Source organism: Squalius cephalus (assembly GCF_949319135.1).
Source record: "Squalius cephalus genome assembly, chromosome: 20".
In the NCBI taxonomy this organism is placed as follows: Eukaryota; Metazoa; Chordata; class Actinopteri; order Cypriniformes; family Leuciscidae; genus Squalius; species Squalius cephalus.
Window position 1 is genome coordinate 4,831,991 of NC_137141.1, and position 128,739 is coordinate 4,960,729.

The 128,739-nt window shown below is 40.0% G+C and overlaps 2 protein-coding genes and 4 long non-coding RNA genes across 7 annotated transcripts; 1 reads left to right on the forward strand and 5 right to left on the reverse strand.

The window, feature by feature from the left end:
- The first annotated feature begins 58,917 nt into the window (after window positions 1-58,917).
- Window positions 58,918-100,599, forward strand: LOC307148128 (basement membrane-specific heparan sulfate proteoglycan core protein-like). 2 transcript variants are annotated; one of them, XM_079853438.1, is made up of 21 exons: window positions 58,918-59,094; window positions 61,650-61,820; window positions 65,190-65,474; window positions 66,200-66,457; window positions 68,310-68,440; window positions 70,599-70,764; window positions 71,011-71,271; window positions 72,474-72,731; window positions 74,587-74,717; window positions 76,878-77,043; window positions 77,290-77,550; window positions 78,753-79,010; window positions 80,866-80,996; window positions 83,157-83,322; window positions 83,575-83,829; window positions 85,032-85,289; window positions 92,724-92,854; window positions 93,903-94,068; window positions 97,884-98,055; window positions 98,144-98,259; window positions 98,935-100,599. In XM_079853438.1, exons 2-21 carry the CDS (start codon window positions 61,772-61,774, stop codon window positions 98,976-98,978), a joined length of 3,663 nt encoding a protein of 1,220 aa, XP_079709564.1. In that variant the 5' UTR covers window positions 58,918-59,094; window positions 61,650-61,771; the 3' UTR covers window positions 98,979-100,599. The 2 variants fall into 2 exon arrangements, with proteins under 2 accessions (XP_079709564.1, XP_079709565.1); XM_079853439.1 differs by having other exon boundaries at window positions 71,017-71,271.
- A 4,262-nt stretch (window positions 100,600-104,861) lies between these two features.
- On the reverse strand, window positions 104,862-105,476 carry LOC307148049. The gene is made up of 3 exons (XR_013819406.1): window positions 105,329-105,476; window positions 105,083-105,149; window positions 104,862-104,892 (listed from the first exon to the last, which is right to left on the reverse strand). It is a non-coding gene; the product is annotated as an uncharacterized lncRNA (long non-coding RNA).
- Window positions 105,477-105,966: 490 nt separating this feature from the next.
- On the reverse strand, window positions 105,967-107,029 carry LOC307148127. Its single transcript, XR_013819414.1, has 5 exons — window positions 106,979-107,029; window positions 106,828-106,888; window positions 106,661-106,737; window positions 106,103-106,163; window positions 105,967-106,007 (listed from the first exon to the last, which is right to left on the reverse strand). It is a non-coding gene; the product is annotated as an uncharacterized lncRNA (long non-coding RNA).
- A 1,661-nt stretch (window positions 107,030-108,690) lies between these two features.
- LOC307148209 lies at window positions 108,691-109,139 on the reverse strand. The gene is made up of 3 exons (XR_013819422.1): window positions 108,998-109,139; window positions 108,871-108,909; window positions 108,691-108,715 (listed from the first exon to the last, which is right to left on the reverse strand). It is a non-coding gene; the product is annotated as an uncharacterized lncRNA (long non-coding RNA).
- Window positions 109,140-111,752: 2,613 nt separating this feature from the next.
- Window positions 111,753-113,057, reverse strand: LOC307148048. The gene is made up of 3 exons (XR_013819405.1): window positions 112,153-113,057; window positions 111,928-112,067; window positions 111,753-111,831 (listed from the first exon to the last, which is right to left on the reverse strand). It is a non-coding gene; the product is annotated as an uncharacterized lncRNA (long non-coding RNA).
- Window positions 113,058-114,509: 1,452 nt separating this feature from the next.
- LOC307148207 (serine/threonine-protein kinase pim-2-like) lies at window positions 114,510-119,296 on the reverse strand (the record flags this gene model as incomplete). The annotated part of the gene is made up of 8 exons (XM_079853562.1): window positions 114,510-114,577; window positions 114,862-115,003; window positions 115,598-115,777; window positions 115,864-116,245; window positions 116,467-116,517; window positions 116,660-116,754; window positions 118,189-118,438; window positions 119,255-119,296. 7 exons carry the CDS (start codon window positions 119,294-119,296, stop codon window positions 114,900-114,902), a joined length of 1,104 nt encoding a protein of 367 aa, XP_079709688.1. The 3' UTR covers window positions 114,510-114,577; window positions 114,862-114,899.
- Window positions 119,297-128,739: the final 9,443 nt, after the last annotated feature.

The following is a 128,739-nucleotide window of genomic DNA, read 5'->3' on the forward strand; positions in this document are numbered from 1 at the left end:
TGATAGAAAACAGAACGCGGGTCAATATATTGTGTTTTTTATTAATTTGGTGCTATAATGCGCAGCTGAGTGAACAACACAGGTTTACTATGTGTGTGTGTGTGTGTGTGTGTGTGTGTGTGTGTGTGTGTGTGTGTGTGTGTCGCTTAAGGTGGTTTTCTGCTGCTTGCAAACAGACTCTTTTGAGGAGACAGTGGATTTCCATTAATTTGTTGCCCTGATTCCACGCGCTATGCGCAAATAAATTGCAGGCTCGCTCTCGCTTGAATCCAAGGTAAATTATCAACACTATCATTCCCTACATGTGTTTTATTTAACTAAATACATCATAATCAGCTAAAACGCATGCGCAGGTTACTTTACTTCCTGAACAAGTGCTCATCCGAGTCCGCGTTGCTTTCACATTCACGCGAACCGCGGCACGGTTTGAGTGCAACCGAACTCAGACCCCCTCCTCCAGGAAGTCTCGGGTTCGGTACCCCAGTGCGCACCCGGGTCCACATGACAGCGTTCACATTAGTGATTTTTCATGCAAACCGTGCCCGCGTTCTGAACTAAACTGCCAGTGTGAAAGCACCCTAAGGCAGCATACACTCTAACCCCTTCAGTCTCAGCAAAAGGTGCCTGTTGTGGCCCATCTGGCTGGGGGAAAGGGACAGGAACACCCCTCTCCTCTCTAAACTCCCCGCCATGGCTCTCACGGAGGTTGTGAAGTACACAGCAGACGAGCACCATGGACTTCTCCCTTTCTAGACTGCAGTCATTGCGTTTCAGCAGACATCTCAATCTTCAACCACAACTCTTGCCTTGCTTGTTTTATGGATAAACACCTCTTGCTGCTGTGGAAGGAGACCACTGTCAGGAAAAAGCTTCATGAGCCAGCTTGTCAATGGATACGATGCATCTCCAATGATATAATGGCCAACTTCTTGTCCACTGAGATTCCTGTATTGCTGTGAAAGCAGCTTTCCTCTTTCAGCCAGCTCCCATAACGCAGACAGACGTAGAACCCTGGCATCATGCAAACTTTCAGGTATCCCGGCAAAAACATTCCTAAACAAACCTTTTCCATCAACAACTGGTTGCAAGACAGTGGAATATCACCCCTTACGATTGAAATATTCTGTCTGGTATTCCTGGGGAGCCAGAACAGGGATGTGGGAGCCATCAATAGCCCCCAAACATTGCGGTAACCCCCGTCTCTGCTCAAAGTAAAGGGACAGTTTTTTCAGTTTCTTTGCATTTGGCATCTTACTGACTTCAGGCAACAGGATGATTTCAACAGAAGAGAAGAAGTCTTTCACGCAGTCACAGGCATTTGAAATGCCAACTCCAAACAGATGTGCAACTCTTCTGTACTCAGCGTTGGTTGCGAGTTTCTATGACGCGACAGAAACTCTTTTTTTTTGGAGAGGCACAGACAGACGATAGTTTGTTTCCATTTTCTCCAACGCTGGCTTCAGACGGTGACAGATACAATGAAAAGTCTCTCTGGACATTCGGAAATTTTGGATTCACTGTTCGTCTGTAAAACCAGGAACGACAGTTTTCCACCAGTCATCAATTCTGTTCTGGACCCACCCTGATGTTGAAGAGTGTTGAGAGATGATCCGTAGCAATGTCTGAAACACATAAAGTATATGTTGTAAGCTACATCATACTCTTAAGCATTTCCAGTCACACTTTGATAATGGTACTCAAGAACATGTGATCCAGTACATCATTTTAATATATTACTATCTAGTAACTACTATTGCCAAACAAGAAATTCTGATTAGCTACTAAGGAGCACTATATACAAGTGCATAATTAATGTGAAAAATAAATGTAGAATTCCCTTACGAAAATGGACCACACTTTTACTACAATTTTATTTTTATTTTGGTAATTAAATTAGTTAAACCATAGTAACCACAAATTAACCATGGTTTCGCTACAAAATACATGGTTTAACTGTGGTATTTGTGTGGTTAAACATATGGTAATCAATACGTTTTTTTACAGTAAAACCATGTTTTTGGCGTATTGATTCCCATTTGTATAAATACACAAATACCATAGTTAAACTATGGTTTTTGTAGCAAAACAATTTTCATAATGGTTAATTCTAAAGTGAAGATCTTGATAACGCAATCACTAGCATATTAATATTGCATTACTCATTTGTTTCTGTGTAGCTATTCATTAAACACGAAACAGTATTTTAAAGTGTTACAAGACATTAACATAAAGAAAGTTAATGTTAACGGCATTTACCTGTCGCCTTTGTCGATCATATGTAGAATTTCATCTCTTAACCCTCCGATTTGCTCTTTCCATCGCATAACTTATTTGTGTACATTCTATTTCAGTTCTCACAAATCCCAGTATACACATCAAAAACACAGCTCAGATCACGCCGTCCTCCATTCTCCTGTTGTTTACGTTATTGAATGCTGCGCTGAAATGACGTCATTGTCGGCCGGCTTGTGTCACTTCAGAGTTCCTGTTGGCGGTACGAATGCAACCCGGAAAACGGCCGGGGGGAACTTTTAGTTCTTGGGAAACCACACTGGTGGATAGTTCCTAGAACTACATGGTGCGAAAGCCCCTCATGTTCCTTTTTAGAAAGAAATGGTATCCGCGAGGATTTCCAATCAGGATGTAGACCATATCATAGTACTGAGACAGCTCTCATTAGAGTTACAAATGCTCTCATCATCCGATCGTGGTTGAATCTCTCTACTAGTGTTACTGGATCTTAGTGCTGCATTTGATACTATCGACCACAACATTATTTTAAATAGACTCGAAAATGATGTTAGCATTATTTGAATTGCATTGGCATGGTTCAAATCATACTTCTCTGACCGTTATCAGTTTGTATCAGTAAACGAAGAGGTGTAATATCAATCACAAGTTTAGTATGGAGTACCACAAGGCTCAGTACTAGGACCGCTGCTGTTCAGCCTGTACATGCTACCCTTGGGAGATGTCATTAGGAAGCATGTCATTAGATTTCCGTTACTCAGCTCTATAATTCTTTGTGCCCAGAAACTTACCAATTCACAACGAGTTCTCCGTGGTCGAGTGTTGTAAGCCGCTGCAAGAAATTGCACTCTTGTAGCCATTTTTTGTGGTCCGGTATTCTGTCACAGTTTGGTTCAGATGAAGATGATGAAAAAGGTTGAAACAGGTTTCTACAAACAAAAGGTTCTTTCATAAAACAAACTTGGGTAATCCAAATGCGAGAAGGCAACATAACAGTGTCTACTACACACAAATAATACCGGACAACTGAAGAGTGCACAAGGAGGAACTAAAATACATGGTGATGATGACAAAAGCTGTGATGATTAGAGTTAGTTTCCATGATAACTGATGAGTGGCGGGAAACTAGAGCAAAGGAATACACGTGACTAATGAAAACCAACTAGAGTCAATGAACAGAACTAAAAAGGAACATAATGTGACGATTGGTTAATATAATATTTTGTTGCCTTTATACAACTTATTTTCACCATAGACCAAAGATAAATCAGCTATACTATGAGAATAAATTTTCACTTAAGGTTAAGTTTAAGTGAGGTTTAGTTTAGGAATATTCTCATCGAAAGACTTTAATTAATGTTAATTAATGTTAATGTTAATTATTGTGATGTCTTTTTACAATGTGCATCATGTTTTTTGTTATGTACTGAGAAAAAAAAAAAACGCCAGAAAAATCAATAAAACCCACAATAATTTCTGCAGTCAGTAAAGTTAGCCAGTTTGTGTTCTACATATCAACACTCTAGTGTCAAGCGAAAATAATATTTAAACAAAATTATTTCTTTAAAAAAAAAAAATGTATTTGCTTTTAGACTAATTGAACAAAGCAGTCGTTAACAGGAAACTATGATTTCTGATTAGAGTGTTATGTCACGTTCTTTGGGTTTACTTGTCTTTTGTCTCCATTGTTACTTATTTGGTTTCCATAGTTACTGTTTAAGTCCTTGTTTTGTCCTGTGTATATATACCCCTGATTAGTTCAGTTCTTAGTCTGTTATTGTCACTGTTAAGGTTGATTTGCTTTTGTCTTGCATTCCAGAGTTTTTTAGAGTTTTTAATAAAATCTCTCCTTTGCCTGCAACAACCTGTGATGGACAGGGTCATGTAACCTTTTTCAGTGTGCACTAAATCACGGAGACCTCCCTCCTATGGTGTCTGACTAAATAATGAACCGCTTTTGGGCATCCATGTGTGGCCAAAACATGTATCACAAAGCTGAAGTGCCTATCTGCAGGTTTACATGTGTTCTACTGACCAGACAGCTTCTCTGCACACTTCATAAATCACACGGGACAGAGAACGATTGGATTCACCTGCACATTTCCCAGGCCCATCCTGATCGATAACACCAATTTCATCTGTTCTCTTGATACGTTTAATTCATACTTCAGTTTGTTCCCTTGCTATCTCTGCCTTGTTTTTTGTAATATGGGTTTTTAATGGAATGCCAGGAGGCAGTGGAAGATGGTTTTCAACAAGAAATTCCTGGAATCAGTGGCATCCGAAGACACAAATGGCCAGATGAAGAATGATCCCTTGTTCACGCAGTGCCACATGATTTTCATGATTTTTGCGGATGTGCATGTGCACAGGACATATGTCAGCAGATATCGTCCTTCACATTTTGGCTCCATTTCAAACCCTAGTGAGCTGTGCTACACTGTCTACATGTCCTTGTGAAAAAGAAGTACACTTGATTGTATTGAATGTGCACTTGGAGTGTACTTCAAATCTTAAAAGTATATTTTAAGTTTTATATATATATACCATACCTAGAGATTGGCATGGAGTACTTTCCATAAGATCATCTCTCAATGCAAATCAAACCAGCTATTAGGCTAACTGAAATAAAACCATGCCAATCTCTAGGTATGGTGAAGGCTATGTGATGATGTGGGGCTATTTTAATTCCAGAGGCCAAGGGAACTTTATCAGGATGTATAGTATCCTGGATCCATGAAGTAACTGGCCTTTAAAAATAAAAATCTGCCTGCCTCTATGGGAATTTAACATAGGGGTGTCCAAACTTATGCACCCTGTATTTTAAGGAAGACTATTTATTTATTTACGATACATTATTCATTCACAAAGAAAATTGGTGTCCTTAAAGGTTGGATTTTTACTATTTTTTTTAATTAAGGCATTAAGTTCAATTTCCAAAAGATGATTTTGTATTCCTCTTTTTAGTCAACTTTAGCATGGGTGTCTAAACTTATGCATAGCACTGTATATATATATATATATATATATATATATATATATATATATATATATATATATATATATATATATATATGCATAATATTATGCATATATAATATTTCATTGATATTATATATGCAGATGATATAATATCAATGAAATAAAAGGCCACTTAAGTGTACTTAAAGAGAGCACCCTTTCATAAATATGTTTCCTAACACACTTAAGTACATTTTAAATCATTGTTTTTTTGGTTTTTTTTAAAAAGTACTTTAAAAATTACACATATTTTGACTTTGATTTTACTTGATTATATTTGTAACTTCAAGTGTGTTATTTGATGTTACATATTAAGTTCATATAATTTAAATGTACTAAATTGCAACCTCATCATTACAAATGTGTTATTATAAATATATTTAAATACATGACATACATAATAGATTTTCCTTTATTTATACAGCGCTTTTTACAATACAGATTGTTTCAAAGCAGCTTCACAGTGATAACATGAAAATATTACAACAAAGTTTGTTTCTGGAAGAAAACTGCGTCATCGTCCACCTTAAGTAAGGCAGATCAATAATATTGTTGAATATTAAATGTCCCCAACTAAGCAAGCCAAAAGCCAAGGCAACAGTGGCAAGGAACCAAAACTCCATCAGTGACAGAATGGAGAAATAAACCTTGGGAGAACCCAGGCTCAGTCGCTCAGTTCTCCTCTGGCCAGCGAGCGAACAGTGTATGATTATGATTCAGGCAGCATTACAGGTCAGAAGTCAGATTGGATCAGAACATTCACAATATTTATCCAGTTTGAAGATCGGAGTCATCACGCCGGCATGGAGACGAGTTTGTTGAGGATCAGCACACTTACCTGTGCATCGAACTGTGTCTTCTTCAGTCTTCTGTGTGTCATCGTCTGCCAGTCTTCAGCCCACCAGCCACTTCTCTTCACTACCTGCAACAAGATAAGACTTTTTCATTCACATGCCACTGTCACCAGAACTATCAGCAATCAAGAGACTCGCCTGCTTAATCATCTGTGTCATTCAGTTAACTCCATATTTTACCTGTGTTTGCAATCTTCTGTTCAGAGAGGCTAGCAATAGCAAGCTAGCTTTGAAAGAATGCAGACCGAATGCAATGATTGGATGAACACTTCTTTTTTTGGGTCCTAAGACTTCCACTTTTTTTTTTTTTTTTTCATATTTAGACCACTTCAACTTATTGCTATCAGGATGTGAAGAGTTTCAGCCAGTATAACAAAAAGGGTTTATGAAAAAGGATTGTCTACCCTACCTTTAATGTATATTTTAGATTACCATTAATGCTTATCAGTACATTGAACAAATATTTCAAAGTCAATAATAAGATGTACTTAAGTCCTACTAATGTGGGTCAAAAAACAAAGCACTCTAAAGTTCAGCTAATCGCGCGCAGCGTTAGTTCAGACAGGCCGCGTAGGCATAGGCTGCGATCAGCTGTCAGATCGCTCCGACCACTACCATTCTCCCATTAGACCGGGAGGATATATACGTGGCACTACTGCTCGCAACCCTCCCGCCCTCACCACTATAAGTATCAAGCATATTTCTGTGCACCGTCTAGCTGTCGTCTCTTTGTTTCAGATTACCAAGGCTTTCATGTCCTAGCTGTCACGGACATCATCGCCGAGAGACAGTCATCCTCATAGCCAAGCTACAGTATAGACGTCCAGGGATTTACTGCTACGTCAACATGTTAAAACTGTTTTACTTTAAAGACATTACTAAAGTGTCTTAATCATCTGTGTATCACTCAAGCTGATGGTAATATGGGGGGTTAATGCTAAAGCTCTGTATGTCATTAATTATGGAGCAAGAATCCCCATAACGAACCATACAGCCAAAGATAAATTGTGTTTCATAAACCCAAGTAACTTGCCAAAGTGGTCTCATCTGAAATTGCATTGTGTATATAAACTATAATACATTTTCCTGTAATTGTAAATAAAGTGATTAAGTGCCTGCAATTGTACTGTTGGTATACCAAATTAGTATACTTAAATGGAACAACTCATTTTGTACTTTAGTTATCCAGAAATAATGCTGAAGTTCAACTAAAGATATATTTGATTGTGCTAAAGTGAAACTATTGCAAGTATACTTTAGGTACACTTTAAATATCTTGCATTTAAAGACAGATATCATACTATCTTTATTAATAGTGATATTAAAACACATTTAGGCTTAATATTAAGAAACGTACATTGTGCAAGAAAATACTCCAAATAAAGTTTAATTATATTTATATCAGTAAGTCTCAAGCGATATGTCAGTAAACATGTTAATGGATTTGTACTATACTTAGTATGAAATAAGTGTATTTTAAATACAATTTGGTAAAAGTTTTTTTTTTTTTTCTCTAGGGTAGGCTCTTCATCTGTGTTTGGAACAGAGCCTTGGTGAGTCATCGTGCAGCCTTTCATATGTCCCACATACTAGAGTAAAATGCTCTTCAGTTTTATGAAAGGTTTTTGTATGTGTGCGTCAGTATGACGTATGTGAACTTGTGGGATTCTATAACCTTTCTCCAAATCTTCAGTATGTGGGGTGAAGATGCGTATCTATGTGTGTATTGGTACTATTTTCATGTTACTATAGATAGATTTAAAGAGGGAAAAATCATCCAAAAATAAGTCAAGTCACATGTATTTCTATAGCACTATATACAATATATTGTTCCAAAGCAGCTTCACTGAAATTAACAGAAAAAAATAACAGTGTTGCAAAATTCATCAAGTATTTGATTTCAGCTCTAAGGCAGCTTTACAGAGGACAGTAGTATCATTATTCAGCTCAGTTTAGCTTAATGTTGATTCAGTTCAGTTCAATGGCAGTGTCGATGTTGCAGATGTCATCAATTACTGTACGGAACAAATTTGATTCAGCTATAAAGCAGCTCTACAGAAGACAATAGGGTCACTATTCGGATCAATGTTAATTCAGTTCAATAACTGTCAATGTTGCACACTTCATCGATTATGAAACAACAGAAGGTCTACAGAAGACAATAGTGTCATTTTCCAGCCCAATTAATTTAGTTACAACCTCCCTTCCAGTAAAATAATTTAAAAGGGAAAGGTAATGTAACAAACAAAAATGAGTGAACGACACCACTGCGCAGAGCTATTTTATTAATTCAATCAAGACAACGGATAAACAAAATCAAATGACGTACCAACCAAAGAAATATTTAACATAGGAGATAACAACTAATAAATGGAAAAATGAAACATAAAGCACAAAAAAACACACATAATATAAAACATAAACCCCCAGCTTCACAGACTAAGCTTAAGCATAATATAGTCCCAGACTAAAATGCATGTTTAAACTGTTGCAAGTTACCTAAAATTAATACTCGCAGAGCTCCAGAAGCGAATAATATTAGGTGTTGGCAAGTTTATGAATTTTTGTCGCTCAGCAGTTGGCCAGTAAGATTATTATGAATTCTAACAATGCATGAAGGTGAGCAAACATGAACGACGACCGGGACAGTTGACAGGCAGCGCTTCATCGTCACAAAAGTTTAAGTTTTGAAAATGTAAATATTCAAGTGCAAGAAGACGCGAAAGGAAGCTCATTTCATTACACGCTGTGTGGATAGCTCTGTGTGCACACATCCGAAGCGCACAGAAAGCCGAGTCTCAGACAGTGCGTGAATACTAAAGAGCTCTCTTTCACGTCTTCTTGAGCAGACAAATTCACACAAAATGAAGTCAGAAAATAGCGAGTATCCTAGCAAACGTAGTCGGTTATGTGTTAAGTGAATGTAAACAGTTGAGAAAGTGAACACTTGTGCACAGTACATCGGATCCGTGCATGTCTTAAAATGACAGCAGCCTAATATTCCTGTGTTTTTAATGTTAAAAACAATTAACGACAAAGAAAAAGTCTGTCACAACCACGTGAGTTTACACTCATTATGTTTTGTCATCGTCTGCCATAGTCACTCATTTGTTATCACGGGCACAAATTATGTCAAGCTGTGCACTCATCAATCACATTATCACCCGTATGTCCGGTTTCAGTTCAGTGTCTGGGATTGTCTATTGTGGATTTGTTGTATGTAGCTCTGTTCGTTTGGATTACCCGTTGGATTTATTAAATATACTAGTGATGGTGAAATGAAGCTTTGTGAAGCACCGGGGCTTTCCCCCTCGACTGTCTCGTAAAATGGTTCATTACTCGAAGCTTTTCAACACGTTGTACACTAACGACATCTTGTGAAAAGGTTGGAAAAGCTGCCTTTCTGTCCCGGAAGACCCATCCGTTTTTTATTATTGTCTAATTTAATAAATCACTTTGTGCTCTGTAAACCACAAAGCAATACAATTAATCCTCATAATTCATGTGTTAGTGTTGATGTAGATCTTGCACAATGTATGAACAAACAACTGTATGAATGAATTTAAAAAAATAATAATAATAATTAATTACTAATTAACTTGTACAGAAACAATTCTTATGAATTCACTTTGATCTACAAATGCAGCCTTATTCACAAACTTTAGCCTCAGTCCTTATCCTACGAGTTCATAGGCAAGGCTCATGTCGGCATATATAATCAAAATAAAAGAAAATTATTGTGGAATGGTGAAGTGCTTGTGAACTGGGTAGTGAAAGTGCTTGTGAACTGGGGAGATGACGTTTTATTTTGTGGGTAATTTAATAAATTAAATATTTTTATTAAGGAACAGGACTTGTTCAACAGTGTGAGGGCAAAGTCTATTTATTTTTTTATTTACTCCTACCGAAGGGCAAGACACTTGAAACCTGCTCAAGGGGTTCGCGCTATTTTTGAATCTGAATACGAAGCAGTCACGTGACTGTGTGTGGTTATGGCAAAATGAATCAAGCTCTGATACAGTGCTTCCAATACATCGCCTTCTCATAGAATTCAGTGTGTGTTTGTTATATCTAAGTATAAATGGACACAAACGGCAAGACCCATGTCTAACCACACTTGAGACAGAGCCATGAATCCTCCCACCTTTCTTATTGGTCGAGCCAACTCTGAGAGGTGGGACCTTTCTCAGGTTTTAAATGGCCTCTACACAAGCCCTTCCTTCTCTTGACCTTCTCGGTACGTTCGGGTTGCTGTCCCGCATGGCATCACCAGGCCACAGGGTAGCAGGCCTTGACCCACAACCAGCCATGTGCTCATTCAGGAGAGAGAGGACTCTCTCAACCACAACAGAATCAAGGACAACATCAGGAGTTTGGCGCAATTTCTTCATTCAGTGAAGAAGAAGTCCATCGCAACTCCAACCATCAACTCTTCCGACTTCCTCCCTTCTCCTGGTTGCTCTGCACTCCAGCCATGGGAACAGAGTCAAACCAACCATGCAAGTTCATCACCATTTCTTCATTCAACGCAAAAGAGATCGACTGAGACTCATAGAACCATCAAAATCCTTCTTCAGGAACTTCACAAAATGCTTTCACTGCAAAGGCCATGCAAGTATACATTTAATGAGGTGCTCTGAAAATGATAAGCTGATGGTTCTTTTCATAGTTAAATGGATATTTTCCATAGTTCCTGCTCCCGGTTTCATACTGTCACTCACCATTTTACCATTTTTGTGTGTATGTGTGTTTAGATTAGTTATGTTTGTGATTTAGTTAATAAAACTTGTGCACAATACATATTTGGTTCTGATTCTATGCTTGCAACGAAGTTTATTTTACAATTTAGATTTTGACTACAGGTTCTTAATAGTATTGTACAGTAAGGAAGACATTTCCCTTCGCCAGAAATTAACATTTCTTAGAATTATTAGACAATTAACACTGAGTGTTCACGGGACGAACAGGTTGATTGATTGTAATATTAATTTTTCTACATTAAACTAATTATATCAACTGGTCCATATTTTCATAATTAATTATTACAAGTTATGATTGATTATTAATATTTATTTTGAGCTAATTTGCGACAACTTTCCAGCAGTAAAACTCATGTGCCTTGAGCAGGGAGAACACTCCCTCGAGAAACATTTAGAATAATTTTTGGATCGCGCCCATCCGACCACCTTCCCGGACGACTGCTTGCGCGTGTTCCTGCGTGTCGGACTCAACGCCACCGCACGTGCACAGTTGTCATGGGAGGTTCCTCGAGGGAGCTTTGCGACATATGAGGACTGGAGTGGGTGCTGCCGTCCAGCGGATCAGCGTTCACCGTCGAGGAACAGTGCCACTGTTTTGTCTCAAGATGCACACCTGTATTTTTTCTAATGCATGTTTATAAAAGCTACTTTTATGTTCTAATTGAACTAAGGTCTGTAAAACCAGGTCAAAGATGCTGTTTTGCTGGCTGACTAGCAGGTCTGTCATCTCTCTCATTCCTCTTCCTTATTGACGTTTTTTAATCTCCCGATTTTTGAAATTAGGTCGCCCTGGTCTTAATTTCAGGTCTTGGAGTCTCTTCTAATGAGCTGAATCAGGAGTGTTTGATGAGGGAGACATTCAAAATGTGCAGTGTTGAAGGGGCTCCAAGAACAGGATTGGGAACCAATGAAATAGACAAACAGTTCAATGAATTCTTCTGACCCAACGTCTATTAAACCCTCTGATACAGCTTAATTGGATTTTTACAAAAGACCAAGATAATTAGATTTTAGAAAAAAAAAAAAAAAAGGATTTTAGCCAGAAATTGAGTTTGCCTAGTAACAAATTACACCCCGTTCACACTGACAGCGGTTAAATCAGCGAAGGTTGTGGAGTCACTGTCTGTTGTTGGGATCTGCAGATCTGTATCAGGTGGTAGATCACCATCTTCACTACCATGTGAATCTTGTCGTTGCTCATTTTGTCATTTCGTCAGCAGCCCATTTTGCTGACAAACTGGCACCGTCTCTGAAAAGGAATGAAATGCATTGAAAAATCAAATGACTTTTTGTCCATTTGAGTTTCTCCTTTAGCTTTAATGGCAGCAGCATTGGATCTGACATTAACAAAACCTGACGATCAAGTCGTTACATAATAAATGTCACTAATTTACTCCTAAACGGTGGTCCTACGTCTTACAGTGACAGAGGTTCAAAGACGGCCATTGTCACAGTCTTGCAACCAAAGATAGCCTGTGATCATTTTCTGACAGTGTCAGAAATGTAGCATGATCATCACAGTGTGTTTGCAACTAAGACCTACGACTACTGAATAGCCAATAAAAATGCAACATGCATTAAGCATTTTTTTCCATAGAAAAACATTTTAAAGAAAACACTTAACATCTAGAGCATTGTGATCATATTCTGAGCTCATCTAAGTATATAGTTCATTATCAGGTGTTCACTGAATTAGATTTTTTAATATCACTGTTTTTCAAGTGTTTTTCATCCAAAACATTTTAGAATGTACAGCAGGTGCTGTATATGGATCACAAGTGACCAAAACCTGCATATTTTAATATCTCTGTGCTTAATATCTTAATATTTGAGCCTTGAAACAGGGCTTTTGCCCTTCAGGTCTCTGCACCAGTCACATGAGTGAAAACGACATGTATATAAATAGTTAGCCAAATGTTAACATCTTGTCAGTGACAACGACCCTAATGCCTGCTGTTACTGTAAAGGATTTTGAAAGGGTTTGGCCAAAAACGTCGATGAGAATATTTAACCTAACTTTCAAAGTCCTCTTCGTCTTAGTTTTAGCAAATACATTATAAGGCCACCACAAAGTTTAGCACCTTTCAGCTTTCATATTAACAGCTAAAAATTTGACATTGTCAATGTGTCACGTTTTGGTTTTGTTTCATGTTTGTGTTTCATGTCTGTCACGTGATCCCCTGTTCTAGTTATGTGATCCTGCCGTGTGTTCTGTGTTGTCATGTTGTCACTGGTTCATGAAAAATTGGTTCATTGTTTCATTGTGCACAGGTGTGTCTTGTTCAGTCATTAGTCTTGTGTGTATCTAAGCCCTCATGTTTGCTATGTGTCCTTGTCAAGTATTGTTTCCTGTTACCACTGTTTGGTGCGTTCATGTTCTGAGTTCATGCCACGTCATGCCTTTGTTTTACGTTTGATCACGTTTTGTAAATAAACTGCACTTGGGTTCTCTACAAACTTGCCTTCAGTGGACTAACTGTTACACAATATGACGTTGTCACGTGAGGAATGAATAAGTCAAGAATCTATGAGAGAAGGTAAATGTCAGGGGAAAAAACACTTTGCTCCAATGAAATGCAGCAGAAAGCTGATCTCCGACCAGGTTAGTGGGTTCAAGCCTTAAGTGAGCAATCAATCAGCCCCTCATGGCCACTGCCCAGGACAGACACACCAACATGAGCAGAGACATAAGATACACTGCAGGGTAATAGAGACACAAATTGAAGATGGATACAACAGGGGTCAGGGACTCACCGGATATTTCTCTCTTTTATGGAAGATACAATAAAGACTGAAAAGCTTAATTCAGTCCTTTATTAACAACCTGTAATGGTTATAAATGTTGACCATGTTTAACAGACAAATTACAGGCTGCTCAAAAAGAAGCAGCTTGTGAAGTAAACACATTTTCTGTAAACTGCTTTCTGGTGAGATAAAAATGAGACTCCTGAGTCCTGAAAGATACACTGTGCCCAAGGACTAATGGCACAAGAATGGATTGAAATAACATTGTTGGGTTCAAAAGGAAACAGTGTAGAGGGATGTTTTGTCTGATTCAGCACTTTATAGGATGTTTCCACTCCACCTAATTTCTCTGTCAAGTCAAGTCACCTTTATTTATATAGCGCTTTTTACCATACAGATTGTTTCAAAGCAGCTTCACAGTGATAACATGAAAATATTACAACAAAGTTTGTTTCTAGAAGAAAACTGCGTCATCGTCCACCTTAAGTAAGGCAGATCAATAATATTGTTGAATATTAAATGTCCCCAACTAAGCAAGCCAAAAGCCAAGGCAACAGTGGCAAGGAACCAAAACTCCATCAGTGACAGAATGGAGAAATAAACCTTGGGAGAACCCAGGCTCAGTCGCTCAGTTCTCCTCTGGCCAGCGAGCGAACAGTGTATGATTATGATTCAGGCAGCATTACAGGTCAGAAGTCAGATTGGATCAGAACATTCAGAATATTATCCAGTTCCGTCTGGTTGAAGATCGGAGTCATCACGCCGGCATGGAGACGAGTTTGTTGAGGATCAGTGTCGATGGCTGTCGTGTCGATGAGGCCTTCACAGGGCTGATGAGGCTGGCACTTCAGGGATGCGTCGTGGACGTGTCCAGGTGCAGGTCCACCATCTGATCTGGATACGGCCCGGATCCGGCTGACTTCAGTAAACCTCAGAATAAACAGAAAGACTAACATTAGAGTGGATGCCATTCTTCTTATGATGTAACGAGTACATCAGGTGTTATAGGAAGTGTCCCCGGTTCCGGTTGACCTAATCTATGCAGTCAAATCACACAGATTCAGATTCAAGTAGCTTTATACTGGCATGTTAAAAGGCTTTACATTAGCAAGGCATTGGTCACATTAAATAACAGACATAGCCTATACATTTAAACACAATTTTATTTGTAAATTTTTTTTAATTAAAAATAAATAAACACAAAATATTTACATTTAATTTATTTATATATATACTATATATAACTATACTATACTATATAATATATATAACTTACTATATATATATATACTAGGCCTGCACGATTCTGGGAAAAATATGAATTATGATTTTTTAGCTTAAAATTGAAATCATGATTCTCTGCAACGATTTTTTTCTCATGAAGTGTAATGTTTATTGCACACATGAACCATGACAAAACAAAACAAATTGGCAGTACCACAATTATTTGTTTTGGCACCTATAGAACATTGCACATCACCACAAGCCTGTAAACACAGAGGCTTCAATGAATAAAGAGGAAACACTCTTTAACTGCTTGCCTTTTGTACAATTAACATTCAACTGGCCAATCAAGTAGGTTACCAAAAATAGAAGTTTAACACACTGTGCTGAATATGGCCTGAACATGGCTCTAAATAGGCTAATTGAAACGCCATTCAACATTCTGAGGGTTCAGTGTCTAAAGAAAAGGAGCATCAATTGGCCATTGAAGTGCAGTTGCAGTATCAAAAATTAATAATTTATTTTGTATATATAGCAGCACATTGTCTTTAATTGCTGGCCTTTTAGTAGTTTAATGTTTCTTGAGCCAACTCCACACACCTGTAAATGAAGGCCTCAATGAAAAAAGAAAACAAACATTCAGTTGGCCATTCAATTAGGCTCTAAAAATTGTAACATAAATAAGCATAAATAAAACACAAATCTGCCAACCTACTAAGGCGTCAATGACAAAAGAAAATGAATATTAATTTGGCCATTACAAAAGAGTAAATTAAATGAGATTTTCTTTGGGACATAGGCCTCTCACATAACCCTATATGTGACCCTGAATATGGCACTTAAAGATTCCTGGCCAGAAACACAAGTCTATCAACATGCTCTGGCTTTAGTGATGCACGGTGGCATGTCACAATGTTGCCCCATGTACTGAACAGCCGCTCAGAAGGTGAGCTGGTAGCTGGAATGCATAGGTATTCCTTCACCAACACAGACAACCGTGGATATACATTGCTATTTTGCCGCCACCAGATTAAGGGGTCATCTTCACTGTCGATGTTGCATGTCAGAAGATATGCCTCCAGATCTGTGGACACTGCTTGCTCTAGAGAAGAGGACTTGTCGTCATTTCCCTTGTGCTGCTTTGAAGAAACTTCCCAGAGTCTTTCGGCCCTTCTTCATGGGGGGTGCTGGGGAGGCATTTGGCTGGGGATTTAAAATGAATTAATAATCTCAATCAATATTAATTAATATAATATCACAACAGTTCAGGACTAGACAATTGTATTGAAATGTGGAAATGACCTTCTTATGCCAGCCATCTCGTCTGTCAGTCTCGCTCTAACTGTGGCTTTCTTCTCCTCACTGATGTAGTTCATCTTGAACCTAGGATCGAGGGTTGTGGCCATGTCGAGTAGATCCTGAGTTTGGGGATCACTGTACTTCTCTTGCAGATATTTCAGGATGTTTGGCTTGATTGATTTTGTGAATTCTGTGTCATCCTCTTGCACAGCCAAAACAGAGGTTTTGAAAAGGTGGAGAACCGGCTTCACAGAGGATATGCTGACATATAGTTCTCCAGAGAGGGCATCGGTGTATTCAGCCAGAGGACTTAGGGTGTTGTTCATTGCCTCAAGGACTTCTATGTCCTGCCATGTGGGCAATAGGTGTCTAACCTTTCGATCATTGAGGACCTGTGAAATGGCTGGAAGCTGTTCAGGATCCTCTGAATCATCTCTTGCCTTGATCCCCATCTTGTTGGGCACTCTGTTTTCAGTTGATGCTCAGGCAGTTTGAGCTCTTTCTGGACCATGGCAAGGTTTCTCCTCCGTAGCCAGCTGTGACTGAAAGGGCTCACAATCTTTCTGCAAAGGCCTGTGACACGGTCAATTCGTGGATCTTTCATGGCATTTTCTAGAAGAAAAATACTACAAATCTGAATGAGTACAACACAAACTATTAGTCTGTAGTATCACAAATAACTTTATTTATTTATTAATTTGTAGTAGTAGTATTCCCTACAGTACAAGGGCTAACTTGGTCACACACACACACAAAACACAAACACATTTGAATACTTTTATTTGGATCTGAAAGACATTACAAAGAAAACAAGATCCAAATACTCTGGGAAGAGTCTTTGACAAGGTGACAGGTCTACAATTCATGGCTCACACACTTGTACAGGTCCTTCTATTTAAGATTCTCAACACATTAAGGATAAACAAAACATCTCCGTCTCCATATTTGCATGCTTCCTATGGTGGCTGAAACAGAGCAGAATTTTGCAAGCCTTTTTGCCTCCTTTTTTTGCAGCCCCCCTAACTGCATCCCCCTGATCACACTCTTATGGACATGGCCCAAACTTCCGAATACCAGAATTATTAATCTACAGTTGTATCCAAGATGGAGAATGAGATCTACCAGAGGTTGATATTTCAATAGTTTGGAATAGTAGCAAGTATCCATATACAGGTCAAAACAGCAGCCCACCTCAAAGACACACACAGATTTCATAGCCTCATTTACAATTACAATATCAGGAGTATTTGGAATGTATTTAAAATAGTAACTGTCAGATATGTTATGATGAAACCAGTTAATTCGTACAGTACTATGCTTGTAGATCTTACTATCATGTCCACAGATTACCTTTTGCAAGTCCTTTGCAACCAGATCAACCAGACGGTCATGTCTAGCCACATAAAGTCCTTTATAGTTGTAGCATCCGTTTAGTATGTGAGCAACCGTTTCATTTTCCTGCTGAGTTGGGTGTAATATACAATAGGGTTCATGCTTTGATGGATACCATATTGCCAAATTGTACTTCGTTGGTAGACACTGTAGTCTTGCTTTAATCATGAATATCAGAATGTCATCTGAGATTGAGGGGTTTGACAGGACTGAATGAGACACTGAATGGTCGGCAAATTGGAGTAATGCAAGTTTTCCTTGTAATCTGAGACCCGTCCAGTGCTGTCCGTTTTGAGTCTGTCTAAGATGAAGAATTGAGGCTCTTGCGTGTTTAATCTGTAGCTGGTGAGGTGTACTGTCTTTATTGAGGATCGCCAGGGTGGAAACCAGCGGATCGGTGATTATGTTGTCGTTGAGAACAACTCCTTCTCCATCGGGTCCCAGCCAGGACAGCTGTATTCCTGTACGGCAGCAGAGATCGTTTAAATCCAGCCAGTCGGAGCGCACTCCAAATCCGGCTGATCTGTACTTTATACCATCTGTTTCCTCCACTGCGTCTTTCATAGAATGCAGCACATTTTGTATGTTTGATGTCTAAACCTGACCACCTTATGAACTCATCTGTGCGGAAGAGCATGTTGGAAATTACACTTTCATCTCTTGAGGAGATTTCCACATCGTCCGCATAGCCTTGCACTGGGTTTGGGGATCGCACACCTGCTGGCGCGCACTGGCACAGCCACTTCATCCAGGAATTAATCGCCAGAATGAAATTGATGGCGCTCCACGGGCACCCTGTTTTGATGCCGATTTTAAGTGGTATGGGATCGGTTAGAGCGCTTCCACATATTACTTGGATGTAAGTTAATTACGTCTGCATACAGCTGTGGTAATCTTATTTCATCTAATGCGTGAAACATGACATCATGAGGCAATGTGCCAAATGCATCACGAAAATCCAGAAAGACAGTGAAGAACTTGGTAGATGAGTGTTTGAAGTCATCTATTCCCGTTTTAAGGCAGAAGACATGCTCATTCATCCCCTGCCTATTGATATAAGCTTTTTGCTTTGATGAAAGTATTCCTGTCTCTACTAACCAAGGAAGTATTCATGACAGCATACATTTCATAAACACCTTATAGACTGTAGGTAGTAAGGAGATGTCTCTCCAGGTAGACGGGTCATCAGGAACATTATCTTTTTTGGGGATACGGTGGATCAGGGCCCCTTTCCATGATTCTGGGACTTTACCATTTTCCAGACAGATGTTAAATATATTGGTCAGAATTGGACACACTGTTTGTTTGGTAGTTTTCAGCCTTTCATAAGTCACGCCATCAAGTCCGCTTGCTTTATTATTGGGGAGGTCATTTATGGAGTTAGAATCATGCCAAAACCTCACACACACACACAACGTGTTTTACTCACACCCAACGATTCACAAACAAACTCAGTGTGGTTTGCAAATATAAAACATCACTCACAAACTAATGCATTTTGTTCTGCAAATAAAAAACATACCTATCAAACAAATACAGTATGTTTTACATATACAAAGAAACGTATTTCTTCAATGACAAAAATATCCTCCAAGTACAAACTCAAATCTTTCAAGTACAAAAAAAAATCCTTCAAGTAAAAAAAAAAAAAACCTTCAAGTACAAAACAAAATCCTTCAAGTACAAAACAAAATTCTACAAGTACGAAAAACTGTCACGTGACTTTTGGCACTAATTTTCCGCCTTGCTGATCCACACACAAATGCCTTCAGATCCACACGCATGCTAGTAAACGGTCATGTAATTCGCACTCCACAACAGCAGGTGGCGCTGTTACCGACTTGCTTTAGCGCCGCCACGGACGTGGAAAGAGAAGAGAAGAAGAAACGCTAGCGTGGGTGGGGGACCTTTTGAACATGATAGCTGTGTTCCAACGTGAAGGCTGCATTCTTCGAAGGACTGAAGACTTCAAGGATGCAGCCTATAATGCGTCCTTCGAAGGACGCACCATGTAGCCTTCGTAGGATTTCCTAATTGCGCAACCAGGTGTTTCTGATCACCGCTCCAGGTGCCAAGCAGCGGTGCGAGAGGACAGCTGTGAACCTGATAATTCATTTGATAGCCTAATTGAGTAAACAGCTATGGAGCCAGAATTGGCTATTGTATTTTTTGTTTTATATTTTACTGGAGGACATGGTGAGGATGTTTCAGCCCCGGCGCTGCCAGGTCATGTATTTTCGGTTTAGCCCTGGTTGGATATAAAACCAAACTGAATATAAAAAAGTCCAGTATTTCTCGCGCTCGTCATCTGCAGCTGTCACAGTTGCCAGGCGACAAGAACAATCCTCCGTATGCTAGACCGGTCCGAGCGCTTCAGATGCGCCCTTTGTAGGACGCTGTAGTTAGCAACAATTTGTTAATATTGTGACAATAGACCTACATTTTTTTATTTTTTTTATTTTCGGAACTGCATATTTCGTTAAGTATTCACGTACAAATGTGAAGTAACCTACTGAAGTACTTTTTTCCCCACACATATGATTTTAAATTAAACTAAACAATAATGTAACAACCTTGAAAATATTCAGAAGTAAAATGCAGTAGTAGCATAATATAAATACAAAACTATAATTAAAACCCTGACAAGGAGTTTTTTCCCCTGCAGAATACATACCTCTAGTTTTACTCTTGATACTTTAAGTACATTAGAGTATGCAAGATAATTTTGCTTAACTAAGGTTTTAGTAGGTTTCCCCCAATGCAGTATTAGTAGTTATTAAAAGTACTTTTTTCAGAAATATACTCTTTGAAAAAAGAAAAGAAAAAAAAACCTCAGTGACATGGGAGCCGTCGATTGAATCAGCCCTGCAAACCTGTTGGTAGACAACTTAGTGGATAGTGGAAATATGCACTCAAACACTCTGGAGACCATCTCAGATGATGTCCCACCAGCAGGAGGCCTTACCAGGGGCAGCCCATCCCGGTCCAGCAGCTCCAGGGTCTCCCTGCTCAGCTCAATAGAAGTCTACATAATTTTTTTCTTATTTTATGTATTGTAAATGTTTATGTTGATTTTGATATGTTTAACGTATGTTGTTCATAGTTGGAAAAAGTACTTTAATGTAGCCTGTGGAACAAATGATTTTCATTTACCAATTGTATTTGAAAAAAAAAAGTATAGAAGAATTTGTTTCATGTAGAAATTATGACTGTCATTACAAAAATAAACAATGACCAGAACAATTCATTCTCTTTTATTTACACATTTAAAGTTGCATAAAAACACGGAATTTTTCTTTCCTTTTAAAAAATAAAAGTGAAAAAAGTTAAACAAGAATAAAAAAAATATATTTTTTCAATCATTCTCTCAAGAAGAGAAAACAGCCTGTCCATCCTCTCCCTACTCTCCAGTGCTCTCCTCGCCTCTGCCTCCCTTTGTAGTTGGCCTCTCTGTCTCGCCGTCTTCATGCTGCTGGTGCTGCCCCTGGCTCCTCCTCACCGTGGGCACCCACTGCTGAATTCGGCCCTGGTGTGTCCTCAGGGATTGAGGTAATGAGGACGGGGGTTGGTGCAATGCCTCTGTCCCAACACCTCATCCATGAGGACAAACCAGGGCCTAGTTTCAGCAGTGGGTTTTCCCACTCACACCCTCTCCTGTCCCAGGACACGTGCAATCCTAAAGGCAGAGCAAATGAACCATGGCTTGTTAACAACAACAGCACAATACATTTCAGCAAAGACGTGTATTAACTTTCTTACTTTGTATTTTTTTTTTTCCTGAATTGCTCTAAAAAAGCAAAAAGGGTACTTAACACAGGGGTGCAATCTTAAGTGCATTGTTAACACTGCAAAATATGACGCATCAAGACATGCATACAAAATACTTAAGAAATCATATTTCTAAATACTCAAATTTGGTTAAAACCACATAGATTTCATGACAGCACTACAAAAACACATAAAAGTGAAACCCCATTTCCTTATCAACTACTTTTCCTATTGTTGTGGGCTTTAAAGGGTGAAAAAAAAATGTTATTTGAATACTATGAATTTGCAGTTTGTAATTAACTAGCTAAACTACATGATCCAAAGTACTTAACTACTGAAAAAGCTACAGAGATTTAAATGCACTGCAGTATAACGACAACCAACTACTGTAAACTGTAGATTAACTGGTAATTGAACTATATGCATCATAAACAAATAAAATGGCCAGACATATTTTTACCAGTCTTTCTATTGTTATCATCATCTCATAACTTCGCCACTTCACATTAACTTGGAAAGGTAATAATAATAATAAAAAACTTCCTAAAGTGTCACAATAAATGGGAAAACGAGTCCAAAAAGACGTATAATAGGTGGATCTGGCAACACGGAGGTTTCACCCGCGCCCTCACTCACAAGTCACAACACGCTCTCAAGCTCCTCCGTTCACTGTTCTAACGTTACCTTCTCGCAGCGACATGAATTGCAAACACTCATATGAAGTGCTTTAAAAGGCTAATTAATCATTCAGAGAGCTTGAAATTTTATTTTTGAATATACATCTTTTTACCGAGGTCCGGACCTCGGTGACCTCATAGCTGGCTACGGCCATTCACCCTACCCACGACAGACATTTCATGAGTTTGATATTTACTAACTAAATATACTAACATTTCTAAAATTTGATTTTTCACCAGCAGCGACTGCAAACTCACCTGTTGGCCGCTCATCTTGTTCAAAAAACGTCCCACACGCTAGCGTTTCTTCTTATCTTCTCTTTCCATGTCCGTGGCGGCGCTAAAGCAAGTCGGTAACAGCGCCACCTGCTGTTGTGGAGTGCGAATTACATGACCGTTTACTAGCATGCGTGTGGATCTGAAGGCATTTGTGTGTGGATCAGCAAGGCGAAAAATTAGTGCCAAAAGTCACGTGACAGTTTTTCGTACTTGTAGAATTTTGTTTTGTACTTGAAGGATTTTGTTTTGTACTTGAAGGATTTTGTTTTGTACTTGAAGGTTTTTTTTTTTTACTTGAAGGATTTTTTTTTGTACTTGAAAGATTTGAGTTTGTACTTGGAGGATATTTTTGTCATTGAAGAAATACGTTTCTTTGTATATGTAAAACATACTGTATTTGTTTGATAGGTATGTTTTTTATTTGCAGAACAAAATGCATTAGTTTGTGAGTGATGTTTTATATTTGCAAACCACACTGAGTTTGTTTGTGAATCGTTGGGTGTGAGTAAAACACGTTTTGTGTGTGTGTGAGGTTTTGGCATGATTCTAACTCCATAGTCATTAACCACTTTCTCCACTTCAGTGGCAGTGAACAGTGAAGTGTTAAGTTGGCTAGATTGTACGGAAAATAATGATCCAGTCCACGGCGGTGCATCTAACACGCCCCCAAGCCTCTCAGGCGCATTTAGAAATGTATAGTTCTGTAATAGTTCTGCACAGACAGTATATTATTTGCGCCGACTGGTACAATTGGGTATGTACTGTTGTTGAGAATGATTTGGATTGCTCTAGATTTTCTATTCTGCCATAAATATGCAAGTTTATCATTGCCCACCTCATTTTGTTGATGGGATCCGCTCCGTGACGCCCTCAGTGCTGGTTGAACGATGTCCCGCAAAAAGCGCAACTCCGCCTCGATCCAGCCGGCGAGGGTATCCGCGGTCTGGGCCTCAGGAAGGCCTCCGTTGGCTCGCGGCATTCTCTTCAGTACATGGGTTGTGAACTTCAGAAAAGGTAATCCAAACTGCCTTCCATTTCGCCGAGTGATTGTAAAAGTTCCGTTCTTAAAGTAAACTTCATTTAAAACAGTACAGTACAAGGGCTAACTTGGTCACACACACACAAAACACACACACACACACACACACACACACACACACACACACACACACACACACACACACACACAGTCAGTCAGACAGACACACACAGTCACAGTTAAACACACACAAAGACAGTCAGACACACACACACACACACACACACACACACACAGAGTCAGTCAGACAGACACACAGTCACAGTTACACGCACACACACCAACTCACCAATTGCCAGATGTAGCCTATGGCCAAAACATTGGAGCCTGGTCCAGTTGTTGATGGAGATTGCCTTCACTATGTTTGATCCATTGTCTGTTGTTATACATGCCAATTTCTCCTCTTCCAAACTCCAAGATGCTAGAGCATCCTTCAGTCCCTGTGCCAAGATCTCACCTTTGTGGTCGTCGGGGAAAAAAGCGGTCTGTAGGCACTTGCGCTTCATGGTGAAATCAGTCGCTATGAAGTGGACAGTTAGGCTCATGTACGGTTCCATTGTTCGGCTGGACCATAAATCCGTCGTTGCTGAAAAATAATCCGCTTGCTGCACTTCTGCCTCGACTACAGTCCGCACTTTCTTGTACATAGCTGGCAGTGCAACGTATGAAAAATAGTTGCGGGATGGTATTGAGTAGTGTTTGTCCAATGTATGGATCATCTTTTGAAATCCGTCACATTCTACGTTGTATATGTATATTGGAACCATATCGTTTGCTAGATGGTAAGCAATGGCTTCTGTTATTTCCTTCCTCCTACTGGAGTTATGTGGGTATGGCGTCGCATTGTGCAAGGTGTCCATAATAGATGTCTGCGTTTTTGGACGACTTTCGACCTCTTGCCTTGTACGGCTGCTTCATCATATTGCACTTTGTGGTGACGGTTGAGGTGCTGGTAAATATTTGTGGTGTTACCTTGCGGTGCTGCAACAAGGGCAAAGCATGCCTTGCAAATCAGACTGACCCTCGTCTTCTTGCTTGAATCCAAAATACTTCCACACCACCGAATGTGAGCCTTTTTTCAGAACAAGTTCGGTTTGAGACTGAGTGGTTGGCTGATTCTCGTCACTAGGACCTGGGTTTTCATCAATATCCATTTTGTTTATTTCCGAACTACTGCGCTCGCGCGACGAGTGAAACACGTGACTAAAAGGCGCTTTGTCATTGGATGAGGGTGAAGCCCTGAACTTTGTGAGAGCTGTCCTTTCAAAATAAATGTGTGTGTGTGTGTGTGTGTGTGTGTGTGTGTGTGTGTGTGTGTGTGTGTGTGTGTGTGTGTGTGTGTGTGTGTGTGTGTTTCTTTTCAAAGTTAGTGTGATTGAGTGGGTCATACTTCAGTTTGTGTTTATTATTTAGGCCTTGTCTGCTCCTGCATGTTGAAAGTTTGGCCTACTTTTAACAATAAATGACCAATATCTTGTCACTCTGGTGTCAGTGATGCCAACTATTGTCAATGTAAAGTAGTTAAAGCCTGCTCAAAGTCGGTAAATGTAAGTAGGTGACGTAATGTGCCAACTGTTGGCAGTTTTCATCTGTTTTCTCTCCTAATCTGTCCTCGCATACTGTAATTTTAATGCATTATATAGACAAATGTTCAATAAAGCTGTTCTCATTTACATATTTTCTGTCAGACAATAGAACAAGTATGATATAGTGACAGACTACATGTTAAAGCGTAACTCTCGCCAAAATGCAACCTATGGTCTTTTCTACCGGAGGCAAACTTTCGTTTAAAAGCATAATTAGAATGGAAACGCCACTTTTAAGCTTGACCATATTTTCGTTTTCAGTCAAATTGCCTTGTGAATGGGAGTGGTTGGGGCACGACTATGATAGCATCAAAAATCGCTATTTTTAAAACACTAAGAAGGCTCGACACAACATGAAACTGTGCTGGAAGTGTCACCAGAGGCTCTACACATGAACTCCAGCATTGAGAACATTGTTTGTGTACACAGAGTTTACTAAAAAGAAAGATTTTGAACAATTCACTGTATCTGTGTCCACCGGCATTTTGTCAGTCAAAAATAGTCGATCTCCGAATGTGAATGAACTGACTGAATTTTAGTATTGTTTCTTATATCTGAATTTTAGTATTGTTTCTTATATGAGGATCCTTTTTCAAATACAAGGTCAAAATTGATTTTCACTAACGAGAAAACAACTAATTATCCGTGAATTTATATGGAACTAAGCTTTAGGAGCTTTCAATCTTTACTCTCCTCATGTTACGTTGCATTCGGTGATCAACTATTTTTGACTGTCAAAATGCCGGTGGACACAGTTACAGTGAGTTGTTCAAAATCTTTCTTTTTAGTAAACTCTGTGTACAGAAACAATGTTCTCAATGCTGGAGTTCATGTGTAGAGCCTCTGGTGATACTTCCAGCAAAGTTTCATGTTGTGTCGAGCCTTCTTAGTGTTTTAAAAATTGCGATTTTTGATGCTATCATTGTAGTGCCCCAACCACTCCCATTCACAAGGCAATTTGACCGAAAACGAAAATGCAGTCAAACTTAAAAGTGGCGTTTCCATTCTAATAATGCTTTTACACGGAAGTTTGCCTCGGGTAGATTAACAAAAAGACCCTAGGTTGCATTTTGGCGAGAGTTACCCTTTACCCAGCAATCCAAAAAGTCACTGGATTTGTCGCTAGTCGCTACAGGGGTCTGACAAGTCACTAAACTAGAGACAAAGTTGCTAAATTGGCAACACTGTCTAACTATGTAGTGTTTTTCAGACACAGTAAACTTGTCTGGTTCCTCACCGAATACAGCATTGCACTTCTATCATGGTTATTATCTTTGAGCTAATCATTATCGACAGGATCTTATTGTTGAATGAGATACAAGAAAAACAATCAATCCCATCAGTTTTCATTCGTATTGCTTCGACTGTTGTGGTGTGTTGCATGGCCAAGGGGTTAGGCTGCAGAATCAGCTGGAGCAGTTCAGTGAGTGTTGACTTTGAGACAGTGTCTCTCTCTCTCTGTACACATGTTCTCCTCTCACTTAGGCTTCGATCGATCGCATCCAGAGTTTCCTCCAAAGCCACCGATACTCTCAAGGTCTGCCCATCACGCCAGCTGGCTGTATCGATCTCCATCAGGGATGAGCAACCATTAGCATCAAGGAAAATGCTGAGTAAAGAAGCCCTTTTTACAAACCTGCAGTAGGCCGAACAACAGACATGAACTACGGATGTGTTCTTTCATGGAAGTTTTTAAAATAGTAGGAGTAGAACAAGGCATATATTCCAAATACATGGTTGTGAGTTTCATAGAAATTCGAAAGAAGTCATATGAATTTTCAGCTGCTCAAATCAAATGCCATGAACTCATAACCCGTTGCCTTACCCTTTGTGAAAATGTACAATAGCATACTTTTATAAAAGAGTACTTATTATGGAAATAATATACTTTGAAATAATATCTTTAAGTGAGAACTGAATGTAATATTTTCAGACACTTCATTGAATGTTATTTACAATTAAATGAAAGTATTATAGTATTATACAATTGTTATGTTATAATTTAAACTTACATTAAATACTTTTGTGTAAACGACCCCTAATAAGCAAAGGAAACAATGAACACAAGAAAGCCATGTAAACAATGAAAACTAAACCTAAACAGAGCATACACATTACAACAAGTAATTCCATGATGTCTTAAATATGGTTAAAGTGTACTGCTAAATATTGACATTTATGGTAAACTAAAATATACTTCATTGTCATTTGTATATTCATAAGTCGACAGCATTGCTGAGTATTTCCTCCTTAAAACTGCATTGAAACAAAGACAGTCTCAAAAACACACTTTGAAATCGCTGGTGTTTCTGACGTCACAAACTACCTTGTAACCAATCAGATCAACGTGTGATCGTCAACCAGTTGATCTCTGAGCTGAGTGAGTGAGTGGAGGCAGGGCTCATTTGCATATTCATAGAACCACATATACTAAACGAGGCGAGGGTGTAGAGTTACATTCAAGCTGTTTTAAGGCATGAAGTAGTAAATTAATTTTCATAAATTTCAAATTAATCAATAAAAAATTTTCATTTGACATTTACAAAGTATGATAAGAAACATAGTAATGAAAGTGTCCTCTCTTTAAGTATCTCCTTTTATTTAATTAATATTATATTATCTGCATGTACAGTTTTTCTTAAATACACTTTTAAGAGTTTGAAGCACAAGCACATCAGGGCAGTGAAACACCATCAAATCAGCCAAACCAGAGCATCAGCTTCTATGAATTACCGTTTGTCATATAACTGTCCTCTGACTGAATAATTTACTAGCTTTCCAGGACATGGAGTAATCTCCACTGCATCAACACTGGCACAGTAGACACACATAATCCAAAACTGGAAAGTATTACATTTCCTAAATTGTGATTTCCTATGTGGCAGCGTAACTCCAGCATATTCTGCGTCACATGTTCCCTGTGGAGTTTTGAAAAATACACCCATCCATCTTCTTTACCCACATTATCCTCTGCAGGAATGAAGGGGAGTCAGGAAAACAGCATAATACATGTGTTTACATATTTATTCACAGAAAATTGTATATATTCTGACTCCACAGATTTTTAAAGCAGTCTAATTTACACATGCACAACACTGAAATCAATGCCAAACAAGATATAAAAAGGACAGACAAACCATTGTATTGTCGAAACTTATCAGATTAAATGCTGTCATTGACCTGAATTGAATCAACATTGAACTAAATCGAGCTGAATAACTATGTCTTCTGAGGAGATGCTTTACAGCTGAATTGAATTAGTTTCATAATGGATAAACTTTGACTCTTTAATTGAACAGAATTGAATCACCAATGACCTGAATTGTGCTGAACAATGACACTATCGTCTTCTAGAGCTGCTTTACGGCTGAGATCGAAGTCATTTCAAAACTGATGGCTTTTGCAACCCTTATTTTCCTGATAATTAATATGAAGCTGCTTTGAAACAATCTGTATTGCATAAAGCGATATAGAAATGTGACTTGATATACAACATGTGACGTATACTTATCACATTGATAGTAACTTTGTCATTATCATGCACCGTCTTTCTATATATAAAGTCTTTGGAGTGATGATGCTGAAAATTCAGCTTTGCATCACAGGAATACATTACACTTTAAAATATATTCAAATAGAAAAAGTAAGTTTTTATTGTAATAATATTTCACAATATTACTGTTTTCCCTGTATTTCTGATCCAATAAATGCAGCCGTGGTGAGCAGAAGAGACTTCTGTCGAAAAATATTACTGACCCCAAACGTTTGAATGGTAGTGAACCAATCTGAATTATTTACACATATGAAAGTGACACAGATGTGACCTGAAAATGTCAGATTCAAAGCGATGAATCACCCAAGAGATCTGTGTCACGCGTGAGGGGACGCATCAGTTATGAGAGTGTTGATGAAGATCATTGTTCTTTGTAATCATTGATCGTTTAGTTGGTTTTTAGGCTAGCTTACCTGGTGACATCAAAACTTCATAATTACGTGGATATTGTTCTTATATAGGCACAAAAGAGGGAAAGAATATGAATTATGAACACTTCCATTGTGCTCTGAATGGAATCACTTAAATGCACAACCTGTCATGATTACTTATAATCCCAGATGACATAAAGGTAGCACTGGACTTCATAAACACAGGCAGTGAGAAGGTTAGAAATGTAACACACTCAAAAACATATTTAGGCCTAAATTTGAGATATATGTTTTTGAAATGCATATCAAATTTCCATCTATTTTAACATTAAGAAAGTCAGTTAATGTGATGTATATTTGTCAGCCATACATAAATGAAATGGGTCAGATTTCTGTAATAGTACTAATTAACTGAATGTGTTTAAAATACACAATAACCAGGTTTATATATTTATCATCAGTCAAGTCAAGTCAAGTCATCTTCATTTATATAGCGCTTTTAACAATGTAGATTGTTTCAAAGCAGCTTTACAGAGATAAACGTATAATTTAAGGTAACAGAGATTGTTTTGGCTTTATAGCGGTTCTTTAATAAAGTTATTTTCCAGCTAAAGTTAGTTTTGATTGATTCGCTTCCGTCGCAACGATCATTTGTTATTAAATTAGGGGCCGCTAAGACGACACCATTCTCTACACAGACTTTAAACGCGAACCTGTGAGAAACACTGATGGCGTTCACATGCGCATTAAGAATTGGTTCTATAGTTATGTGCGTTTGAATATATGTGCGCAGGTTTGGAATTCCCTAAAAACCAAGCCTAAACAAATTACTGGTGTTTCCTTATAAATTTTGATACAGAATTTTATTTTATTTTATCAATTCGGGGTAGATACATAAATTGAGTTTTCCCGACAATGCTTTATCTGTAGAGTGGTAAAGGGATACTCCATAGGGAGAGACTAGTTGGCACTTCAGCACTGCGTTGTCATCGGGTCCAGGCGAAGGTCCTTCATCAGATCTGGATACGGCCTGGATCCGGCAGGCTGCAGGAAAACCTCGGGATAAACACAGACACTAAAATTAGCGTAGATGCCATTCTTCTTATGATGTAACGAGTACATCAGGATTTATGGGAAGTGTTCCCGGTTCCAGCTGACCTAATCTATGCAGCCTAATATTGAATTATAGAAGTCTATAATGTATTATGTGAATGCTATGTCAAAGAGATGTGTCTTTAATCTGGCTTTGAACTGACAGAGTGTGTCTGCTTCCCGGACAATGGTAGGAAGACTGTTCCAAAGTTTTGGTGCTAAATAGGAAAAGGATCTACCGCCAGCAGTCGATTTTGATATTCTAGGTATTATCAACTGGCCGGAATTTTGAGATCGCAATAGACGTGAAGGACTATAATGCGTTAAGAGCTCGCTCAAGTACTGCGGAGCTAAACCATTTAGTGCTTTGTGAGTAATCAGCAATATTTTAAATTGATGCGATGTTTAATAGGGGAGCCAGTGCAGTGTTGACAGAACCGGGCTAATATGGTCATACTTCCTGGTTCTGGTAAGAACTCGAGCTGCTGCGTTTTGAACTAGCTGTAGTTTGTTTATTAAGCGTGCAGGGCAACCACCCAGTAGAGCATTACAATAATCTAGCCTTGAGGTCATGAAAGCATGAACTAATTGTTCCGCATTTGTCAATGAAAGCATATGACGTAATTTAGATATATTTTTAAGATGGAAAAATGCAGTTTTACAGATACTAGACACGTGACTTTCAAATGAAAGATTGGTATCAAAGAGCACACCCAGGTTCCTAACCGACGACGAAGACTTAACAGTCATCCAGTCAGTTTGTTTCAGTCTCATACGTGTTAACTACAATTAAATATTCCTTGTCATGTTCATACTTTTTAACTAAATATATTTTCACAATGAACAGATTCTAAGCGATTTTAATATATGCTTTTTGAAAATCTGATTATTTAAATCAAATCAAATAGTTGCAAATAATGAACTATGCCATGTTTTTTTTTTTTTTTTGTGATCTTAACCGTTTATGCGCGACACGTTATGCATCACAATATTAGTTTATCTGAAAACTCTATAATACAAATGGATGGAGCTTTATCGTAAATATAGGCCTAAATATACATTTTTGGTTGTGGTATACATTTATACAACAGTTTGTTCTGGTTCTCGATTCTGATTGGCTGAGAGCCTTTTCAAGTCATGTGATTTTCTATCAGTATCGGGAACCGTTTCCCCGTTTGTATCACTCCACTTGTATCACTCCCCACAGCCTTTCTCTCACAGAGACTGTCATGACAGATGAGCAAACCACCATCATTTTACAAATACTACTGTTCATGGAATGTAGTTTTAAGAGTTTTTTTTTTTTTTTTGGTGAGAATGTAGTTATTTAGGCCTCAAATATGTGACTCACATATTATCATGCCTATTTTAAAATTTGTTTAGACGCTTTGGCAGATGCGAGCTCCTGGCCATCAGCGGTCATTCAGCTCTCATGTTCCCGCAGAGAACAGCGTCATCTCGGCCAGTCCTTCGGGAATGTATCGCTTGCTTGTAGATAGTGTTTAAAAATGAGGTATAATTCAGTTTGGGAATATCAAACGGTAATGTATTACTTGTTCCAGAGCAAATCCATTTGGCTAAGGGCAAAGTTAAGTTTCATAACTTTATATTTTTATTTAACTCAAATCCTGTAGCCTACTATAACTAGCGCAGATTTTGTACTTTTGACTGAACTTTTGGCTTTATTTCCTATTGTAGCCTTCAGACTTCTTATAGTTTTCTAATGTCTAATATTCAATTATATATTTCAATTAATATTATTTTAACATATTTGGTATTGAGAAAGGGTCTGTTAGTGATCGTGATATGGACTTCAGTGAAAGTTACATTATTACACCATTAGATGGCAGCAAAGACTGTCTTTATGAGTGAGTCAGTAGCAGAGACTTTTATATTATGAGGAACTGAAACAAGGTTGTAAACAGTGAGAGGCAACTTAGAAATGCATTGACTGTCATGGGAAATCACCTTAACCGTTAAAAGACAAAGACAAAGATTTCACTTTCCTCAGCGGGCATTCAAATTGATTTTGTAAATATGAATATAAGATTGACCGGAAGAATATCAGCTAGATGCAGGTAATGCACTCACTTAGTTGATATCTCTCTCATAATACTCAACATAATAAGCTTCAATGAAGCGACTCTGCGTTCCTTCATATTTCTGGTGATGATGATCGTTCAGAAATAGTAACGGAGGCTTGGGCTCATCAGTTAAACTGCCAACTTGAGATTTTAATCTGTGGCGGAAGGAAGTAGTTCACACAAAAGAGGGTTTTTAAAGGTGCAGTCTGTAAGAATGACAGCTAGTGGTGGAAATAGGTACTGCAGTCCAAATTCAAAATATCAGAGATGTTTGTTTCCCTCCTCCTCCTCAGACTCGACACCCATGCGGGTTGCCAGTTTGAGGACAGGAACGAGCACTATTGGCAACGAAAGCCGAAGAGACTTACAGACTGTTTATTTATTTATTTATCCGCTTTTTAATATGCTCTCATTCATAGAGGTTTTTAGATGGATATCGAGGCTTTTTAGGTTGTGTGGAATCTGCAATCTCTGACCCAGTATGTTTGCTCGTTTCCAAGGCTACGATACGCTGTGTTTCCTGGCAACTGGCATCCCGGGTGTCGAAGTACTATTGGGTGAACTGGGAGTGGGCGGAGTCACACAGACCAAAACAAAACCCGACTGACAACACGGATTGTGTAAAATAATTGTAATAATAAGTAAAATAACTGGCTGTAGAAGTGTTTTTCAGAGAAACGAGTATGTGAACTTAGTATGTTTCCTAAATATCTGCAAACATATTATGGTAATTTTATGCATAGTAGAGTAAAAAAGTTACACACAGCACCTTTAAAGACACTCCAGTGTTGTTTCTTATTTATTTGCAAACTTGTGCCGTCGAACTGTTGTATAAACACAATATCACACTCATAGTCGTGCGATATGGCTGTATATCAGCACACTGTGATTACCTACAGCCGAATCACAGCCACGCTGATATATAGTCAAGTCAAGTCACATTTATTTATACAGCGCTTTTTACAATACAGATTGTTTTAAAGCATCTTTACAGAGATAACAGGAAAATAATGCAACAAAGTTTGTTTCCAGAAGAAAATAGTGTCATAGTCCATCTTAAGTAAGTTCAGTGATGTTTCATTTTTGTTGTAAAAAAGTTATTTTTTTAGTTAATTTATATATTTAGCCGCTCTGGAGAAACCCGTGATGCCATCGTCCAGCTCAGTTCAGTTCTCATATAATGGTGTCAATGCAGGCAAATCAATATTATTGTTGAATATTAAATTAAATGTTAAATGTAATGTCCCCGACTAAGCAAGCTAAAAGCCAATGGCAACAAAGGTGAAAAAGGCGACAAAGACGACCAAATAGAGCCATATCGCATTGCTGTTCATGTGATATTACTTATATATACCATCAACCACCGTCAACCAACTAATTTACACAGGCGAGTATTTATTTAGCATACACTTTTACTGTAGTGATACAGCACAGACACCTTACAGCAACCTGAGCTTCGCTATGATCGTGATTGCATAAGGGGTTTGAACCAGCAACCTCGACTTGTGTCCTGGGGCTCTTTAACACCTCAACACTATCAGCCAACGAGCAAGGTCACCTACTGACTTAACTGAATTGACAATAACCCTGCATTCAATGCAAGATCAAATTTAAAAACAGAATTAAACAAGCATCAATTGCCTTTGGCAAGCGGAAATGCCCAGTCATCCAAAATATCCCTCGACGGTGTCGCTTCAACACCAATACTGCCATCTATCAAGCCATCTGCATCACCGTGACCTGCAGATAACCAGGACTCTGGAGCGCTTCCAGATAGGACGTCTGCACTGTATCCTTGGGTCTCCTGACAAGTTTGTACTGTTTGTACTGAATAAATCCTCTAGCAAGCCAAAATTAGGATCAAGGGAGCTTTAAATGATGTGCGAGAGCACAGAGAAAAAGAGAGAGGTCTGAGAGAGGAATGTGGGGACTTTCTGAGATTTCAGGATTCCTCCAATCAAGTTGATCGGACTTTCCTTGAAAGTGACATTTCAATGCTGAAAACAGTTACACAAAGATATGAAGAAATATAAATAAAAAAGCCAATCGCCTGTCACACCTGGCCTTTACATGAAACTGAAAGGCCACATGAAACTCTTTCTTCCTTATTGTGACGTGCATCCAAATGTGTCTTATTATTGAAAAAGAAAATTGTAACACTTTATTTTACAGTGTCCTTGTTATATTTAATTACGATAGTAATAACTATACATTATGCATAAGTAAATGCAACAAACCCTAAACAAAACCTAACCCTATAGTTTCAAAGTCTTTGCTTTACACTGTATGCACATTACCTGGACAAAACTGAAATGTGCCGTTTTCGAAGGTCCCATTCATGTCAGATTCATTGCTTATTTGAAATACGTTTTTGAAATGTCAAATCTGTCTAGTGTGATTTCACTCTGTGTAATGATTCGTTGAATTTAATAAAAAAAATTATGGTAAGTGGTTGCACACAATTGATTTTAGCTACATTTAAACAAATGCATTAAGTTGAACTTAATCAATTTTTGTTCAACTTAATGCATTTTGTTTAAATGTAGCTAAAATCAATTGTGTGGAACCACTTACCATACATTTTTTTTATTAAATTCAACGAATCATTTTGCATGACTGAAAATTACTGCCCGAGTGCATTTATAAGATGGTCAGAATGAAGTGACTTGTCTTGAAAGGGACTTTGGTGTGTGGATTGCCATGTCATTTCATCTAAGAGACATTTTTTTTCACAGGTATCCAGAACATTTTTTATTTTTTATTAAACATTATTTATTACCAAACCATTACCAAACCATTTATTATTAAACACTGTTCCTTTGACAGCTTGCTTTTTGTTTTAGATATAACACAGCAAAATAGTAATACTCTGTCTCTCACACACACACACACACACACTCTGCTTTTCTGCTTTTCTTCTTTCTTCTCTGCTGTTTTTCAGAGGCACACACTCAGATCTGCATTGCAGTGTTCCCTCACACAGCCAAAAACAGACTTGACAAAGGCCTTGTCCCAAATGATAGGGTAGAAGTGTGCTGTGGAGCAAAAGTGCACATTTAGGTTTGAGAAGGGTTCTCGCATGCGCCTCCATGGGTGCCGTTATCACAATGATTCCAGTTCACATGGATCCGCGGAAACGACAAAAAAATCCTGTATTATGATGCCAGACAAGTAATTTGGCAATGTCACTTTGTAAAGAAAGACAACACCCCTGCGCACATGCATATTCAAACACACTAAACACGTTATATGCATGTGCACGCTGTCACCATTTTCACAGATTCATGTCTGGAGTTTACACGGAGATGATAACGTTTTCCAAAATTTTAAAAACTTGGAAAAGCTATTCAAAGTTTTTTGTTCTCGAGCCCCAAACACTGTTGTTGTGCAAATGAACGGCCAGAACACATTAAAAGTTTTCTGTTTTCAGTTAAATCGGTGTCGTGTTAGCGGCCCCTGAGTTAATAACTAATGATCTTTGAAGTGAATCAATCAAAACTAACTTTAGCTGGACAATAACTTTATCCTAGAGCTGCTGTAAAGCCAAAACAATCTTTGTTCCATTAATTTCCTATTATCACTGTAAAGATGCGTTGAAACAATCTGTATTGTTAAAAGCGCTGTATAAATGAAGACTTGACTTTGCCGAGCCCGCACAGCAGACCGGTGTTGGCAAGTCTGCGATTTTACCGCGGTATCGGTATTGTAATTTTTATAACCCAAAATTGATTTTTACCAGGGGAACCCCGCCAAAACACCCAGATGTTACCCTCTGGAATGTGATTGGTCTAGTTTTAAGCTAGTTTTGAGTAGCAATTAGGTGGGTTTTGTTGTGAAAACCTGGCAACCCTGCAGCAGATTTCTTCCTGACAGTAAAAGCAGCGTTACGTCATGATCGGAAGCTCAGACTCGGAAGAAGACCGCGAGTGTTTAGGGTGCCCTTTGGGACAGGGCCAAAGTTTAATTCAGGATTTGTGCATATAATTACTACTAACCTATTTCAGATGGCAACAGAGGGAACAGACAGAACTTCTCATTTTTATTCTTTCATTCATTTCTTTTGTATTTGGCAGTAATTAAGAATGTGCTGTGTTAATTAGCTTCACTGGTTAAAGCAGGTGCCCTTGTCTTTTCTTTATTGTGATGTACATCCGAGTGAAATGGCTTCTTGGCTGTGTTTGAAATCGCCCCCTAAACCCTTAATCACTATTCCCTACATTACTCCAATATAGTCCACTTGAAGGAGTGAATGAAACCGAGTGAGTGAATTCGGACACTGAGTGCCGCTTTTATAAAGTGTGTGCTTGCTGTTTAATAATCATTTGAAACTTTGCAAACTGGCAGCTTCATTATAATGAAATGTTGAATTCTGTCATGGAAAGTAACGTATAAACGAATGAAACTATTTAATAATCGATTAAAAAGAAATGTATACCTGTTTGATATTATGATATTATGCTGTAGCCATATTGAACCAGCGGTCTAGAAAATGGATGGATGGATGATTCAGATGCGGGCGCCATCTTCAGGCTTTTATTTGGTGTGACTGTCACAGTGCATTATGGGTATTCTCTAGGCGTTGAGTGTACATCAATTGTACACTCGTTATTGCAGTGCATTGTGGGATTGGAAGAGTACACTCAATAACATCCACTATGTTTTCAGACACCACTACAAATGGCTGTACCCTCAAATAGTGGCCTATTTTAGGAAAAATGGGGCGATTTCGGACTCAGCCCTTGAAAGTGTCCGTGGGGAATTGACTGGATGGTTGTGGTTTGCTATTGGCTGATCTCATGTGAGTGACAGGTTATTGCCCCGCCCTCGTCATCAGAGAAGAGAAGAAAAGCTACAAGAGGAAGATATTCTGATTCAAGATTATGTGAGACACATGGATTTTAAAAAATCCAATAGGCTATCTGTGATGTGCACAGATAAAATATTTATAATAAATACTGCAATTGGAATTGTCCATCAGTCTGGTAATATACTGTAAACTGAAGGCTAATGGCTAATTCAAGATTTCAATACTCTTGGCTAATTGCTTTTTGATATGTTCTACCTTCCTATTTGACAAGACATATGAAAAAAAAAAAAAAATTTTTTAAAGGAATACAGAGCCAAAAAGCAATATTCTTCATGATATCTTTCTTTAAGGGGAAAAGGGCTTGGCATATGACCACGGAACAATCTTTTCAGAATGTATGAAAAAATATCATGATAACGGTCATATATCATTAGTTAACATAGACTAAAGAGGTTGAGGATCACATGGATTTTATTTTAACTCTTATATTGTCAAAAGCTGATGGTAAAAAGAGAAGTTAGAGACATACTGTAAATGTGTGCAGGAGAGCTGAGTTGAAAGCGATACTGCAGAAGCGGAGTGAAAAGCTCAGCTGGTTTGTGCACCCTGTGAACCGCCATGAGCCGCTGAGCTCCCTCGCTGGACGCCGTGAAGAGCATGCGAGATGTTTCCTGGAGCACAGCTGCCCCTCGGTGGGGAAAAGCAGAACAACAGGACAGAAAATGCTGAGTAACAAAAGCACAACGCTTTTATCACTGTGCTGTATGCTGTATGAAATCAAAATTGACCCTTTTTATTACTTTCTTAATACATTACTGGTCTGATTGTAAATTATTCATCTGTGCACATTATTCCAAATAAAATGGCTTGAATTCATAATCCATCATCATAATGTAATAACTTGCTCCACCTCTGAAATGAGCTATTAAATGTGAACTATTAATTATTGTAATAGCCAGAACTTTCATCATCAGCCAGTCATTGTTTTAGGCCACAGTTGTAGGTGTTGAAGACTTTTTTAAGATCTTGCCAATAGCTACACACAGTCATTTAAGCAGGTCAATGTTAATGTAATAAAGATTAAAGCAATAAAACCAAATTACATTAAAAAAATAAGGAATGTTAGCTGCTCTACACCATCAAATCAATTCGCCATTGATAAAATTAAGTCATGCCCTTCTTTTTTTCTTGCTGAATATCCTACAGGCTGTTAAATGTCATACTGACGTCAAAGTCGTGATGTAATGGTATGAGTGACGGATCTTTTTTTTTTTTTCTTATTGTGACGTGCACCCAAATGATGTGACATATTATTAAAAAAGAAAATGGTAATACTTTATTTCACAGTGTCCTTGTTATATTTATTAATAAGTATAACTATTAATAATTATAATTATGCATAATTAAATGCATAATTAAATACAACTAACTGTTTTTAAAGGAATAGTTCACCCAAATAATTACATACAACTAATTAAATGCATAAATTAATGCAACTAACTGTTGTTAAAGGAATAGTTCATTCAAAAAGAAAAAAATCTGTCATCATTTACTGAACCCTGAAGTTGTTCCAAACCTGTATGAGTTTCTTTCTTCTGCTGAACACAAAGGAAAATATTTTGAAGAACGTTTTTAAACAAACGGTTTCTGATCCCCATCGATTTCCATAGTATTTTCTTTCTTCATTCTATGGAAGTCAATGTTGTCCCACAACTGTTTGGTTCCCGACATTCCCAAACATCATCTTTTGTGTTCAGCAGAAGAAAGAAATTCATACAGTTTTGGAACAACTTCATGGTTCAGTAAATTATGACTGAATTCTTTATTTTTGGGTGAACTATCCCTTTAACAACATGTACTTACTATAGGGTTATAGGTATTGTTTAGAGTTAGTTGCATTTAAATATTATGCATAATATTTAGTATTAGTATATATATGCATACTAATAATAACCAAGTGACTAAATATAACAAGGACACTGAAAAATAAAGTGTTACCCTTTTCTTTTTTGATAATACGTCACATGGATGCATTTTGGATTCATTCATATTAATTTATAATTTATAGCTGGACTCTATCGCAGCTTTCATTGGCCAGGCCCGCCCAAGAGGATGTTTGACTGACATGTGACGCAACAGATTATAGTCCGCGTCATGTTTAGGGGTGTGAAAATGGGGGGAAATTGATGTCCCTACAATAACAGACCGTTGTGCATTTAATAATGTATTCATTCAAGAACAAGTTTACTGCAACAATGGAGCCGCGAACTTCACATACTTTTGAAAATCCAGCGTTTAGTTGATCCATGCGGACAATTAAAAAACACCACACACATCTCCCGGGCATCCTGTATAAATTCAAACAACCAGATGACGATCCTGAAGTGTTTCCAGTAAAGTGTGCCATACAGCAGACCTTCAGCCAACGGTCCGTGGGCGCATCTAAAGCCTTGATTACACTGTTTCGCCTGTCTCCAGCGCGAGTCTCCGCAGACTGCGCGCGCACCTCCCCAAACGGACGAGGCGTTTATCGAGCTGGTAAGTCCCGCCCATCCATAAAACCCCAAGTGGACCTCTAGGTTGAAAAATCGTCAATGCAAGTGAATGGGAGAAAATAATTATTTTCTGGTCCCGTTGTAATTGAATTGTGCCATGAATGTGAACATATGTTGTCTGTGAATTTTTTATATAATTTTTCATGTTACGAGTTTGACAGTATATGGTATGATTCTTCGGCTAGCAGTTGTGGAAAAGACATAATGAGAAAGACTACATGTCGCCTATGTGACGTCACCCCATAAAGTTGACTTACCCGTGGTTTTCGCCAACCTCAACGATTTTGTCCTCTCCCTGAAAGAAGGCGGTGAAGTGCACCAAAGACACAGCCATGTTTAGCGGGATCCGTGAGCTAGTGTCCGTGTGCGAATGGTGGTGACGTTTCAAATGCGTCGAAAGCAGCGAAGAGTTGTTGTCCACAAAGTGCTCTCACACAAAGTCTAACCGTATCAAACTTCTACCCGCTAAATTGTAGCATTCTTTACACGAAAAATTATATTAAAAATTCACAGACAACATATGTTCACATTCATGGCACAATTCAAACGGGACCAGAAAATAATTATTTTCTCCCATTCACTTGCATTGACGATTTTTCAACCTAGAGGTCCAGTGGGGTTAGCGGAAGGGGCGGGACTTACCAGCTCTATACCAGGGGGGCAATCCAGCACCTGGAAAGCGTACCATCCCCGGGGGCCGCCATTGGCTAACAAGCCATCACCTGCTGTTAGCCATCCATTGACTCACATTCATTTTGGCGTCACTTTGACAGCGAATAACTTTACATCTGAGGCGTTTAAAGACTCTATTTGTCCATTGTTTATTTCTAAAGAAACACGACAATGTATAAAAGGCTCCATTACATGTGATAATGAGCTGATGAGTTGAATCAGGTGTGTTTGATTAGGGAGACAAAGAAAACGTGCAGTGTTGGTGGTCCACCAGGACAGGTTTGAGAACCACTGCTGTAGAGACTTCAGAAGGAGACCAGCGTCAGGAACAAGTGGATGTTTTTTTTCTTGATGGAGTCCTGGATTGTGAGTCCCGCAGAATTACAGTATATGTTTGTTCAGCGAATTTGACTTCCAGATTGTTTTGAAATCGAGGCACAGTGTAATTGAGAGTTTGCAAAGAAACTTTTTGTTGACAGATGAAGCAGTCAGCTGTATTGAACCTGACAGCAGCTGCATCACAAACCGTTAATGAATGATTATATAAACCCTTGTCTGTAAATGACGGTTTTAAATGGATAATGTTTTTAAAACACACACTCTCTTGCAATAGCGATTTCATATGCAGTGATGTTAGCCAATCATAACAGTGGCTGTTTACTAAAGGAGCCGTACCTTAAAAACGGGTCATTTCAGGGCAGAGTGAGGGAAAATAATTGTTTTCCACATATATATTTGTTTCTGTTGTGCAAAAAAAACTTAATTAACATTATAAGTGAACCCCAAGGAAAATTTAAATAATTTTAAAAAATCCATGTCATGACCCCTTTAAACATTACTAAGTAATTTTTTGTGAAACATGCAAGGATGAATTGTTCACAATAAGATCTATAATATGCATTTAGAAAATAGATAAGGTGAATTTTAATTTTGTGCCGACTTTCACAACAAAACTATGACATGCATAGTGTATTTCCTTTTTGCCAAAGAGTACAGCAGCCAGAGTAAAAATGCTTATAGCCCTCCAGTAAGGTTTAGTCCAAGGTCAAGTGCATCTCGTGCGCACGTGGACAGAGGAACAGTGTAACAGCTTGATCACTGCTATCAATCATGGTTAAGAGCCAGCAGGGCTGATATACAGTCTGTCCACATGGCGGTGCCTACAGGGAGAAATCTGTTACTCACCAGCTAGAACACACACACAGCACTGGCACTCCAGACAGGTCACTGCGCTCTCCAGCATAGTCACTGGAGAGAAACCAGACACACAACGGCCATAGTTATGCATCAAAACCCACAAGCAGAAATGCTAAAGGGACATCCTGCATTTGCCTTTAAGACAAGAAACATTTAATTGGCAGTTTTGAACTGAATATTTTTTTATTGGGTCGATTCCAGACGGTGCTGTGTGCTGATATATCGACCACCTAAATACAAGAAGGATTTCATAAATGACTACTTCTCTGATTATTATTTTTTTGTCTGGAATCATGCCAAACTATGACTGGATTTTAATTATTGCTGACTTTAATCTTCATGTATGCTGTCCTACGAAGCCACTGGTCAAAGACTTTTTAAATCTAATTGATTCTTTTAATCTAGTTCAGTCTCTGACAGGTTCTACACGTGAACATGGGCACACGCTAGATCTTGTTTTATCATGTGGCATTCCGGTTTCTTTCCATTTTTTTTCTGATCACATGCTTGTTCTGTTTGAGATCTTTCTTCCTTGTTACTCCAAGTATTCCAGCTCGGCGATGTCGATAAGGACCCCTATTATGGATTTTTGAAAATGACCTTTCATGTAGTGTGTAACACAGCTCTAAGTGAATGAAAACATTCTGCAAAGTTTTAAATCTGAAAGTGCACCGTATATAAAGTTATTGTCTTTCAAAGTAAGAGTCGACTCTGAGTCAGTGAACTTAATTGTTTTTCAAACGAGTCATAAGCCGTTTCGTTGTGACGTCAAGACGAAACATTAGCATATTGCCCGCCCACTTATTGCGCGCGCAGACACCAGGGAAAACTTGAACCTCAAACCAGCAGCTGATTCCTGTGGACACTGGATCATGTCGAGAAGACGCTGTGCTCTACAATGTGAAGGTAAAGCCAGTTTCTTTTTTTCACTGCCCAAGGACGAGCATGTGAAGAATCAGTGGTTAAAATTAATCTTTACCACGATACCACAGCAGTATAATCCTAAACTTTTACTGTGTTCCCTTTATTTCACTGACGACTGCTTCTCAAATCTCGGAGTTCAATGCAGGATTCACAAACCGCTTGCTCTTGAAAGATGGTGTTCAATGGAGTTTTATATTGTGTAGGTCTCCTGCTAACTGGCTAACTCACGTTATCACTGTCTTACTGAAATACTTCTGCTAATCAGTTGTGGACGACTATTACCTATAACTGTGTCTATTAATGCAGATTGTCTGTCGTTCTCACTACTTTGAGGAAATATTTGTTTTACCAACGTTTGTTACATCAGATCATTCACACTAGAGCTCGGCTAATGTATATTGTATACATGCACTGTTATTGATACAGTTTCCACGTGTTCGCCGCAATATATTAGAAAAATACTCTGTAAATAAATTAGTACAAGTAAAATAATCGGTTTGACATGCAGTTGTTATGCTGATGGTGACGAATTACAGTTGCAACATCTCATATAATGTACCTCAAACTGAGTAGTGTATCACTGAGAAACACTGAGTCCTGCTCGAGTCGTCCTTGCGATGGAGGTTCGGGTTGAATAACTAGTTCTTCCAGTGTTTCATCATCGGATTCGCGCTCACATTGATATGGTAAAATCAACGTTATTGTTACTGTCTTTAGTTTACAGTGTAGGAAGCCTCTGGACAAGCAGAGCTTACATTGTTATGGCAATGGGCAGTTTTGTTTTCGACATGCTGTACAAGGTAGGCCAATCACAACAGACTGAGCTGTCTGGCCAATCAGAGCAGAGTATATCGCAGAAAAGCGGGATTTAGAGATATTGATTAATTTGACGAGTCTTTTGAGAGTCATTGAATATGTGATGATGTGCAAATATATATTATGAGGAAATTAAACAGTTTTTTTACCTTTGATGCATGTAAACCTGTTGTAGGAGACTCCACAACAACATTAGGAAACTTTAAAATAGCATAATAGCCCTTTAACTCTTCCACTGCTGCTCAGTTCTCTGCTTTTTTCCTAAAATTCTTGCTTTAATACCGAGGAGCTAACCTCGCTGGGTGCTTCTCAATTCTTATTTGTGCATCCTTGTTTCCTTTCCTCGCGCCTCAGCTCCACCCCCTGTAGGATGCGAGGGAAGGCTGGCTGCAAGGAAAGAAAATGAGGATGGAGGAATCGTTTTATACATTGGAATACTTGATCACTCGAGCGTCACTTCACTGCGTCTTCAGCTGCGCTCAAAGGATCTGCCCTTATGTTGTATTAGTTTGGTTATGTAAGAAATTCATAATAAATAATAATAAAGCAAGATACCCTGTTGAAATATATGAGATGTGTGGTTTCTATAAACTGCAAAGGTAAAGTATACATTAAAGTGATTGTGACCGATGTGAGGAGAATTGATATGTGCATCACGTTTAGTCGATAAAACTCTTCCGCATAGGATACACCTGTGTGTCCTCGCTCATGACTCCTCAGGAAGCCTCCTCGATCCTCGCAGTGCAATTAGAGAATTGAGATGTCTTTCAAGATGGCTGAGCTCGATTGGTTTCCGTGTCATAGGATGGAGGAGAGAGGAGACGAGGAGGGATATTGAGAAGCACCCACTGTTTAACTCCATGTCAAATTGTTTTGGTAACCGTTGCACCTTTTAAAATTATGCGTCCTAAGCCAAAAACAGAGCCATGGTTGAATGATATTTGTCAAGGTTTGGGGTTGAGGAGATGAGACGAGGACTCAATCGCAGAAGAATGAAGGCTTTTATTAAAAATAAAACAAACAAAAAGACTTGACTTGACGACTTGGAACACACAAGGGTAAACATTAGACGACAAACCAACACAGGACTGCAAACACAGGGAGAATAGGGAGAGCAAACAAAGCAGGTAACGAGGGAGGACAGGTGGGGCAAATGAATCAATAATCAGGTAACAAGAAGGGAGGGGCTAGACAATCGACAGGAGAGCACATGGCACAAGGAAACATACATGACAAGCCATGTGCTCACACCAAACATGACTAACACAAGCACATGGCCTGTAAAACAAATCACAAACCATGTGCTCACACAAAACGAGACATGAACACGCAGCCAATGAGAACACTCATAAGCCATGTGTTCACACAAAACATGACAACATGAAAGCACACAGCCAGTGTAAAACATAAGCTGTGTGCTACACGGTACTAGACAAAAAATTGACATGAAGGCACATGAAACAGCACACAGACAAGACAAAACAAGAGTGTCAGGGCTCTGTCACAAAACCAAGAAATAAACTAGACAGAAGTGACAGAACCCTGACAGATATTACTCAAGCTGTCAGACGAGAGTGTAGGAGAGCTGAGCGTCAGTGGGGATAAAACAAGCTGCAGGTATCGTTTGACATTTTAAAGGACACTTGGTACAGATACCAATAAACTGTCAAAGCAGAAACAACTATTGTTATTTTTAAAAATTCTTATAAACCTAAAGCACTTTTTATTACAGTTAATGCTGTGCTAAATACCTCTCAACCTAATTGCTGCTGATATGTCTCCTGATACCTGCAAGAAGTTTTTATCATGCTTTGTGGATAAGGTAGCAAACATTAGAACATCTTACCTCCGTCTGAGGACCCTCTATTTTGGCCTCCTGCTCTGCTGTTTTTAACCAGTTTACGCCTGTCTCTCTTTCTTTTTTGAAAGATGTTATTGATCAGATGAAACCCTCCACCTGTCCCACAGATGTAGTTCCTCCACGTTTTTTTAAAGAAACCATTGGGCCCATAATCCAAGGCGTTATTAATAGAAGTTTGACTTCAGGTGTTGTTCCACTGGATTTGAAATATGCAGTGGTTCAAATCTTTTTTTCAAATCACATGGAGTTTTAGAAGTCTTATCAGTCTGGGTTTTAAAGCTCTTCATGGCACAGAAACAGCACTTTTAAAAGTTTTCTACGATCTCTTATTGGTCACAGACTCAGTAGATTTGGCTTTTCTTATGCTTTTAGATCTGACAGCTGCATTTGACACCACTGATCATATTATATTAATCTCTTGGTTGGAACATGTTTTTGGTATAAAATTACTTTGCTTTTGCTTTGGAGTGGTTTAGTCCGTTTAGCTGACAGGAATTTCTCTGTCCGCCTTTCCTCGTCGGCACCCCTTCAGTGTGGAGTCCCTCAAGGCTCTATTCTCGGACCAATGCTGTTTTCTTTGTACATGCTCCCATTAGAGTCTCAGGAAGTATGGCATTACGCTTCATTGTTATGCAGACGACACACAAATTGAGGATTCAAGGATTCAAGGATTCAAGGATTCTTTATTGTCATTTCTACACATGTTGGTACATATGGAGGAACGAAAATGGTTTCTCTGGTCCCGTTTCAAGCCATAAGTAAAGAAAAGACATGTATAAATATAAAAAAACGTATAAATATAGAGAATAAAATTAGCTAACTATACACTAAATAAAAACTATAAAATTAACTAAATGAGGTAGTGTGCAAATGCAGTTAAAATGACAGTGCAGTGCAAATGCAGTCGGTTGACTATTATTCACTATTTGGGGGGGGGGGGGGGGGGCTACGAAGATCCTCCAGCGTTTAACAGTCTCACAGCCTCTGGAAAGAAGCTGTTCCTCAGTCTGGTGGTCCTGCTTTTGATGCTCCGTAGCCTCCTGCCTGAGGGGAGGGGGGCAAACAGTGTGTGTGCAGGGTGGGTGGGGTCTTTCCTGATGCAGGTGGCCCTTCTCCTGCATCTGGAGGTGTAGATGTCCGTGGTGGTGGGTAGACTGTGTCCCACAGTCCTCTGTGCAGCTTTCACCACCCTCTGCAGAGCCTTCTTCTCTGCTGCAGAGCAGCTGCCGTGCCACACAGTGATGCAGGAGCACAGGACGCTCTCCACCACACACCTGTAGAAGGATGTCAGGACTGAGCTCCCCAGTCCAGCGCGCCTCAGCCTCCTGAGAAAATAGAGGCGCTGATGTACCTTCCTGATCAGGCAGGAAGTGTTGGTGCTCCAGGTAAGGTTGTCAGAGATGTGGATGCCCAGGTACTTGTAGCACGAAACCACTTCCACCGCTGTCCCTCCGATGTGCAGGGGAGGGGGGAGGTGTCTACTCCTCCTGAAGTCCACGATCATCTCCTTGGTCTTCTTCGCGTTGATGCAGAGGTTGTTTTCTCTGCACCAACCCTCCAGGTGTTCTACCTCCTTCCTGTAGTCAGACTCGTCGTTGTTCACGATACGTCCAACCACAGCTGTGTCGTCCGCAAACTTCACAATCAGACAGCTCGGGTGTATCGCTGAGCAGTCGTATGTGAGCAGGGTGAACAGGAGGGGGCTCAGCACACAGCCCTGGGGGGAGCCGGTGCTGAGGGTGATGGAGGCAGAGGAGACATCGTGGATCCTCACAGACTGCGGCCTGTCTGTTAGGAAGTCCTGGACCCAGTTACATAGGGTGGAGCTCAGTCCGAGTGTTGCCAGTTTCTGTATCAGGGTCTGTGGTATGATAGTGTTGAAGGCTGAAGTGAAATCCACGAAGAGCATGCGAACATAAGAGTTCTTGTTCTCTAAGTGGGTGAGGGCTGTGTGGACCACAGAAGAAATGGCATCCTCTGTGGATCGGTTCTTCCTGTATGCGTACTGGTGTGGGTCCACAGTGACGTCGATGTTGTCCTTGATGTGAGCCATGACCAATCTCTCGAAGCACTTCATGACTATCGGGGTGAGGGCTACTGGCCGATAGTCATTCAGGCCTGTCACAGTGGACGTTTTTGGGATGGGGATAATGGTGGCGGTCTTCAGGCAGGTGGGGACCGCTGCCTGTTGGAGGGAGGTGTTGAAGATGTCCGTCAGCACCTCTGTGAGCTGGTGCGCACATCCCCTCAGCACCCGCCCGGAAATGTTGTCGGGACCAGCAGCTTTCCGTGGGTTAATCCTCTGGAGGGTCCTCCTCACTTCTGCTGCGGTAACGCTGAGGGGCTCTTCTCCTGGTGGGGGGGTGAGTCTGGTACTGAGAGGGGGGGTGTCTAGGTCCTCAAAGCGGGCATAGAACCTGTTGAGAGCGTCGGGTAGAGAGGGGTCCCTGGGGCATTGTGCATCTCTGGTGTTATAGTCTGTGATGCACTTTATGCCCCTCCACATACTCCGGGGATCGCTGGATATGAAGTGTCCCTCGATCCTCTGGGCGTATGCAGCTTTGGCCCTCTTCACTCCTGCAGTCAGCTGTCTTCTCGCCGCCCTGAGTGCCAGACTGTCACCAGACCTGAACGCAGCATCCCTGGTTTTCAACAGAGAGCGGACCTCTGTGTTCAGCCAGGGTTTCTGGTTCGGGTAGCATGTTATTGTCCTGGTGGTGGTGACATCCTCTGTACACTTGTTGATGTAGCTGAGGACAGCAGATGTGTAGTCCTCTAGATCCACCTCTCCCTCACAGACAGCTGCCTCTCTGAAGATCTGCCAGTCTGTGCGCTGAAAACCGTCCTGCAGTACAGGGATCACGTAAAATGCCACCGGGTGCTTGTTCTGGAGCGAGCTGATGTTATCGTGGAGCTCCTTTAGCGCATCGTTAGCATTAGCACCCGGCGGGATGTAAACAGCCATAACAAACACCACCGTAAACTCACGTGGCAGATAGTGTGGCCGGCATTTCACAGTCATATGCTCTATCGCCTCGGAGCAGTGGCTGTTCACCATAGTACAGTTCGTGCACCAACCTTTATTCACATAGACGCATAATCCGCCCCCGCGGGCTTTCCCCGACAGCTGGTTACGGTCCGCACGGAAGAGAAGCCGACCGTCGATCTGGAAGGCTTGGTCCGGCATGTTGTCGTTAAGCCAGGTTTCCGTCAGACAAAGCACCGCACAGTTCCTCATCTCTCGAGAAACCCCCAGCCGCAGTCGAAGTAGGTCCATCTTGTTGTCCAAGGAGCGGACATTGGACAGGAACAGGGACGGGATCGGTGGTTTCCCAGTGTTAGCCTTTAGCCTAGCTAGCAGTCCGCCCCGTTTGCCCCTCTTCTGCTTACGCGCACACCGCTTCCTCTTCCCCTCTGTCCGACGTGCTCTTCTGCGCCAGTCCGGTGTCCTCAGGAGCTGCAGTCTGCCCAGCAAGGCCCTGAGTCCCCGCGCCGCTGTTGTTTCACTGTTGTTATTGTTGTTCATAGTTCTTGTGCTCGTGGCCGAAACCATCCTTAAATTAAAAAGTTCGGTTCGGCTGTACCTTACACTCTTGTTTACACAAGCAAAACGATTGTAGTCGGTCACAAAACCAACTGAAAGAGTACTAAAAGGGGGCTTGACCCCGGGAGCACGAGAAGCCGCTGCACTATCGCGCGCCGCCATACAGTCGCCATACGCCATATGTTGAGCTGCTGTTGAAACGAAAAAAGATGCCAGCCCTTTAAAACTATTGTTTGATTGCCTCAAGAACATTAAAGCATGGATGGCCCTAAATTTCTTACAATTTAATGAGACCGATATCATGATATTTGGCCCAAACAGTACTCACAAGGCCCCTAACATTGATCTGGGCTCTCTACTTTCCTATGCTAAACCCACTGTTAAAAACCTTTAAGGCTTTTATCTAAAGTCAAGTCTTTTTGTCGAAAGGGTTATACATGTCTTTATAACATGGGTTATACAGGTACACGTAAGCGGGAACACATTTCCGTCATATTGGCTTCACTGCATTGGTTCCCAGTGCATTGGTTCAGCATTGATTTTGAGTTTTTTTTTTATTGATTTTGTTTGCTTAATCCTTAAATGGTTTAGCCCCATTAACCTACCTTTTCTGACCTTATACAACTGCACGAAGATCAGTATGAAATGAATACATTTATTTTGTTTATTATCTGTAGGAGCCATTTATGTTTATTGTTTGCATAATATTTTATTTTGTTTGGATATATTTATATTTATATTTTGGACACTGGGTGACAGTGATTCGATGCACATGGTTGTATAAAAGGGGGCATAGGTGACAGGAAGTGAGAGCCACAGGTAGGGGGAGCACACACAGTTCTTACCAGACCACAGAGCATGGATTACAGATCCGGGTCACGGCACGTTAACAACTGGGAACAAGAAATCAACTGGTATGTTCATCTGTTTGTACAATAACAATTACAATAAACCACAAACCTCAACTGTAATAATATCTGGAAAATCTTTGTGTGTCTGCGTAGAAACTTCACCCCTACCTGTGTGCATGATGGCAAACTTGGTTTAAGTAAAATACGGATTGCCAATACATAAGTAAGAACTGTGCTCTATGAGTGAAAATTGAGCCTGTAAAAGTATTAGAACTGGATAAAGATTGTTTTCACAGAAGAACTGATTGTTTTCTTTCAATTGACTGGACGCCGTCATTCCCAATCAACGGAACATTGACGCCACCTGTGCGGAGCTGATTGACGGAGATTGGAAACTCCGAATGACAACGCGCAGGCAGAGGGGTATGTGCAACATTAAGCTTTATTGGAAAAGCCAGAAACAGCTACATTAATGGACCTAGTTGACTGAAGCATATACTGTCACCACAATATCAGCTGTCTGAAACCTTCTGTGATTGCCGTGTGGTTTACTGGATCACGCTAAAAGTGAAACAAATATGTCCATTGTCATGTCTGATGTTCGGTCACAAGATGGCGATGTCGCACTGGATTCTGAAAAAGAAAAAAGGGTTATTAAACACACTGCTAAAGGTTTGGAAATGTTCATTGAAAACTGTCAGAAAATAAGAAACTTGAAATGTAAACAAGCTAAGAAGTTAATGGAATTGCTGAAAGAGCTCATGAAATCAAAGGAGAATGCAAATGAAGTGCAATCTAACTTGGTTAAATTAATCAACATCTGTGATGAAGCCAAAAGAAACCATGAGTCATTGGTGAAGTTACCACTGCCTGAAAATGAACTTGAAAGGCAAAATCACTGGTTTCAACAAAAAATGGAAACTTTTGATGGTTTTATACAAGATGTAAATGTGTGGTTGTCAGAGGTTGGGTGGCATAAAAAACACACCATTGCTGAAAGTGTAAACACAGATGACATTGGACCGGATGACAGTGTTTCTAATGTGTCAAAACCTAAATCAAACCACAAATCAAGTTCTTCATCACGTGCATCTTCAACATCCTCTGCTCGCATTAAAGCTCAGGCAGAAAAGGCTGCTCTCATGGAACGGGTTGCCGCTCTGCAGAAAAGGCATGACCTTGAGGCACAGGAAGAACAACTGAAAAGGAAGAAAGAACAACTGGAATTAGAGACTGAACTGGCAGCAACCACTACAAAAATTAATGTACTTGAATCAATGGGATCAAGAAACAGCTCAAGAGTATCTGATGGGATGAACTCGTATTTGAGAAAAGGAACTGTTCAAAAGGAAACGTCAGTCAAATTAAATCCACATGCAAAGACCTATTTACCTGATCAAGTGCAACAAAGACAGAATGTGCGGATGGGAACTGAATCTTCTTCCCAGCAACAGGTTGTTCGACCAAAGGAAAGAGCTGATGGACCATCTGCTAGAGCTCAGCAAATGACTCATCTAACACAACAACCTGTATTTAAAGATAAAAATCAAGGTGATATCTATCACATAATTCAAAGGCAAAGTGACATCACAGCTCTTCTCACTCAACAAAATCTCTCTTCTACTTTACCACCAAGAGACATTCCTGTTTATGATGGTGATCCATTGCAATATGGAGTTTTCATCAGGGCATTTGAGAGAGGAGTGGAAAGAAAGACCGATGACTACAGTGACTGTCTGCATTTCCTAGAGCAATACACCAGAGGGTATCCAAAAGATTTAGTCCACAGCTGCCAACATTTGCCTTCAGCTGAGGGCTATAAAAGAGCAAAAGATCTGCTTAAAGAACATTTTGGTAATGAACATAAGATTGCCACAGCATACATGGACAAAGCATTTGCCTGGCCAGCAATCAAGCCAGAGGATGTGAAAGCATTGCAAGCGTTTTCATTATTCCTGAGAGGTTGTTGCAATGTAATGCGACAGCTCACCTATATGGAGGAGTTGAATGTTGCTTCCAGTATGAAGACCATTCTTCTGAAACTGCCTTACAAGCTCAGAGACAAGTGGAGGAATAGGGCATGTCAGCTCCAAGAACAAAATGGACGTCGAGCTAGTTTCTCTGACTTGGTAGACTTCATGGAGAGACAAGTGAAGATATTGTCAGATCCACTTTTTGGAAATATCCAGGATGCTAAGACAATTACATCTGTCAAAAGCTCCACCTTTGTCAAAGCAAGAGAAAAGCCGAGACCAAGAGGAAGCAGCTTTGCAACTACTGTAACACCTGTAGAAACAAAAAAACAAGAAACAATTACAACAAATGGAATGAAGAATGTATCTGCCACTAATTCTCAAAATTGCTGTTTGTTCTGTGATAGAGGTGGTCACACATTGGTGCGGTGTCCACAAATCAGGAAAAAGATGCACAGGGAAAAAATAGACTTCTTAAAGAAAAGGGGAGTCTGTTTTGGATGTTTGAAGGTAGGACACATGAGCAAAGACTGCAATAGTCGTCTGACTTGTGACTTGTGCAATAAAAATCATCCTGAAATACTTCACATTGAACAAAAGGACATTGGAAAGAATGCAGAACTGAATGAGAAATCAATTGGGAGCAATGCCGTTCTCTCACCTTATACGTGGGCATATTGGGGCCGGTGAAGAAGCCTGTCTCTTCTCTATCGTTCCAGTACAAGTAAAGACTCCCAAGGGAGACACAGTGTTGCAAACTTATGCATTTTTGGATCATGGAAGCTCATCTACTTTCTGCACAGAAAGCTTGATGAGAAGATTGAATGTTACAGGACAAAAGGCTAGTATTCTTCTGCGTACAATGAACCAAGAGAAACCTGTGACCAGTCATCATATCTCAGGTTTAGAGGTATCAAGTCTGGACAAAAATGATTTCATACAACTGTCCAATGTATTTACCCATAAGACCATGCCTGTTTCCAAGCTCAACATTCCAAGAAAAGAAGACCTGACTCAATGGCCTTACTTGAAGGATGTCAAGATTCATGAAATAGACGCCGGTATTGACCTGCTCATTGGCACAAATGCTTCTAAGGTATTGGAACCTTGGGAGGTGGTCAATAGCCAAGGGGATGGACCATACGCTGTGAGGACCCTACTGGGGTGGGTCATCTATGGTCCCTTGAGAGGAGACAACGACGTCAGGGATGAGAATGGCTGCCCTGTTGCTGCTGTCAATCGAATGTCTATTGTGAATCTAGAGGAGCTACTGGTTAAACAATACAATCATGATTTCAATGAAGTAACCAGCAAGGAAACAGAGGAAATGTCCAGAGAAGAGATTAAATTCTTGGATATGGTGAATCACTCAATAAAAATGACAGATGGTCACTACTGCCTAGACTTACCTTTCAAGCAAAAAAATCCCAGCATGCCAAATAACCGTTGCATAGCAGAGCAGCGCATCCAAAGCCTGAAACGCAAGTTTGGTAAAAATGAGATGTTTCACAATGAATATACAACTTTTCTCAAAGAAATGATCGACAACGGCTATGCTGAAATGATACCAGTAGATCAACTGAAGCGTAATGATGGAGAACTCTGTTATATCCCACATCACGGGGTGTATCACTCAAGGAAAGGAACCTTAAGAGTGGTCTTCGACTGCGGTGCTGGCTTTAAGGGAACATCACTCAATGAACAATTGCTTCAGGGTCCAGATCTTACCAACTCACTCATCGGAGTACTCATCAGATTCAGACAAGAGCCGGTTGCCCTGATGGCTGACATCAAAGCAATGTTTCACCAGGTCAAAGTGTCAGAAAAACATATAGACTATCTGCGATTCCTATGGTGGCCTGATGGTGATGTGCAGCAGGATCTCGTCGAATACCGGATGAAAGTACACCTCTTTGGAGCAGTGTCATCACCGAGTTGTGCAAACTTTGCACTAAGAAAGGCCGCTGAAGATAACAAAGCTCACTTTCCAGCAGAGGTTACAGACACCGTAAAGAACAACTTTTACGTAGATGATTGCTTAAAATCCATGTCCACAGAACAGGACGCTGTTCTTATGGTAAGAGACCTGACTGCTCTCTGCCAGAAGGGAGGTTTCGTATTGTCAAAGTGGATCAGCAACAGCCGTAAAGTATTGGCATGCATTCCACAAGAATACAGAACCAAAGAGACAAAAGAGCTGGACTTGGACAGGGACAACCTGCCGATGGAAAGAGCACTAGGATTGCACTGGTGTGTTGAAACAGATGTGTTCATGTTCAGAATTACTGCACAGCCACGAGCATACACCAGACGTGGCATCTTGTCTGTGGTTGGCTCTGTATACGACCCTTTAGGATTCCTAGCACCATTTATTCTGCCAGCCAAACTGATTATGCAGGAACTCTGTAAAAAAAACCTTGGATGGGATGAAAACATACCCCAAACTGTTTCTCAGCAGTGGACAGGATGGTTGGCAGATCTGAACAAGCTGACAGAGTTTAGAGTGGACCGTTGCATGAAGCCCACAAGCTTTGGTCAAATCAGAAATGCAGAGTTGCACCACTTTTCAGATGCAAGCGAAAGTGGATACGGTACGGTTTCATATCTTAGACTGGAAAACAATGACGAAGAGGTGCATGTTGCTTTCATGATAGGGAAAGCAAGAGTATCACCATTAAAGCAAGTAACGATTCCCAGATTGGAGCTCACAGCTGCAGTTCTAGCTGTCAAAGTTGACAGAATGCTTCGGAAGGAATTACAGCTTCAGCTGAACAAATCCATCTTCTGGACTGATAGCACAACAGTGCTGAAATATATCAACAATGAAACCAAACGTTTCAGAACATTCGTAGCAAATAGGATCTCCTTTGTAAGGGATACTACCGATGTGTCACAATGGAGATATGTTAGCACCAAGGAAAATCCAGCAGATGAAGCCTCTAGGGGGCTAACAGCAAATCGCTTCTTAAGCTGCAAAAGATGGATCAAGGGACCAGAGTTTCTCTGTCAACCAGACAGAGAATGGCAGAAACCTCATTTGGAAACTGTAATCTCTGCCAATGATCCGGAAGTCAAGCAAGACATCACAAGCTACCTCATTGTTAAAGGTCCATTGAACCCCACCAGCTCTCTGATAAGTTATTTCTCTTCATGGAGAAGTCTGATGACAGCTGTAGCTTGGCTACTTAAAGTAAAAACAACCATCTTACTGCTGACTAGAAAAAGAAAGGAGATTCAGACTGCTACGAGTAACTTTAAAGATGAGTCCAGCCAACTAAAGGAGATGCAAGCTTTTAAAGCAACACTCCAAAGACAGTGTTTAAATCCTGAGGATCTGATGCATGCAGAACGTGCAGTTATTTCTTTCAGTCAAAGACAAAGCTTTGAGCCAGAACTATCTATGTTAGAGGCTGGTAAAAATGGGGTTAAAAGAAGCAGTCATCTGTACAAACTAGACCCGGTGTTGGATGATGGACTTCTGAGAGTAGGTGGTCGCCTGAGTAGACTAGCGATGCCTGAAGAAGCCAAGCATCCAGTTATTCTCTCGAAAGACCTGCACATATCCACACTATTGCTACGACATATCCATGAACAACTTGGCCACGGTGGAAGAAATCATATGCTATCTCGTAAAAAATACTGGATTATCAAAGCCAACTCAGCAGCAAGAAGGATCATAACAGATTGTGTTGTGTGCAAACGACAGCGGGGAAGAGTTGGAGAGCAGAAAATGGCAGACTTACCCCTGGAAAGGATTCTACCAGACAAGCCTCCATTTACAAATGTTGGAGTAGACTACTTCGGTCCTATAGAGATCAAGAGAGGACGAAGTCTTGTTAAAAGATATGGCGTAATCTTCACCTGCATGGCAAGCAGGGCAGTACATCTAGAAATTGCATATAGTCTTGACACAGATTCCTGCATCCATGCATTACAAAGATTTATTTGTCGACGAGGTCAAGTGTTGTCTTTAAGATCAGACAATGGCACAAATTTTATTGGAGCTGAAAGAGAACTGAGAGAAGCACTCAATGCCTTGAATCAGGACAAAATCCAGACTGCTATGCTTCAGAAGGGAATAAAATGGTACTTTAACCCCCCAGCAGGATCGCATCACGGTGGTGTATGGGAGCGTTTGATCCGCATGGTTCGAAATGTACTGCACTCTGTTCTTAGCCAACAAGTTCTGGATGACGAAGGGTTGCAAACTTTAATTTGTGAAGTTGAAGCAATTTTAAATGATCGACCCATTACAAAGCTTTCTGAGGACCCAATGGACCTGGAAGCACTCACCCCAAACCACCTTCTTCTGTTGAAAACCAAGCCAATACTACCGCCTGGACTCTTCATAAAAGAGGACTTATACCTAAGGCGCAGATGGAGACAAGTACAATACATGGCAGATCTCTTCTGGAAAAGGTGGACACAGGAATACTTACCTTTAATCCAAGAACGTCAGCGGTGGTCAAAGGTAAAAAGGAACTTTGCTCCAGGTGACATAGTTGTGGTGGTTGACTCCACTGCACCACGAGGCTCCTGGTTAATGGGCAGAATACTGGAGACGAAAGCAGATGCACAAGGCCTTGTGCGTACCGTTCGGCTTCAGACAAAAAACAATATATTGGAAAGACCAATAACAAAGATATGTCTGATTAAAGAGACTGAGATTGAGAAGGACTGATGGTAAAGACCAGATTCCACCATGTGCCATGTTCTAGACACCTCTGGCCCAAACAAAAATAAAAAAAAGTGTATAATGTATATAGCTCCTTTCATTATTTTTTGGTAATTGTTATTTGTTATATAAGACAATTAGGGGCCGGTGTGTAGGAGCCATTTATGTTTATTGTTTGCATAATATTTTATTTTGTTTGGATATATTTATATTTATATTTTGGACACTGGGTGACAGTGATTCGATGCACATGGTTGTATAAAAGGGGGCATAGGTGACAGGAAGTGAGAGCCACAGGTAGGGGGAGCACACACAGTTCTTACCAGACCACAGAGCATGGATTACAGATCCGGGTCACGGCACGTTAACAACTGGGAACAAGAAATCAACTGGTATGTTCATCTGTTTGTACAATAACAATTACAATAAACCACAAACCTCAACTGTAATAATATCTGGAAAATCTTTGTGTGTCTGCGTAGAAACTTCACCCCTACCTGTGTGCATGATGGCAAACTTGGTTTAAGTAAAATACGGATTGCCAATACAGCAATTTTAATATTGCTTCACGTAAACAGTTCTCACAGTTATGTTCAGTTAGTTTGTTTTCATGGACTTTCAGTTTGTTTTCATCAGTCACATGTGTTCCTTTGTTTGATTTTCCTGCCAGTCATCAGTTGTCATGGACACTCATCTAATCATCACACCTGTTCTTTATCATTTCACTATCTCTGTGTATTTAGTTCCTCTGTTTTCAGTCTTGTGTGTGTTTACCCCATGTTTCACACACGCACTGTTAAACCTTCTGTCTGTTCCTGTGTTTGTTGTAATATTAATATTACTTCATCTTGGATCCTGTCTACCTTTGTCTTTATCTTCTTCGTCTTGTGACCTTCATTTGGTCACAAGGTGACTTGACTTGAAGTCAAGTCACCTTCATTTATACAGAGCTTTTAACATTATGATAGACGGAAATACAGTACACATATTTCAATTTCTACAAACAATGCCTCCAACGAAGTGGTCCAAGTATGGCAAAAAGTACAACAAAGACTGGGAAAAGAATAAACAACTTACAGACTGGATAGGCCAAGTGGTTGGTGATCAGAGTAAAGCGATGTGCAGGCCAGGTACTGTAAAATGGAGATTCGTGCTCACCATGGAGACCTCCTACAACATGTAAGCACAGAAAAACACAAGCGGAATGCCAAACCATTTTCCTCAACACATCTAACAGACATCAGTTTTACAGTGTCAAAACCTTCGACTACAAATCAAATGGCTGAGCTTCAGCTAGCAAGCTATATAGCTTGCCCCACAGCAGTTAGGTCAGTTGATCACTTGGGTTTTAGTCCTTGTGCTGGTACAGGGATAGCCCAATTACATCCCAGACAAGTCTCCCTCCTGTGAGGGGTAGGTTTAGGTATGTTAGGGTTAGGGTTAGGGTTAGGGTTAGTGTAAGTGACTACCAAATTGGGAGAAATGGGGATACATAAGGCTGTGGGAACATAGGGCTGTGGGAACATAGACATGGTCCCGCCCCATGCATGTTAGCCCCTCACAGTGCACTGTATTCTGCTATTGACACACCTTCCCTCCACCAAAACCGCACTTTATTCCATTGCATTTTCCTTTTTTTTTTTTTTTTTTGGCTTGAGTGCCGTCTGCACAGACAGAGTGCTTTTCTGCACTGAAAAGAACTTTCTCTCCTCTTTTTGTTTCTTCTCCTTTTCTTCTCTTCAGCAGGGCAGTTCATTGTGAGAGTTGACAAAATCCATCTCATTTCCCTGCGGCTCGTGTTTTCAGCGAAACAGAAACAGAAACGGGCGACTGTTGCTGAGCAGTTCTGGCTGGGCTGGTGTTGTTGTGTTTCCTCAGGTCAACTAAACCTCTGGAAGAAAGACACCTTCTCCACGTGGTCTTCAGGGAAATGTCATTGCTCACAGGTTGCTCTTTCATAGCTCATGAACTAGCCTACTGTTCAAAGTTTTTAAAGAAAATTATACTTTTATTCAGCAAGTACTCATTACTCATTAGAGAAATTTATAATGTTTCAAAAGATTTAGGGCTGTGAAAAGATTAATCGCATCCAAAATAAAAGTTTGTGTTTACATAATATATGTGTGTGTACTGTGTATAATTATTTTGTATACAAATACACACACATGCATGTATTTATTTAAGAAATATTTGCATGTATATACTGTATAAATAATTTATATTATATATAAATATAAACATTTTATAATGTCCATTCAATTCCTCAAAAAGAATCCTGAAAAATAAAATACATCACAGTTTCTGCAAAAACATTAACTGTTTTCAACATTGATAATAATCAGAAATGTTTCTTAAGCAGCAAATCATCATAATAGAATGATTTCTGAAGGATCATGTGACACTGACGACCGGAGTAATGATGCTGAAAATTCAGCTTTGCATCGCAGAAATAAATTCTATTTTAAAATATATTCAGACAGAAAACATATATTTTGAATTGCAATAATATTTCACAATATTTCTGTTTTTACTATATTTTTGATCAAATAAATGGAGCCTTGGTGAGCTATCTATCAGAAAATCTATCTATCAGACCCCAAACTTTTGAACAGGAGTGTAATGGTGTTCACTCACTTAAGTAAATAAAGTAAAAAATAAAGATGTTTCACTTAAAACAGACCCGAATGAACAACTACTCATCGTCCAGTAAGCAATAAAATGCTCAGATCATTCAATGCAGATTGAAATCTGGGCACAGTTTGAGACATTGTTGAGATTCTTCTGAAAACTCTAAGGGAGACACATGTAAGATTATTGGGGTCTTTCTCAGAAGAAACTTGAGACTTAAGCAAAACTCTCTCTTTGCAGGAATAGTCAAGACATTAAAGAGATCTCATCTGTGACTTTTCTTGTTATTAACTGCATTAGGCTTTAGTCTGTGTTACCTTTGTAGGGATGTTGGTTTTACTAGCGAGTGAGTGAACCCTGCTGTGGTCATTTGACTAAATAAACAGATCTGCTGCCCAACCTCCTCTCCGTCTGGGACCCTGGAGACCGAAGCTTTAGCTCCATCCCTCCCTTACGCAGCTGTACGAGAGACCACTACAAAACGCCACACGTCGAGAGAGAGAGACGAGCAGAGGCATACAGCGAGAAGTTAGCAGGAACACAGGCTTTTCCTAGACATGCTTCTGATCTGACGTCCAGGCGTCTGCGCTGCTAAAGGTGAGGGATTTAACTGTCGTTTCCATCGGGTTTTACTCCATGAGGAGTTGAAAAAAACGCTGCTTTGATGCATTTTTGCAGTGTTAGTGAACGACAGGGAGAAGCAAAGCTGTAAAAGAAGCTGGTCAGCAGATTTGTGATATTTTCCAGAAGTTACTGTAGATGGTTGACGATTATAGACTGAACTTTGTTTTGAGGACATTCGTAACCCTCTCACGTGATTGAAGGTCAATGCTCGTTCTGTCACGGAGAAGTTTATCGTTTTCATCCAGATGTGGGCGATGATAGGTGGCCATTAGAGGGCTTGATTTATCTCAACTGAGAAATTCTCTGTGAGACTCTGCTTTTATTTGGGAAAAGCTCAATTCTGCCGTTTGTTTGTGTGTTAAACACTTTGTACACGAGAATGTTGAATGTTGCTGAGTTCAGCAAGAGCAAACAAATCTGTGTTTTACAGCCACTTACACACGGTTGTCAACATCGGTGAGACTTCACAGATGTTTATTTTTTTTAGTTTGTGAGGTGTTGTAATGTAGTGTTGTCCTGTGTTCGAATTGTGTCAAAGCTCTTGGGGGGCTTTTACACAATTGACCCCCCCCCCCCCCCCCCCCCAAAAAAAAACGTAATAATATACATATTTTCATTTATTTATTTCATATAATACTATAATTTCATTTACTTAACTTTTAGTGTTTCAGAAAATGTTTTTGCAGCTGAGCATTAACGTGCTAAAATCCCGATCATATTTTAATAAGATATGTGTATTTTTTGTAGACCATCATATAGCCTACTGTGTTTCCCACAGTATTTTTGTGGGTTGAGCTCGGTACATTTAGGGGGGTCCAGGGGCATGCCCCCCCGGAAGAAAATTTTGTACATTTTAAAGATAAATTCATTAATCTGGTGCACTTACTGCTGTTAAAAATAAATAATCCACCCGCCAACCTCCCGAACCTATATGATATTCTCTGATTTAGATATCTGCATCTGATCATAACATTTCAATTATTCAAATTCTCAGTGTTAAGCATGATAATATGATAAAATATCACACGGAAGTAGGCTGATTTAAAATTAAGATTTATTTAAAATAAAAGTTCTTCTTTTGTCAAAATTACATTTCCAGCCTAAACAGAGACTTTACTCCCTTCAAACTTAAATTGTCAATGTTTCATTACATCACTGTTGGAAAACACTCTTATCAGAATAATTTTCTTCTATGATATTAGACTGCGTAGCCTATAATTAAAGATAATGAATTTCAAACCTGAACCAAACATATTTGTATTCAAAGATCAACAGTCTGTCATTAGTCTTTAGTCTGCCACAAAAAAAAAAAAAAAAAAAAAAAAAAAAAAACCTTGAAATCATGAACTCAAATGTCATTGTGAAAAAAAACAAAAAAAAAACAATGACTGTTGTAAGTAACAGTGCGTAAATCAGACCTTTCAGTAGGCTATAGCCTAACGCTAATAAGCTTAAACGAAAATAACAAAATAATAGTGTAGCGAAGTATTTTTTTGTACACAGTGCCGCGAACAATCACTCCTTTACGCGTGCATCACTGTCCTCGCGGCTGCAGCAACTTGCGCTCTCTTCATCAAGGCTTAAAACAAAAAGGGGACAAAAAGGTCGTATTGTCTTTGTGCATATATAGATTAATTAGATAAATGAATAGAAACAATAAAACTTTAAATTCACACAGCTATAGCCTACCTAGGTTGTGGAGGCCCGACGTCAGCATATTTCGCGGAGGTTTTCACTGTTTCCAGCACTCCTGTCTGTCCCAGGATCTAGATTCGCGCCTACGGTATTTTTTTAGAACTTCGAAAAAAGAAACAAAAAAGATTCATTCTGCAGCCAATGAGCAGCCGGCGGGGGCTGGTTGCAGGACGACTCAACCTCCGCAGACAGTTTTTAATGTTTATCAGACAATAACTACTCAAGATTTTGCTTTAGTATAATTTTCGGGACAATTAGGGCCGGATTCGTGATTCGGGACAACAGTTTAGATTTCGGGACTGTCCCGAATTTTTCGGGACGTCTGGTCACCCTATTTCAGATGCAAATCTTGAATTTCTAATCTTTTTGCAGCAGTGTTTGTGTGTCGTATAACAGCATTTAAAGGCCGGCTGCATACCAGAATCTAGGTGGTGTTTATATTCATGACTTTTGCTGCTTACAAACATTTAGATAAAAGCATAAAGCAAATGTCACATTGTTTAGATCATCACGATGAGCCTTTGTCCCAAAAAAAGCTCTTAAAACTGGATGTAGACTAGATGTATATGCATGAATGCACAAACTATATATATATATATATATATATATATATATATATATATAGTAAAAACGACCAGAAAAATACTACATTGAGGTTTATGAGGGCAAAAAGGTTATTTCTTCCTGAAATCTGCTTTATTTCATGAAGCAACACTTGAGAACATTGAGTTTAATTGTGTGGCTAAAAATACCTTAGATTAGATCACCCTACCAAACATATTTTATCAGTTAAGAACATTTCTCCAGAGTTAAGCATTTCACTCTTCTTCCAGCGACTCCCTTGAAGGACCAGGGTTTTTCGCACCCAGTGATCCACCTTTAACTGTTTCCAGACCTCCAAAAACTGTTTTCCTCCGTCTGCAGAGTCTAAACGTGTCCTGCTCTGGAAGACAGCATGAAGAGTTTCACCATCAGCCGCTTCCAACTGACTGCCATGACAACAGGTAACAGACTAAACAAACCCCAAAATAATGACTTAAAGGGGTCATATAATGGTACGCACTTTTACAAGTTGATTGCCTGTACACAACCATAAATCATAAAATGATAAAAATCCATCCAGTGTTTTTTTTTTTAAATCTTCTTATATGTTTTCCCCTCTCTCAAATCAAGCCGTTCGATTTTGTGACGTCACACGGTCAGACGCCCCTCGCACGATTGTTGATTGACAGCAGCGTTTCAACACAGACCCGCCCTCACTCGTGAGCGAGCTGTCATCATAGTCCGCCATTGTTGATACGCTGGAGCACTGTCTATGAGCAGAATGGCGTCTAAGCGATTGTGGTGTTCTGTTCTTGGGTGTAATAAGGAACACAGCATCATGTTGATGTTCCTAAATCCGAACCGCTGAAGACGCAGTGGCTGAGTTTGTTTTCGAAGGGAATATTCCCCACGATCAACAGCAATGCTTTCATGTTTGCACGAATCACTTCACACACCAGACTGCTTTACAAACGAGGGTCAGTATAAAGCTGGTTTTGCTAAGAAGCTGTTCCTGAAAAAAGGATCGATACCAACTATTCGTGTTCCTGCTGCACCTCCGGAAGAACTGAAGTGAGTGTAACGTTTTATTAACCTTTATATTAATCTTTATATTAATCTTTGCAAATCGCTAGCACGCTTCACGATGAATGCGGCTAAGGTTTACACTCAGGGTACATTACGGCATGTTTTCTATGTACGACGTTCTCAATATAATTCATAATCCCACGTTTATAATGAACAACGCGTTATGGTTATTGTGTACAGAGGGGCGGGGTGAGCAAAGCTCATTATCATTTAAAGACACATGCACTTAAACGGCGTGCTGAAAACAGAGCTGTTTTTGACCAGGGGCTCGTTCTTCGTACGTTGCTTAAAACATCCGAGATCAAATGAGACATCCAAGATGATATCATCGTGCTAATCATGATCCGGCTAATTAGGTTCTTCGAACACACTTGCCGGATATGATTAGTATAGCTGGATTGAGTTATCTGAGATAATTGCGCGTTCATGCAAAGTTTAAAAGGGGATATGTATCGATAGTAGAAACATTGATCAGCATCGCTGCTATTGGCTGCTCAGCGTGGCCAAAGAGCGCGCACAGTTTTTCTCCTCAGCAGAGCAAGAACTAATAGTCGAAGTTTATTCGGAATTTTAATGTTTAATCAAAACGCCAGGGAACACCTCAAAGTCTGCAAAAGCCAGGAGAGAGGGCTGGCAAAAAGTAGCAGACAATTTAAATCCGTTAGAAGTGGCCATGTTAGATGTTTTTAACACTTATCCTATATATTTGTATTTTAATAATTGCATAATTACTTTGTGCATTGTAATGTCAAAGTCACCACACTAGAACATGGGAACTAATAAAAGTGAAGTACAAAAATATTTTACATAATGGTATTTTTTTGTTATATTATAGTCTCTTTTATAAAAGGCACTGTTAAATAATTGGTTGTCTGTTTATAAAAGCAACCAAGAAAAAGGCTGAGAAAAAAAAAGAAAAGAAAAGATCTTAGTAGCCTACGCTATAAAATAATTTTTGCTGCATTAAATTAAGGCTGTATAGTCATTTCAACTGTTAAATCTTGAGTAATGATAAATTGCTTTGACTTGTGAAAGTGAAAACTGATAAACTTATGTTATATTTTGCCATGAGTTATTGATCTCATTTTTCCCTAATGTAGTTGATTGTAATGACATTGTGTTTTCCTCTTTTGTGCACTTTTACATAATACACCAACACTTGTATCTGTTCCCAAGAAAGTGGTGGCTGAAATATGTGCAGTAAGTGGACATTTTCTAACTTTCCAAAGGAAAGAAAGTATAAGACTTTGTAATGTCCATTTGTTTCCATTGCACTGGACAGTGAATAAACCCTCTCAGATAACTGTCATAAGGAGGAACTAGCCTACCTGCAAGTGCATAAAGAACTTTACTTAATTTATACTTGTATGCTTTATGGCTGCAATATAAGTTGCAGGATTCCACATCTACAGAAAGGCCTACAGAAGAAGGCCGCTTATGAAGCCGCAGTCTAATCCTGTTTACATTAAATAAGCCTGCTCGAGAGCAGGTTTAAGCTTACGGACTTGTTGCTATGACAGCAAGTCTAGGATGAGCTTCGAAGAACCAAACAATCCAAGATCATGCCAAATCGCCAACAATCAAATCCAGCTAACTGAGTTAGCGACGTACGAAGAACGGACCCCTGGTAAAATGAGTGTTTTCTTACAATACTAATGAGAATTTTTAATTAAAGTATATTACAAACTTTTAATTTAGACCCTAAAGAATCATATTAGCTTGTACAAAAAGGGCATTATATGACCCCTTTAACCAAATAAACCCGACCTAAAGCTCAGTGTATTCATGCCTGACTCTCGACGGCTTCTGCGTTTAATCTGCAGAACTCAAAAAAACATTCTGCTTATTTGACACGTTTGGTTATTAAAAACTAATTTCTGAAACAATAACCGATTTGGAAAACTAATTTATAGATTCTCACATGAAGATATTTTGTAGCTTAAAAAGCTGTTTCAGGTCAAGACAGCTGGTAGATATCATCATGCTTCCCCTGTTGTTTAATCACAGTATATCAAGACAAATGTGCTGTATTAAAAGAAAGGGATTAAAATTTTAAATCTAATTAATTACACAGTGTGGCGATTAATTAATCGCACATCAAATTACCCCCAAGTAAGTGGAGATTTGTGAAGCAGTGCAGGAGAAAAAGCTCACAACCTTTTGAGATATGTAGTGTAACTGAAATCTACAGATAGATACAAATAGATAAAGTTTAATGAAATAACATCCAAAATAAGTGTTTTTCTCTCCACTAGTCTGTAGTGTCTTGAAAAAAATAGCTACAAGACTTGTTAATCCCATAACTCTCATTAAGGAACCTTTTTTATAAGTTAATGTAGAGCAGTAGTAATCTGAATAAGCTTTATGCTGAATGTCACATGAACAAACAGGAAACCGGGTCCGCATCCGCTTGTTGGAGAAAGTGTTAAAGGCAGTTCGTACTGACGGCGATATCTATGGACTTTTTAAAGGCAATCAGCTAACCTAGCTAGTTCTTTTCATTGTTAGAGTTTTATTTGATTTAAATATCTAAATGTTAGTGATAAAAATAAAATCTTTTAAATATCAATCTGCAAATGCGATGGACATTGGTTATACTCATCTCTGCTCATCTTGGGTAAAAACAAAGCACATACAAATGACCTGAAACGGAAGCGATGCAACCTGTTTTACAGAATACAGTAGTTTGTTGCGCAATAACCCCCATGCTGGTGTATTGGTGTTGTGTGTGTGTGTGTGTGCAGGTTTGGTTCTGCTCTGTCTGGGAGGTTCAGGTCTGGAACTCAATCCCAGCGTTTCACAGGTCATCCTCTCCATCAACTCCTCCTTCACCATCACCTGCTCCGGCTGGAGGAACGTCACCTGGCACTACAAGCGGGAGGAGAATGTTCCGGAGTTTCACACCGAGGCGCGAAGTCCCACGTCCAGTGTTCTGAGTCTGGAGCAGGTGACGTGGACACACACCGGGGTTTACGTGTGCTCCGAGAACGGGACAAATGAGACCAGAGAGGTGGCTGTCTTTGTGCCTGGTAAGAACATCAGTGTGTGTTACTCACGAAAATATTCAAAATTGGTTCATTAATTTTCTCATATTAATTTTCACTCACATATTCATTCAATTGTTCGACTTGTTCATTCACTCATGCATTCATTTACTGATTCACTTAACATTCATTAATTTATCGACTCTCACATTGTTTTATTTGTTAGTTTTTTCACTTACACATTTATTCATTTGTTCACTCATTTACACATTCTTCCATTTATTGATTCGCACATTCATTTTTGTTTGTTCATTCACTCAAGCATCCATTCACATATTGATTCTCACACTGATTGTTTTTTTTGTTCATTCACTTATTGATTCTTCCATTGATTAGTTCATTAATCACTCACACAATCAAGTCAAGTCACCTTGATTTATATAGCGCTTTATACAGTACAGATTGTTTCAAAACCGCTTGTAAAGTAGTGATAAAAAGACTATTGTCATTGTCCAGCTTAAGTCAGTTCAGTGTTGATTCAGTTCAGTTCAATAACTGTAAAGTTCATCAATTATTAAATGAGCTCTGCAGAAAACAGTGATGTCATCATTCACTTTATTGATTCTCACATTGATTTGTTCGTTTGTTCACTCACACATTCATGTACTTATTGATTCTCACACTCATGCATTCATTAATTTGATTTGTTCGTTCATTCACTCATGCATTTATTTGTTCACAGATTGATTTATTAATTCTGTCTTCCTCAGATCCTGAGGTGTGGTTCCTCAAGAACGATCACAGCATGGTGACTAAGACGCGAGAGGAAGGCACAATCCCGTGTCTGGTGACGGACCCGTCGATAAACGTCACGCTGTACGAGAAAGACACAGATATGGTGGTGGAGGGCTCGTACAACCCCAGTGTGGGCTTCACCGCTGCCCTGGACGACAGAAACTACATATGCAGAGGAGAGCTGAACGGCCAGGAGAAAGAGTCCATCCCATTCTACGTCTTCAGTATATTTGGTATATTTGCTCAAATGCTCTTTCATGCTTTGAAAAGGGTCATTTTTTTTGTCTCTGATGTTTCTCAGTAGATTTACTGGAGTTCGCAGTCACTCTTCATTTAAAGGGGTGGTTTAATGCCCTTTTCACGAGATGTAAAATAAATCTCTGATGACTTTTTGTGTCTGTCCCTTTAAATGCAAATGAGCTGCTGCTCCCAGTACAGAGGGCGGAGCTTCAACAGCTTGTGTCCTTTTACCTCACACAGACATGCACTGAACATTTAAAAAAAAAAATTAGCCTTTTATGTTCAAACCGGAGTCAGACAATCATGGAGAGACTCAAGAAGAGGAGACATGTAGAAGCAACAGGACATTTCTGAATGGTTAGTTGATGAATTTATGAAGCTGATGTGTAGTTATCTTCTAGTCATTGATTAGCATATTCTCTCATGATAATCTATAAATCGTGTTCAGGGGGCGGGGTTTATGTAATGTCGTGTAGTTCCTACCAGCCGTTTGTTGTAGTCCTTAAAAAACTATTTCTTTAGAAGCAAATATCTCCCTTTGCTTTGAACTTTGAGCGTCGTGACTTTACAGATGTTGTTTATGCTCAAACAGCAACATTACACACTAACTAAAGTTAGAAGTATAGAAGTAGAACTTTAAGTATCAACTTTGTCTCAGATGTTTCTCAGGAATTAAAGCGGACTCAAATGAGTCACTATCATTCAGTAAGAGTGTAGAGCTATAAAATATGAAATACAGATTGAGAAATGATTGAGTGCACATTGAGATCCCTGACTTGCAGACTTGCAGACATCTGAGTAAAGTTTGATATATTGAGACACTTAAGCAAAGGTTTGCTCATCATTTCATTTAATTGCTGTATACACTGCAAAAAAAGTACTTTTGTCTTGTTTTTCAGTAAAAATGAAACATTCTTAAATGCTCTGTCCTTTGGATGAGACATTAAACTGAAGTCCTGACTGTCTGTGGTCATCAAAAATCCTGTGGCACTTCTCATAAAGACTAGGGGTGTAACCCTGGTGTCCTGGTCAAATTCCCTCCATTGGCCCTTATCAATCATGGCCTCCTAATAATCCTTATCCTTTGAATTGGCTCTATCACTCTCTCTCCTCTCTTTTAGTTTTACAATCTCTTTATGAACTTTATGAAGCGTCAGAGTGTCAGTTGTGTAGCTGTCTATGGAGGGACAGAAACTCTCAGATTTCATCAAAATGATCTTCATTTGTGTTCCAAAGATGAATGGAAGTCTGAGAGTGAGTAAGACTGAAAGTCTTGTTTTAAGCAAAATTAAGTGATATTTTACTTAAAACAAGAACAAATATCTGTCAATGGGGTCAGAAAAATAAAATAGTTTTCCCTTTGAATTAAGTTTCTTTTTCTGACCCCATTGGCAGATGTTTTTTCTTGTTTTAGGCATAAACTTTCTTAGTTCTGATCATTTTTTTAAAACTTAACTACGATTAAGACTTAATATCTGAAGTAATTTTGCCTCTCAAGTAAATGTATTTTGATTTAAGAACATTTATCTTATATTCGTGATTTTTCTTTCCTATACATATGAATTAACTTGAGGTCTGCTAATGCCCTAATATTACAGACATTTATGACCTTATTTAGCATTCATGTATCAACATTACAGGCGATTATTTGCTAAATGAAGCTGTTCTGAGTTAAAACGCTCATTGATGGTTAAAAGATGAAGAGAGCCCATGTGTTACACATCTGTTCTCCTCCATTATCTGTGTCATCATTGACTGGACCAAGTCTACTTATAAACTCATCAGATGATTTGTTTTCTGTCAAACAATAGCTGTTTTTGTTCTTTCTTTCGCACACGTCTTCAGCTCCCGAGGCTCCGGAGCCCTACATCAACGCCTCCAAAACGGTCCTGAAACAGGGTGAGACGCTGAACGTTTACTGCACCGTTCACGGCATGCACCTCGTCTTCTTCACCTGGGACTTTCCCAACAAAGACGTGAGTGGGCTGAAAATTTAATTCTTTGTTTTCTTTATTTTTCCGTTCGAGCATTTAGAGCAGTGGTTCTCAAACCTGTCCTGGAGTACCCCCAACACTGCACGTTTTCTTTGTCTCCCTAATCAAACACACCTGAAGCAACCAATTAAGGTCTACAGGATCACTTGAAAATTAAAGGCAGGTGTGTTTGATTAGGGTTGGAGATGAACTGTGCAGGACAGTCGATTGGCAGGAGCAGGATTGGGCACCCCTGATTTAGAGCTCCCATGAGAAGCTCCACATGTTGAAATCACCTCAAGACGTGCAGCCACACCTCTCCCCTGACCGTTGTCATGAGGAACACGTGTTTTTATTAAGAGATAAATCAAAAAATGACGGGGAAAAAAGTGAAAAGCCAAAGCAAGTTTGTAGCTGTAGTTTATGCACATCAGCTTTTTAGGCAATTTCTTTTAATGTATTAACTGCTAAACAAGTCAACAATAATGAGTTGGAAATACATTTAATTTTTAACTTCTCAGAAAACGTAATTTTCCTTCTCAAGTAAATATATCTAGATTTAATAAAGTTTAGAAATTTATACTGCTAAACAAGTCAACAATAATGAGTTGGAAATACATTTTTTGCAGTGAGTGCAATTTAATCGCTTTGTCACATGCCCCAGCACAGCAAGGACACCAGATTCCCTGTTTTTTGGATACCCTTATCCTCATGGACACTTTATTCCCCTTTTTTGGACATTTTATGTTTATTTTTATGTTAATAAACACCTCTCTGAGGCCTGACGCCACGCCCACAGTGTCTATCGTTTGCTCCTCACGCCACTATCTATACATTATAATATACACTCACCTAAAGGATTATTAGGAACACCATACTAATACTGTGTTTGACCCCCTTTCGCCTTCAGAACTGCCTTAATTCTACATGGCATTGATTCAACAAGGTGCTGAAAGCATTCTTTAGAAATGTTGGCCCATATTGATAGGATAGCATCTTGCAGTTGATGGAGATTTGTGGGATGCACATCCAGGGCACGAAGCTCCCGTTCCACCACATCCCAAAGATGCTCTATTGGGTTGAGATCTGGTGACTGTGGGGGCCATTTTAGTACAGTGAACTCATTGTCATGTTCAAGAAACCAATTTGAAATGAATCGAGCTTTGTGACATGGTGCATTATCCTGCTGGAAGTAGCCATCAGAGGATGGGTACATGGTGGTCATAAAGGGATGGACATGGTCAGAAACAATGCTCAGGTAGGCCGTGGCATTTAAACGATGCCCAATTGGCACTAAGGGGCCTAAAGTGTGCCAAGAAAACATTCCCCACACCATTACACCACCGCCACCAGCCTGCACAGTGGTAACAAGGCATGATGGATCCATGTTCTCATTCTGTTTACGCCAAATTCTGACTCTACCATCTGAATGTCTCAACAGAAATCGAGACTCATCAGACCAGGCAACATTTTTCCAGTCTTCAACTGTCCAATTTTGGTGAGCTTGTGCAAATTGTAGCCTCTTTTTCCTATTTGTAGTGGAGATGAGTGGTACCCGGTGGGGTCTTCTGCTGTTGTAGCCCATCCGCCTCAAGGTTGTGCGTGTTGTGGCTTCACAAATGCTTTGCTGCATACCTCGGTTGTAACGAGTGGTTATTTCAGTCAAAGTTGCTCTTCTATCAGCTTGAATCAGTCGGCCCATTCTCCTCTGACCTCTAGCATCAACAAGGCATTTTCGCCCACAGGACTGCCGCATACTGGATGTTTTTCCCTTTTCACACCATTCTTTGTAAACCCTAGAAATGGTTGTGCGTGAAAATCCCAGTAACTGAGCAGATTGTGAAATACTCAGACCGGCCCGTCTGGCACCAACAACCATGCCACGCTCAAAATTGCTTAAATCACCTTTCTTTCCCATTCTGACATTCAGTTTGGAGTTCAGGAGATTGTCTTGACCAGGACCACACCCCTAAATGCATTGAAGCAACTGCCATGTGATTGGTTGATTAGATAATTGCATTAATGAGAAATTGAACAGGTGTTCCTAATAATCCTTTAGGTGAGTGTATACAGAATATATGCAGTATGTATATCTCTGCAAAAATCTCAATAGAAAAGTACATTTCTGACACTGATGCAAACCCCAATTTTTGACTCTCAGGAGGGGGACATTGAGCCCTTGACTGAAGTCCTGTCGTCCATGAGCATGCGGTCCTCTCTCAGCATCACGGACATCTCGCTGGCCAGATCAGGACAGTATGTTTGTCATGTGCATGAGGGTGTGGGGGAACACACAGCTTCAGCCAGTATTGACATCACCGTTCTGGGTAAGACACCGTTCAGATATCACACAGCAGATTCATCAGGTTTACATTATTCTGTCTATAAATGCATATCATAAAGTTTGGCTACTCATATCAGTGAATGTCAGCAACAGGGTTATTATCTAACAATTTATGACTAAAAATTGTTTTCAAATTAAATTAAAATTAAAAACATGCAAAACATTTTTGATATTTGAAATGAAAGTTTCAGAAATTAAAATGCAGGTTTGGTTCTGCTCTGTCTGGGAGGTTCAGGTCTGGAACTCAATCCCAGCGTTTCACAGGTCATCCTCTCCATCAACTCCTCCTTCACCATCACCTGCTCCGGCTGGAGGAACGTCACCTGGCACTACAAGCGGGAGGAGAATGTTCCGGCGTTTCACACCGAGGCGCGAAGTCCCACGTCCAGTGTTCTGAGTCTGGAGCAGGTGACGTGGACACACACCGGGGTTTACGTGTGCTCCGAGAACGGGACAAATGAGACCAGAGAGGTGGCTGTCTTTGTGCCTGGTAAGAGCATCAGTGTGTGTTACTCACGAAAATATTCAAAATTGGTTCATTAATTTTCTCATATTAATTTTCACTCACATATTCATTCAATTGTTCGATTTGTTCATTCACTCATGCATTCATATCTGATTCACTTAAAGGAGAACTCCGGTCAATTTTAACATTGAGTCCACAGTAGTCGATTGTCGAGTTTGGGCGCATGATCGTACGTACTAAACATATGCGCGTGAACTCGACAATCGACTACTGTGGACTTCAGCCGAAAACAGGATGTAAATACAGGTATGAGCGCTGGCTGAAATAACATCACTTTTATTAATATCTTTCACATCTACTGCAGTCAGATTCACCCGTGTTGACTCTGAAGGAATCACTCACATGACCTGTGCACTTGTAATGACACATCAAGAATGTTAAGAGGCTAAAAGCAGGTTTAAAACTTGCCCAATTTAAGTCAACAGGGTGCAAATTTTAAAAATAGAATAACTCGGTGTAGGCAACACCGATTTTTGTCGTTGTTCTCTGTACTGACAGCACTCCAAATTTACAAAAAAATTAGATCAATTTTAAAATTGACCGGAGTTCTCCTTTAACATTCATTAATTTATCGACTCTCACATTGTTTTATTTGTTAGTTTTTTCACTTACACATTTATTCATATATTGATTTGCACATTTATTCATTTGTTCACTCATTTACACATTCTTCCATTTATTGAATCGCACATTCATTTTTGTTTGTTCATTCACTCAAGCATCCATTCACATATTGATTCTCACATTGATTGTTTTTTTTTGTTCATTCACTTATTGATTCTTCCATTGATTAGTTCATTAATCACTCACACAATCAAGTCGTCACCTTGATTTATATAGCGCTTTATACAGTACAGATTGTTTCAAAACCGCTTGTAAAGTAGTGATAAAAAGACTATTGTCATTGTCCAGCTTAAGTCAGTTCAGTGTTGATTCAGTTCAGTTCAATAACTGTAAAGTTAATCAATTATTAAATGAGCTCTGCAGAAAACAGTGATGTCATCATTCACTTTATTGATTCTCACATTGATTTGTTCGTTTGTTCACTCACACATTCATGTACTTATTGATTCTCACACTCATGCATTCATTAATTTGATTTGTTCGTTCATTCACTCATGCATTTATTTGTTCACAGATTGATTTATTAATTCTGTCTTCCTCAGATCCTGAGGTGTGGTTCCTCAAGAACGATCACAGCATGGTGACTAAGACGCGAGAGGAAGGCACAATCCCGTGTCTGGTGACGGACCCGTCGATAAACGTCACGCTGTACGAGAAAGACACAGATATGGTGGTGGAGGGCTCGTACAACCCCAGTGTGGGCTTCACCGCTGCCCTGGACGACAGAAACTACATATGCAGAGGAAAGCTGAACGGCCAGGAGAAAGAGTCCATCCCATTCTACGTCTTCAGTATATTTGGTATATTTGCTCAAATGCTCTTTCATGCTTTGAAAAGGGTCATTTTTTTTGTCTCTGATGTTTCTCAGTAGATTTACTGGAGTTCGCAGTCACTCTTCATTTAAAGGGGTGGTTTAATGCCCTTTTCACGAGATGTAAAATAAATCTCTGATGACTTTTTGTGTCTGTCCCTTTAAATGCAAATGAGCTGCTGCTCCCAGTACAGAGGGCGGAGCTTCAACAGCTCGTGTCCTTTTACCTCACACAGACATGCACTGAACATTTAAAAAAAACAATTAGCCTTTTATGTTCAAACCGGAGTCAGACAATCATGTAGAGACTCAAGAAGAGGAGACATGTAGAAGCAACAGGACATTTCTGAATGGTTAGTTGATGAATTTATGTAGCTGATGTGTAGTTATCTTCTAGTCATTGATTAGCATATTCTGTCATGATAATCTATAAATCGTGTTCAGGGGGCGGGGTTTATGTAATGTTGTGTAGTTCCTACCAGCCGTTTGTTGAAGTCCTTAAAAAACTATTTCTTTAAAAGCAAATATCTCCCTTTGCTTTGAACTTTGAGCGTCGTGACTTTACAGATGTTGTTTATGCTCAAACAGCAACATTACACACTAACTAAAGTTAGAAGTATAGAAGTAGAACTTTAAGTATCAACTTTGTCTCAGATGTTTCTCAGGAATTAAAGCAGACTCAAATGAGTCACTAGTCATCATTCAGTAAGAGTATAGAGCTATAAAATATGAAATACAGATTGAGAAATGATTGAGTGCACATTGAGATCCCTGACTTGCAGACTGCAAATCTGAGTAAAGTTTAATATATTGAGACACTTAAGCAAAGGTTTGCTCATCATTTAATTTAATTGCTGTATACACTGCAAAAAAAAGTACTTTTGTCTTGTTTTTCAGAAAAATGAAACATTCTTAAATGGTCTGTCCTTTGGATGAGACATTAAACTGAAGTCCTGACTGTCTGTGGTCATCAAACATCCTGTGGCACTTCTCATAAAGACTAGGGGTGTAACCCTGGTGTCCTGGTCAAATTCCCTCCATTGGCCCTTATCAATCATGGCCTCCTAATAATCCTTATCCTTTGAATTGGCTCTATCACTCTCTCTCCTCTCTTTTAGTTTTACAATCTCTTTATGAACTTAATGAAGCGTCAGAGTGTCAGTTGTGTAGCTGTCTATGGAGGGACAGAAACTCTCAGATTTCATCAAAATGATCTTCATTTGTGTTCCAAAGATGAATGGAAGTCTGAGAGTGAGTAAGACTGAAAGTCTTGTTTTAAGCAAAATTAAGTGATATTTTACTTAAAACAAGAACAAATATCTGTCAATGGGGTCAGAAAAATAAAATAGTTTTCCCTTTGAATTAAGTTTCTTTTTCTGACCCCATTGGCAGATGTTTTTTCTTGTTTTAGGCATAAACTTTCTTAGTTCTGATCATTTTTTTAAAACTTAACTACGATTAAGACTTAATATCTGAAGTAATTTTGCCTCTCAAGTAAATGTATTTTGATTTAAGAACATTTATCTTATATTCGTGATTTTTCTTTCCTATACATATGAATTAACTTGAGGTCTGCTAATGCCCTAATATTACAGACATTTCTGACCTTATTTAGCATTCATGTATCAACATTACAGGCGATTATTTGCTAAATGAAGCTGTTCTGAGTTAAAACGCTCATTGATGGTTAAAAGATGAAGAGAGCCCATGTGTTACACTTCTGTTCTCCTCCATTATCTGTGCCATCATTGACTGGACCAAGTCTACTTATAAACTCATCAGATGATTTGTTTTCTGTCAAACAATAGCTGTTTTTTTTCTTTCTTTCACACACATGTCTTCAGCTCCCGAGGCTCCGGAGCCCTACATCAACGCCTCCAAAACGGTCCTGAAACAGGGTGAGACGCTGAACGTTTACTGCACCGTTCACGGCATGCACCTCGTCTTCTTCACCTGGGACTTTCCCAACAAAGACGTGAGTGGGCTGAAAATTTAATTCTTTGTTTTCTTTATTTTTCCGTTCGAGCATTTAGAGCAGTGGTTCTCAAACCTGTCCTGGAGTACCCCCAACACTGCACGTTTTCTTTGTCTCCCTAATCAAACACACCTGAAGCAACCAATTAAGGTCTACAGGATCACTTGAAAATTAAAGGCAGGTGTGTTTGATTAGGGTTGGAGATGAACTGTGCAGGACAGTCGATTGGCAGGAGCAGGATTGGGCACCCCTGATTTAGAGCTCCCATGAGAAGCTCCACATGTTGAAATCACCTCAAGACGTGCAGCCACACCTCTCCCCTGACCGTTGTCATGAGGAACACGTGTTTTTATTAAGAGATAAATCAAAAAATGACGGGGAAAAAAGTGAAAAGCCAAAGCAAGTTTGTAGCTGTAGTTTATGCACATCAGCTTTTTAGGCAATTTCTTTTAATGTATTAACTGCTAAACAAGTCAACAATAATGAGTTGGAAATACATTTAATTTTTAACTTCTCAGAAAACGTAATTTTCCTTCTCAAGTAAATATATCTAGATTTAATAAAGTTTAGAAATTTATACTGCTAAACAAGTCAACAATAATGAGTTGGAAATACATTTTTTGCAGTGAGTGCAATTTAATCGCTTTGTCACATGCCCCAGCACAGCAAGGACACCAGATTCCCTGTTTTTTGGATACCCTTATCCTCATGGACACTTTATTCCCCTTTTTTGGACATTTTATGTTTATTTTTATGTTAATAAACACCTCTCTGAGGCCTGACGCCACGCCCACAGTGTCTATCGTTTGCTCCTCACGCCACTATCTATACATTATAATATACACTCACCTAAAGGATTATTAGGAACACCATACTAATACTGTGTTTGACCCCCTTTCGCCTTCAGAACTGCCTTAATTCTACGTGGCATTGATTCAACAAGGTGCTGAAAGCATTCTTTAGAAATGTTGGCCCATATTGATAGGATAGCATCTTGCAGTTGATGGAGATTTGTGGGATGCACATCCAGGGCACGAAGCTCCCGTTCCGCCACATCCCAGAGATGCTCTATTGGGTTGAGATCTGGTGACTGTGGGGGCCATTTTAGTACAGTGAACTCATTGTCATGTTCAAGAAACCAATTTGAAATGATTCGAGCTTTGTGACATGGTGCATTATCCTGCTGGAAGTAGCCATCAGAGGATGGGTACATGGTGGTCATAAAGGGATGGACATGGTCAGAAACAATGCTCAGGTAGGCCGTGGCATTTAAACGATGCCCAATTGGCACTAAGGGGCCTAAAGTGTGCCAAGAAAACATCCCCCACACCATTACACCACCGCCACCAGCCTGCACAGTGGTAACAAGGCATGATGGATCCATGTTCTCATTCTGTTTACGCCAAATTCTGACTCTACCATCTGAATGTCTCAACAGAAATCGAGACTCATCAGACCAGGCAACATTTTTCCAGTCTTCAACTGTCCAATTTTGGTGAGCTCGTGCAAATTGTAGCCTCTTTTTCCTATTTGTAGTGGAGATGAGTGGTACCCGGTGGGGTCTTCTGCTGTTGTAGCCCATCCGCCTCAAGGTTGTGCATGTTGTGGCTTCACAAATGCTTTGCTGCATACCTCGGTTGTAACGAGTGGTTATTTCAGTCAAAGTTGCTCTTCTATCAGCTTGAATCAGTCGGCCCATTCTCCTATGACCTCTAGCATCAACAAGGCATTTTCGCCCACAGGACTGCCGCATACTGGATGTTTTTCCCTTTTCACACCATTCTTTGTAAACCCTAGAAATGGTTGTGCGTGAAAATCCCAGTAACTGAGCAGATTGTGAAATACTCAGACCGGCCCGTCTGGCACCAACAACCATGCCACGCTCAAAATTGCTTAAATCACCTTTCTTTCCCATTCTGACATTCAGTTTGGAGTTCAGGAGATTGTCTTGACCAGGACCACACCCCTAAATGCATTGAAGCAACTGCCATGTGATTGGTTGATTAGATAATTGCATTAATGAGAAATTGAACAGGTGTTCCTAATAATCCTTTAGGTGAGTGTATATACAGAATATATGCAGTATGTATATCTCTGCAAAAATCTCAATAGAAAAGTACATTTCTGACACTGATGCAAACCCCAATTTTTGACTCTCAGGAGGGGGACATTGAGCCCTTGACTGAAGCCCTGTCGTCCATGAGCATGCGGTCCTCTCTCAGCATCACGGACATCTCGCTGGCCAGATCAGGACAGTATGTTTGTCATGTGCATGAGGGTGTGGGGGAACACACAGCTTCAGCCAGTATTGACATCACCGTTCTGGGTAAGACACCGTTCAGATATCACACAGCAGATTCATCAGGTTTACATTATTCTGTCTATAAATGCATATCATAAAGTTTGGCTACTCATATCAGTGAATGTCAGCAACAGGGTTATTATCTAACAATTTATGACAAAAAATTGTTTTCAAATTAAATTAAAATTAAAAACATGCAAAACATTTTTGATATTTGAAATGAAAGTTTCAGAAATTAAAATGCAGGTTTGGTTCTGCTCTGTCTGGGAGGTTCAGGTCTGGAACTCAATCCCAGCGTTTCACAGGTCATCCTCTCCATCAACTCCTCCTTCACCATCACCTGCTCCGGCTGGAGGAACGTCACCTGGCACTACAAGCGGGAGGAGAATGTTCCGGAGTTTCACACCGAGGCGCGAAGTCCCACGTCCAGTGTTCTGAGTCTGGAGCAGGTGACGTGGACACACACCGGGGTTTACGTGTGCTCCGAGAACGGGACAAATGAGACCAGAGAGGTGGCTGTCTTTGTGCCTGGTAAGAGCATCAGTGTGTGTTACTCACGAAAATATTCAAAATTGGTTCATTAATTTTCTCATATTAATTTTCACTCACATATTCATTCAATTGTTCGATTTGTTCATTCACTCATGCATTCATATCTGATTCACTTAAAGGAGAACTCCGGTCAATTTTAACATTGAGTCCACAGTAGTCGATTGTCGAGTTTGGGCGCATGATCGTACGTACTAAACATATGCGCGTGAACTCGACAATCGACTACTGTGGACTTCAGCCGAAAACAGGATGTAAATACAGGTATGAGCGCTGGCTGAAATAACATCACTTTTATTAATATCTTTCACATCTACTGCAGTCAGATTCACTCGTGTTCACTCTGAAGGAATCACTCACATGACCTGTGCACTTGTAATGACACATCAAGGATGTTAAGAGGCTAAAAGCAGGTTTAAAACTTGCCCAATTTAAGTCAACAGGGTGCAAATTTTAAAAATAGAATAACTCGGTGTAGGCAACACCGATTTTTGTCGTTGTTCTCTGTACTGACAGCACTCCAAATTTACAAAAAAATTAGATCAATTTTAAAATTGACCGGAGTTCTCCTTTAACATTCATTAATTTATCGACTCTCACATTGTTGTATTTGTTAGTTTTTTCACTTACACATTTATTCATATATTGATTTGCACATTTATTCATTTGTTCACTCATTTACACATTCTTCCATTTATTGAATCGCACATTCATTTTTGTTTGTTCATTCACTCAAGCATCCATTCACATATTGATTCTCACATTGATTGTTTTTTTTTGTTCATTCACTTATTGATTCTTCCATTGATTAGTTCATTAATCACTCACACAATCAAGTCGTCACCTTGATTTATATAGCGCTTTATACAGTACAGATTGTTTCAAAACCGCTTGTAAAGTAGTGATAAAAAGACTATTGTCATTGTCCAGCTTAAGTCAGTTCAGTGTTGATTCAGTTCAGTTCAATAACTGTAAAGTTAATCAATTATTAAATGAGCTCTGCAGAAAACAGTGATGTCATCATTCACTTTATTGATTCTCACATTGATTTGTTCGTTTGTTCACTCACACATTCATGTACTTATTGATTCTCACACTCATGCATTCATTAATTTGATTTGTTCGTTCATTCACTCATGCATTTATTTGTTCACAGATTGATTTATTAATTCTGTCTTCCTCAGATCCTGAGGTGTGGTTCCTCAAGAACGATCACAGCATGGTGACTAAGACGCGAGAGGAAGGCACGATCCCGTGTCTGGTGACGGACCCGTCGATAAACGTCACGCTGTACGAGAAAGACACAGATATGGTGGTGGAGGGCTCGTACAACCCCAGTGTGGGCTTCACCACTGCCCTGGACGACAGAAACTACATATGCAGAGGAAAGCTGAACGGCCAGGAGAAAGAGTCCATCCCATTCTACGTCTTCAGTATATTTGGTATATTTGCTCAAATGCTCTTTCATGCTTTGAAAAGGGTCATTTTTTTTGTCTCTGATGTTTCTCAGTAGATTTACTGGAGTTCGCAGTCACTCTTCATTTAAAGGGGTGGTTTAATGCCCTTTTCACGAGATGTAAAATAAATCTCTGATGACTTTTTGTGTCTGTCCCTTTAAATGCAAATGAGCTGCTGCTCCCAGTACAGAGGGCGGAGCTTCAACAGCTCGTGTCCTTTTACCTCACACAGACATGCACTGAACATTTCAAAAAAACAATTAGCCTTTTATGTTCAAACCGGAGTCAGACAATCATGGAGAGACTCAAGAAGAGGAGACATGTAGAAGCAACAGGACATTTCTGAATGGTTAGTTGATGAATTTATGTAGCTGATGTGTAGTTATCTTCTAGTCATTGATTAGCATATTCTGTCATGATAATCTATAAATCGTGTTCAGGGGGCGGGGTTTATGTAATGTTGTGTAGTTCCTACCAGCCGTTTGTTGTAGTCCTTAAAAAACTATTTCTTTAAAAGCAAATATCTCCCTTTGCTTTGAACTTTGAGCGTCGTAACTTTGCAGATGTTGTTTATGCTCAAACAGCAACATTACACACTAACTAAAGTTAGAAGTATAGAAGTAGAACTTTAAGTATCAACTTTGTCTCAGATGTTTCTCAGGAATTAAAGCAGACTCAAATGAGTCACTAGTCATCATTCAGTAAGAGTATAGAGCTATAAAATATGAAATACAGATTGAGAAATGATTGAGTGCACATTGAGATCCCTGACTTGCAGACTGCAAATCTGAGTAAAGTTTAATATATTGAGACACTTAAGCAAAGGTTTGCTCATCATTTAATTTAATTGCTGTATACACTGCAAAAAAAGTACTTTTGTCTTGTTTTTCAGTAAAAATGAAACATTCTTAAATGGTCTGTCCTTTGGATGAGACATTAAACTGAAGTCCTGACTGTCTGTGGTCATCAAACATCCTGTGGCACTTCTCATAAAGACTAGGGGTGTAACCCTGGTGTCCTGGTCAAATTCCCTCCATTGGCCCTTATCAATCATGGCCTCCTAATAATCCTTATCCTTTGAATTGGCTCTATCACTCTCTCTCCTCTCTTTTAGTTTTACAATCTCTTTATGAACTTAATGAAGCGTCAGAGTGTCAGTTGTGTAGCTGTCTATGGAGGGACAGAAACTCTCAGATTTCATCAAAATGATCTTCATTTGTGTTCCAAAGATGAATGGAAGTCTGAGAGTGAGTAAGACTGAAAGTCTTGTTTTAAGCTAAATTAAGTGATATTTTACTTAAAACAAGAACAAATATCTGTCAATGGGGTCAGAAAAATAAAATAGTTTTCCCTTTGAATTAAGTTTCTTTTTCTGACCCCATTGGCAGATGTTTTTTCTTGTTTTAGGCATAAACTTTCTTAGTTCTGATCATTTTTTTAAAACTTAACTACGATTAAGACTTAATATCTGAAGTAATTTTGCCTCTCAAGTAAATGTATTTTGATTTAAGAACATTTATCTTATATTCGTGATTTTTCTTTCCTATACATATGAATTAACTTGAGGTCTGCTAATGCCCTAATATTACAGACATTTATGACCTTATTTAGCATTCATGTATCAACATTACAGGTGATTATTTGCTAAATGAAGCTGTTCTGAGTTAAAACGCTCATTGATGGTTAAAAGATGAAGAGAGCCCATGTGTTACACATCTGTTCTCCTCCATTATCTGTGTCATCATTGACTGGACCAAGTCTACTTATAAACTCATCAGATGATTTGTTTTCTGTCAAACAATAGCTGTTTTTGTTCTTTCTTTCACACACATGTCTTCAGCTCCCGAGGCTCCGGAGCCCTACATCAACGCCTCCAAAACGGTCCTGAAACAGGGTGAGACGCTGAACGTTTACTGCACCGTTCACGGCATGCACCTCGTCTTCTTCACCTGGGACTTTCCCAACAAAGACGTGAGTGGGCTGAAAATTTAATTCTTTGTTTTCTTTATTTTTCCGTTCGAGCATTTAGAGCAGTGGTTCTCAAACCTGTCCTGGAGTACCCCCAACACTGCACGTTTTCTTTGTCTCCCTAATCAAACACACCTGAAGCAACCAATTAAGGTCTACAGGATCACTTGAAAATTAAAGGCAGGTGTGTTTGATTAGGGTTGGAGATGAACTGTGCAGGACAGTCGATTGGCAGGAGCAGGATTGGGCACCCCTGATTTAGAGCTCCCATGAGAAGCTCCACATGTTGAAATCACCTCAAGACGTGCAGCCACACCTCTCCCCTGACCGTTGTCATGAGGAACACGTGTTTTTATTAAGAGATAAATCAAAAAATGACGGGGAAAAAAGTGAAAAGCCAAAGCAAGTTTGTAGCTGTAGTTTATGCACATCAGCTTTTTAGGCAATTTCTTTTAATGTATTAACTGCTAAACAAGTCAACAATAATGAGTTGGAAATACATTTAATTTTTAACTTCTCAGAAAACGTAATTTTCCTTCTCAAGTAAATATATCTAGATTTAATAAAGTTTAGAAATTTATACTGCTAAACAAGTCAACAATAATGAGTTGGAAATACATTTTTTGCAGTGAGTGCAATTTAATCGCTTTGTCACATGCCCCAGCACAGCAAGGACACCAGATTCCCTGTTTTTTGGATACCCTTATCCTCATGGACACTTTATTCCCCTTTTTTGGACATTTTATGTTTATTTTTATGTTAATAAACACCTCTCTGAGGCCTGACGCCACGCCCACAGTGTCTATCGTTTGCTCCTCACGCCACTATCTATACATTATAATATACACTCACCTAAAGGATTATTAGGAACACCATACTAATACTGTGTTTGACCCCCTTTCGCCTTCAGAACTGCCTTAATTCTACGTGGCATTGATTCAACAAGGTGCTGAAAGCATTCTTTAGAAATGTTGGCCCATATTGATAGGATAGCATCTTGCAGTTGATGGAGATTTGTGGGATGCACATCCAGGGCACGAAGCTCCCGTTCCACCACATCCCAAAAATGCTCTATTGGGTTGAGATCTGGTGACTGTGGGGGCCATTTTAGTACAGTGAACTCATTGTCATGTTCAAGAGACCAATTTGAAATGATTCGAGCTTTGTGACATGGTACATTATCCTGCTGGAAGTAGCCATCAGAGGATGGGTACATGGTGGTCATAAAGGGATGGACATGGTCAGAAACAATGCTCAGGTAGGCCGTGGCATTTAAACGATGCCCAATTGGCACTAAGGGGCCTAAAGTGTGCCAAGAAAACATCCCCCACACCATTACACCACCGCCACCAGCCTGCACAGCGGTAACAAGGCATGATGGATCCATGTTCTCATTCTGTTTACGCCAAATTCTGACTCTACCATCTGAATGTCTCAACAGAAATCGAGACTCATCAGACCAGGCAACATTTTTCCAGTCTTCAACTGTCCAATTTTGGTGAGCTTGTGCAAATTGTAGCCTCTTTTTCCTATTTGTAGTGGAGATGAGTGGTACCCGGTGGGGTCTTCTGCTGTTGTAGCCCATCCGCCTCAAGGTTGTGCGTGTTGTGGCTTCACAAATGCTTTGCTGCATACCTCGGTTGTAACGAGTGGTTATTTCAGTCAAAGTTGCTCTTCTATCAGCTTGAATCAGTCGGCCCATTCTCCTCTGACCTCTAGCATCAACAAGGCATTTTCGCCCACAGGACTGCCGCATACTGGATGTTTTTCCCTTTTCACACCATTCTTTGTAAACCCTAGAAATGGTTGTGCGTGAAAATCCCAGTAACTGAGCAGATTGTGAAATACTCAGACCGGCCCGTCTGGCACCAACAACCATGCCACGCTCAAAATTGCTTAAATCACCTTTCTTTCCCATTCTGACATTCAGTTTGGAGTTCAGGAGATTGTCTTGACCAGGACCACACCCCTAAATGCATTGAAGCAACTGCCATGTGATTGGTTGATTAGATAATTGCATTAATGAGAAATTGAACAGGTGTTCCTAATAATCCTTTAGGTGAGTGTATATACAGAATATATGCAGTATGTATATCTCTGCAAAAATCTCAATAGAAAAGTACATTTCTGACACTGATGCAAACCCCAATTTTTGACTCTCAGGAGGGGGACATTGAGCCCTTGACTGAAGTCCTGTCGTCCATGAGCATGCGGTCCTCTCTCAACATCACGGACATCTCGCTGGCCAGATCAGGACAGTATGTTTGTCATGTGCATGAGGGTGTGGGGGAACACACAGCTTCAGCCAGTATTGACATCACCGTTCTGGGTAAGACACCGTTCAGATATCACACAGCAGATTCATCAGGTTTACATTATTCTGTCTATAAATGCATATCATAAAGTTTGGCTACTCATATCAGTGAATGTCAGCAACAGGGTTATTATCTAACAATTTATGACTAAAAATTGTTTTCAAATTAAATTAAAATTAAAAACATGCAAAACATTTTTGATATTTGAAATGAAAGTTTCAGAAATTAAAATGCAGGTTTGGTTCTGCTCTGTCTGGGAGGTTCAGGTCTGGAACTCAATCCCAGCGTTTCACAGGTCATCCTCTCCATCAACTCCTCCTTCACCATCACCTGCTCCGGCTGGAGGAACGTCACCTGGCACTACAAGCGGGAGGAGAATGTTCCGGCGTTTCACACCGAGGCGCGAAGTCCCACGTCCAGTGTTCTGAGTCTGGAGCAGGTGACGTGGACACACACCGGGGTTTACGTGTGCTCCGAGAACGGGACAAATGAGACCAGAGAGGTGGCTGTCTTTGTGCCTGGTAAGATCATCAGTGTGTGTTACTCACGAAAATATTCAAAATTGGTTCATTAATTTTCTCATATTAATTTTCACTCACATATTCATTCAATTGTTCGATTTGTTCATTCACTCATGCATTCATATCTGATTCACTTAAAGGAGAACTCCGGTCAATTTTAACATTGAGTCCACAGTAGTCGATTGTCGAGTTTGGGCGCATGATCGTACGTACTAAACATATGCGCGTGAACTCGACAATCGACTACTGTGGACTTCAGCCGAAAACAGGATGTAAATACAGGTATGAGCGCTGGCTGAAATAACATCACTTTTATTAATATCTTTCACATCTACTGCAGTCAGATTCACTCGTGTTCACTCTGAAGGAATCACTCACATGACCTGTGCACTTGTAATGACACATCAAGGATGTTAAGAGGCTAAAAGCAGGTTTAAAACTTGCCCAATTTAAGTCAACAGGGTGCAAATTTTAAAAATAGAATAACTCGGTGTAGGCAACACCGATTTTTGTCGTTGTTCTCTGTACTGACAGCACTCCAAATTTACAAAAAAATTAGATCAATTTTAAAATTGACCGGAGTTCTCCTTTAACATTCATTAATTTATCGACTCTCACATTGTTTTATTTGTTAGTTTTTTCACTTACACATTTATTCATATATTGATTTGCACATTTATTCATTTGTTCACTCATTTACACATTCTTCCATTTATTGAATCGCACATTCATTTTTGTTTGTTCATTCACTCAAGCATCCATTCACATATTGATTCTCACATTGATTGTTTTTTTTTGTTCATTCACTTATTGATTCTTCCATTGATTAGTTCATTAATCACTCACACAATCAAGTCGTCACCTTGATTTATATAGCGCTTTATACAGTACAGATTGTTTCAAAACCGCTTGTAAAGTAGTGATAAAAAGACTATTGTCATTGTCCAGCTTAAGTCAGTTCAGTGTTGATTCAGTTCAGTTCAATAACTGTAAAGTTAATCAATTATTAAATGAGCTCTGCAGAAAACAGTGATGTCATCATTCACTTTATTGATTCTCACATTGATTTGTTCGTTTGTTCACTCACACATTCATGTACTTATTGATTCTCACACTCATGCATTCATTAATTTGATTTGTTCGTTCATTCACTCATGCATTTATTTGTTCACAGATTGATTTATTAATTCTGTCTTCCTCAGATCCTGAGGTGTGGTTCCTCAAGAACGATCACAGCATGGTGACTAAGACACGAGAGGAAGGCACAATCCCGTGTCTGGTGACGGACCCGTCGATAAACGTCACGCTGTACGAGAAAGACACAGATATGGTGGTGGAGGGCTCGTACAACCCCAGTGTGGGCTTCACCGCTGCCCTGGACGACAGAAACTACATATGCAGAGGAGAGCTGAACGGCCAGGAGAAAGAGTCCATCCCATTCTACGTCTTCAGTATATTTGGTATATTTGCTCAAATGCTCTTTCATGCTTTGAAAAGGGTCATTTTTTTTGTCTCTGATGTTTCTCAGTAGATTTACTGGAGTTCGCAGTCACTCTTCATTTAAAGGGGTGGTTTAATGCCCTTTTCACGAGATGTAAAATAAATCTCTGATGACTTTTTGTGTCTGTCCCTTTAAATGCAAATGAGCTGCTGCTCCCAGTACAGAGGGCGGAGCTTCAACAGCTCGTGTCCTTTTACCTCACACAGACATGCACTGAACATTTCAAAAAAAAAATTAGCCTTTTATGTTCAAACCGGAGTCAGACAATCATGTAGAGACTCAAGAAGAGGAGACATGTATAGCAACAGGACATTTCTGAATGGTTAGTTGATGAATTTATGAAGCTGATGTGTAGTTATCTTCTAGTCATCGATTAGCATATTCTGTCATGATAATCTATAAATCATGTTCCCGGGGGCGGGGTTTATGTAAATTTTAGGGTTAGTGATGTCTCTAACCCGGGAGGAATGTCGTGTAGTCTCTACCAGCCGTTTGTTGAAGTCCTTAAAAAACTATTTCTTTAAAAGCAAATGTCTCCCTTTGCTTTGAACTTTGAGCGTCGTAACTTTGCAGATGTTGTTTATGCTCAAACAGCAACATTACACACTAACTAAAGTTAGAAGTATAGAAGTAGAACTTTAAGTATCAACTTTGTCTCAGATGTTTCTCAGGAATTAAAGCAGACTCAAATGAGTCACTAGTCATCATTCAGTAAGAGTATAGAGCTATAAAATATGAAATACAGAATGAGAAATGATTGAGTGCACATTGAGATCCCTGACTTGCAGACTGCAAATCTGAGTAAAGTTTGATATATTGAGACACTTAAGCAAAGGTTTGCTCATTATTTCATTTTATTGCTGTATACACTGCAAAAAAAAGTACTTTTGTCTTGTTTTTCAGTAAAAATGAAACATTCTTAAATGGTCTGTCCTTTGGATGAGACATTAAACTGAAGTCCTGACTGTCTGTGGTCATCAAAAATCCTGTGGCACTTCTCATAAAGACTAGGGGTGTAACCCTGGTGTCCTGGTCAAATTCCCTCCATTGGCCCTTATCAATCATGGCCTCCTAATAATCCTTATCCTTTGAATTGGCTCTATCACTCTCTCTCCTCTCTTTTAGTTTTACAATCTCTTTATGAACTTTATGAAGCGTCAGAGTGTCAGTTGTGTAGCTGTCTATGGAGGGACAGAAACTCTCAGATTTCATCAAAACGATCTTCATTTGTGTTCCAAAGATGAATGGAAGTCTGAGAGTGAGTAAGACTGAAAGTCTTGTTTTAAGCAAAATTAAGTGATATTTTACTTAAAACAAGAACGTCTCTGGTTACTTGCGTAACCTATGTTCTCTGAATAGGGAACGAGACGCTGCGGATAGCGCAGTGGGATATTCTCTGAATGTGCCGATTGTCTGAAGCCCTATAGAATCACGCCAATTCATTGGCTGATGGCGCCCGCGCAATCTGGCTCCGCCCCGACGCGCTTACGTTGCATCATTACATATTTGCGCTCGCCATCTGCTCCTCAGATTTCTCTGCCGAAAAGAAAACTGTCAGCAGCGCGAGGAGCTTGGCAGCTAACGCAGCGTCTCGTTCCCTATTCAGAGAACATAGGTTACGCAAGTAACCAGAGACGTTCTCTTTCATAGGTTCACTCAACGCTGCGGATAGCGCAGTGGGAACGGAATACCAAACTCGCCAAGCTAGAGCGCTTTCCATGACTGGTACATAAATGAGACAACGACCAAGATGAGTTCAAACAGAAAGAACCTGGGAACCCGGGGTCATGTCAAGATCCAAATTATAGAACCTTACAAAAGTGTGCGGAGAGGACCAGCCTGCCGCAACACAAATGTCCTCCAAAAGTGCTCCTCTAAAAAGAGCTTGAGAAGATGCCACACTTCTGGTGGAATGTGCTCTAATGCTAAGAGATGAAGGCAAGCCACGCACCTCGTAAGCCAACGAGCTTCTGTGACCCAGTGAGAAATCCTCTGCTTTGATGCAGCAAGCCCACGGCGGCCAGCACCGAAGCAAACCAGAAGCTGGTTAGATTTCCTCCAACCGCCTGAGCGGTCTAAATATATCTTAAGAGAACGAACTAGGCAGAGCAAGTTAAGCTTCTTATCTTCCTCAGAAGAAAATGGAGGAGGGTGGAAAGCGTTAAGGTTAACCACCTGCGAGCGGAAAGTTGTGGAAAGAACTTTGGGGACATACCCTGGTCTCGGCCTCAAGGAAACCTTGACCAAGCCAGGAGCAAAGTCCAAGCAAGACTCGCTAACAGAAAGAGCTTGTAAGTCTCCTACCCGCTTTAATGAGGACAAAGCCAACAAAAGAGAAACCTTGAGAGTTAGAATCCGCTCCGGAGCTGACTCCAAGTGCTCAAAGGGGGCCTTCGTCAAACCCTCTAGGACAATAGAAAGGTCCCATGAGGGAACTCTAGGGGAGCGAGCCGGTTTCAGGCGCTTAACCCCACGCATGAAGGCCGAAACTAATCTTAGTTTCCCCAGGGGAATCTCGTCTGATTCCCTATGTGCTGCAATAGCTGCGACATAAACTCTGAGAGTGGTAGCAGCTGCTCCAGAAGCAAACTTCTCCTGCAGGAATTCCAGTACTGAACCAACAGGGCAGTTAACTGGGCTCCTATCATGTGCTAAGCACCATGTCTCAAAAACCTTCCATTTGGAGGAATATAGCCTCCTTGTAGAAGGGGCTCTAGCACTCGCAATGGTCTCCTGAACGTCAGTTGGGAGATCAGAACTTAATGCTAACGGCCTCTGATCGGCCAAACATACAGCTTCCACATGTCTGGGCGAGGATGCCATATCCTGCCCTGCAGCTGGGACAGCAGGTCTTCCCTGACCGGGAAGCAGAGGAATTCCCAGCAGAGGAATTAGCTCCGAAAACCATGGCTGAGACGGCCAGAACGGAGCTACCAGGAGGAGGCGGACTCCGCTCTCCCTCACTCTGGCCAAGACTGCCTGGATCAGTGATGGGCGGGAAGCCATAGAGTTTCTGCGTTGGCCAAGGGTGAGCGAACGCATCTATCCCTAATGGAGCCGGGGGACTCAGGGAGAACCAAAGCGGGCATTGGGCCGACTCTTGAGATGCAAAGAGGTCCACTTCCGCTTCTCTGAAAACCTCCCAGATCAGGGCCACCGTCTGGCGGTTCAACATCCATTCTCCTGATCTGAGTTTCTGCCTCGACAGAAAATCTGCTGCGAGGTTCAGAACCCCTGGGACATGAACTGCTCTCAGAGATAGGAATCTGCTCTGAGACCACAGGAGAAGGTGAAGCGCATGCCTGTCTAGGGTGCGCGACCGAGAACCCCCCTGCCGGTTCACATGAGACACCACTGCCATGTTGTCTGTTCTGACAATTACATGGTGTCCCTCCAGAAGAGGGAGAAAATGATGCAGAGCCAGAAAAACGGCTCTTAACTCCAGGCAGTTTATGTGCCAAGAGAGAGTCTCGCCAGTCCAGACCCCACACGCTGGTCTGCCCTCGAAAACTGCTCCCCAGCCGGTGAGAGAGGCATCCGTCGTAATCATCTGGTGACGAAATACCGCACCCATGCTGACCCCTTTCCGAAGAAAAAGAGGGTCCCGCCAAACTGACAGGGCTCGAAAGCAACTGCGCGATACCTTCAGTAGGCGAAGGGTTGGCCCAGAGGGCCGAACCCCTGAGAGCTTCATCCACCACATGAAGGGTCTCATGTGGAGCAGGCCCAGCGGTAGCACGGAGGAGGCCGTGGCCATTAGGCCCAGCATCCTGCGGCAAGTGCCCACAGACACATGATGGCCTAGCGAAAAACGGGCCAAGCATGTCATTAGACTGGAAATCCGCGCAGGAGCCAAGCGGGCCTGCATGAGAACGGAATCCATGTTCACCCCCAAGAAAACGGTGCTTTGAGCCGGAGCAAGAACACTCTTCTCCGAGTTCAACCTCAGACCGAGAGACTGGATATGACTCAAGACGATGTCTCTGTGGTGGGTCACTAGCTCCCTGGACTGGGCTAAAATGAGCCAATCGTCCAGATAATTTAGAATACGGATGCCCTGGAGCCTCAATGGGGCCAGAGCTGCATCCATACACTTCGTGAATGTCCTCGGGGCCAGAGCGAGGCCGAAGGGAAGGACCCTGTACTGGAACGCTCTTTCTCCAAAGGCGAACCTGAGGAACTGCCTGTGTCGCCGTACAACCTGGATGTGAAAGTAAGCATCCTTTAGGTCTACTGTCACGAACCAATCCCCTGGCCGAATCTGAGATATGATAGCTTTCAGCGTCAACATCTTGAATTTCCCTTTGTAAAGGGAGAAGTTCAGTCGGCGGAGGTCCAGTATGGGATGCAAACCGCCGCCCTTCTTCGGGACCAGGAAATAACGGCTGTAAAAGCCCCGTTCGGTTTTCCCTGAAGGAACCTCCTCTATTGCTCCTTTGAGAAGGAGGGATGAAATTTCCTGCTGAAGTACAGAAGCCTGAGTGGCGCTGTCTACTACAGTAGGAAAGACCCCGTTGAAACAGGGGGGATTGCGGCAAAACTGAAGAGTGTAGCCGAACCGAACTGTGCGAAGAACCCAAGACGATACCCCTGGTAAGCGCTCCCATTCTTGAAAGAAATGTGAAAGAGGAAGAGGGATGTTGTAATGCAGACGACATACCTGAGTGAGGGTGCCGTGTTGACATACGTGGGGTAGAGAAGTTGACTGTGCAGGAGAGCCCTTGGCGTCCTGGCACGTGATGGGAGGCATCGATGCTGGGGTAATGGTGACCAGGTCTGCCTGCTCCGGAGGAAAACGAAAAGTGCCTCCGAGGATGCGACCGGCAGTTATAGAGAGTGTCGGGGGTGAAGGGAGAAAGCAAAAAGCGTCTCCTTCCTCCCGCGCCGGGCTGAGTAGAGATGGTGAAAAATGGCCTGCACTTCGAGACACTCTGAGAGGCGAAGGTGACAGGGCAAGGAAAGGAGAGCTGGGAGGTGGGCAGAAACGCTTGCGCTGTCTGTCCCAACCTTTAGGAAGCAGAGGAGCTCTCCTTTTTCCGACCCGAGGGTCAGGAACGGCTCTGGGCCGCCGGAGCGGTCGGTTTGTCGGACCGCTTCATCTGGAGGCGCTTGTGAGGCCGTTGACGGGGAAACGGGCGACCACGGGCTCCCCAAACCGTGTTAGGTGGGGGATGCACCGGTTCGCTCCTCCTGTTAAAGAACTCCGGTCTATGAGAGGGACGTTCTCTGGGTCGAACAGGGGAGGGAGCAGAAGGTTCCCTAGCCCTCCTGGGCATGAACTGTCTGAACGCGGCCGATTGGGATTTGGAGGAGCGGAATTTTTCAACCACCGTGTTGACCGCCTCACCAAACAACCCTGTTTGAGAAAAGGGGGCGTCCAAGAGGAAAACCTTCTCCTTGTCACGGATCTCCGTGAGATTAAGCCACAAGTGGCGCTCCACCGCAACAGAACCAGCCATAGAGCGACCTATAGCGCGTGCAGTATGTTTGGTGGCTCTTAAGGCTAAATCCGTAGCCTTACGAAGCTCCTTGACCGCTTCAGGGGTCACGCCATCGCCCTCGTCCATTTCCTTCAGGACGTCCGCTTGGTAGGCCTGAAGAATGGCCATAGTGTGCAGGCTCATGCCTGCCTGCCCAGCCGCCATGTAGGATTTTCCAATGAGAGAGGAAGTAGTCCTACATGCTTTAGAGGGGAGGAGGGGGCGCGACTTCCAGGACGGCGCGGACGACGGAGCAAGATGGTCGGCTAAAGTCTCCTCAATCGCCGGAACGGCGGAATAGCCCTGTTCCACAGAACCCACTAGGTTGGTGAAATCAGCAGCTGCCGCATTAGTGAGGCGCGCAGAGAAAGGCTGCTTCCAGGATCTGGAAATCTCGTGATGCAGATCACTGAAAAATGGCAGCTTTCTCCGTTGAGGCCTAGAATTAGGGCCACTGAGAAGTCTCTCGTCGAGTTTTGACGACTGAGATTCGCGGGGCTCGTCGGGCCAATCAATAGCGAGCTTCTCCGTAGCGCGCGAAAGTACGTCAACGAGCTCCGCGTAGGCCGCAGTAGGCCGCGCTTCCTGGCCGCTCGGCGGGATAACCTCATCGGCGAGAGTTGGCCCGAAATCCTCGGAGTCGGAGGCCTCGGTAAAAAGTACATCCTCCAGCCCAAAAGAAACCGCGTCGCGTGCTCTCGGGCTGGGGCGCAAATAATCGTGCGAAAATTCGACTGGCGTGCCGAGGGGAGGGAGGGAGAGAAAGAGCGGGGCTCGTCTGCTCGAACTCCACATCCTCAAGCTCTACATCCGAACCCCAAGTCGCGGATCCTCGAGAGGCCTCGGGAGCGCGACAGGGGGAGACGAATGATTCCCCCTCAAAAACCGCGAGCCACGATTTGAGGGTTTTGAGAAACAAATTTTCACAAAATTTGCATTTAGACGATCCTATGACTGCCTCGCGCGCATGTGAAAAGCCCAAACATTTAACACACTTACTGTGTGGGTCGTCGTTAGCGATGTAACGAGCACATGGCGGGGTACAGCGTCGGTATTCCATGGCACTTCACCGTAAGGAGAAACAGAGTTCCGCTTGAACAGTCGCAGAAGCGCCGAGAATAATCCAGAAGTTGTAATTTCGAGCTCAGAAAAATCACGAGCGAAGGGCAAACGTGACCGCTTCGTTCTGAAGGCAGAGAAATCTGAGGAGCAGATGGCGCGCGCAAATATGTAATGATGCGACGTAAGCGCGTCGGGGCGGAGCCAGATTGCGCGGGCGCCATCAGCCAATGAATTGGCGTGATTCTATAGGGCTTCAGACAATCGGCACATTCAGAGAATATCCCACTGCGCTATCCGCAGCGTTGAGTGAACCTATGAAAGAGAACAAATATCTGTCAATGGGGTCAGAAAAATAAAATAGTTTTCCCTTTGAATTAAGTTTCTTTTTCTGACCCCATTGGCAGATGTGTTTTTTCTTGTTTTAGGCATAAACTTTCTTAATTTTTATCATTTTTTTCAGTAAACGATTAAGACTTAATATCTGAAGTAATTTTGCCTCTCAAATAAATGTATCTTGATTTAAGAACATTTATCTTATATTCGTGATTTTTCTTTCCTATACATACGAATTAACTTGAGGTCTGCTAATGCCCTAATATTACAGACATTTCTGACCTTATTTAGCATTCATGTATCAACATTACAGGCGATTATTTGCTAAATGAAGCTGTTCTGAGTTAAAATGCTCACTGATGGTTAAAAGATGAAGAGAGCCCATGTGTTACACATCTGTTCTCCTCCATTATCTGTGCCATCATTGACTGGACCAAGTCTACTTATTAACTCATCAGATGATTTGTTTTCTGTCAAACAATAGCTGTTTTTGTTCTTTCTTTCACACACGTCTTCAGCTCCCGAGGCTCCGGAGCCCTACATCAACGCCTCCAAAACGGTCCTGAAACAGGGTGAGACGCTGAACGTTTACTGCACCGTTCACGGCATGCACCTCGTCTTCTTCACCTGGGACTTTCCCAACAAAGACGTGAGTGGGCTGAAAATTTAATTCTTTGTTTTCTTTATTTTTCCGTTCGAGCATTTAGAGCAGTGGTTCTCAAACCTGTCCTGGAGTACCCCCAACACTGCACGTTTTCTTTGTCGCCCTAATCAAACACACCTGAAGCAACCAATTAAGGTCTACAGGATCACTTGAAAATTAAAGGCAGGTGTGTTTGATTAGGGTTGGAGATGAACTGTGCAGGACAGTCGATTGGCAGGAGCAGGATTGGGCACCCCTGATTTAGAGCTCCCATGAGAAGCTCCACATGTTGAAATCACCTCAAGACGTGCAGCCACACCTCTCCCCTGACCGTTGTCATGAGGAACACGTGTTTTTATTAAGAGATAAATCAAAAAATGACGGGGAAAAAAGTGAAAAGCCAAAAGCAAGTTTGTAGCTGTAGTTTATGCACATCAGCATAATGAATATCACAGAATTTGAGGATTTTAATATCTAAACTTTCTTAAATCAAGATAAATTTACTTGAGATGCAAAATGACAAGATTTAAAATCTTGTTTTTTTTTAATGTATCAAAATTAAGTTAAGTTTTTAGGCAATTTCTTTTAATGTATTAACTCAATTAATTTTTAACTTCTCAGAAAACAAGACTTAATATGTAATTTTCCTTCTCAAGTAAATATATCTCGATTTAATAAAGTTTAGAAATTTATACTGCTAAACAAGTCAACAATAATGAGTTGGAAATACTTTTTTTGCAGTGAGTGCAATTTAATCGCTTTGTCACATGCCCCAGCACAGCAAGGACACCAGATTCCCTGTTTTTTGGATACCCTTATCCTCATGGACACTTTATTCCCCTTTTTTGGACATTTTTTGCTCATTTTTATGTTAATGAACACCTCTCTGAGGCCTGACGCCACGCCCACAGTGTCTATCGTTTGCTCCTCACGCCACAATCTATACAGTATAATATATATATACAGAATATATGCAGTATGTATATCTCTGCAAAAATCTCAATAGAAAAGTACATTTCTGACACTGATGCAAACCCCAATTTTTGACTCTCAGGAGGGGGACATTGAGCCCTTGACTGAAGTCCTGTCGTCCATGAGCATGCGGTCCTCTCTCAACATCACGGACATCTCGCTGGCCAGATCAGGACAGTATGTTTGTCATGTGCATGAGGGTGTGGGGGAACACACAGCTTCAGCCAGTATTGACATCACCGTTCTGGGTAAGACACCGTTCAGATATCACACAGCAGATTCATCAGGTTTACATTATTCTGTCTATAAATGCATATCATAAAGTTTGGCTACTCGTATCAGTGAATGTCAGCAACAGGGTTATTATCTAACAATTTATGACTAAAAATTGTTTTCAAATTAAAAACATGCACAACTTGTGCTATTTGAAATGAAAGTTTCAGAAATTAAAATGAACTTTAACTGAAATCAAAATTTAAAAAGGTTATTTACTATATTGGGTTAATCTTTTGTATAATTGAATTTTTTTATTATTTATTTTATTATTTTATTTTTAAAATGTTTTAGACAATATTTTCATTTAGATTTAGCTTGATGTGCTAAAATATATATATATATATATATATATATAGACGTATTAAAAACAAAAAACAATATTTACTTATTTCATTATTTTGTATAATATTTAATTATATTATTAATGTAATTTTATTTTTCAATGTTTTATAAAACATTTTCATTTACCGGTAGATTAACGTACAAAAATAACTCAAACTGAAAAAAAAATAGCTAAAACTAATAAAAATACAAAAAAACAAATAACAAAAATACTAAAATACTTTTGCTAAAATAAAAGCAGAAAATATGTAAATAAAAACTAATTCAAAATATATAATAAAAGCTATAATAGTATCTCAATGCTAAAATAACACTGGTCAGCACTATTTACTCGGTTCCCTTTCAGTCGCTCCCGTTCCATTAGGGTTACAAAGGGTTACATTAGTAACCGAGACGTTTTCTGGTAAAAGCAGAGCTGTTGAAGAGCGTTCTTCATCATCTGATGTGTGCATGAGCTCAGAAATCTGGCTGGCTTCTTTTCAATGATGCTTTGATGCAAACACTAATTAAATCAGCATTTCTCGCTTTAAAAGTAAGTAAAGTAAAGTAAAGTTTATTTCTAAAGCACTTTTCACAGATAAAATCACAAAGTGCTGTACACGAGAAAGGTAAAACAAAACAATATAAAAAATGTATATACATATGTAAAATCAAAGTGACACTAGTGAAAACCCATCAACCAAAAGCTTTCTTAAATAAACAAGTCTTCAGATCTTTTTTAAAAGAGTCAACAGAGTCTGCCAGACGCAGAGACAGGGGCAGGGCGTTAAACAAGCCCTCAGTCTCACACATAGACTGTAAAAAATTTATATAATATATATATTAGATATAATTCGTCTTGTGTATATCTAATGGGCGATTTTTGGTCTCGTGAATCTATAATTTTTTCCCTGGGCAATCGTTTTGGCTGAGGGGAAGTTTCATAACTTTATAAGCTATTTAACTTTACCGATGTATGGTTAGACTAGAGCGCTGACTTTGTATGTTTGACTGAATTGTTTGCTTTATTTGTATAGCTTCTTATACCTTTTACTTATACTTTTATAATGGCTAATATTGATAAAACTGAAATTTAACAAAAAGAGACTGGGTTGAGTTTTGTCATTTTAAATTTTAATACAACGAAGATGATCTGTAATGTTGTTTACTGCAAAATCTGTTGTTTAGTACAAATGCACATATTGCCTGGACCATAAAATGTTTAATATTTTTATATTATATTTAAAATGAAAAGAGGCAGGTTTGTGTTTTATATTTTGTTTTGTTTTTTATAAATAGGCAAACGTTATGTGCAGTGAATATAATCAATACGCGTTGCCTGAACCACATTTGTGTGGCTATAATGTTTAAGATTTCTTTAAATGAAAACGAAAAGAGTTAGTATGGTGTTTTATAACATATTTCGTTGCCTAAAATATACACAGAAATAACCGGAGTAGCAGAACGAGCTGAGTGACGCGCGCTGCGTTAGAAGGTGGGCGGGGTTAGGATTTCCCAAGATTTTCCAAGATGGCGCCGCCCATACCCCCCATAAATGGCTTCAAACCCGTTCTTCAGAAAGTCTATGGGTGACGTCACAGACGCTTTGTCCATATTTTTTACAGTCTATGATTATATCTCATGTTTAACCACTACAGAGACGCCAGAGTCCGCGGCATTGGCGGCAAACCTAGCCGAGGAAAGGCTGCTCCAGGCGGGGTACATGAACGCCGAGCGCCCGGTCATCGCTGGATCAACTGGATAAAATTTTCATAAATCTTTAAATAAACCACAGATTTGAGCTTTAAACAACTACATTCTCGCCTGAAAAACTCTTAAAACTACATTTCATGATACAGAAACAGTAGTATTATATGTCAACTGTATTAAAAAATGGCGCTTCTTATGTTGTCATTCTCCGTGGCGCTGCCTTGTCAGCTGTCAATCAAGCTGTCAATCAAAGTTAACCACGCCCTTATTGTCATACATTTTATATCTAAATACGATCTAAACTAACGCGTTAGAAAAAAATTCACCCCCCTCACAGTTGTCAGGCACTCGGAAGCTATCGAAAAATACAATAAAAGTCCATGGGACCAACCTGTAAAAACATGAATTTATGCTGTGAAAACGGACATTTTAACATGGGGGCTATGGACATTTGCTCCCTTTTGGGACCTCCCTCTAGCGGATTTTCGATGTATTGCAGTTTTTCGCACTTCCGGGTAGGCTTCATTTTTCAGATCAGAATGTTGCCGCTTGGTCTCACAGCATCTCCTGTGATGGAAAACTGGCTGTGATTTTTGTGCTCCGTCACGATGCGTGTGACTGCAGGGGGTCAGCCCTATGTTCCCACAGCCCTATGTTCCCACGGCTCTATGTTCCCACATTTCTAAGAATTTTTTTTACAGAAAATTTTGAAAATTAGGCCTTTGTTCCCACAGTCCTATGTTCTCTCATTTAACCCCCCCGTCCCCCGAACTTAGTTAAGCAGGAAGCGCCAAGTGAGGGGTAGGTTTAGGTATGTTAACTAATTAAGCCCTAGTCCCCTATGAAGGGTAGGTTTTAGTGCTTGTGCTGGTACAGGGATAGCCCAATTACATCCCAGACAAGTCTCCCTCCTGTGAGGGGTATGTTAGGGTTAGGGTTAGTGTAAGTGACTACGAAATTGGGAGAAATGGGGATACATAAGGCTGTGGGAACATAGGGCTGTGGGAACATAGACATGGTCCCGAATGCAGACCTTCTGCTGAACATTATGAAACCACAGCATCCAAACAGCCGTAGACAGGAACCCTTGAGGAACGAGAGTCAGAGGAACTGATGTAGATCAATGCAAATCTTTGTTAATGTGCCCCTGAGACGAGAGATTTCTGTATTGTGTGTCTGGAAAAAAAAAAAACTCAGATGACGTAAAAATCGTCATTTAGCAACATGATCATCTGAGGCTCTTTTGTCCAGAGGCGAGAGACTCCAGCCAGTAGGAGGAGCTCGTCCCGCATGTGTTCAACCCGCCCATAGGGGGATCTCACCATAAAACGCCGTCTTTTCAGTTTCGAGTCACTAGTAGCCTAGCTGTATCATTTCTCCCGACACTGCCCTCTGTAACCGGTAGGCGTGGCTTGGGAGTGTCCTCGTAGGGCAGCGAAGCAAGTGCATTCTGGGAGTTGTTGTCTTCCATCCACATGAGCCAAAAATACATTTTCTGACTTTTCTCAGTCTAGAAGGCACCAACTTCTAAAATAATTTCACATTTCTACTACATAAATGACCCAATTTAAATGCACATTCAACCTTCCAGCAGTGAAATATCTCTTTAAAAATTGTTTTACTGATCCCAAACTTTAAACAGTATTGTATATATAATATAATACTATTGCTAATAGTTAGCCTTGAACTTCAGTGTATAAACCCTTCCTGCAGCATCTGTATTAATGGACTGTGATTTTCATCTGTCTGTCTGTAGAAAGAGGTTTCGTGGCTCTTACTTCACATCCGGACAGGAACATCTCGGCGCACCCGGGAGAAAACGTGGAGTTAAAGGTTGAGATCAAGGCGTATCCCAAACCCGTCGTTCGCTGGTCTAAAGAAGGCACTGATATTAGTGGACACAACACGAGACAGGAACAGGAGACCCGGTAATGAGCCCTCTCAACACAGAGCCTCCATTAAACAACATTAAACCTTTCCACAGGATATTAGATGTGTCCTCTGGATCTGATGCAGGTTTGTCAGCACTTTGACCCTGGTCAGGATCCGACTGGAGCAGATGGGTCTCTACACTGTTAGCATCCAAAATGAAGATGACATTAAAGAGATGACCTTTGACCTAGAGGTGAAAGGTGAGACAGTTTGACATCCTTTTACACGCCGCCCCCATTTCCTGAAAACAGGTCTTTCATTTAAGCGTACACCAAGTACACGTAAGCATACACGTAACTTAACTTAACGTAACGTAACTTAACGCAACTTAACGCAACTTAACTTAACGCAACGCAACTTAACTTAACGCAACGCGTAACGTAACTTAATTTGTATAGATTTTTTGATAATTACTTTGATTTAATTTTTAATTATTAAAGTGTAATTTAATTTAATATTGAATTTAATATTGAATTAGTTTAATTTAACTAATAAAAATAACTGAAATAAAAAAAACATAAATTAAAAAAATCTTCTATGCTTTTACTGTTTCTTAATCCCTCCCTGTTCTGGTTTATATTATTGTGGACGATGTTTGAAATGTTGTATTGCTGGTACTTCTCGTGTTTATTGCCTCCTTAAGATGACTTGATTGTTATATTGCTCATTTTTAAGTCACTTTGGATAAAAGCATCTGCTGAATGAGTAAATGTTAATTTTTTTTAATTCAATATTTAATCAGTTTAATTTAATTTAATTAATAAACAAATTATTTATTGATTGTATTTAAACATTTATTTAATTTAAATGTATTTATTTATGTATTGTTCATTTCTTTGAGGTTTTTGTTTGCATGAATGTTCTTGTTTCTGTAGTTCCTCCTCAGATAACTGAGCGCCGGGACACCCACCTGAGCTGATTTATGACGCGCGCACACACAGGTGCCGCCGACTGGCCGGAAGTCCTATCACCCTGATCAACAGAGAGCTGAACATAGATAGTTGAAGGCAGAATGCTGCGATCGGCGCTTTATCTCCATTCTAATATCAGACTCTGGCGCGTGCTCGAGTGCCTGGCAGGTTAACAGCATTTACATTTAAAGGTCAAAATTTGACCCGAACCGTCCAGGATGCTTTACGTGATGATCAAGATAACAGGCTTATGTGATGAAGGTCATTATGATGGTGATGATCAGAATGCTAATATGTCATGGAATGTTTAAAATGATGAAGATGATAATAAATGATGTAAAAATAGGCTAACGATTGCGTCATAACCACGCGACTCTCTGTCGCACAGTAGAGAGATTACCGTATGGACAGGAGGAGAAGCTCGCGCGCATTTGGGAGGACGTGGAGGCAAAATGACAAAGTAATTAATCAGAATACTTAGCAAAAGTTTCTCCTGCTCCTGCTCATGGACACCTCCTTCTCACACTCTCTGTCTCTGTGAGATTCGGAAGGGAATGATTCAGATTTCTCTTGGCACTGCTACTAGAAGACAGACGGGTTGCTCACGTCACATCTACGTCGTCAAGCTCAGTTTGAGTCTGCGCAGTCGCTCAGCCATCAGGAAGAGAGAGCTTCTAATTGACTTCACTTTTCTCCGTTGAAGTCTATGTGTCCATTTCTTTTACTGTCTATGGTTGTGCACTACTGGACCACCGTAATAATGTAGTTGTCACAAACTGCTCTGAGACACAAAGGTTGTAGATCCAAATGAAGTATTTATTGAACAGGGTAATCCAAAGAAGTAATCCAAAGTACAGGCAGGGTCAAACACAGGCAGGCAGACAAACACAACAAGGCAGGGAACACGGGCAAAATAATAATCCACAGAACAGGCAAGAAAAAAAAGTTTTTATGTCTTTTTTAAACTTCAAGAAGGAGATCTTGCACTTCTAAAAGACAATCAGAGCCCTCGTAACAAGTGGCCTATGGCTCTTGTGTCCCAAGTATTTCCAAGCACTGAAGGGAGAGTACGCATGGTTCAGTTGAAAGTTACTAAATATGGATCTGGAAAGGAAGTAAAGTATCTCAGACCAATTACAGAGGTTGTTCTAAGGAAAATTAAGACTTAAATGAGACATCCTTAGGATGTCTGGCAGGGAGTGTTCTGCTTCTAGTTTAAATGTCGCTCAACAATGTATTGTTTTGTATAGTTGTTTTAGTCCTGGCGCCCCCTGTGGGAGTTCTCTAGGAATATAAGTGATCACATTTCCTGCACTCAGCTTCTCCTCGATCTTTGGATGCCATCCTTTGTTTTGCGTTTGTAAAAGCATCATCTGTCTGAGTTAATTCTTCATTACATAATGCTTGATGATATATATTTGCGATAGGTTTATTTGAAGCTTTGATTTAAAGTTATTTTTGTGATAGCCTTTAGCTATTAGCCTAGCCTTTCTTTGATATAGCGTTCAATGTGTTGATTCCATTCTACTCTGATGTGATAACTTCACTATATGAGTCAATATCTGTATTTGTTGCTATTTTCTTTGTTATCCGATAATTCCATTGAAGTAAATTGATGACACTGATTTCATGTGGGGTACACTCCTGAACAAAATCTTAAGACCGGGGGAAGCATTCCAAGTTTTACGCATTTTGCTCTGGTGGATCATAACTGGGTTGTAAGTACTGCTTCAGAATGCCAAAAGAAAAAACAGGAGCAAGAGACAAAAAATAGAGAGTAGGCAATTTATTGAAAACGGCATTTAAACTCAAACAGGCTGTTCATCAGCTGATCAAAAGTTTAAGACCATAGCCATAAAAAGGTGAAATCTGCACAAAAATATGGCTTTCATGTCATTGTTCTTCAGGCAGTCCTACTGTCACAATCTCCTGATGGCAAAGGCAAAAAGGCTTTCTCTCTTTGAACATGGCAGGATTGTTGAGCTGCACAAGCAAGGCCTCTCGCAACGCGCCATCGCTGCCGAGGTTGGACGCAGTAAGACAGTCATTTTACATTTCTTAAAAGATCCTGAAAGTTATGGGACAAAAAAGTCAAGTGGTAGACCCAAAAAAATTTCACCTGCACTGAGCCGCAGGATCCGACGGGTTGTCCGTGAAGACACAGGTCGATCTTCAACCCAAATTAAGGCCCTTACTGATGCTGACTGCAGCCCAATAACCATAAGACGGCATCTGCGAGAGAAGGGCTTCAAGAACAAAAAACGTCTTCAAAGGCCACGTCTCCTCCCACGCCACAAATTTGCCCATTTGGAATTTGCAAGGGAGCACCAAACATGGGACATTGAAAGGTGGAAGAAAGTTTTATTCTCTGACGAGAAAAAATTTAACCTGGATGGTCCTGATGGCTTCCAACGTTACTGGCATGACAAGGAGATCCCACCGGAGATGTTTTCTACGCGGCACAGTGGAGGAGGCTCCTTCATGATCTGGCGTGCTTTTTCCTTCAATGGGAAAATGGAGCTTCAGGTTGTGCAGGGGCGTCAAACGGCGGCTGGCTATGTGGATCTGTTGCAGCGGGCATCCCTCTTGACTGAGGGCCCCCATCTGTGCGGTAATGACTGGGTCTTTCAACAGGACAACGCTGCAATTCACAACGCCCGCCTGACGAAGGACTTCTTCCAGGAGAATAACGTCGCTCTTTTGGACCATCCTGCGTGTTCCCCTGATCTAAATCCCATTGAGAACATTTGGGGTTGGATGGCAAGGGAAGTTTTCAAAAACGGACGTCAGTTCCAGACCGTGGATGCCCTTCGTGAAGCCATCTTCACCACATGGAGCAACGTTCCCAGCAGCCTCCAGAAAACAGTCGCATCAAGCATGCCGAAGCGAGTGTTTGAAGTAATCAACAAGAACGGGGGGGCTACTCACTACTGAGTCTTTTTTTTGACACTTTTAGTTCTGTTGTGGGTTTATTTTTGGGCTATGGTCTTAAACTTTTGATCAGCTGATGAACAGCCTGTTTTTGTTTAAATGAAGTTTTCAATAAATTGCCTACTCTCTATTTTTTTGTGTCTCGCTCCTGTTTCTTCTTTTGCCATTTTGAAGCAGCACTTACAACCCTGTTATGATCCACCAGCGCGAAATGCGTAAAACTTGGAATGCTTCCCCCGGTCTTAAGATTTTGTTCAGGAGTGTATTTTCAGATAAGAGTTTCAGAACTACATGAATGGTCTTTAGTCATTGTATTATTGTTCTGATTATTGTTTATTTTGCTGTTATTTACAGTTTTATTCCTAATTCATAATGCACCTGGCATCTTATTAAACGGCAAAGACTAAGATGAATCCTGACTCATCTGTACTTTATGGATGTAGTTTGGCTGGCTGTTAAATTGCATCTGTACATGTAAGGAGAACAGTACAATGGGCTTTAAGAGAACTTGGTCTGCATTTACTTTTTACAGTGCCTTTCAACTCTGTTCCTGGGAATCTAAAATGAATCAATAACACAAATTAAAGTCAAGTCAAAATTTATTTCTAAAACATTTAAAAGCAACAGATTTTCACTATAAGTGCTGTACAATAAAACATGGAGCATATAAAACACAAACAATACAAAAAATATTAAGTTTAACATATCTGTCAGTGCTAAGCAATCCTAATTTATCTGTGATATAAATAAGATGCTGAAATTCTTTATACAGTATATACAGATTGGTCATATATACAGATTGGTCATAAATAAGGTGCTATATACACTCACCTAAAGGATTATTTAGGAACACCATACTAATACTGTGTTTGACCCCCTTTCGCCTTCAGAACTGCCTTAATTCTACGGATTCAACAAGGTGCTGAAAGCATTCTTTAGAAATGTTGGCCCATATTGATAGGATAGCATCTTGCAGTTGATGGAGATTTGTGGGATGCACATCCAGGGCACGAAGCTCCCGTTCCACCACATCCCAAAGATGCTCTATTGGGTTGAGATCTGGTGACTGTGGGGGCCATTTTAGTACAGTGAACTCATTGTCATGTTCAAGAAACCAATTTGAAATGATTCGAGCTTTGTGACATGGTGCATTATCCTGCTGGAAGTAGCCATCAGAGGATGGGTACATGGTGGTCATAAAGGGATGGACATGGTCAGAAACAATGCTCAGGTAGGCCGTGGCATTTAAACGATGCCCGATTGGCACTAAGGGGCCTAAAGTGTGCCAAGAAAACATCCCCCACACCATTACACCACCACCACCGGCCTGCACAGTGGTAACAAGGCATGATGGATCCATGTTCTCATTCTGTTTACGCCAAATTCTGACTCTACCATCTGAATGTCTCAACAGAAATCGAGACTCATCAGACCAGGCAACATTTTTCCAGTCTTCAACTGTCCAATTTTGGTGAGCTCGTGCAAATTGTAGCCTCTTTTTCCTATTTGTAGTGGAGATGAGTGGTACCTGGTGGGGTCTTCTGCTGTTGTAGCCCATCCGCCTCAAGGTTGTGCGTGTTGTGGCTTCACAAATGCTTTGCTGCATACCTCGGTTGTAACGAGTGGTTATTTCAGTCAAAGTTGCTCTTCTATCAGCTTGAATCAGTCGGCCCATTCTCCTCTGACCTCTAGCATCAACAAGGCATTTTCGCCCACAGGACTGCCGCATACTGGATGTTTTTCCCTTTTCACACCATTCTTTGTAAACCCTAGAAATGGTTGTGCGTGAAAATCCCAGTAACTGAGCAGATTGTGAAATACTCAGACCGGCCCGTCTGGCACCAACAACCATGCCACGCTCAAAATTGCTTAAATCACCTTTCTTTCCCATTCTGACATTCAGTTTGGAGTTCAGGAGATTGTCTTGACCAGGACCACACCCCTAAATGCATTGAAGCAACTGCCATGTGATTGGTTGATTAGATAATTGCATTAATGAGAAATTGAACAGGTGTTCCTAATAATCCTTTAGGTGAGTGTACAATATTATGAATGAAGCTGCAGACTCGCACGCAGAATCCCGCATTCTCAGACCCCTCGTTTTTCGAGACAGCGCCTCCTGCTTTTCGGAAGATCGTATAACACCCTTATTCAAATGCCATTGAAACCAATAGGATGCAATATTACGGTCTTGTTTTATTTAAAGTTATCCAAATAAATATTTGCGTTCCCTGCTTAATGCATGTGCCAAAAAAACTCATTGTGTTCTCTGACTAACAAATTACCCAGTAGATATTTTTTGAGCGTGGGTGTAATTGAAAGAAAATTACTGATGGAAGGGATACAATTACAGATTGAACTATCTTCTGAAAAATATTATATGATATTATATTGCTACAATGTCTTTTTTAATTCAAATTCCAGTTTTTCTTTCAGTTCAACCTATAATGGTCTAATTAACATTATACCATGCTAACATTACAAAACCTGTTTTTTTGATATTTTGAATGCGAAGCAAAACTCAAATGAAAATAGACAAAACACCAATAATAAACAATTCTGTACTTTATTTAACGATCACCTAAACATCATCTTGCTGTAAACAGGACAAAGCAAAGAAAAAAGGAAGAAAGAATTGTGTTAGTGACTTTACTTTTCGTCTTCAATTGCATTAAATAAACTCCTCATTTATAAGTCGCTTTGGATAAAAGCGTCAGCTAAATGAATAAATGTAATGTAAATGCATAAGGTAAAATAATTACTTTCTGGTAGGCGAATGTTCCTTCTTTTTTCCTTCTTTTTGCAATCGCTCTGTCAAATTCCTCGACTTCACTAAAATAAAAGATGAATGCCATTGTCAAAAATATTGTGTAATAATAAATTATATTTTTTTTGCAAATGCAAATTACAAGCATACCTAGGGTGATAAGTAGGGTCACGGAGGAACACCTCCTCAGCCTCCAGCCTCTCACATAGGCCATGAATGATGGCCTGTCCATATAAATAAATAAATAAATTAATTCATAAATAAAACATTGCATATATGGCAATAATAGAAACAATCCAATTGACAAACATGTTCGGGCCTACCTCAGGAAAAAGAAAACTACAAATGAACTCCACTTCATCTGTGAATTATCCAGCAGAGCTTTGAGGTGTTGAACGGCACACTGCTGCTCACTGTCCATGTAGACTGGCACACGTGGCTTTAGGGGGAACCACTTTGATGGTTTCCCATTGAGAACATCCTGCGGGGCAAACAAAAAGTGTTGTTTTATATATACACAAGCCATCAATGAATAATTGGCATAACCATTAAAAATATAGCTAAGAGCATATTGGATAATCAATTGACAATGATCACAGCCCTGGGTGAGTCATTTAGGAATGCTAATCTTTAAATGGTGAACAAGGACCATTCCAGTACCACTAAATGCTGCTCTGTTCCCTTTGAAGTCACAATGCAGTCCTCCAGTGTTTCTTCGGTTCTTGTCCGATCTTGGACGTGCTGTGGGACATCATGTGTGGTGCTTCTTTTTAGCCTATACAGAGGTTGTGTTTTTGCCTCGTCTGTCCAGAAGGCAAACCTGTGCCCATAGCTTGCAAACAATAATAATAATAAAAAATTATAGGAGCAATTAAAGGAACAAAATTGAACAAAAAAGCAATTAAAAATAATGAAATTGTCTCTTAAGAGAGTTATTAAGGGTGTTTTGTTACTCATGCTAAATAAAATGTTGTATTGACAAAATATTCAAAAGTAATATGACAGATTTAATGGGACCTCTGAATAATATTTGACCAAAATGTACAATACTTTTTGACATACCCGTCAATTTGAAATCGTTCCATTAGCACAAGGCCCCAGTTAAAGGTCATACTGTTTTCTACTTTTACCAAATACACTTAGAAAAGTAAATAAAATAAACATAAATTTCCTCCTGGAAATTGAACTCGATGTCACCGACCACTGAGAGGGTGTACTGAAATACAGGAGACAAGCTGTTGTTAACACTGTTCACTAGACCTTACTTATAAACACATTAAAGACCCTACCATCAGCACAAAACACCACAGTCATTCCCTCTCGTCTGACGTGGCAAAGCCTATGATTGAGAAAAGGACAAAAAGTCAGTTTAGAAATGAATAATAGATAAAAGGTACGGATGCAAAATAATAATTTTCGCAGTAGAATTATCACCGAAAAATCCTTTCCAGTCATTTCTGTCCAGATCCCCGGATCAATTTGGTTGGCAATTTGTCTGTAGAAAAAAACATGAATATGATTGATCAAATTTAAATGACAGCTCATCTGTAACCTGAGAACAGACACACCATGCAAAAAAGGCTTAATGAACGTAGCCAAAACATGCAAGAAATGGCTAGGAGAACAACATGGCAATAAAACATGGCCTTTAAACTTTGAACAAAGCTAATTGTATAGTAGATAAAGGCTAAAGGAACATCGCCCAAATCAGAGGCTGAAACTGCATGTCTAAATTCATAGATGGACCTAAAAATTGCTCTGTATTCCTCATCTCCAAAGCCGGATTGGTGCTCTGCGTAATGAGAGTCTAAAAAGACTTATCTCCCTTCGAACTGGCCTCATAATCTATAATGTGTTAAGGTGTAAAAATATTTCATTTTAAAGTTCTTGGAAGAAGCATTGATGATTAGTTTAGTTTTAGAAACACACCAATTACGCTGTAATCAACATATGTATGCGACATTCAATATCTAGTAAGAAATAATTCCTTACACAGACGATGTAGTGGTCAGGGCCATTAGCTTTTGTCCATGCTGGAAGACTAGCAAGTCTTTCATATCCGCATCCTCCTAAAGTTGATTTTAGAAATTATGACATTTTTGAAATAAGAAATTATGCCTTTTTATAGTTTTTACCTCCCACTCACTATATACACTCACCGGTAATGTTTTCCTTCCAAGTAGGAACAACATAAAAGTTCTCTATGTGTATATCTTTGCCCTATGGAAAAAGAAAGCAAGCAGAAATGTAGGTTGATTCAGACACATGTTTACTCTTTACAGTTTACATTGTAATATTTTATATACATACAATATTCCGAGCCATTTCAATAATAAGCTGCATGCAGGCGTTTCCAATCTGCAAGAAACAATTCAATTAGTCACTCATTAGTGAATGTGTAAATACAAATATAGCTTTCTGAATGCACACTGCTTACGTGGGAATCCATATATTCATATATCCCTCAGCAAACCCACGCTCCAAAACTGCTCTCTAACGAGACACACTTTCCTCTCTTTGACAATAATCTCAGCTCCAGGCCGATCGACGTCCAGCACGTAATCAAGCTATAGAAAAAATGGTTAAATAGTCAAACAATAGTGCTCGACTGCAAATGCATGCACATTCAATTTCAACAATAATACATTTACCAGTTTTTCTTGCACTGGATGCCAGTCCCTTTCCCATGGCTTTACTGGTGAAAGATATTCCAGCAGGGTTGTTGGTCCCAAAGCAGCGGCTTCTGGTGATGGTCTCACTCGCTGCAGGGATGGCAATGCTTGCTGGTGTTGCTGAGGGTTTTAAAGGTGCCCTAGAATGTGAAATTGAATTTATCTTGGCATAGTTAAATAACAAGAGTTCAGTACATGGACATGACATACAGTGAGTCTCAAACACCATAGTTTTCTCTTTCTTATTTAAATCTCATTTTTGAAAAACACCCCTGAAAAACAGGCGAATCTCCACATAACACCGACTGTGACGCAACAGTCGGGATCATTAATATGTACGCCTCCAAAAATTTGCATATGCCAGCCCATGCTCAGTGCCAGGCGGAACTGCGCAGCCGAATCATCAGAAGTTCTGCAGGTGAAGAAACAAGCGAGGATCATAGGGAAAATGGCAGATCTCTCTATAATCTATCTATCTATCTATAATCGGATACCGCTACAGTTTAATTCGAAGTTGTTAGTTTGCTCTGCCCGTTTCACCACGGACTGTTTTTCTAACCTGGAACAATATCAAGCAGCCAGGCTTCTCTCAGCGTCTCAAACAGACGAAGGGGGCAATTTCAACTAACGTTATATTCCCGCAAGCGGTAAGTAGTGATTTTATTAACAATAATTTACACTGTGTTATCTAGATCCAGCGCAATATTGTTTTTTCCTCGAGAGACATCGTGGCTTGCAAACGAGCGAACGAAGCATGGCAGTTGCTCAGTGTTTGGATGTACAAATGAACACAAAAATATATTTTTAGCTCCTTCATCCGAGCCTCTGGAGAACCAGTGGGTTATGTGAATTTCTGATGCGTAATTGTTCAAGTTCAGACAGATAATCTTTCTCTCAAAGTCCTTCAATGCATCAGTAAATCGCGTTGCAATGATAAGATCTTCATTCACGCGATCAACAGGCTGTCATCTGCTCAATGGTCATCACTGCAAACTTTTATGTAACGGGAATAGATCTAAATACTTAAAAAACTTCTCATGATCCGTTAATCCCGATAGCTGTAATAGTAAAAACGTATAAAAGCTGTAATAGTAAAAGTTTTCCAGATAGCTCTACATGTAATGCCAGATATTTCATATGCAAGCATGTCACAGCAGAGGGCAACAACACTGAAGTCTCACAGCAGACACAGTCTCAGACAGAGTGTACAAATCAGGGGATGAAATCAGGCTAGGAAATATGCCTTTTATTTCTAAATTATAACAAATTTTGATCTAAAAAACATACTAACATTATAAGGGCACTCCAGGAAACATTATAAAATAATAAAATAATCCATTCTACGGCACCTTTAAAATGGTGTCTGGCACTGCTACTGAAAGTAAGGTAAAAACAATCAAGCTTAGAAATCATAAACTTTGTGTATGCTCTAAATGTCTAAGTTAGTGTTAGTGTGCCTGTTTGCACTTAGTGAGCAAGTCATTTGTAGCTCCACCTGAGGGAGGAGACTGGACACAACAATTGACTTACCTACTGACACATCCATGGATTCCTCGGATGTTACATGTTCTACAAAAACATAAATGAACAGATCAGTCCAATGAGTAATAAAGTGTTACATTCATAACAAAAGTGCACAAGTACAGTGAAAAATTACCCAGAACAGCCTGGCTGTGGACATTCATTAGAATGTTTGTCTGAAGCTCCTTTTTCATGTGCTTAAGTCGTTCTTCATTTTTGCGAATATTGTAATGGTGAATTATGCTTCGCATGAGGAACACACGAGTCGACGGCAAAGCCATGTTTAGGAAGTATTTTGCAAATAACTTTTCCAGCCAGTTGCGGGACCAGGCGAAGCTTCCGCAGTGAATCTCGAGCGTCCTTTGTGTTCCTCATGGAACCGGTCATACAGAACATAATGTTCTGCTGAACCAGTAATAGGGTGGCCATCAGGGTCAGGATTTTCCTTTTTGCATGTCAGCCAGGGTAGTGACACCTTTACGTTTCCAGCTTTGGCTTTTGCTAGTTGGGTCCATTAACCTCCCTTCAAATGGTGTGAAGGGTATTGTCTGTGGTTGTCTTAGGTTAGTGTGGGTTGACAGTCCACGTGCAAAGTCGAAGATGACAATGTTCGGCAATATGCTTCCATGAAAGAAGCATGTCCGCAAAATCACGCGGGCTCTCTGGTCGGATGTTGCATTTCAAACTGTAGACAATGCCACACGGACACATAATCACAGCCCAACCACCTGTAAATAAATGCAAATACATAAAAGAAAAGCAGATTTTTAGAAACGGTAATCCTTTGTATACTCATGCAAGACCTAATCATGTTATCAATGTCACATTGTATATTTTAGAGCTACTGCTGTTACTGTTCTCATTTGCAATATTGAGGTTTACCTGAGGCAGCCCAAATTTTCTCAAAACCTTTGTCATATGCCTCTCGTGACTTCATTTCTTGCGAAAGACTTAAAGGGAGGTCAGATCGAGATCCAGTGGCATCCAAACCACACTCTCTGCATACATTTCTAATCACCTGCACCTATTAAAGGAAATGTGTGTCAGTGAATCCCTTAACCATTAAAGGGGACATATCATGCTAAATCCACTTTTTTAGCCCTTAAATGCATTTTGTTGTATATTTGGAGTGTTTAGAAGTACAGAAAAGTTTAAATTATTCTCTTCAGGTGTTTCGTTGATATCTTTATATTCTGTTTTGGCCTTATTTATCTATGACGTTTTGTGAACTATTACGTCACAGTATTTGCAGCGGAACTGCCAAATAAGGACATTGACTTCCAGCCCAACACTTCGAGCAATCCGCCATTTTTATTTCTCGCTGCAATTTTGTAGTCCAAGCTAAAAGATGCAGAAGTTACGAGAGGGTAAGTTCAAATGTTCGGTTGTTGGATGTAGTAACCCACACGCTTCATTACACCGTCTAATGTAGATGAACTGCTGCGCTTGTGACAGGGCGCATGTTTAACTGAAAGAACGAGCAGAGAGAGAGAGACCCGGTCGCGCGCACGCACTCTCTCTCTCTTCGGAGCCAGGCGAAAGTGTAAACAAGACACCGTCTCCAAACTAGACGCTGTCTTGCTCTCTCTCCCTCGCACATATTAATCAAAATAAATCGACACGGTGGTAAAAGGTCGGAAGACCAAAGTTTCATGTGTAAATACAGTAACACACCATTGCGATACATCCATATGAAGACGTTGTTCTGCAGGTTCGTCGTCTTCATTTTCATCTCGCTCCGGCTCCGACTCTGGCTCGAACATGTAAGGCTGGCTGGACAAGTCTTCCGTTGTTGACATTTTGTTAATAACGTGTGAATAAAAAGTTTCTGTGCCACTAGATAATCGTATCTCTGCTATCAAACTACAAAAATGGCCGAACGGGGTGGAGTTGAACCGAGTGTCACCTGGAGAGGGGGCGGGGTATGAAGTGTCTCAATTGTATTTAAAGAGACCGCACCAAAACGAGTTGCTCTCAGACGCACATCAGAAAAGGGGTAGAAAAGGGGCCTGTGGAGCTATAATAATGAGGAATTCAGACCCAAGCATTGCAGTTCCGCGTTATATAGACTACAAATGTATGATTTATATGTAAAAAGGAACGATTTAAAAGCATGATATGTCTCCTTTAAAAGGAGGTCAGTTCGAGATCCAGTGGCATCCAAACCACACTCTCTGCATACATTTCTAATCACCTGCACCTAATAAAGGAAATGTGTGTCAGTGAATCCCTTAACCCTTAATAGGACAACAACATAAAATAATGACAACTTGAGTTGAATAGAGATTTTACCTTCTGTTTGCAGAGCTCATCTCTCAGACGATCCTCTGTTATCTCAGAGACCTCTGCTGCTTTTGCTGGACGGATCTTCTCAAACTCTGTGTCAAGAACACAGTCTGAGCGGCGTGTATTTCTCCCTATCCAGGGTGCCCAACAGTGGAAACTTGGAGGAACACTGAATGGATTGTTTTTTTGACCTTTGGGAAACAAAACATGTCAGTATATCGTAGAAATCAGCATTTTACCTTTTGTCTTATCTTATTAAAAACAAATCTACATAGGTGTGACATTTAATAATTGCTGGTAGATTTGCTTTCTTACTTGAAACAAATCCACGGGCAATTCTTTCCTCTGTCAGTGCCTTCCAAAACTGTTCTGAATCCACATCTCCATTAAAATCTTCTGGAGGTTGTGCAAGGTCACCCACTAAAGGACATGAAGAAAACTTTGAATAAACCATGGTCTACCTTTGTGCAATCCGTAAACTAAAAGTGTTTTTTACCTGACAGATGAAAAGATGGCTTCTTGTGAAGGTCCATTATGACCACAGGTCACACAAGAATACTGATATTCATGGTCTGTTAGAGCTTCAACATGAAGATTACCATGAAAAACTGTATCGGCTGAGGGGAACTGGACACCTGTAGTTAACTCCAAATACTCAACTATTCTGCTGACTGCAGTGTGGACCTATGATATAGAAACTGCATTCTTAATTACTACTATTCATTGAAATAATAATAAAAACAGACAAATTAAAGAATAAAGAAAAAATATAAGCATCACCTGCAACATGTTTCTAATAGTGAGGCAGAGAGGTAGATCAAGAAGGACATGGTCATTGAAATGATGTAGACCTTCGCTCCACTCTTGGTACCGGTACAGTTCTCCACACTGAGGACAGTATTTGTAGTATGTAGAAATATCTGCAGACACAAGAGTGGTTCAGTTCAAAACGCAACATTATCAGAAGTACAAAATCACAACCATAAAAATAAATAAATAATCCACCTTGGACAATTCCTGAGGTTGTAAGAATGTTAGCCTTTTGAGTAATGCAGATCGGGTCGCTGAGGACCATGTGGTTTGGGCAGTGGTAGCACAATGTCTCCTCAGGAATTAGGTGTCGTGGAAATTCCTTATCCACTGAAGAAAGTCTCAAATGGTTGGGAATAGTAGAAGGTATCTCTTTGTTCATTAAGATGTGTTGTACCGTGCCTTGTATTGTTGGAGCATCCTTTGGTGGGTAAGTGTTTTCACCCACATGAGTTCCATCACTTTCCTCCACTGCCGTCACCTGAAACTCCTCAGCGCTCCTTTCAGTGCTCCGGACCTTCCCAAAGAGTTCTGCATTTGTTTCCAATAAGTGCCATTTTGCAATATATTGATGTGTGCATGATCTCTGTGTTTTTGCACAAGGACAGTGCCATGAAGTTTTTTTTTGTATCATAAGACACCATGACTCTGCCTAGTCCGCTGTAATATGGAATAGTTGGCTTTTTAGATGGAGGGGCTCCAATCTTTGACAGAACTGAAAGTGGTGCATTATTTTCTTTGGCTAGGGTTTGACGATCAACACACAGTTTAATTTTGTCCTTCCTAAACCACTGGCTTTTCACCATTTCTTTAAGACTATCTTCTCTGAGTGAGGGCGAGGTTAAAAAGGTTTTGCAGTATGAAACTGACCGGAGGTGTACACACTGCTATGACTGCAGTCCACTTCTCCATGCCAACTCCATATTAGCTTGGCACTCACCTAATTCACAAGAAACATGATGTTGTTCCCCCCATATTTTAATTTGAACATGGAGTGGAGTAGAAGCCCCATGAATACTTTTGTGGACTGCATACAGTATTCAGCATTCACTTTTGAGATGGGATGAGGATGAAATGTCCATCATTTTTGCTGTGTGTCTTCGTTCAATGTGCCTTTTTACATTTTTTCTGTAAAATGTCAAATGACATTTGGGGCATTTATGCAATACTTTTGGACCCACACGGATGCCAGTTTTTGTGACTGGCCTGACAATGGCAGAGGTGGCTGTTTTCGGAGGTGGCAGCAGTGGGTGGCATAGTGCTGGTTGGCACAGAGGTGGCGGCGATGGCTGTGGTAGATGGAACAGCAATGGCAGTCGCCACAGCAGTGGGTGTGATGTTACATGCATCAGTGGCACTTGCTCTCTTAACGCTCTTACATTTGCAGGATCCTAAATGTGTAATGAAATCTGGCTTTCTTAAAATTGTTGACTGACAGTACAAGCAGTGATAATGTTGCTGGGTTCGGCAGGGGCGACCGCATCGATGTATGATGTACCCTGGAACACAACAGCATACGATTGCACTGTCACACACAGTCTTATGATCTTTCAAAAAGCAAAAAAAAAGATGTTTGCAAATGTTACCTTCATGTCGCACTGCTCTGTTGAAGTGTCCCTTAAGATGTTTTTGAACTTTGGACAGCTTTGTGGGTTTGAAATATATGGGGGCACAGAATGGGCAGTGAAAATCACAGCAGCATTTATGACATTTCTGGATTTCTGGAAGTGAATTCCTCCTTTGAATTGTTTTATCCATCTTTAAAAAAAAAAGAGAGAGTCAAACTCAAATTCAGATTTTAAGACCACCCCACAGAGCCCATACAGTCAAATTTCAGTCAATACAAATTAAAACAAGGAACCCAAACAAAAGGCCAATAAGTAGTCTACATAAATTATATAACGTAAAATAATTACTCCGGCATTAATTAATTCAATTTATAGTTTTAGGAGAAAAGGTCCGGTAATTAAAAAAAGGTAAAATGGTAAATCTGATTAAATAATTAATGATGACATTCTTTGATATTAACACACTTAATGTATTTAATTGGTCTACTTTAATGTCAACCAATTTGAATCAAATTTTTACAATGGCTTGTCTACAAAAAGTCCAAGGTTAAAGGCTAACGTTAGCTATCAAAATATCTCCGGGGAAAAAAGGTGTAAAAACAAACATTAACGGCTCAAATTTTGAAACAAACTATCTTTACAAATATTAAATGGACTATTCATATGTTGGTGTATCGATGAGCTATAAAGTAGTTTGATTATTGGTATGATTCGCTAAATAAAATTGGCGATACTCACATTTTGGCTTAAGTTCTTCACGTTTATCCGATCCAATAGGAGGCGCTGTCTCGAAAAACAAGGGGTCTGAGAATGCGGGACTCTGGGTGCGGGACTGGAGCTTCATACTACTCACTATAGAAATAAAGATGACTGTCTTGACTTTTAAAACGAAGCAAATGTGGCTGTGATGACTTGATGACTTCTCTCCAGTCTTCAGTCTCTCATGTTCTTGCTCAGACGTGGACAGGCTCTGAGTTTCTGGCAGGTTGGTGTTGGACTTCAGGCTTCGGGTCAAGTCTCGAGCTCAGAGCTCTCAGCAAGTCTGTTATTTCCTATCCAATACAAAGATGATATGAACAAGTCAACTCATGAATGATTTCTTAGAGCTAGAACAGAACTGAATTCTGCTTGGTTCACTGATTCTGTTATTCTCCAGTTTACTGCAGTGAAGCCGCTTTAAAACAATCTGTATAGTATCAAGCGCTATATAAATGAAGGTGACTTGACTATAACAAGAACATTACAATGAACACAAATTTGAGAATCTCACTACAAATAATCCAGAATTTAAGACAAAAGATAATAATCCTACTCTGCCTGTTACACTTCCTCACACCTGAAACTGATCGAGTGAATCTCCTGAACTTCTCCAATCTACTGTAGACCATCACTAATCCATTTATGTTGTAACATCTGCTCTAACGTCGGGCGTTTAGTTGGATCCTGGGCTAGACACTGGCTAATCAGATCCCTGCATTCTGTACACAGTTTAATAAGGAGAGAGCTGGTTAGGCATGACCATGTGACCTGGCATTTTTGAAAACAGGATCTAAAACATGATTAATACACTGTAAAATGTTCCTTATCTTTAGTTTAAAAGTGAAGTATGTCGTTTCTGCGACACTAGTGGCAGCGAGTGGAATAAATGACAAAATAAAGCACATTTTCAAAAAAGCTTGCAAAGGCCCCTTCTTCCCTTCATCGCGTCTTCCCCGACTCAAACATCACAAGCGCAGCTCTTACTGGTTCATGTGAAGGCATGTTTCAGGTCCAACATATTAGTAATAATTTCAGCTGTGTTGCGTTTGTCTTTATGTAAATGTGCCTTCCCGCATCACAATGCTCTGTTCACTTTGACGTGTTCATGACCGGTTTAATCTTTGAAGGAATAAATGCAGTGAATTCTGGCTTTCACTTCTGTAACTAAAGCTGCATTTCTTTTCCCATGGCTCTCGCGCCAAACTCTCGCTATATATAAAACATCTTACATACTTCACCTTTAACTGTTTCTGTACAAAGCCTTTGCTTTATTATGTGTGTGTTTATCAATGTTATCAATATTATGAACTCACTTTTGGATAAGCTGGTGTTCTGAAATGTAACTCTGGCTTGTGTGATTTCCGTTCTATTGCGAAAAGGACGACATCCGTTCACCATCTTGTACAGCAACACTCCTAGAGACCAGACGTTTGCTGGGACGGCGTGGAATCGAGGTTCAGTCAAGACTTCAGGTGGGCGGTAATCCGCAACTCCTGGAAGAAAGACATTTGCACATTGTTGAGCTTTTTTTTTAAAGCATCAAGTAATTAGTAAGTCACTACACTCCCAGAATGCTCACCGATGTATATTTTGCTCTCGTAGCCATCGCTACTAAACAGCTGACCGCAGCCGAAGTCTATCAGCTTGAGCTGTACCGGGGCTTTCCTCAACAGGAAGTTCTGCGCATGAATGTCATTATGGAAAACACCTCGATGGATGCAGTGTTGCACTGCCAGCACAGCCTGTCTCATGATGACCCGTGCTGTTGGTTCAAACACTTGATGATTACGAGTGATGAAGTCCAGCAAGCTCTCGCAGGGTTCGGGATACTCCATAACCAGAGTGAAATCTCTAGGATCTTCAAACCACTCGTATAGTCGTATGACGAAGGGGCTTATGGGTTCTCGCCTCATCATCATCAGCAGCGCCACTTCTGTAACGAGAGGTTCGGGATTCCCAGGCTAGAGAGAAGTAGCAGACCGAAGGTTAGCTGGGTAAAAAACATCATTTTGAAATGTACTTTTCTTTGATCTTTTTAGATACGTTCAAAAGAGCCTCAAAGTTCTTTGGTGCCTCTAGGCTTTGTTGATCACATTTACACCTAAAGCTTCCTACGGGTGTATTAACTACAGTAATCTGCACTTAAACGACTCAACACACATTCAGCTTTTAGACAACTTACAATATTAAGATAACGATCGTTGTGAATCTTGTGCATCCGCTTGATGGCAACCTGCAAAAAAAAAAAACATCCCAGTTTCAATACCAGTAACAGTTTTCAAGCGCCTGACCGTGCACTAAGGATTAAACATCTGTAAATTGTTTCAAATGTGTTTTGCAAGAGCAAAATGTTTGTACAATTCAGTAAGATTTACCTTTTTGCCATCAAATTTGCGTGTTCCCAGGTACACCCGGCCAAATCCTCCGGCTCCAATCATCTTTTCCATGTTATAGAGAGACTCAAAGGACTCTGAAAAACAAACAGAAAAATATGAGACAATTATTAGCTTGCTAGATCCAGCGCTGGCTGAGAAAATAATATTAATATTCTCTAAAACAAGCCTTATTTTGAGTGGAAAACAAGATAATACTGTTGAAAATAATGTTGGAGAAATAATGATTGACCATTATGTGGCTTGACGCCGGAGTGATCTGGAGCGGCTGATGATGGGTCAGGATCTGCGGGAGGAACGAAAGCCTCCACAACATCCACAGCACTGCAGGAACAGCAGCAGAACACACACTTCAACGCCTTCCAGAGCCGGAGGAGACAACCAGGCACTTTCCTCTTCCTGCGTTCTGGAGCTTTTTCTGAAATGAAGAAAAAACAATTGAAAGCAAACATTAGACACATCTCTGACATCAAATTAAGCAAAGATAAAATAACTTACATTTTACTGTTAAATTCTTATCTGTAATGTTACAAATCTAAAGTAATGGGAATTGTTCACGCTATCCCCCTGACTTCTGCTTAATGCCTGAGGAAATGTCCCAATATCATATTTCACAATATTAATAGTCATTTTATTTCACAATTATCATGATTACGAGGGCGGAGCTGGTGATTCCCTGTCAACGATAAAGTTCATTTTCTTATTTTATCTGATCTTTTATTAAAAAGAAAACATTCATTTCCAGGCTTCATTTGGCCAACTCTGGCACATGTGGCTCAGTTCTGGTAATGGCAAAGATCATATGGGCCATATCTTAAAATACATTTATATTATATTAAACATTGACTTTATTAAATGCATAGCAATGTCTTATTTATGACCTATCCGACTCTAATGCTCGGCACGACAGCCATTTTGACAATTCAAGAGCAATAAGTGACAAAATATAGTTATTTTCTGGATCGTATGCTGTGTGAGAAGCGGCTTTCTGTGTGTGTGTTTCTGGTGTGTGTCAGACAGCGCTAGTGCCATCGAGTTCATGCCTTATTAGAACGTTTTGCTAACATTCCCATTAAATTAATGTTCAAAACGTCCAGTTTTTTCAACGTTTCAAAAATGTTCTATCTTAGTAAAAGGAACATTCTATTTTAGAATTTTGCATTATGGGAACGTTACTTTTGAATGTTCTCGGAATGTTCTGAAAATGTTAGATGAATGTCCAATTAAAAAAAAAAAAAAAAAAAATAGATTTCCCTTAACTGTCTAATGACAGTTAGTTGACATGTAGCTGCAAAGTTACTTATAGTCGACAGAATGTTCTAAAGGGTCCATCAAAATAAAGTGTTACCAAAAAATAAAATAAAATAAAAATCAGAAAGAAAATTTCAGCGAAATTCTGCTGAGCAACAGTAAATGTGACCGGACATTAACATATTAAAAATGAGTTATGCATGAAATAGCAACATCTGTCTCTGTAGACTTTACACTGCCCAGCCTTATTTCAGTCTCACCTGTTGAGCTCTTGTTCACTGGAGAAGCCTCCACGGCCCCCTGAGCAGTTCGGCCATCTGAAGTCTCTGTTGGCTCGACAGGGACTTGCCCCGCTAGTGGAGGACACAGAAACCCTTCGAGGCTGTCGGACCTGGACAAACCCTGTTGGTTTGGGCTCTCCGACCCATCGCCACTCCACCTCCACTCGACGCTGTACGAGCCTCGGCTGCTCAGACTTAACGACTCTCTACACCTCCTCTCCACATGGACCTTTTGGGGATATTTTGGGAATATTTAATTTAATTTTATCAATCAATAAATTTCACTAGAAACAAACCTTGTTGTATTATTTAAATTTAATACTGTGAAGCTGCTTTGATACAATCTGTATTGTGAAAAGCGCTATACAAATATAAATATACCTCAGAGAGGAACGAACGCGAGGAGGACGTGATGCCCGTAGAAGACTCTGTAGAAGCAGTTCTCCAGGATCTGGAGCGGCCTGAGGATGGAACATTTCAGACATCAAAAACTGTTTTTGTTTTATATATTTTTTTATAATATTAATAATCAATGTCAGTGGCCACATCAAATTGTTACTTTGGTTGCACTTTATTTTGGTCCCTTTAAGATATTCGGTTGTCTAGAAGTAACATTGCACTTACATGTCTACTAACTCTCATTAGAGTATTAGAAGAGTATTAGTAGAGTATTAGTTAGAGTATTAGTAGAGTATTAGTAGAGTATTGGTAGAGTATTAGTAGAGTATTAGTAGACTGGTAGGGTTAGGGTTAGAATAAGTTGACATGTAGTTGTAAAGTTACTTATAGTCAGTAGCGTGTCTGTTGGAGGAGCATCACAATAAAGAGTTTGCAGATATTAAGCAGAGAGTCTACTAATACTCTAATGAGAGTTAGTTGACATGTAGTTGCAAAGTTACTGATAGTCGACAGAATGTTCAAAAGGGACCATCAAAATAAAGTGTTACCGTTACTTTAGTTGGTACTAAAGTAGTTAGACAAATCAGCCATTGAAAATAGAAATGGAAACTAAGCCATCACTTCTTTATTAAAAGCCTATTCTGACCTCTGCGAGAGTGTTCAGACGAAGTGGACCGACGTCCATCATCTGGGTTCTGCTTCGCCCTCGTCCAAACCTCCTGACCAGCCGTCTGAGAGAAAGCAGCTCTCCTGGATCTGGAGTGGTCGTCTGAGGATGGAATATTTCACATAATTAGTAATGTTTTAATAATAATAATCAATAATCAATGTCTGTGGTCAATTACTAATTGTTACTTCAGTTACTCAAATTCAAAAGTTTATTTCACATGCAAGGAATCAAATAAATGTGATCAAATGGGTTCTTCACATTAATGTAGTCAGTCATTGTACAAAATCATACCATAAACCATAAATTAAAAATTTAAACACTCACCTCCTCTTTCACCCATCATGCGAGCCGTCGACATCCTCCTGCAAACTGCAATAAAAACACTACAAAATACAGCACAAAATACAATACAATACAAATCTCCTCAGAAATACTGCTCTAAAAATAAAAAAATAAAACAAAAAAATGAAATAAACTTCTAAAATAAGAAAAGAACAATCAAATAAAAGTATTCTGTAAAATGATCTGTATAAAATGATATGACGCTTTCAAAAATATAACTCTATAAAAAGGATATATAGGTTAGGTTAGGTTATCCTCCGATGTCCTTCTAGAATAAAAGTCTTCTCTCAGGAATCCAGAAAACAGCTTCAAAGTCTCAAGATTTGCACAGAAAATTCTCTGCAAAAAGTCTGTCAATTCGCCTCGTCTCTCAATCCACAGACTGCGATCGGTTCAAGTGTAAATCTACATGCAGAATGCAGAAATTCATAAAACACGTCGCTATAGCAACTACAATTCAAATCACTCATATGCACGCACAGATAGCGATCGGTTCAAGTGTAAATATCGGCAGAATTCATAACGCGTCGCTATAGCAACTACATATACGCGTGCACGCGCACATCGAATATGATTTATTAAATAGTTACACATTTAATGTTTTATTTAATATGAGATTCTTTCTTTCAGACCAGTTTTATTATTAAAATTCGTGGAAAATGCGCACAAAAGACAAGGGAGAATAAATCGGACATCATCAATTAAAGGGATACTTCACCTCTGGGAAGATGAATGTGTATTTAAGATGAATAGGTCATTTAAGTAGAAGAAATGTGAAGAAATTTTTGAATTTGGAGCTTTCTAGACTGAGAAAAGCCAGAAAATGTATTTTTGGCTTATGTGGATGAAAGACAACAACTCCCAGAATGCACTTGCTTCGCTGCCTTAGGAGGCCACGCCTACCGGTTAGAGAGCGCAGTTGAAAACAAACAACAAGGCTAGCCTACGTGATAAGTTTGCCAGGGATTTAGAGATAGCCCAAAATGTCCGGGATTCGGCTTTTGCGTTCTACAGTCGCCATTCATTCATTATGTTTACTGTGGCGAGCAGGACGAGGCTGATGGCCGCGGGAGAACGGCGCGAGCCCGGTGGCGTCATTACTGAGACGCGCCGGGTCTCGCATCTCTCACGGAGGAGCGGGAATTTTCTTAGCAATGGTAAAACGCACATCAACCGATCACTTGTTTAGCGTTCATGTAAACACTACATTCAGATTCACCAATCGGAATGAATTCAGTTAGATTGGAACAAAATGTGTGCATGTAAACAATGAATGGCGACCGCAGAAAGCAAAAGCTGAATCCCGGACATTTTGAACGATCTCTCCCGCCGGACAAGTCCGGGAAAAGGAGGATGGCAACCCCTACTACTCAGCTTTCTCCTACTACTCAGCTTTCTCCTACTATTCAGCTTTCTCCACAGAACAAGAGCCTGCTAGCTTAGCTTCCAAAGAAAGACGGCTGACACTGTGTGCATTATGTGAGTGAGATCCCACCCTCATGGGCGGGCTGAAAACATGCGGAACAACGCCATCTACTGGCTGTAGTCTTTAGCCTCTGGCCAGAAAATCCTCCGATGACGCAAAATGACGATTTTTGCGTCATCGGAGGATTTTTTCCAGACAAAAAATACATAAATCTCTCGTCTCAGGGGGATATGAGGGTGGAAAGCATGGCAATTCGAAAATACTACAGGTTTTCTACTAATACAAAGCTTAATGCTAAATCCTGAAGTATCCCTTTAAATTTGCCCGTTTCCGCATATATAACCATCAAGGCCAATCAGCTTTCAGCATCACTAATGCGTCATCAAACCAGTTAGTAGTAGTGGTGAAGAAATCCAAATGATTGTTGATTCTCTATTAAAATTGTTCACAATTGCTAGTACCCAGTTAACTATGAACTTGCTAAATTTGCTCTGCAAGTGAAGCTCGTCTTGTGGTGCCATGATCTCAAAGAGGCTCAAAATCACTTCCGCGGACCTTCACCTGGACTGATCCTGCTGGAGGAATGATGTAACTCAGTCAGAGCTGAGAGGCCGAGGCTATTCTCAAGAAACGGCTGAGTTCATATCTTCTCCAGCAACACTTGATCCATTAATACTAACACTTTCTCTTCTATTCTATATCTATTTATATAAAAGTACATGTTCTGCGTTAGATTAAACCGGCAAGGGTCAGAGCACTTGCATATTGTTGTCCTATTGTTGTCCTATCGTACTGCTTCTGTTTGGATAAAAGCGTCTGCTAAATGAATAAATGTAAGAGACAATGTTTGAAGAGACAATCGTGTGTTTTGAGACTGTGTGAATTGCAAAGTATTTTGGGTTGACTTTTCAAACTTTGTTAAAAGGTCTTCAAACTCCTGTCTAAGCCACAAAAAAAAAAAAAAAAAAAGTTTTTGGTGACTCTCTGATATTAGACCCTTCTCATTTTAAATTTGTAATTGATTTACTACTTTTATGCCAAATTATATATTCACAAATGTACAATTTCTGAGAAAAATCCTTATTTTTTATGTTTAAGAAAGAGTTTGAGGACATCTAAAACTACTGTAAGACTGTCATGTGTAAAACATTTAAGCTGATTTAATATTCTTTGTGGTTTTGTCTTGTAACTCTCATTATTGTCTATTATTGTTTGTTACTGTTTTGTCTTGTTTTTGTATTTGTTATTGTTGCAAAATAATACATCCATATTAATAATACAAAAATAAATCCAAATTAATAAAGGATCCCAAAACAAGACCAAACGAAAAAGCCCATTTATGATTTTTTAAACATTTATTAAAAATATATGTGCAACATTTCAAGAGATACAAATGTTTCACATATAATGCTCTAAAGAATTCATAAAACATTAATAACATTTTTAACATCAGGTATTGTTTATGATGAACGTTGAGGATAACATTCATATCAAAGATATTAAAGAAACATAACTTTTATTTAGCAAGGACACATTACATTGATCAAAAGATTCAATTTCAAATAAATGCTGTTCTTCTGATATTTCTATTCATCAAAGAATCCTGGCAAAACTGTATCAGGGTTTCATAAAAAAAAAAAAATATTAAGCATGCATGCAAAAAATGGTTTTCAACATTGATAAAAATAAGAACCATAATTGAGCACCAATAATGATTGATAACAGAGCACAAAATCAGCATGTTGTATGTGTTCATACATCAAGTGTTCATGAATCATACTAAGTTGATTCAACAAATGACTTACTTAAATTATGAAAACGTACAATGTTTTGTTGTTCAAACTAAATCGTTTTAGTTTTCATTGAAGTTCGCGTATTTTGTTAGCGCGTGCGCAGTTTGAACCCTGAACGCATGCGCAGTTTGAGACTTCAGCTCCTCGGCGGTCAGGTCACGTGTCTGTCTGCTGCTGGGGAGAAGTCGGTAGCGGAGTGCTTTCTTCAATTCAGCGTTTCTGCATCACTGGTATGTATTAATCATTTTTATTATCGACTGTATGTTATTTGTCATATATGATGTATACTATGCTCTTCCCAAACTGATGGCCTGATCTAATTCACCAGTCCTGCCGATTTCGCACACCTTTAGTTTGGGTGCTTTTGCCAATGCTGATGTTAACTAGCGGTGTCCTGCCTATTCAATCCCGCGTTTCTAAAGAGTCACTGGTGTGTATTAACGACACACTGACGGGAATATTGTTCTTCGTGTTGTTCACTGTATCGCTTGTTTATACCATGGTTTGTTCCCGCCGGCGTTCTCTGGAAGACTACATTACCCATCACCGCCTAGAACTACAGCAAACTACGGCAGCTCAAATAGCTCAAAATACAAAGCACGTTTAGTTTTTTTTTAGTTTTTCCCGTGGTCACTCTCCCTGCATTCGAAATGGCATAATGTTATGTATTTTAAAAATATATATTTTTTAATTGTGAATACATTTTTTATTTTAAATTCATTCATTAATGATTTAAGTAATAATTGATGTGCTATATTAGACATTTTTGAAGTAGAAATCCATTTTGAAAGTTCAAAACACTTAATTACAATAACTAGGTTAGCTGAAAGAAATATTGTTAAAAAAAAGGTACAAAGACTTGACTTGGCCTTTAGGGACTTGTGAACATGTCTGGTATTTATAATTTTTATAATCAACTGTATGTTTTGTCATATCAAATGAGATGTTTGCTCATGATGTATTTACAGTAGTTGAGGAGTTCAGAGAGAGATGGCCTGCCACCTGCACCTTTTCTAAACCATTTAATAGCAACTGAAAATATTAATAATTATTCTAATTATTATTTCTAAATATTTAGAACATTTTAGTAATACTTATAGTAGTAAAACTTTGTGGTGATTCTTTCCACAGATCTCCATGGAGTTTTGGTGTATCTGTAACGTCGACCTCCTGTGGAAGTTCAACATATCTCTTGAAAAGTACACAATACCTCTCCTAAAACTCTACAGGAAGAATGAATGCATTTAGAGAAGAAATTAGGACTCTTTTGGACAAGCTGGATGAACAGATACTCTTTTAAGATCCTTTGATATATTCAAAACACTGCAGTATTAACAGCTTTCTGAATAAAACCATGAATGCAAGTTTGCATATTGTTTCTATATAATAATATTTGTTGTAAATTTAATGTTATTGTGTTGCAAGATTAATCACATTGAAAATATCACTTTAAGAAAACCCATTGCTCTTCTGTCATTTCTGACCGAAACATTTTCTGTTTTGAATTTCTAAAAATCACAGCTTCAGCGGAATGTTCTGAAACTTGGTGACTTTTATGGCATTAGGTATGTGAACACACAAAAAATTGGGGAAAATGGGTGGAGAGACTGCCTCTGATGTTCAATCCTGATGTCGATGTAACTGTGGATGAGTGCCTGATTCCATTCAGGGGGCGGTGCCCTTTCAGGCAATATATACCAAGCCTGCAAAATATGGCATCAAGGTCTGGGCTGCCTGTGATGCCAAAACGAGCTGCTGTTGGAATGTGCCGGTATATACAGGCAAACCGGCAGGAGCACAGCCAGAACGAAACCAGGGAAAGAGAGTCGTCCTTGAAATGACACATGGCCTGCAAGGACATATTATCACTTGTGACAGTTTCTTTACCTCGCATGCTCTTGGCACAGAGCTGCTTCAGAAAAAAATAAGAATGCTCGGAACAGTGCGCAGAAACAAGGCGGAACTTCCAGTGGCGTTGACAAATTCAAGAGGCAGGGCTCGAAATTCATCATTGTTCGCTTTCACTGAGACACATGCCATCGTCTCATACTGTCCCAAAAAGAACAAAAATGTCCTTCTCATGAGCACAGTCCACAAAGATCCCAAAATCAGCGAGCGAGAGGACAGAAAGCCGGAGATGATTTTGGATTACAGTAAATCCAAAAGTGGAGTGGACTCTCTTGACAAGGTATTTGCCAATTTGTATTTATTATTATTATTATTTGATTATGATTATTATGATTGTAATTGTTAACTTCTATTCTAAGCTAAATGGCACATAATGTGAATTGAATTGTCACTTGATGACAGCAGATATACTCAATTTGTGTGTGTGTTTGTGTGTGTGCAGTATTACAGAATGTTGCAACATATTCATGTAGGAGGAAGACGATTTGCTGGCCGATGGCACTCTTTTTCAACATGCTGGATGTGTCTGCCTACAATGCATTCGTTCTTTGGAAGGAGATCAATCCCACGTGGAAACAGAGTGCCGAAAATACCAAGCGGAGGCTTTTTCTGGAGGAGCTAGGGAGAGCACTGGTGTCCCCCTATGCAAAATCAAGGCAGTATGGCCCATGCACTCACAGCTCTCTGCTTCTCTTCCGAAAACTAAAGGAAGAGGATAAAGCAGCTGTTCCCTCCACGGCAGGCCCCTCCACTGCTCGCCCCTCCACTGCTCGTCCCATCACTGCCCACCCCTCCACTGCCGACCTCAACACGGCCGACCCCACCACTGTTGACCCCTCCACTGCCGACCCCACCACTGCCAAGAGGAAAAGATGCCTAAACTGCGTCCCGAGGGATGTCAAAACAACTTGTGTTTGCAAGAAATGCAAAAATCCAATTTGCAAAAGACACTGCGTTCAAATCTGTCACCTCTGCTTCAATACATAGGGTAGTTTTCTTGAATTAGTACAGTATTTAGAATATAGTTATTATATAAGTTATTATATATAGCATAGTATAAATATAAATATTGTATATAGTTAGTATAGTAGTTTTTCTTATTTCATTCACTGTAGCGTGTTCATTATTGCTATTTCCTTTATAACTGTTCACTGTTTTGTTACAGTTCATTGGCTTACACAAATAGACATGTTCATTATCTTTATACTATAGAATATAGCATAAATATTGTATATAGTTAGTATAGTAGTTTCTCTTTTTTCATTTTCTGTAGCTTGTTCATTATTGCTGTTTCCTTCTTTACTGTTCACTGTTTTGTTACGGTTCAATGACTTACACAAATAGACATGTTCATTAAATATTATTTTACATAAAGTGTTATAATTGAATGAACTGCATTTATTTTTATTTAATTTTTTTACAAATTCTGAATAAAAAAATGGGTATAAAATTTGCTTCCTAGCATTCTCTTTCTAACACAATGTTTAGGTTTGACTGTAATCGTAACACTTTAAATCACTATTTCTAAAAAAAAAAAAAAAAAAAAAATCTAAAACTTGATGAGAAATAGTCTTTGAGATTGTTTAAATATATAAATCCACCTAAAAAAAAATTAAGCAAATGTGTCCATAAACAGCTGGGGAATTCACATGCCTCTCCATAGAGAGCTGTACATTCCATCTAGTGGTTACACCATGGTACTATGTGTTCACTCCATACTCTCACAAGATGGCGCTAATCTGCCTTCAAATAATAATTCTTTAAGGCCTAGTCTCTATTTTAACTTAAAATACTGCATTAAAAAAATAAAAATACATATATAAAAATTTCAATGGCAAAAATGGACCATAAATATTAATAAGTAACATCAAAGAAACATTCAAAAGAAAAAATATTATTGAACAAAAATAATTTGCATTGGTTTTACTGGGATGGAGAAAGTTTCAATTTTAGGTGTCCAGTCACTTTTGACCGGGAAGATAAGTGTGACTCCGAAACGAAGATTAACCCTGAAATGATGTGTATAATATGGGGTGGGGGTGACTTGCCACTGACTATCGGGGTAGTGGTTGTTGGTTGGATATCCCCAGTTCCTCCATATTAAGCACACCCAGGCTAGAGAACATTTAACGGGCACCATGAGAGAAAGGCTTGTCCCAAAATCTGTGGTTCTCTGCAATGCATGCTGGGATGGCTGGAATCAGTGCTTGGTTGGGGAAGTGTGTGACGGCAGACTCATCCCATCATATAAATCCCACTCTGTGCCCTGGCCCTTCTGTTGTGATGGCCAGTCCATAGAGAGTTTAGCAGCTGCTTTCCTACACATTTCAATAAGGTCCAAGTCTCCCTGTATGGGGGAGGGAGACTCACCTGTCGCACTGTTAGGCCTGGTGTTTCCTCTGACAGTCCTGTCTTTGTTCAATGTGTCCTTGTTTGTGTTGTGCTTGAGCTCATGGCTCTGTCTTTGTGTTGGCCAATGTGCTCTTCTTTTCCTGCCTCTTTGTTTCCAATTACCACTCTCTCTTGTTTAGTCTTTGAGTCCTCATTAGTCTGAATGTGCTCACCTGTTCTTTGTCTAAGTGTGCTCACCTGTTCCACATGTTCTCAGCTCGCTTTATAATGTGTTCTCTTTCCCTCTTGTTTTCCCAGTCCGTTGTGTGTGTGTTTACTTGTGCCACTTGTGTACTTCTGTCTGCTACCTTGTGCATCCCTTTTCATTGTTCAAGTTGAAGATAGTGCCTGGAGACCTTGTCTTGTGTCTGTTGTGTCTCCTGTTTGTTCCAGCCCTGAAAGCTGAGATTCTCTACAGTTGCTTCCTCTCTCTACCAGTCAGCAAGACCGGTGCAGTGACTGATCGAACCCCGCAAGTCTATCTCTGGTGCTGTATGATCCTGTCTGGCTCTCGCTGCATCCATTGGCCTTGTGCTGCACATCAACCACACCAGTCACACCATGCCTGTCACTGTGCTTCGTTCCCTGCCGACTGTGTGGACTGTTATCGCCTCCTCACCCACCATCTCTCGTCTTGTCAATAAAACCCATTAAAGGGATAGTTCACCCACAAATGAAAATTACCCCATGAATTACTCACCCTGAAGTCATCCTAGGAGTAAATGACATTCTTCTTTCTGACAAATACAATCTGAGTAAAAAAAAAAAAAAATCCTGGCTCTTCCAAGCTTGATAATGGCAGTGAATGGCTGCATGACTTTGGAAGTCAATTAAAGTGCATCTATTCATGATTAAAGTGCTCGACACGGCTCTCTGGGGGTTAATAAAGGCCTTCTGAAGTGAAGCGATGCGTTTGTGTAAGAAAAATATACATATTTAAAACTTTATCGACTAAACTTCTAAAATTAGCTTCTAAAATAACTTTGACTTACGCCAAAAGAGTAACACTTGAACTTTACGCACAACGTAATTGTGTACGGCCGTCTGTGTTCAGAGACGTACCTAAAAACGATGGTTTGTCAAGTGAACTTTTTAGCAGCCACTTCCTGCAAAGATTTGCTGAGGATAACTTCCCAATAAGGATCTTGATGGGGAAGAGAACGAGAATGAAGTGGGGATCTTACAGCGATATTTATGAGTGAGGCGGGACTCCCGCATCACTGTCGTGATTGGTCTGTCAAGTGACAAACGTGGTGTAATTTGTGCTTCCAACATCAGTCACGCCCGAGGCGCTCCAATTGTGAGATACCGAGCAAATGTTTGAATGAGAACTTGTGTTTACGACGTCAGGTCACTTTCATCATTTCTCTTAATGTGCATCAGGTGTGTTTTGCTTTTTTATGTTTTTAAATAATTTAGGAAGCCACTGTAAACTTTATCGTATTGTTATATTACAATGCTATCATATTTTGTGCAGTTAATTAACTTATTTTGTTAAAATCCTAACAATGTCACTGCTTAATACTAATGAATATTGTGGTATTCTGCCACGTTTCTCACTGACAATCCCCAAACTCGGATCATATCAGGGCTTAAAGAAA

Coding starts and splice junctions, on each gene's coding strand:
- LOC307148128 (XM_079853438.1), top strand. CDS start 61,772: ATGAAGAGTTTCACCATCAGCCGCTTCCAACTGACTGCCATGACAACA. Junction 70,765..71,010: donor TATTGACATCACCGTTCTGG/GTAAGACACCGT, acceptor TCTGTCTGGGAG/GTTCAGGTCTGGAACTCAAT. Junction 80,997..83,156: donor GGGACTTTCCCAACAAAGAC/GTGAGTGGGCTG, acceptor TTTGACTCTCAG/GAGGGGGACATTGAGCCCTT.